Raw genomic sequence first — 119518 nt, 5'->3', positions numbered from 1 at the left:
CCCACTGATGACTCACACCTCACCAGAGGTGGTATTCAGCTGGTTCAGACCAGTTCGCCCAAACCGGTAGCGGAAATCGCAGGTGGCACCCACTCTGGCTCTATGCCTATCTTATTTAGGCACGTTTTTAGCCATGCGCAAGCCACGCCACATGTGCAAGCCATGTGCGTGAACAAAGTGTATGCGCGGAAGGCCATGAGCATACATGGACTAGGGAGTATGCACACACTCATATTTGTGAACTGGGAGGGAAGGTAAGTGAATATCACCCCTGCACCTGACCCATCACAAGACCCTCACTTGACACACCCTTCTTCTTCTTCTTGTGCCATATCCATCATCGGACGTTGGCGATAGTGTTGGCAATCCTATTTTTGTCAACAACCGTTTGAAAAAGTACTGCTGAGTTTTGTCCAAACCAGTCAGTCCCCTAGATTTTGAAGCCATGATGTTCTTCTTCTGCCTGGACCTCATTTGCCTTCAATCTTTCCCTAGAGGATTAAGTGAAGGATGCCGTATTTTTCTGGGTGTCGCATCACATGTCCAAAATATTCTAACTTTTGCTTTTTTTTTTTTGGACACACCCACCCAATCACAAGACTTACTGACCACCCAAAGCCCTTATAAGCAGAAGAACATTGACACCCCCTAAACTCCACTGAAGATGTTATCTAGGCTGGTAACCAAATGTTTAGAAACCAACCTACGAGCCTGGAGAATGAACCTTCAGCCGAGCTATAGATATTTGCCACTACTGCAAGTCGTTTCTCTTGCCCCAATAGGACATTTCTTCAGGTAATGAACCGTGGATGTGCCTATCCAGTTAAAGCTCATCTACGGGCATCCATACACATAGACCAGGACCACTGAAAAATTTCATTGGTTTATTAGAAATCTTAGCATCACTTGGCATCATCAGCAGGTCACCTTAAACAGATATTTTGGGGAATTTGAAACTCCCTAGAAAGTTTCGCCCGCCAATAAAAGCTTTTTTCAGACTTTTATAATATTTAGAATAGAATAGAATAACAGAGTTGGAAGGGACCTTGGAGGTCTTCTAGTCCAACCCCCTGCTTAGGCAGGAAACCCTACACCACTTCAGACAAATGGTTATCCAACATCTTCTTAAAAACTTCCAGTGTTGGAGCATCCACAACTTCTGCAGGCAAGTTGTTCCACTTGATTAATTGTTCTAACTGTCAGGAAATTTCTCCTTAGTTCTAAGTTGCTTCTCTCCTTGATTAGTTTCCACCCATTGCTTCTTGTCCTACCCTCAGGTGCTTTGAAGAATAGTTTGTGGCAACCCCTGAGATATTTAAGGAAGAATATTCTACATTTGTTTTGATGGTTATTTTTGATCAGTGTTTTCCAGCTTTGGCAGCTCTTAAGTGTGTGGACATCAACTCCCAGAATTCTCACCAATAGCCATGCTGGCTGATCTTCAGGTGCCTTGGAAAATAGCTTGACCCCTTCCTCTCTGTGGCAGCCCCTCAAATATTGGAAGACTGCTATCATGTCTGCCCTGGTCCTTCTCTTCACTAAACTAGCCATGTCCAGTTCCTGCAACCGTTCATTGTATGTTTTAGCCTCCAGTCCCCTAATCATCTTGGTCGCTCTCCTCTGCACTTTTTCTAGAGTCTCAACATCTTTTTTATAGTGTGGTGACAAAAATTGGGTGCAGTTATTTCTCATTTCCGCTCAACATTTCAGGAATCCATAAACTTGATTTGCAAAGTTAATGTAGAGAACTATATCTTCCCAGACGTTGAGAACAACCCCTGGCCTCCTTCACTGTTGTCTATGCTGGCTGGAGCTACTCAGATTTGTAGTTCTTCTGGGTTCTTCACCCCTGGCTTATAAAGATTTGACTTCCAAAGTCTGCCAATGGCAACAGATATGATTTTATTACTTCTAAATCCCAAATGTTTGAGAGCCGCCTATCTCGGCCTTCCCTTCATTTGTTGATAGAGTCTAAAGGCTGTTCCAGAGAGTAAAATAAACCAAGGGAGGCCAAAATGTGACCAAACAAGTAAGGGCCCTTAATCATGGCCTGTTAGAAGATTGGAACAAAACAATGAGTTATTTTGACCTTGCAATGAAAGAGCAGAACAAGAGGTTCTCTTGTTTAGGATAAACAGATTGCATTTGCAGAACGTTGATCTATCTAGAGAGATTGCAAAGTAATGACCCAGAGAACAAGAAAGAAATGAAGAATTGTGGCTTCTGAAGAGAATTAGACACAACATCCTTGGCAGGATCTGGGACATCAGAATATGTTGGCCTTCGGCCATCATAAGTTTTTTGCTTGTTTGTCACATCAGAAAGAGTATAACCCAAAGTAATCTTGGTACCCTGGGCAATTTATCCAACGAGCATATTTTTACCCTGAACTACTGCTGCAAATAAATAACCTGTGGCCAGGGGTGGGCTTCAAAAATTTTAGCAAGGGGTTCTCTGCCCGGTTGCTGGGTGGCATGGCCATGGTGAGTGTGGCCTAGTCGGCCTCCTGCACCAGGCTTTGGAGGATTTCCTTGAGCCTCCAGGAGGGTGAAAATGGTCTCCCCAGGCTCCGGAGGCCCTCTGGAGGCCAGAAATGCACCCATTTCCAGCCTCCAGAGGGCCTCTGGAGCCTGGGGAGGTCATTTTCTGGCCTTCCCGAACTTCCGGTAGGCCCATTTTTCACCCTCCCCGAGCCTCCATTCGTGCCCTGCACTTACCTGCATCCAAAACGGACCGCGTGGGGACTCCTGGGAGGGGTGGGGTGGGCAGGGTCAGCCAGGAGTGGGATTTCAGGACTCTCTGAACTGCACAGAATCTTAGCTAGAGGTTCTCCCGAACCCCGCCGAACCCCCAGCTGCCCACCCCTGCCGGTGGCTATGAACCAATGAGATATTACAGAATGTTGTGCCCTATTCTTGGTAAGCCTTTGCTCAACTCTTTCTAAATCAGGGCTGTCAAACTCCTGGCCCGTGGACCAGATGCATCATATGCTGGCCACACCCATGCCTGGTTTAGCAAGGGGGGGGAGTCCTGATACGTCACGTGTCACCATCGTGACGATGTGAGTTTGACACCCCTGTTCTAAATTTTCCATGCAAGTTTAGAATCAGGTTCAAACTAAGAACCAATTAGAGACCAGCCTTCGTCAACCTGCACCGTTGGAAACTAGCTCAGTTAAGTGTCTGTGAAGATTCTCAGTCACCCAGGTCATGGTTGTCCCAAAGGTGCTTTTGCAAAAGGCAACTGGACTTTGTTTTCCTTGACGATGTTTAATTTCTTATCTAAGAAGCTTCCTCCATTCTGACTGAAAGGTGGAGGATGGAGGAATTTATATTCCTTGCAGTAATCTGGTCATTAGTACTTTTTCTGAAAGTTGTTGAGGGCGCAGCTAGCACTTAGCAATAGCACTTAGACTTATACACCACTTTACAACCCTCTCTAAGCGGTTTACAGAGTCAGCCTCTTGCCCCCAACAATCTGGGTCCTCATTTTACCCACCTCGGAAGGATGGGAGGCTGAGTCAACCTTGAGCCTGGTGACATTCGAACTGCCAAATTGCAGGCAGCCGGCAGTCAGCAGAAGTAGCCTGCAGTACTGCACTCTAACCACTGCGCCACCACGGCTCTTGGAGATAAACCTCCAAGTTCCTCAATGACTTTCAGAAAGATCTGTCAGAACAACTGGCTACAAAGACAGGAATCAGTCAGTCCCTGCTTAGTTGCTATGCAGACCATCTTTTCTTCTTTTAAGATGGTGGCCAAACAACAGGAAATCTGTTGCCTGGACTATGGTCTCAACTCTGGTCACTGCAGCTCAACACTTCTCAATGCAGGTTCCAAGCAGAAAAATGGTCTAATGATATATTACAGATTAACAGAGTTGGAAGGGACCTTGTAGGTCATCTAGTCCAAGCTCCATCCCAAGCAGGAGACCCTACACCATTTCTGACAGATGGCAGTCCAATCTCTTCTTGAAAGCTTCCAGGGATGAAGCTCCCACAGCTTCTGAAGGCAACTTCTGTTCCATTGGTTGATTGCTCTCACTGTCAGAAAATTTCTCCTTGTTCCCAGGTTGAATCTCTCCTTGTTCAGTTTCCATCCATTATTCCTTGTCTTGCCTTCAAGTGCGTATATATGTATAAGGCAGGGGTGGATTTCATATATTGTTGCCACTGACTCACTCACGCGCTTCAGTTGCAAGCAAACACCTTCCATGCATGAGCTTTGTTTGTGCGCGCACCTTCCGCGCATATGCCCGGCCTCGAAAACATTGCTAAATAGGACAGTATTATGTCTGGACGAGGAAGGTCGATGGGGGCAGGACAGGCCCACCCACAGTCACCACTAACGGTTCGCCCGAACCGATCCAAACCGGCTGAATACCACCTCTGGTATAAGGGTAGTGGAATTTGGCAAGTATGATAAATGGAATTCCCTAGAGCAGGGGTCTGCAACCTTAAACACTGGAAGAGCCATTTGGACCCATTTCCCACAGAAAAGAAAACACCGGGAGCCACAAAACCTTTCCCGTGCCTGACTATTTCTTGAGCAGTCACAAAACTAGCAAATGTAGTTGAATTAAATGTTCTGTTTTCTTCTGAAACTTTTCTTTTCTTGGATTTATCCATGGTTGGCCTACCGGAGGTTGAAAAGCTCAATAAACCATGTGCCGGTGGGTGTCGCACATTGGCGGTTGTGATGCATATTTTGAGTGACAGGGAGCCACAGCAGAGGGGTGAAAGAGCCACATGCGGCTCCAGAGCCGCAGGTTGCTGACTCGTTTTCTAGAAGCTTGTTGCAATGAAACCTTTGGGCAGATAAATTTCTATTCCACAATGTAGATCGTCAGTCCAGGGTTCAGCACTAAATCCTGGTCTCCTGAGTTCCCACAGCTTAATTTGGCTCAGATTTAACCTACCTGTTTCAGATATTTAGCTAGGTATGGCTGAACCGGAGATCTGACTGGAAACCAGAAGCAAGCTGTTATGAACAATTGATTGCATTCAGCTAATATGAAGGTTTCTTTTCCTCTCACACTCATGGCAATGATTCTTTTTGCTTCATGTCTGCACTTGTGAAGTCAAACAGTTGCTTGCTGTTGACATAACCAAGGTCTTTGACCTGAAAACCACTGGATTTCAGCTTCTGTCATAAATGGCCAATGAACTGGAGTCAACCTAGGGTGACTTCCCCAGCTGATCCATCAAATAACTTGTCTGCCTTGAAATGTTAACTAAGATGGGGGAAAGTAACTAACATAACATAGAAGCAAGAAGTGCTTAATAACAGCCTCCTATATATGTGTGTGTGCATAATTATAACACTTAAGAATCAGGGTGGCATAAATGATGTTGAAACCACAGGAAATGGCTATTTGGGGTCAATTTAACCTGCTTAGCAGTACCTGCCAAAAATGGTCTTTGTTACAAGCCAAGTCATCATCCCCTTGTTTCACAAGAAGACTGAAAGCGTCGCAGTTTCCAAAACTACACACAACTGAGTCACATCTGTTTACAAAATGTCTTCAGTGCTATTCCTGGTAAATCTCTTTGTTTTGAACAATGCATTCTTGGACTGAATAACCTCAGAAACTGGAACGGAAATAGCCTTTGCCTGAGAAGGCTGCAGAAAATAGAGTTCGAAGAAATGAAAGCCGGGATAAGAAAAAGGGAGATGGGACCGTTAGGAAGGAATGTATGTTGTGCGTGGCGAGGCGCTTAAAAAACACAAGTTTAAATTGTCTTTTGATTTTAAGCCAACCGACGGTTAAATTTTTCACTCCAGGCTTCTGGGCCTATATATTATCCTTAGTAGGAATGAATTCCAATGCCACATTTTTCTCATCGCAGAGGAACACCCGTGGAGGAATGCATGAGAGGAAATAACGTGGGGAATGCAAAAAATCCGCGTGAAACACCCAGGAAAAGATCTAAGACCAAAAGTGTGCAGGCATCTATTCTCCTGTCCACAGAGCTTTCCTTCGTTTTTCCTCGGTGTTGCATCCAGACAAAAGATTTCTCATGAGCGTTTCTTCAGGCAGGAAAGAAAAATATGGGGCAGTGGGGCAGCGCGAGCCATTTTGAGGGCCCAAGAATGGCCTTGTAACACCACTGCTCCACGAGCTGCATCTGGGTGGGATTCAAGGAGCCTTGGTAGTACAGTGGTCTAAAGCACCCTGTTATTAAGACCAGCTGCCTGCAATTACTACAGGTTCGAATCTCCCCAGGCTCAAGGTTGACTCAGCCTTCCATCCTTTCTAAGGTAGGTAAATTGAGGACCCAGTTTGTGGGGGCAATAAGCTGACTTTGTATAAATTTACAAAAGGATGAAGGCTATTGCTGAGCACATTGTAAGCCGCCCTGAGTCTCCGGAGAAGGGCGGCATATAAATCAAATTTAAAAAAAAAAAAAAGAGTTTGTGATCATCTTTGAAGCCTTTCATGGCATGGATCTACGGCAGGGGTCTGCAACCTTAAACCCTGGAAGAGCCATTTAGACCCTTTTCCCACAGAAAAGAAAACACCAGGAGCCACAAAACTCTTCCCGTGCCTGACTATTTCTTCAGCGGCCACAAAACTAGCATATGTAGTTGAATTAAATGTTCTGTTTTCTTCTGAAACTTTTCTTTTCTTGGATTTATCCATGGTTGGCCTACCGGGGGTTGACAGGGAGTTGATAAATGGGAGGATATGATGCCATGAATTACAATTGGGAGAGTTTCCAAGGCCAGGTAGGGGCATAATTAACCAAACATATGAAGAACAGTTGCAGGAACTGGGCATGACTAGTCTAGTGAAGAGAAGGACCAGGGCAGACATGATAGCGGTCTTCCAATATTTGAGGGGCTGCCACAGAGAGGAAGGGATCAAGCTATTCTCCAAAGCACCTGAAGGCCAGACAAGGAATAATGGATGGAAACTGAACAAAGAGAGATTCAGCCTGGAAATAAGGAGAAATTTCCTGACAGTGAGAACAACCAACCAATGGAACAGAAGTTGCCTTCAGAAGTTGTGGAAGCTTCATCACTGGAGGCTTTCAAGAAGAGACTGGACTGCCATTTGTCAGAAATGGTGTAGGGTCTCCTGCTTGAGCGGGGGGTTGGACTAGATGACCTACAAGGTCCCTTCTGACTCTGTTAATCTGTTAAATCTGTTAAACTTCCAGTTTCACAGCTTCTGATCCAGGGCTCTCCATCTGTCATCATCCCATATTCATGTGGAACAATGTATGGAAATTAATCAAGGACAGAACCAACCTAGAATTAAAGAGAAAGTTCCTGACAGAACAATTAATCAGTGGAACAACTTGCCTCCAGAAGTTGTGAATGCTCCAACACTGGAAGTTTTTAAGAAGAGGTTGGACAACCATTTGTCTGAAATGGTGTAAGGTTTCCTGCCTGAGCAGGGGGTTGGACTAGATGACCTACAAGGTCCCTTCCGACTCTGTTAATCTGTTAAAAAAGTGGTACTAGACTCTCCTAGACATGGGTTCCACCTGCCCATCTAGCAGTATCTTGTAAGCCCAGGAAAAAAATCAACAGGCAATATATGGAACATCAGAAAACCCCAATTAACAAACAGGCATGGCAAAAATGCAGGCCTGAATTAGGGCGGGGATGGAAGGGGGAAAAAAATGCCAAGCTTTCATTATTGTCCAAGTTACCCACAATGAACTCCAGACCACCTCGTGTCTGCCCAGGGCCGATGCGAAAGAAATTAGCAAGGGTTTAAGCAATAATAAAACATGTTTTGGAACTTAAGAGAGTTATTGTACACGTACTCATAAAGGAGACGATCCGTGCATTTTACCCTTAAGCCTAACTAGCTTCTTTTTAACCAACTGCAAAACTGCCAGTCAGCTGTTGTTTTTTTTTTGCAAAACAGCCCTCCCAGAAAAATCACTCTTCCTTTCGCTATAGCCCTCTCCGACTCAGCAGCCCCGAGCCTTGGTGGGTTGGTTGAGAGACCACCCACATCTCCCATTGTTCTCCTTTCTTTTTCCCATCCGCTGGATTCCCTTGCCTTTAGAGGCAGTCCTCCTACCCGGCCTCTCTGTCTGTCTGTCTCTCCATTCTTTCAAGAGCCTGCCCTTATTAAGGGGGTGACACCGGGCAATTATTCCATTTTGCTTTGGACCACAAGAAATTGGGTGTGCTGCAGAGAGCCCAAGCAAAACTGCACCCTGTGTCTTTTATTCTTGGAAGGAGAAGAAGAGCAGGATGGGCCATCTAAAGATGAAAAAAAAAATAGAACTGTAGCATTGAATTAGAGGGCTCTCTAGGCCCGTGATGGCGAACCTATGGCACGCGTACCCAAAGTGACATGCAAAGCCATGTCGCCTGGCACACGTGGCTTTACCTGTTTGTCTTCCAGGTTTCTGGCATGCATGCACATGCTATGATCAGCTGTCCTTCACGCGCGCGGCAGTGCTGAAAACTGGTGGGCACATGCAGGCCAGCCAGCTGATTGTCGGGTGTGCATGCACGCCAGAACCCGGACGTTCAGCTTTTTCTGGAGCATGATCCTTTCGCGGACACAGCAATGCCAAAAACTGGCCTGGGCATGCATGCCAGCCAGCTGATCATCGGGTGCGCATGAGCACTAGAACCTGGAAGTTCGGCTTTTCCGGAGCGCAGCCCCAATGAGCAACGTTTCCGCATGACCTTTTCAGCACTCGGTGCCAAAAAGGTTCGCCATCATTGCTCTTCTAGGCTGAAAGAAAGTTTGGTCAGGCTGGTAGACTGAATGGTTCCATTGTTCAGAGTGATGACACAGACACTATCAGTTTTGAGTATGACAGTATGTACAGGGTCCTTGGTGCTCTCTGAGCTTGGTTGTTTTCTTGCCGATGTTTCATTATCCAATGAATTAGGTAACATCATCAGTATTTATGGGGAATAGGTCATGGCTTTTGAAACTTGTTTCAAGCACAGATCAAAGCCTTTCCTATTATCTATTGGCTAAGAAGTTATCACAACTGTCTTCTTGGTCCACCGTATGTGGGCTGCAAAACTCTAGGTGACTACTAAATGGCAGCAAAGAAGCACCAACAACTCGACTCGGTTGCCCTCTAGCTGTCAACCTGCAAAATGACTTCAGCTGAAGCCATGCTTACTTCTATTCGTTTCTTGGTTGCCATTAATATTGGAGGGGAGAGAGCATGTGGGGGGAGGGGACTCAGGAATGTGGTGCCTCAGCCGGCTAGCCATAACATCTACTAGACGGTGTGTGAACCAAGGTCATTTTAACGGACACTTGTCAAAGTTGAGTGGGAACCTACATCTGGACTGATGGCCCATGTGACCTGAGAGACAATAGGGGGTGGACAGGAATAATTTAGAGCTAGTTTCACCTTTCTAAGTGCCAATATGATATACTCAATAAAGAATCTCTTGAACCTGAACGAAATGTCAGAGTCCTGATTTCCCTGAGTTCATTACTCAGAACGATGACACTAGTGACTGATCTGAGATTTGCAGCCCAGAACAGATCATCTTACTTACGTTAAGATTCAAGTTGTCTACTCCACAAACCTCTGGCCAGATGAATATTCGTCTCCAGAATTCTTCTCAGCCTTGTCATCTTTTAATAGACAACGCCAGGTCTGAGGCTGGAACCATTTACGTCTGTGGCACACATCCTTTTGCTGCCACCGTGCATCCCTCTTCGTAGCACTTGGAGCAAAGTCTGAGCCATGTGTTTTTCATCAAACCTGTTGGCTCAATAAAACGGAGCATCAAGAGGAAGGGGGTTTATTTTTGGTAGAATTCAAATCCATCCATTGCTTTCTGGGTTTAGTCTTGGAGAGTTTGGTAGAGAGGGCCATGATTGAAAATACCATGTTCCTCGAAAAGAAGACTGGGTCTTATTTTCTTTTGGGTCCCAAAATAAGCACTAGGGCTTATTTTCAGGGGGTATGTTATTTTTTTCCCCATGTACAGGAGGCCCACTTTTGCTTGCTCACAGTGGGGCAGGAGGCTGGCTGTGGCTTATTTTGGGGATAGGGCTTATATTAGGCACATACCGTCTTTTTCGGAGTATAAGACACACCTGCCTTTTTTGGTGAGGAAAACAAGAAAAAGAAATCTGCCTCCCAGCAATTTTGCCTCGTTGCCGAAAGCAGCAAACAGCCTGCTTTACTTTCATTTTCGTTTTCAGGATAGCTTGATAAGCACAAGAAAAAAAAAATCTGCTCCAGCAATTTACCTCCTTGTAGCAAGCAGCAGAGGCCCAGGCAAAACAGCTGAGAGTCGGGAGACCGATCCAATGGACAATCAACTTGTGCTAATTAGGCTGTGCTGAAGCTGAAAGGAGCTGTTTCTTCTTGCTGCTTGCTGCAAGGAGGTAACTGCTGGGAGGCAGAGGCCAAAGGATGAGGGCCAGTGGGTGGGTGGGGCTACATTCAGTGTATAAGACACACCTAAATTTTCACCCCCTTTTAGGGGGGGAAAGGTGTGTCTTATACTCTGAAAAATACAGTACATAAAAAACATGCTAGGGCTTATTTTCCCCCCCTTTTGGGGGGGGGGGGAAAGGTGTGTCTTATACTCTGAAAAAATACGGTACATAAAAAACATGCTAGGGCTTATTTTCAGGATAGGTCTTATTTTCAGGGAAACAGGGTAATAATACCACTTTTACACGAATGTGGTTTTTTCCCAGCCAAATTTAGAAGTTGACAAAGTTGCCAGAAAAAAAAAATCATGATATGATAACCTCTTCATTTCTTTGGAAGAGAAGAATCTTTTTTTAAAAAAAAATAAAAATAAATAAAAATCAGTCAGGAGAACAATATGTCCTGGCACAACTTTTATTTTTCTTTCGACAACCCTCTCACTAGAGACACATTTGAGACAATTGAATGAAAGAGGAGGGGGAGCCGCAAGGGGCTAGGCTGCTTATTTAGTTCCAAGGTTGGCCCTGATAAGGACTTCCAATGAATGGATGAAGTCACACAAGGCATCCTGGGGGGGAAAAAAAATGGAAGGAATCTGGATTGGTTCACTTTGCAATGCCTCCAATACGACTCAGCGGGTGGAGGAGTTGAATTCCACTGCGGTTGCTGATAGTTAATGGTGTCATTTTCCTGTTAAGATCCTCCTGGAAAGACTTTTAATTAGTGAATTCATCCCAAAGAGTTGCCAGCTCTCACTGTGCTCTCACATGCTTTCTCAATGCCATTAAGCTCTTCAACTATTTCATGTGTTTGTGTGTATGTGTGTGGGGGGGTATTTATATGTCTGTATACATGTATATATGTAAATAGCATAGTAACAGCACTTAGACTTATACACCGCTTTACAGTGCTTTTACAGCCCTCTCTAAGTGGTTTACAGAGTCAGCCTCTTGCCCCTAACAATCTGGGACCTCATTTTACCCACCTCGGAAGGCTGGGAGGCTGAGTCAACCTTGAGCCTGATGAGATTTGAACTGCCAAATTGCAGGCAGCTGGCAGTCAGCAGAAGTAGCCTCCAGTACTGCATTCTAACCACTGCGCCACCGTATGCTCATCTAGTAGTTCGAAAGCATGCAAACGCGAGTAGATTAATAGGTACCAATTCGGTGAGAAGGTAACAGCATTCTTGTGTATCTTTGGCGTATAGTTATGCTGGACACTTGACCATAGAAAATGTCTTTGGACAACACTGGCTTCCACAACTGGACATGGAAAATTTTTATCTTTATGTATTTGTATTTTTAAAAAAAATAGGAAGTACAAATCTGTAAAATTAACTTTATTTCCCAAACTGCTGCTGGACCCCAGGCTTTGTAAGCATTCTTAGAAAATAAAAAGGGAGGGAGGGAGGGAGGGAGGGAGGGAGGAAGGAAGGAAGGAAGGAAGGAAGGAAGGAAGGAAGGAAGGAAGGAAGGAAGGAAGGAAGGAAGGAAGGAAGGATACCAGCCATTATATGTCCATAACATCCTTTCAACATTTTTAAAGATGACCATAAAATTTAAATATTTATCTTCAAAAGAAATAAAATGAGAATGTAGCATTCTCATTGGACCATTGCCAGTCCACTGAATGAATGAAAGAGCTTGTGATATGGCACATGGCATCCTACACCTTGGCTCACAGAGCAAAGTAGATCCACTAGATTTGCAATGAGAAGAGAGTCTTCAAGTCAGATTTGACTTCTGGCAGCTGCCTGGACTATTCCCAGATGTTTTCTTGGCCAGATTTTTCAGAAATAGTTTGATATTGCCTTTTTCCTACAGCTGAGAAGGGAGTGACTGGCCCCAGATCACCCACCTGGCTTTGTGCCTAAGGTAGGACTAGAACTCACAATTTCCTGGAAGCGAAATGCCTTTTAATAAAAACTTATTAGTTAAAAATGGGTTACCAGACCCCTTCTGATTCCATCCTTCCTCCAGTAGATTGAAAATAACTTTCATAAGTTGAGTAATAAGGTCATATTTCAACTTAATGCTGGTAGGATTATTGAAAGCAGGACTCAAATCGTATCACAAAAGACGAAACTCTTTAAATATTTAACCATTTTTATTTCAGGTTTGCCACTGACACACAAATAGCAAAAAACTGACATACAGTATACATGGTATACACCAAGCACCCAGTACCAGAGGCATTTCCATCCTTTTGCTGTATATTTTGCAAAAGAACTATTTAAAACCCACATACAATTAAAAGCAGTCCTCTCCCCAATATCACCAGAACCAACACAAGGACTTCAGTGCTATATAGTTTAACGAGACGCAACTGTTGTGGAAGTGAAAAGTTTAAGGCAATGAGAAGCCAATCCATGAATAAAAGGGGAGGAGAAATCTTTAAAAACATCCAATGAGATCCGTCCTGGCGGAATCAACATTCCGCTTGAGGTCTGTGCTTAATCTATATTTGCATTATCAATGCATTGTAGGATATTCCCCCCTATTTTTTTTAATATTTAAGATTTTCTCAAACTCTTTTGGCTCTTCAGCCCTGAATTCCAAATTTCAGAATTCGATGGAATGGAATGTCCCCAAAGATGCTTTCTTCAAAAGGCAACTGGGACTTTGTTTTTCCTTGAAGACGTTTCCTTTCTCCATCCAAGAAGCTTCTTCTGTTCAAGTCAGAATTGAAGAAGCTTCTTGGATGAGAAGTGAAATGTCTTCAAGGAAAAAAAAAAGTTCAGTTGCCTTTTGAAAAACAACTTTTGGGACAACCATGACCTGGATGACTAAGGGTTTCCACAGACAAAATGGAATGTAATCACAACTCATCTTAACCAGGGAAAATAGATACCTACATTTTTACTAGATGAGTGACAAGGGCAAAATCTTTGACACTGACACATTTATCAATCTAAAGGAACGAGATCCCTCTGCGAACAATAATTACATCGTGATTCAGGTGTATAATAGGCAGGGTATTTGTGTGAAGAAATCATTTAGCATTTGAACCTTCCCCCAAATATAAACACATCTGCAAAGCTTTTGGGACAAGGAAAGACAAAACAGTTGAGTTGGTGGACATAACTAGAAACCTAAATTAGTTGAACAGCTGTTTCTTCTCCCCAAGAGAACTTGGGAAACATAGCTGTTTGTGTCGAGAACTGTAACTTCTTCTGACATTTCTCATTACCCTTGCCAAACTACAATTCCTAGGATTCTTAAACAGTCCACATACACACAAACACAAGTACGCACACCATATTTATAGGAGGAAGACGGTCGCCTTCCACCGTCTGCCGTTTGCTTTCCTTAGAGATAATTGTACACCATAGAATTAAATGGATTTAGTCATCCCCCTTTTCTCTAAATAATGGGAGCGATGGATTTCACAATGTCTCTTTACCCTACCGACTCCGGAATCGTTTAGAGAAAGCCTTGGCAGGATCATAAAAAAAAATTAAAATGGACAAAAGCTTGTGGTGTAATCAGAACCAGAAACCGACTTGACAATAAGAGGAAGTGTGAATTTTTATGAGCTGGTGGGAGCCAATACATCTATCTGGAAGATTAGTTAGGCCTCAGAATCTTTGACATTGTTCTTTAAGCATCTGACGCTCAGAGCCTTAGAACAGCCATCGCTGGAAGAAGTCCACCACACCAACTGGTCCCACAGCCCCATGTTCCCATAAATATTCAGTGACTCATGCTTCCTTTGCATGTGGAAGTGTGTCATAACCAGCATGACACATAGAGACAGGCCATGATTGATTATGCCCCAGGAGCCAATTGAATAACCAAGTAATAGTGACCAAGACCAGCTGCAAATTTGACAAGTGACATCTAAATAAAAAAAGAAGAAGAAGAAGTTCTGAAACGGGTTATAAAGCCAACCTGTTACGCAACCTTACTTTCCTATTTAGCGGACATTTACAGCGGACAGATAGTACTTTCTGGAATTTCTCATCCCTAGAGACCCACTGGAATTATTAACATACTCAAGGACATATCCATACCCAAAAACATATATTTATACCAGGTTAGCTGTCAAAAGAAACTGGGGAGAAAAAAACCCAAGAGCAACGAACTCAAGTCTGCACCAATAGCAACCTTGCTCAAGTTCATGCCATAGCCCCCCCCCCCTTTTTTTTTTTAGTAAAATCAGATAGTTAATTTTTAGAAAGTAGCTGAATTCCCTCGGAAAATGATCATTCAATTGATAAAATTTCAAAGAACTTCTTAAATGTAACAGGGTTGATATTTTCAATCTGAATGCTTTCACATAAAAGTGTGTGCTGGAAGCATGAGAAATTAATCTGTTGGTTTGGACTCCACAGATTAATTTTAGAACCCTTCAAAAACATTTTTACCTAAATTCTATACAAAGGTCTAGAAATAACAGCAGTCAAGCACCTTGGAAATACAGTACCACTAGAGAAGAAGGACAACAACAAAAATTCTGTCCAGTCCAGAAATTTACCATTCTACACACTATTGGCCAATGAATCTTCATAATTCTTCTTTCTACCATCTTAAAACAGTGATGGCGAACCTTTTCAGGTCTTCTAGTTTCTGGCACTACCAAATGAAAAAGGCCAGCTGATCATCGCATGCGCATTCACGCCAGAAACCCAGAAGAGGAATGTTCGACACCTTACATGCCAGGCGACATGGCTCCGTGTGCCACTTCGGGCACGCATTCCCTAGGTTCGCCATCACGGATCTAAAAGGTCAGGAGAAGCCCTCCCATAAAAGGTCTAATTCAGTGGTGGGATTCAAATAATTTAACAACCGGTTCTCTGCTCTAATGACCAGCTGGGTAGGCATGGCTCGGTGGTCATGTGATCATGTGGGCATGGCCAACTCCATGTCACTCACATCAATGGGCGCTTCGCCTTAGCTGTTACAATGTAATAAGGGCTAAGCAGAGAGGCAGTTTCTGTAAGCAGGGCAATAAAGATCAGGCTAGAAACACCACCAGAATGTTTCCTTCCTGCCTTCCTTACAGGATTAGCCCTGTAAAGTGGGGAAAAAACAAAAGGAGATTTCTTCCAACAACCGGTTCTCCAAACTGCTTAGAAAGTTAACAACCGGTTCTCCTGAATAGGTGCGAACTGGCTGAATCTCACCACTAGTCTAATTCTGCTTCTCTAAAATAAATCTATTGGTTTCCATGGAGCCATTTCAACAGATTTGGATATGGCCTCGTAGAACGTAAGCCCCCGTTATCTTTGCTCATGGTTTTGTGAGTATAACACAGTTCTTTAAAAAAAAAACAACTTGTAAACATTCTTGAAGGAGAGAGAGAGAGAGGAATGGTCCTGTTTTTTGTAAATAGAAATCCTATTCAAAAGTAGAAAACAAAAAAACCTCATTATCAGAAGCACCATTTCGAAAACCCCAGTTCCTCTCTTCATTACATGCGGCTGAAAAGAAGCCCGTGATTATTTTTGGGGAAAGGCGTGAAAAATCTGGAGGAAGAATTTAAAGACTTAGAAGCTCTAGCATAACTTGTCTTTCACCAAGATGCACATTGGAGACTAGAGAAGACTTTGTTTTTTTATTTCTACTCCAGACTTCAAAGTGTGCATTTTGGGGTGGGGGTGGGGGATGCTTACTACTGTTAGAGAATCCACAGATATCAAACCCACAGGATGTGGAAACACAAGCAGTGATGCTTGTTGGGGTTGCCATCAAGGATCAGGCTTCGCTTGACATAAATCCAGGACCAAAACATTAAGGGATGAAAACTCCCTAAGGCCAAAGTTCGTCCATTTTAGGACTTGTTAATGTTATCTGATATTCCATTGTGATGGCTTTCTCCTGAAGGTTTCAAAGGGCATCTGCAGCTCAAAGCTCCAATGCATTTTTACCTCAGAATTCAAACTCTCTTGGAAGGTATGGAGAACAGTGTAAAAGAATGATCACTGACACAAACAACATAGACACGTCTATTCTCTTTCACATGGAAATTGGACTGTCTTCCGGAGCATTTTTTGGAGCTGTTTTCACCTGCAGATAATAGGAATAGCCTATTAATTTGTCCTTAGATCGCCAAAGGCTAATATAATGATTGCTATAAGAAATCCTGGCAGCTGCCTAAGAATATTGTCTGGTGTCCCCAAAGGAAGATGTAGAGACTGCATCCTAAACCAACAACCCTAAGATTACACGGGCCCTTGACTCTGGATATAGTTTCACTTCACGTATCATTTGTCCTGTCCTGCTTTGCCTTAGGATGAGCTGTAGGACTCAGAGGTGGTATTCAGCAGATTCTGACCAGTTCTGGAGAACCAATAGTGGAAATTTTGAGTAGTTCGGAGAACCGGCAAATACCATTTCTGACTGGCCCCGCCCCCATCTATTCTCTGCTTCCCGAGTCCCAGCTGATCAGGAGGAAATGGGGATTTTGCAATATCTTTCCCCCAGGAGTGGGGAGAAAATGGGGATTTTGCAGTAACCTTCCCCTGGAGTAGGGTGGGAATGAAGATTTTACAGTATCCTTCCCCTGCCATGCCCACCAAGCCATACCAAGCCCACCAAGCCACGCCTACAGAACCGGTAGTAAAAAATGAATTAATCCCACCACTGATAGGACTGCATTCCCACCTGGTCTATCTTATGGGAAGGTGCGCACCAAATACTACCCTTTAAGCTGTCTATAATATCCAGGAATATTCTGCTTTTCATGAGATGGGAACTATATTTTTTCACATACTCCCCAAGTTGCAAAACAATAGCTATTCTAACAATTCAATTTTAGTTTACAGAATTTATATAGAAAACATTTAGGTGCAATATCACCATAATAGGTTTTCAGCACAGGATGACAGAGGCTGCTTTTATATTACAGATAAGATTGTTGGTCAATCTAACAGAATAACAGAGTTGGAAGGGACTTTGGAGGTCTTCTAGTCTAACCCCTAGCTCATGTAGGAAGCCCTATACCATTTCGGACAAACAGTTGTCCAAACTTTTCTTTTTAAACCCACCAGTGTTGGAGCAGCCACAACTTCTGGAGGCAAATCGTTCCACTGATTAATTGTTCTAATTGTCAGGAAATTTCTCCTTAGTTCTAGGTTGATTCTCTCTTTGATTAGTTGGGCATTACTTACAACTATACTTTCTCCCTTACTTGTTCAAGTACTCCAGCGAATCATCCTGGGAGAATCACGTTCATCTCCTTTTCATATTTTTTTCATACAAAGCTAGCCTGGCCTGAATCCAAAATCCAACGGAGTTGGACTAGATGACCTCCAAGGTCCCTTCCAACTCTGTTACTCTTACAGGTCTTGATGTGTATTTTGCAGAGGTATTGTGGATGGGAGAATTCAAGGGTGAAATCCAGCAGGTTCTGGAGAACCGGTAGCAGAAATTTTTAGCTGTTCGGAGAACTGGCAAATACCACCTCTGCCTGGCCCCAGAGTGGGATGGGAATGGAGATTTTGCAATATCCTTCCCCCAGGAGTGGGTAGGGAATGGAAATTTTGCAGTATCCTTCCCCTGCCACGCCCGCCAAGCCACGCCCACCAAGCAACACCACGTCCACCAAGCCACGGCCACAGAACCGGCAGTAAAAATAAATTGGATTTCCCCACTGGGCGAATTCTAACATGAAACAGTGACCCTGGAAGATATGTGGGCTTAAATAACAAAAGCAGGGAAGAAAAGACGAAAGACGCGTTCCTGTTCACTAAGCAACATAAGATGCAGCTCGACCTTACCCAACATGGTAGATCTCTTGGCACGAACCATGAGAAGCAGGCAAAGCCAACTCTTCAGAGGCAATTTGGTCCAGCACCATTAAAATGTAATTTGCTCATAAACGTTAATTGGTAGCTACCAATCAGTGACTGGTTATTAGTCCTGCACAGAAGTATGAACCCCGTGTCAGTCTAGAGAGTCTGCAATTCCATCAGAGCTAGGAGATCACTTTCTTAGGGGTACCATGTTATGCTCATGGAAGTCTGACAATTCCTTTGTTCTAGGTTCAATGGTACTTCCTTATGGTCCACTATAACCCTAGGAGTTGAAGGAGGAGGTGGGTGGTCATAAGAGTCCCTTTTATATTTTAGATCTTTTTATTATTATTATTATTATTATTTTGGAAAGGATTTAGAGCCCTGGCTCTAAGGAATCGCCTTCCTTGTCTTTGGTCCATCTCAAGATAGTGCTGCTTTTCAGTTCTGACCTCGCCTTCTCCTTCAGGGCCACAGAATACATGGCTGAATGATGATAACATCTAGGAGGTTTGGGCAATTTCGAGGTAGTTGTTTACTTCTGCTTTACTACTAAGTGACTAAGATGGTCAAAACCTCTGTCAAGCCCCCTTCTTATTGGTACTCTTCTTCTCCCCCCTCTTAGAATGTCCTTGGTCAAAATGCACTATATAGCGGACCTCCTTCGACTCAGCTGGATCCCACTCCCTCCCCCCAGAGGCTATTTTTACACTTTCAGCCACTTGATCACCGAGAGTCAGAAAGTAGCACATTTGACTTTGGTCAATTAGAGAGACAGCCCGATCAGCAAGGTCTCAGGCTGCAGAAGTCCAATTCTTGTGGTTTCTTCCTGAGGTTGCAGCGTTCGCGGGGCAGCAGGGTGCCGCCCCTCCCTGTGCATCTCAGTATGCGCCTTTTAAACCCCCTGCCACAAGTTTTGGAGCACGAGGACCAGGGAGATGCCTCCCAAGTTGGGCACGGATCTCCGCATATCCTGATGTCAACAGGCCTCTGAGTGGTATTGCAAGAGGAGGCCAGCTGGCCAAGGGCGTCGCGACACAGCACCATGCGTTTCTGCAGACCGTTGCCGCAAGTGACCGAACAGTCTTCCCAGTTGGTGGTAGCCCATTTGTAAGCGGGGCGTTTGTAATCCAGCTGACCCAGGTCCAGGCGGTTGGACAGGCTGAGAATACTGTTGTTGAGGACTGGAGGACGCTTCCCATCTTTACGGTGGTAGGAAGACTTGTCCTCTTTGCTTTCTTTGGGCAAGTAGAAGGAGTAGCGTACTCGAGGTGGCGTCATCTTCCCAACTGATAGCACTTCCACCGTCAGGGGTTCCTGGATGGGCATAAAGGCTTGGAGACTTTCCACTGCTGTACCTGTTCCACTATAGCGAATCACACTGCCCTTGACTATAAAGTCCCTTTCCACCGCAGATACAATGAAATGTCCATTCAGAAGATATTTGCCATGTGCATTCTTCAAGGCCAGGTAATTGTCATCACTAATCAAACCCTTGTAGCCTCTCTGACGGATGTCAATGCTGGAGGCACCAGCTGGGAGGAGCACCACGAAGTTGTAGCCATGCCTAGAAAAAAGACAAAACGTTAGGAAATGTTAATTACCTAACTTGGTGGGTTGGCAATATATAAACCTCAATATAGCTTTAAGACTGTATTGCTGTATTGCATCATACTGTGTCCTGATTGGTTAGCTCTGTAGCCAATGTCCTTAAGAGAGAGCTTGAAACATGGTTTGTCTTCTCTTTGCTGATCATTATTGCTTTTGCTGATCATTACTGCTCTGTACTGCTCTTTGCTGTGTTTGCTACTGTTTGCTACTGTTTTTAATGTGTATGACTACGACGACTGGTAAGAAGACTTTGTTATTGGAATATCCCTGAACTATTGTTTTACTATCTATTGCTTTATCTGTGTATGACCTGGACTGTTTATTGGACTGTGCCTTATTGCTATTTCCTAAAAGTAAACACAACTCAGTGTATCTGTGTGTTGGCTGTGTTTATCCGCAACTGCTCTCCGTCACTTTCATGTGCACACCCTTGCTACTCTAGGGTTGCTCTGTGAATTCCTCAACACAAAAGGTAGAAGAAAGCATTAATATGGGTTAGCAAATTCACCTACGAGATACTTAATTTAATTAATTTAATTTAATTAATTCAATTTATATGCCGCCCCTCTCCGAAGACTCAACACAAGACTTGTGTTGGCCAAAACAACAAGGGTGCCAGGGTTCCAAGTAACACTCCCCAATGACATAAATCTCCAAGGCTTGAGTTTCCTCAAAGTTACATTTTATTAGAGATGTCTATTGGCACATCTGGGAAAACCCGAATCTGAAAGTTTCCGGGTTTTCCCCATCCAAAGAAAAGTTCAAGCCCCTGCCCATCACCCACAAGTCCATCACATGGTCCAATCAAACATCGTCCCAACTGGAGATGCCTCCCAGTTCCAGCCTTCTAGGTGCAGGGCAAGTTGACCTTGACTTTCTGAGAAAAGAATGTTATTATGACTATATATCATCCCTGCTCCATACAATCCCCCCTCCCAGGTTCCCACGTGGGCAGGTCTGAAGGCCTAATGCAAAAGATGGCTTCCAGGCCTGAAAAAGGGTTGCAAAGGTAAGACAATGATCCAAAGCAGGTGAACTCATGCAACGTCCCTATACGGGACCACAAATTTCAGCTGATTTAATAGATTTAAGCATGGAGAATGGATTTTGAGCTATGGGTGCTATAAGTTCCAGCACTGTGGCCAGTACTGGCGAATTCTGAAGACTGTTAACACACTAGGCTTCTGCCACAAAAATGATGTGTTCATTTTCCTCAAATGTCTGGTTTGTTCTCTCAGAAGGGTATGGCACGAACATAGCCCATTAATTTATGACTCAATATATCGAAAGGACCAAGAAGATGGGTTGATTCAGTCATTCAGTTAAGCCTCTGATACGGATCTAGCAAAACATGGCCTTGCACTGAATCAGGGCATTGGTCCAGCTAGATCCATTCAGTCTTTATGGTGGCCTTTCAATGACTCTACCTAAAGTTCACTCACTGTTGTGGCCTGCCAGCAGCCAGCATAGCTGGCAGCAGAGTCAGACAGTGAGGAGGTTGGGGAGAAACATGGGCCAGTCCTGGGGGCTGGGGAAAGCTCGGACGAAGGCTCTGCATCGGAGGCAGAGAGGGAGAGAGGGAGACAGCAGTGAGGCAGAGGAACAGCTGGAGCCCGTTCCCAGTGTGCGTATGCACAGAGCTGTCAGAAGACAAGAACAACTCAGAAAGCAGGGTCATCTTGGGAGTAAAGCCACACCTTGGAGATGATTGGCCACTCCCATAAGAAACAAAAGAGGAGCGAACGGGGAGGGGGCTTTTGCAGGAAACAATTCATCCGTTCGGTAGTTTCAAGAGTGGAAAGTCCTGTTCGTGACTCTAAGAGACTCTGTGCCAGGTTTTGCCTTACTCTGCATTTGGAAACAAGTTACGTGGCAGCTTGCCAAGCGAGATAAGGTCTGTGTTGATAAATATTTCTTTGAAAAACTGTTTGGACAAACCTTGCTGACTGTGAATGAATGTAATTCACAATTGTGTAAATAAAAGAGGTTTTGCTGGGACCAATTCCTGCTTCCTGCATTTTAAGGAGGTCAAAACACTCACATGGGTTTGGTGAACAAGCCTGAAACTTTTTTGCAGGTTTTGTTGTCTCCTCCACACACGCCGCACTTGTCAAATTTCTTTTTGGAGCCAAGTTTCCCATCGCACCCAGCTTTGATGCATTTCCCCTGGACGCATAGCGAGCTCGAGTCTGGAGAACACGGTGTACCGTCCACCACCTGGAAATCAGAAAGGTAAGACTAGAATCCAGTGCTGCTTTAGTCAAAACTAGAGAGGGTGGAATATTGAGCCGTATCCATTTGTTTTGAAACCAAGTAATCATCAGTCATCCCTGCCCATGGTCCTGGCAAAGGAAATGTTATCCTTTGCTCTGCCCATAGAAACTAATTGCCCCAATTGTCATGTGGTTGAATATTCTGCAGTGCTATGTATGATGAATAAATGTAAAGGTAAAAGTTCCCCTTGCACATATATGCTAGTTGTTCCCAAGTCTAGGGGGCAGTGCTCGTCTCCGTTTCAAAGCCGAAGAGCCAGCGCTGTCCAATGACGTCTCCATGGTCATGTGGCTGGCATGACTCAACACCAAAGGCGCACGGAACGCTGTTGCCTTCCCACCAAAGGTGGTCCCTGTTTTTCTACTTGCATTTTTTACCTGCTTTCGAACTGCTAGGTTGGCAGAAGCTGGGACAAGTCACGGGAGCTCACCCCGTTACGCGGCACTAGGGATTCGAGCCACTGAACTGCTGGCTTTTTGATCGACAAGCTCAGCATCTTAGCCACTGAGCCACCAAGCCCCTTGTATGATGAATACCTGTACATGAATCTTGATTTTTTTAAAAAAAGATATTACTGAGATCTTGGGGACCATTTGGGAGTGGAACAGGGATGAAGATTCAAAACCGCCAAAAAGATTCCGAGTAGCATTCTAGCTGCGCTGTAACACAGGTAGTTCTTGACTTATGTCCAGTCACTTAACGACTGTTCAAAGTTGTGATGGATCCTCGACCCCCCAAAAAAGCTACTTAACAACCTGTTTTCATGGTCATAAATACCCCCAGTCAAGTGATCACATTATAGGCCCTTGGCAACTGGCTCACCCTGCAATTTGCAATGGTTTTTTGCTGGTTTCCAGCATTTCCTTCCAGTTTCTAGCAAAATATATTACGTGGGAAAATTGAGCTGCTTAACAAGCATGGCATTCATTTAATAGCCATGGGTGTTCATTGAAAAACCACTACAAAAAATGTCAAAAAAAATAGGGTCTGCAGCAACTTATGATTGTAATTCCAGGCTCAATTATGGTTGTAAGCAGTGGTGAAATCCAATTATTTTTACTACTAGTTCTGTGGGCGTGGCTTGGTGGGCATGGTTTGGTGGGTGTGGCAAGGGAAGGATACTGCAAAATCTCCATTCCCACCCCACTCTGTGGCCAGCCGGAGGTGGCATTTGCCGGTTCTCCGAACTACTCAAAATTTCCGCTACCGGTTCTCCGGAACCTGTCAGAACCTGCTGGATTTCACCTCTGGTTGTAAGCCAACTATTTTATCACAGAATTGTCCGTGGCTCCCATGAAAAACCAAGGCTCTGCTTCGTATGGAAGCCAGCAAAATGTGATTGCAAACATTACACAAATAATTGTGAACAGAAGTGTAGTATTATCATTGAGTACATTTGTAGGTTTAATGAATCCAAATAAAGAACAAAGGAAAGACAATCATTTGTCAACGTTTAATGTAAATAAATTATGGAACTTATCTGTTTCAAGGGAAAATCTAAATAACTTTAATCAATTGCCCTTCAACAAACATCCCTTTACAATTGTTCTTTTTCTCTAAATAGAAGAAGAAGAAGAAGAAGAAGAAGAAGAAGAAGAAGAAGAAGAAGAAGAAGAAGGAGAAGGAGAAGGAGAAGGAGAAGGAGAAGGAGAAGGAGAAGGAGAAGGAGAAGGAGAAGGAGAAGGAGAAGGAGAAGGAGAAGGAGAAGGAGAGGAAGAGGAGGAGGAGGAGGAGGAGGAGGAGGAGGAGGAGGAGGAGGAGGAGGAGGAGGAGGAGGAGGAGGAGAAGAAGAAGAAGAAGAAGAAGAAGAAGAAGAAGAAGAAGAAGAAGAAGAAGAAGAAGAAGAAGAAGAAGAAGAAGAAGAAGAAGAAGAAGAACAAGAACAAGAACAAGAACAAGAACAAGAACAAGAACAAGAACAAGAACAAGAAGAAGAAGAAGAACAAGAACAAGAAGAAAATCCAGCTTACCTTTGGGGCTAAAACATAAAAGTAGCCAGTTCCATTGGCTCGACAGATGAGTTTGCACTTATCCCGGGGAGACACCCCAGAATATTTGGGGACCCAAGAAACAATGGCAGTGAGCCGATTTGTGCTGTGGTTGTAGCCATTGAAAGCCTCACATTGTTCTTCCCGGAAACTCTTCCCTGGAACTATGAGAAATCAGTTTCAGAAATGAATTTAGGAGTGGTTCCTACCATCACAAATAGAGGGACCATCTAGTGGAATCTTCAGACAACATTGTACGTGTTCATAAATATGGGACTTGAACATGAAGCAGAGGAGGAAATCCAAAACAGCAGAACATTTTCTCTCCATAATGGCCAGATTTTTTATATCCTGCTTTTATTTTTATAAATAATTCAAGATGGTGAGTTATCTAATACCTCCTTCCTCCTCACATACCTAATACTCACAACATGCCTAATGCCTCACCTAATATCTCCTTCCTTCTCCTATTGTCCCACAACAACAACTCTTGGGCTGAGAAGGAGTGACCAGCAAAAAGTCACCCAGCCAGCTTTCATGCTTTAAAGTGGGACTAGAACTCCTGATGATTAGCTAAAAGTCACCCAGTGTCTTTCTTTCCTAAGGTGGGACCAGAACTCACCATCTCCTGATGATTGACCCAAAGTCACCCAGACATCTTTCATGCTTAAGATGGGACTAGAACTCACCATCTCCTGATGATTGACCCAAAGTCACCCAGACATCTTTCATGCTTAAGGTGGGACTAGAACTCACCATCTCCTGGTGATTGACCCAAAGTCACCCAGCCAGCTTTCATGCTTTAAAGTGGGACTAGAACTCCTGATGATTAGCTAAAAGTCACCCAGTGTCTTTCTTTCCTAAGGTGGGACCAGAACTCACCATCTCCTGATGATTGACCCAAAGTCACCCAGACATCTTTCATGCTTAAGGTGGGACTAGAACTCACCATCTCCTGGTGTTTGACCCAAAGTCACCCAGACATCTTTCATGCTTAAGGTGGGACTAGAACTCACCATCTCCTGGTGATTGCCCCAAGTCACCCAGCCGGCTTTCATATTTAAGGCAGGACTAGAGCTCAAAAATCAGCTGGTTTCTAGTCTGATGCCTTAACTCCTGGACCAAACCCAAGTCTAATCGTGGTCTCCCCTCCAAAGGAATGATCATGACAGTGCTGCATTTGGCACCTTCATTAAATCTCACCTGAAGCAAAGCAGGGATCCAAACCGCAGGAGCGATATTTAACTCGAACGCCTTCGCAATACTTCCCTTCATTGGCTGGAGGGGGATTGTTGCATTGACGTTTCGCCAACTGGACACCTCCGCCGCACGTCCTCGAACAGGATCCATAAGGTGCCCACTTCCCCCAGTTGCCATCCACCTGTCAGGGCATAAAACACTGAGCAGATACAAAACTCACACAGATGCCGTCCCTATTTTTTTTTTTTTTCTCAAGGAACACAATGCATTGGCTAGCTGGGACCATGAAATGCGGCGCACAATGCTTTTTCAGCATTTTTAATAATGATTAGGAATCATTTTTCTCTCTGGCATTTCGAAAGAGCTGACTCGCTGTGGAAACTAACAAGCAATTGAATCAACTGCTCGTGCAGATCTCTGCAATTTTCTTAAGTGGATTAAACCAAAGCATAACAAAGCAAATCAGCAATGACTCAGGAGAATATGAGTACAACTATCCAAATCCATGTGGAGTACAATAGTTAATTTAGATGCTTCCAAAATTCTAAATTCTGCATGCCTGGATTGAATTATGTTGGGTTGCCTACTTAGCATATTCTTTGTTCTGTTTTGTTTGCGCATGCGAGAGTGTATCTGTGGCCTGAACTATAGACTTTGGTGAACCTCAGCCGTTGGGCTGTTCTCCACCTGAAGAGCCAACAATACTCACCCGGTACTTACTGATGTTATGCCTCTCGACACAGACACCTTTCATGCAGAACCTCCCTTCTCCACAGCTGGTGCCATCAGCCCAAGGGAAGTGACGGGTCTGGCACATGATGTGACCGCGAGCCTTCCCGGTGCACCAAAGCTTGGTGCAGTATTGCATGTACGGGCAAGGCTTGGAGCCAATGCCAAAGGCCAGCTCACACTGCTGATTGAGATTGTACATGGAACCGGGAAGCTCTTGAGGCAAGGAGATCGGCTTGGTGGGTTGGTCCAAGAGGCAATCACCTGAGAGAAGACAGAGGAATACAATGGGAGGTCATCCCAAGGGAACCGTCCATTAGCAATAGCACTTACACTTATATACTACTTCATGGTACTTTACAGCACTCTCTGAGCGCTTTACAAATGTCAGCCTATTGCCCCCAACAATCTGAGTCCTCATTTTACTGACCTTGGAAGGATGGAAGGCTGAGTCAACTTTGAGCCAGTCAGGATCAAACTCTTGGCAGTGGGCAGAGTCAGCCTGCAATACTGTGTTCTAACCACTGAGCAACTATGTGTCAGGGTTCTAAGTAATAACCCCATATCAAGCAAAACTCTGAGGCAGGTAAAGTCCTCAAGGAATAGCTTTATTGGAAATATATTGGCACAGATCTGGTGAAAACCGACTCTAAAAGTTCCCACGGTTTCCACCCAATTAAAAGTGAAAGTTTTCTCAAATCCTTAGTCACATGGTGCAATCAGCATACAGTCCAGTTGCTGGATGACCTCAGTCTCCTCCTTCTGAACACCTGCGGGAATGTCCTTGGTTCCCAAGGGAAAGCATTTTGTTTTGGCTACAGCACCCCAGCTATCTCTATCCCCCTCTCCCTATCCCTCAGCTCCAGTATGTGACAGCACTGAAGCAGGAAAATAAAAAATGGCCTCAGTTCAGCCAACTTCTGGGTTGATACTATGGCTCTGTAGCATCAGGACGATTTCTCTTTCTTTGTTACTGATATTAGTCACAGTGGTGACAGAGGTGAAAACCAAGTGATTAGGATTTACCGTATTTTTCGGTGTATAAGACATACTTTTCCCCAAAAAAAGTGGGTGGAAATGTCTGTGCATCTTATACAGTGAATGTTGCCGAAGCCCTGCCCACCCGCCAGCCCCCACTCTTCAGCCTCTGCCTTCCAGCAATTTACCTCCTTGCAGCAAACAGCAAACAGCCTTGTCAGCTTCAGCACAGCCTGATTTAGCACGAGCAGCTGATTGGCAGTTGGATTGGCCTCCCGGAATACCGCCTATCAGCTGTCCCAGGCTGCAGGGATCGCCACCACCCATCGCCGCCACCCATCGCTGCTGCAGCCTATTGCCACCTCCACACACCCCATTTTTATCCTCTGCGCGTCCCGTTTTTGGCCAGTTCCAGGCGGTGGGGATAGGCGGAAGCAGCGATCCTCATTGCCTGGAATGGGCCAAAAATGGGATGCGCAGAGGCCAAAAACAGGGTGCACAGAGGCTGAAAATGGGACATGCAGAGGCCGAAAATGGAGTGTGCAGAGGCGGCAATAGGCAGCAACGGTGATGGGTGGTGGGGATCCCTGCAGCCTGGAACAGCTGATAGGCGGTATTCCAGGAGGCCAATCCAACTGCCAATCAGCTGTTCGTGCTAAATCAGGCTGTGCTGAAGCAGACCAGGCTGTTTGCTGCAAAGTGGTAAATTGCTGGGAGGCAGAGGCAGATTTTCCCCCCTTGATTTCCTCCCCAAAAGCTAGGTATACTTATACTTCGGAGCATCTTATAGTCTGAAAAATACGGTACATCTTTAAACTGTGAACTGATTTGGATATATAGGGTGGAGGTTGGCACAGAAATCTGATATAAATCCCATTTTTAAAAAAGAAAAAAATCTTTAGGCAAGGAAAAGTACAGTTGACCTGCTGCCATACAGTTCCAGATCCTTCTAAAATGGGTGTTCCAAATTAGATTCAGCCTTAGCATTCCTAATGATTTACAGCTTTCCGAGTGTAAATTGTTTAGTAAAAGTAGAGGAGTGAGCCAAAAAAGCTTGATCGGGTGATGATTCTATTTTTCTAGACAGCTGGTTTTAAGAATCTCCGACACCCTCCAGGTTTAGCTTCTCTAAGGGGCTCCATTGCTCTATACTCCTAAGAGTTGATTCACATAAACATCTTGATAGCATAAGATCAAGCGTTAAAAATGTGCAGAAACTATCTGAGATGCTAACAAAAATCTTGATGAAAGATTTAGTTTCCCTTTCTCCAAAACGATTTGTCTCTTTCTCTCTCTCTCTCTCTCTTTTAATTAAAGGAAGAATCTTAACATTTCAGGGGTATTCGGTAGCAAAATGATTATCCAAATTAAAGGGATTTTTTTTAGTAATTTCAAACCTGGATTTAATAATGTCACAGTCTAATACTGTGCTTGCATATAGCAAGAGCAAGAGCACTTACACTTACATACAGCTTCACAGTGTTTTACAGCCCTCTCTGAGCAGCTTACAGAGTCAGCTTATTGCCCCCAACAATCGGGGTCCTTATTTTACCGGCCTTGGAAGGATGGAAGGCTGAGTCAACCTTGAGCCTGTCAGGATCGAACTGCTGAACTGCTGGCAGTCAGCAAAAGTAGCCTGCAATACTGCATTCTAACCACTGCGCCACCACAGCTCATATCACCCTGAGTCTTAAGGAGGTTGGCCTAATTTTGACTTAGCAGTGTCTAGTGCAGTGGTGAGTTTCTACCAGTTCTACCCGGTTCGGGCAAACCAGTAGCGGCAGTGGGTGGCTCTGCCCACCCGCCCAGATGTTATCACGGATGCTCTGCGCATGCGCGCACTCACATTAAGTAAGGTAAGTGAAACCCACTACTGGTCTAGTGTTTTATAAACTATGGTTTATGGCTTTGTATTCAGTGTAAACCCATTGTGACTTATTAACAAACCATTGTTAGTACAAAAGCCAGCTTAATACAGTACATGGAACCAATTTGAAAAAGTATTATGTCACCAGCTCTGGACTGCAACAGGAGATCCATTACTGATGAACAAAGGATGATACAGTATATCTAGATTATATCTTGACTACAGTGTCTGCTCATGTTTTGAGGCTTTTAAGTTTTGGAGAATCCCACCGAGTTTTGCTTGATGCTCCAGAATAAAAGTAAACTCCAAGATTTGTCCCGAAATTCCACATCAGCACACTATAAAAAAAGGTGAACTCCACTGGGTAGCCTTTGTCACATGTACTTTGGCTGAGACTCATTGCCACCAAGAAGTATCATAAACTCTGATCATCTGAGGCAAGAAGTGTGTATTATAATATACTTGTGTAAAAGTCAGCAGTGACTAACCACAAGAATGTACTATTCCAAAGTAAATCAAGGTGAGAAAAGATAGCTTTGGGAGTTGAACCTCTTTCCTTTCTCCTAAGTAGGTATCAAGGCTTTGGTTTTCCCAGTTGCAAAGTATGGCTGTGAAAGTTGGACCATAAGGAAGGCTGAGTGCCAACGAATTGAGGCCTTTGAACTCTGGTGCTGAAGAAGACTCCTGCGAGTCCCTTGGACTGCAAGGCGATCAAACCAGCAGTCCTAGAAGAGATCAACCCTCTTTAGAAGGCCAGATCCTGAAGATGAAACTCAGATACTTTGGACACCTCATGAGAAGGAAGAACTCACTGGAGAAGAGCCTAATGGGCTCTTGAGGGCAAAAGAAGAACGGGATGACAGAGAACGAGGTGGCTGGATGGAGTCACTGAAGCAGTCTGTGTGAGTTTAAATGGACTCCGGGGGATGGTAGAGGACAGGAAGGCCTGGAGGATAGTTGTCCATGGGGTCGCGATGGGTTGGACACGACTTTGCAACTAACAACAACAACAAAGTAGGTATTATTTCACAGCTACAATTCTGACTTGTCCACCTCCATTTCGGTGACAAGGGTATTATTTACCAGCCTGTTTCCAGCTACACATCCGTAGTCTCTAACCGCCATCTCTCTTTCACGTATCTACCTCCTCTCCCACTCCTCACCATGTCCGCTGTCCAGGAAGTCAGTGATGATGGCCGTACTACAAGGTGACCATGGGTTGATACGGTCAATTTGGATGAGAGTGGGAGACATCATATGGTTGGTCTTCAGTTTGCCAAAGACTTCTTCACAAGCCTTCACGTTGTCATGGGGCATGTTGAACACATGTCCTAGAAAGAGAGAGTTGTGGTTTGAAAATTGCAGGCAGCATTCTGGCACTTCCTGAGAAATGAAATTAGCAATGAATAGAAGCGTTTGTTAGTTTCTCCTTCCCACATGCTGTTTCCTCTTTCTGAAACCTTTTTTGTTTTCTTTATGCAAAATAGAAGATGGTAAACTTGACTCCTTCTCATTCAAGAACAGTGCTTGTGTTCTCAATCATGGTTAATTTGGTTATTGATTAAACCGGGGGTGTCAAACTCAAGGCCTGGGGGCTGGATGCAGCCCACGGAGTGCTTAGATCTGGCCTGCCCTGGAAACAGAGAAGGACTGGCCTGCATGCCTCTGCCAGCGAAAATGGAGCTCAGGAGGGCTGTGAGTTTGTTTGTTTGTTTGTTTATTATATTTATATACCGCCCCCTCTCCCGAGGACCACCACTGGACCACCGGGAGCCAGTGCAGCTTGTGCAGGAGAGGTGTTACATGGGAGCGCCGAGTCGCCCCCATAACCACCCGCACGGCCGCATTCTGGACCAGTTGGAGCCTCCGGGTGCTCCTCAAGGGGAGCCCCATGTAGAGAGCATTACAGTAGTCCAGGTGGGATGTGACGAGGGCATGAGTGACTGTGCGTAAGGCATCCTGATCCAGAAATGTCCGCAACTGGTGAATCAGGCGAACCTGATAGAAGGCCCCCCTGGCCACAGCCATCATATGTTCTTCTAAGGATAGCCGTGAATCCAAGAGGACGCCCAAGTTGTGAGCCTTCTCTGAGGGGGCCAGCGACTCACCCCCAAAAGTCAGGGCTGGTACCAACTGACTATATCAGGATGCCGGAAGCCACAGCCACTCAGTCTTGGACGGGTTGAGCCTGAGCCTGTTTCTCCCCATCCAGATCCGTACGGCTTCCAGACACCGGGACATCACATCAAGGGCATCGTTGGGGTGGTCTGGGGTGGAGATGTACAGCTGAGTATCATCAGCGTACAGATGACACTTCACCCCGAAACCACGGATGATCTCACCCAGCGGCTTCACATAAATGTTGAACAGGAGGGAGAGAGTGGCCCTCCCGAGCTCCATTTTTGCTGGCAGAGGATTGCACGTTTTCCCTGGCAGAGCGCTCTGGCCGCCACAGGCACCCTCGACATGAGTGACGTCCAGCTGGCCATGCCCACCCTGGCCATGCCCCTGCCGCCCCCCTGAGGTCAAACACAACCCTGATACGGCCCTCAATGAAAGTGAGTTTGACACACCTGGATTAAACCAATTTTCTTATCTGAACAACTGATCAGATTCAACCCATTCATATATATCAGGGGTCTCCAACCTTGGCAACTTTAAGACTTGTGGACTTCAACTCCCAGAATTCCTTGGCCAGCTTTGCTTGTGGACAGCAAAGCTGGCTGAGGAATTCTGGGAGTTGAAGTCCACAAGTCTTAAAGTTGCCAGGGTTGGAGACCCCTGATATATATTACGGAAGGAGTCATTAAGGGGTTTAAAAAGAAGTCTCTTTTATGCTGTCCAGGCAACAGAATGGACACCAGATATCAAGACCTGAACAGGCCACAAGACAAATCTGTTGGACTTGGCATAGTCTGGAGGTTTCATCAAGGTTTCATTTGTGTGACCTCTGCCTCCTCTTTGCTTTTCCTTCCACAATCCATGAACGAAGTGACCTCTGTTGCTTTAGAATAGGGCCTGCAGCAAAACTGTTGTAAGTCTGCATTCCCTTTCCTAGATCCACAAACATCTTCCTTCTCATGTTCTAATCAGGTTGTCCCTCAAAGGCCAATAAATTTACAACAGATGCAGTGTGCAATTCCTGCCAGCAAGACCTGCAAGCCAGCAGTTTTCTTTGCCAAGACTCACACCATTTACTATGTGTGCAGATACTTGTCCTTTCGAATGTCTTGAGGAGGGAAAAAATGAGAAACCAGGGAGGAGAAGAGAAAAAAAGAGAATTCCTTATTCAAACTCATAGCTACTCTGGGTGGAACATCTGAAAGAAGGCCACAGGCATACTGGGGCTAGCGGAAGAACCTCTAGTTAAATTAAGCCAGAAAGGAACTGTATTTGTTTATTGTAATTTCAGAATATTGACTGTCCTCCTGCTAGAATAAATGATAAGCTATCTCACCCAAGCATTCTGCTTCTCACTGGGACTGAGAAGTTGCCTTTGGGAGCCATTTTTTTTCTTCTTGTCGTGTTTTTTCACAAATGCAGGGTCTGCAGAGTGACTGAACCAAAGTCACCCAGTCATCTTTTATTCCTAAAGTGGGATTAGAACTCATGGTCTCCTGACAATTGGCCCAAAGTCATCCAGCTCTCTTTCATGCCTAAGGTGGGACTAGAACTCACAGTCTCCTGGTGATTGGCCCAAAGTCAGCCACCTCTCTTTCATGCCTAAAGTGAGACTAGAACTCACAGTCTCTTGTGATTGGCCCAAAGTCATCCAGCTATCTTTCATACCTAAGGTGGGACTAGAACTCACAGTCTCCTGGTGATTGGCCCAAAGTCATCCAGCTGTCTTTCATGCCTAAAGTGGGACTAGAAACTCATAGTCTTCTGATGATTGGCCCAAAGTCAGCCAGCTCTCTTTCATACCTAAGGTGGGACTAGAACTCACAGTCTCTTGTGATTGGCCCAAAGTCAGCCAGCTCTCTTTCATACCTAAGGTGGGACTAGAACTCACAGTCTCTTGTGATTGGCCCAAAGTCATCCAGCTGTCTTTCATGCCTGAAGTGGGACTAGAACTCACAGTCTCTTGTGATTGGCCCAAAGTCTTCCAGCCGTCTTTCATACCTAAGGTGGGACTAGAACTCACAGTCTCCTGGTGATTTGCCCAAAGTCATCCAGCTGTCTTTCATGCCTAAAGTGGGACTAGAACTCACAGTCTCCTGTGATTGGCCCAAAGTCATCCAGCTGTCTTTCATATCTAAGGTGGGACTAGAACTCACAGTCTCCTGTGATTGGCCCAAAGGGCCAAAATTAGACACCCCTGGTCTAGAGACAGGATAATCAAAAATGTACAGTCTTCACAATTTTTTGGTTGGTTGGCTTTATTCAGACATTACATGATATCTCTTGCTCACGGTGATCGTTGACTCTGTGAAGAGGTTGTCCTACAAGACAATGCATCTGAATTTAATCCAGCATGGGTCACTCTCAGATAAAAGGGCCCCCAACCCTGAAGGGAACCATCAAAAGACAGCAAAAGGGCCTTGCCATGGAGCTGGTCTATCCCAGCCCAGAGGAATCTAATTTGCAGTGAAGAAACCATTTCTAAGTTTGGGAGCTATTTTGAATCGGAATGATTTGATCCTCTAAACCCCAAATCCTCTTTTCTGCTCTCTAAATGAGGACCAGGCCGTTCGGTTGTCACTTCAGGAGACGCTCTGGCGCTCTGGATCGAGGTGTGTGTCTAACGCATCCCAGCAAATTATATATTATTTCAGGATCTCTAAAGCCTGGGAACAGAGCAGCCAGCAACGAGGAGTCCTCCTCCGCTTGGGATTCCTTCTCTTTCGAACAGCTGTTCTCCAGCAGCTTCCAACTGAGCCTTTCCCCGTGGCGCAGGGAATAAAATTGCAGGCTGTTGCTCTCTTTTTTCCCTCCACAAACATATATACGCACATTCATTTACAAGGCTGTGTTTCCCACAAAACTATTCTTAAACTTTTGCCATTGTCAAGACTTCCTGAACCAAGTACTGGGATTTATTTTAAACGTTAAGCTTTCTTTCCCTAATTAGAGAGAGAATTCGTCTGTTAAAAATGGATTCAATCCACACACACAGCCTTCCCTCCGTTTCCTTGGCAAAATCTGTTTGGCAGGTGTCAACCACAGGTGTGGGCTCTGCCTCTGGCCTGTGGCTTGGGTTAAGTGACCACTTCCAAAGTCACTGGCTGATGGATTGAAACTTCTGGCCAAGAATAGTCTGCCAAACATGGGAAGGAGAGCATGTGAAACCAGGCAGATGCAAAGCACAAGCTGCAAATGATTTTGATGCTGCTGGATTCAAAGGCTAAACAGGCTGACTTCCAACCATCTTCTGGAGATCTGGGTTCTCCCAGTTCCTAATCTCCCATTTTTTTCCTTTTCTAACTGTAGATGACCACCACAAAAATCATAGAACTGAAATGCCCCAAAGAGTTTTGGATTACAAGCAATGGTGGGATTCAGCCAGTTCGGGAGAACCGGTTGTTAACTTTCTGAGCAGTTTGGTGAACTGGTTGTTGGAAGAAATCATTAGGGCAGAGAACCGGTTGTTAAATTATTTGAATCCCGCCACTGATTACAAGCCTGGTATCTCTGAAGGTGAGGAGGTCTTTGTAATCTTCAGAAGTTTCTTTTTTATTTTCTTAGAATTTATTCTTACCCGACCTTTATTATTTTTATAAATAACTCAAGGTGACGAACATAATTAATACTCCTTCCTCCTCCTATTTTCCACACAGTATAAACCCTGTAACCCAGGTTGGACTGAGAAAGAGTGATTGGCTCAAAACCACCCAGCTAACTTTCAGGCTTAAAGTGGGATTAGAATTTAGAGTCTCCTGAAGATTAGCTCAAAGTCACCAGTTTGTCATTCATGACTAAGGCAGGACTAGAACTCCCAGTCTCCTGGTGATTGGCCCAAAATCATCCATCCATCTTTCATACCTAAGGTGGGACTAATAAATCACAGACTCCAGGTGATTGGCCCAAAGTTTCTAAATGAGCTTTAGATGTTCTTCTTAAATCTTCTCTTCTAATCTTTCTCTCCTTTTTGGAAGCCATTCCTTACCTAGCTCATCATCTTCTTTTAACAACCCCATAATCCCTTGCGGGATGGAGTCTGGGCAACTGAACTGGAGCTGAGTGTTTACTGGCTGGATGCCCTTCCTGTTGCCAATGCGGAGTTATATTCAGCAGATATATTCTCATGGTGCCCAGAGAGAGAAATCTCTGCCTCTACCTAGGATCGAACTCCTTACCTAGCTCATGAGCTGTAGTAAAAGCGGAAGGAAGACCATCGTCCTCAATGACGGAGCAACTGCGTTTGGGGTCACACATGGTGCCGACATCCGCCATTCCCAGGGTGTCACAGGTGGTAGCCCCACACAAATCCTGCCAGAAGAACAAAAAACTATCCTTTAATCTCAACCGTTTTTTTTTTTTTTAATAATTTAAACCGTTACACAGAGACAATTTGGTTGTTGCAGCCAAAATGCTTCCCAAATATCCATTTGCTTGGATTGATTTTGTGGAATTGGGATCGTAGAAACACCCAGGAGCATAGAGGAGTTCAGAGGCAGATGCATAAATAAATGTCTTAAACGTATTTATTCATATGATAAATCATATTAACTATGTACAACAGAGATCAAGTCTCATGAGGAACAAACATGAAGAGAGAGAGATGGAGAGAGCGAGGTGGAAAAGGTTGGAGGGGGTTTTATACTCAGGGTAAGCCCCTCCTTTCCACATAGGGGTGGAGACACTCTCTGCCTCCACTGGTGTTTATATGACACATGTGCCAATGGCTTGCAAATACTTGACAGTTTTCAACTTCAAAGGCAGACTTTTGAAGCAGTTCCAGCTATGCGTTTTATTCATTTACAAAACAGTTGATAACAGAAATAATAACCAAGAACCTCTCAGGATACAATCCTATATACATACCTATCGGTGAATAAACCTTGTTAAGTGCAATGGAACTTAATTCTAAATAGATTTGTTTCTTTGCTTATTTATAGTGATCTCCTGACCTTTTAGACCTAAAGCCTCCAAACAATCCATACAAGAAGCCCATTTGCAAATATATATATATATATATACTGTATATATATATATGCACTGCATATCCGACATTAATTCAATTGAGAGAGTCCAGAGATATTTCACGAGAAGAGTCTTCCATTCCTGTGCTCACAACAGAATCTCTTATGCCACCTGGCTTGAAATTTTGAGCTTAGGCAATTTAGAACTATGCCGCCTATGGTCTGACCTAAGTATAGTACACAAAATTATCTGCTACAACATCCTACCTGTCAATGACTACTTCAGCTTCAACTGCAATGATGCATGAGCACACAATAGATACAAACTCAAGGTAAACCGCTCCAAACTCGATTGCAGAAAATACGACTTCAGCAACAGAGTGATCAATGCCTGGAATGCACTACCTGACTCTGTGGTTTCTTCCCCAAATCCCCAAAACTTTAACCTTGGACTGTCTACTGTTGACCTCACCCCATTCCTAAGAGTTCTGTAAGGGGCGTGCATAAGTGCACCAACTTGCCTACCATCCCTGTCCCACTGTCCCCATTTATTCGTACCCATTTCCTGTATTCATAATCATGTTTATATTTATATCTGTTATCTTCTACAAGCTTGACAAACTAAATAAATAAAATAAAAATAAATAGGTGGATTGCCTTTGCTGAAGATCATCAAGTAGTTGCTGAAAATCACAGGAAAGCTTTTATTCCGGGTTATCTAAGCTGAACAAAAAAATTAATCTGTTGATCTACAAGATCCTTCCAACTCTTCTGATTATGCTTGGCCTTTGAAGCACTAAATTGCTGATATTTTACCCTGAAGAACTGCAATTAACCATGGTGGACTTCTAGATGTCTATCAACACAGAGATTTTTTACTTGAGAGAAAGAGTTACAGGTGATAAGAAGAACCACATTTGAAAGTCTGAGTAGAAAGGGAGATGAATCATCTCTGCTTGGTCCTGTTCACTAAACAATACAGCTACGGTAGTGGCCAAAATTGTGGAAACCTTTTGGGGAAAGTGTATTTTTGAGGTTTGATGGCTAATAACACCACTTTTTGGGGGGAATTTCAAGATAATCCTATTCCACTGCTGGAATGGCCTGGGAATAGCCCAGACCTTAACCCAATTGAAATTCTGTGGAGCTGACTAAAGAAACTTGTTAGTCAGAAGCAACCCAGCAATAAAACCCAGTTAATAGAAGCAAACCTTCAATCTTGGTTTCACATTAGAACAGCTGCAGAACTAAAAGACTTGGCTCACTCCATGGGAAGATGTTGTAAGGCCATAATTCATGCTAAAGGTTACTCAACTAAATATTAACTGACATGGTGATCATTTTTGTATATCTCATTTTTTTCTATGGTGATCATTTTTGTATAGCTACATGTTTCACTTTTCTTCTTTATACTGTAACTGCTATTCAAACAGCAAATCTTTCATAAAAGTTATTGCATTACATTCTTGATTAAATTACCTTTCCATTGATATATAATTTTATGGTACTAGTTCAAAAAAAAAAAAAGCAGTGTTATTAGCTAGTTTTAGAAAATACACTTTTCCCAAACGGTTTCCACAATTTTGGCCACTACTGTAAATTCAGACTAATTGCCTAATGTTGTTCATATCCTCCATAGGAGGCTGGTTCTAACACATTCTATTTCTTATTTCCCTGTTCCTTCTTCCTTCTTGTTGCTTTCAAGGATGCATTTATTACCTGTGAGATGGTCATGTGATCACCCTCATATTTGGAATATTTGTACTTGAGCTGAACCCTTCGCAGGCCAAATCCAGCAAGCTGAGATCTACAGGATAAGCCAACTCTTGTTGAGAATGATTAGAGCTTAGTCACAGACAGCTGTCAAAGAACCAGCCAATAACCAAGAGCCAGACATGAGTGTTGAGGGGTTGAAGCCAGAATTCAGAACTAAGGTAGTTGAATTGAGAAGTCATGCCAGGAAATAAACTATCATGGCCAAGCTATGTTTTCCCAGCCTGATTAAAATGCCCTCCTTATTCTTTATAGCAAAATAACAGAGTTGGAAGTCCTTGGAGGACTTCTAGCCACCTGTCTGAAATATTATAGGGTCTCTAGCTTGAACAGGGGGTTGGACTAGAAGACCTCCAAGGTCCCTTCCACCTCCATTCTATTCTAGTCCAACCCCCTCCTCAAGCAGGAGACTCTATACCATTTTAGACAAATGGTTGTCGAGTCCTTTAAAAGTCTCCGGTGATAGAGCATCCACAACTTCTGGAGGCAAGTTGTTCCACTGCTTGATTGTTCTTACTGTCAGGAAATTTCCCCTTAGTTCTAGATTGCTTCTCTCCCTGATTAGTTTCCATACATTGCTTCTTGTTCTGACTTCAGGTGCTTTGGAAAATAGGTTGACCCCCTCTTCTTTATGGCAGCCCCTAAAATATTGGAACATTGCTGTCATGTCACCCCCTAGTCCTTCTTTTCACTAGACTAAAGGTAAAGGTTCCCCTCGCACATGTGTGCTAGTCTTTCCCAACTCTAGGAGGAAGTGCTCAACTCTAGGAGGAAGTGCTCATCTCCATTTCAAAGCTGAAGAGCCAGCGCTGTCCGAAGACGTCTCCATGGTCATGTGGCCGACATGACTCAACGCCAAAGGCTCACGGAACACTGTTACCTTCCCCCCAAAGGTGGTCCCTATTTTCCTACTTGCATTTTTTACGTGTTTTCGAACTGCTAGATTGCCAGAAGCTGGGACAAGTAACGAGAGCTCACCCCGTTACGCGGCACTAGGGATTCGAACCACTGAACTGCCGACCTTTTGATCGACAAGCTCAGCGTCTTAGCCACTGAGCCACCACATCCCTAGATATTCACTAGACTAGACATACCCAATTCCTGCAAATGTTCTTCCTATGTTTTCGCCTTCAGCCCACCTCCCAATTATCTTTGTCGCTCTTCACTGAACTCTTTCCAGAGTCTCAACAACTTTTTTATATTGTAGAGACCAAAATTGGATGCATTATTCCAAGTGTGGTCTTAGCAAGGCATTATAAAGCAGTAGTATCACTTCTCGTGATCTTTCACGAGGAGTGATTTTTCTTTTCACAACGAGTGATCTTTCTTTCCAAGAGACTCAGGAATATACTGAGGACCACAAACAGTTTACGGTCTAGGAAGGTATCCTTACGTAAAGTACTGGCTCATTGTAGCTGCAGCAGCTCCTGAAAGAAGGTATGTGACTTCTAAGAAGTGAGAATAAGGGTGTAGACAGATACGTCATGAATTTAGCTCTGTGTCAAATAGAGCATATAAAAATAGGCATATTCGTTGGAAGCAAAATCAGAAAATTCCACCTTACTTATTTTGGCCATGTCATGCAATCAAACTCACTGGAAAATTTATGCTTGGAATGGTCAGTGGTAAAAGGAAATGAGGCCGCCAAAAAACACAGCGGCTAGACTCCATCAAAGCTGACACCAGCCAGAACATAAAACGACTGAAAGAAGTTGCACAAATTTGGAAAATGTAGAGAAATTTGGGTTCATAGAATCACCAAGACTCGGATTCAATTGAATGGACAGCACTGTCATCAATAAGACTGCTTTGAATGCCAAAGCTCCCAAATGTGAATGCAATCAAAAATGATTTCATACATCAGTGGTGATATTCAGCCGGTTCGGCCAAACTGGTAGTGGCGACCTATGCCCTGACCCCGGCGCTATGCCCTCCTATTTAGCTATGTTTTCTAAACCGTGCACATGCATTCAAGCTGTTGTGGTCCACCAGCAGCCTGCGGAGCTGGCAGCAGAGTCAGAGAGTGATGAGGCTGAGGAAGAACATGGACCAGTCCTGGAGGCTGGGGAAGGCCCAGATGAGGGCTCTGCATCGGAGGCAGAGATGGGGCCAGGGCCATCGGGGAGTGATGTGCGGACTTCAGAGCCTCCAGAGGCTGACAGAAGAGAGGCAGAGGAACAGGAGGAGCCTGTTTCTAGTGCATATATGAGAAGAGCTGCCAGAAGGCAAGAGCAGCTACAGCAAAGAGGACGACTTGGGAGTAGGGCCAAGAAATGATTGGCCCCTCCCATAAGGCTTAAAAGACCAGCAACGGCTCTTGGGCTCTTTGTCGGAAAACAACGTTGATAGTTTTGCTGCACTTATCTCTGGTCGGCATCTTCTGCTTTTGAACTTTTGCCAAGAGAAGCCTTGGGCAGTTTGCCTAATTATACCAAGGTTGGTGATTAGACTGAAGAATTTGTGTTATGAAGAGTTTGTTTTGATTTAGTTTGGACTACACTGAGAATGAGTTAATTCTCAGCTGTTCTAATAAAGTCTGTTTGTTTTGGAACTGTTTGCATCAATTATTATCTACTTGGGCCTGGGTCACAACACAAGCCAAGCGTGTGAGCAAAGCACATGCGTGGAAGGCCACGCACACGTGCTGAAGGAGCGTGCGCTCACATTTTTGGTGTGCGGCAAACCGGTGGTAAAATTATGTGAAACCCACCTCTGTCATACATTATCCAGAAACAAACCCAGTTTATTTTGAATGCATTTGCATCAGAGTCAGTCATAGTTACCTGATTCACAACCGAAGACCAAACTAACTCAGAATTCTACTGGCTGCAATGCCAAAATATCCAGTGCATATCAAGTTGCAACCAGTGGTGAAATTCAAATCTTTTTACAACCAGTTCTGTGGGCGTGGCTTGGTGGGCGTGGCAGGGGAAGGATACTGCAAAATCTCCATTCCCACCCCACTCTGGGGCCAGCCAGAGGTGGTATTTGCCAGTTCTCCAAACTACTCAAAATTTCCGCTACCGGTTCTCTGAATTGCTCAAAATTTCCGCTACCGGTTCTCCAGAACCTGTCAGAACCTGCTGGATTTCACCCCTGGTTGCAACCCATTGATATACCTCCTTGCTTATAGCAATAACAAAGACACTTAGAATTATATACAACCCCACGGTGCTTTACAACACTCTTCGGGTGGATTACAGAGTCAGCATATTGCCCACCCACCCCAAATATTTGGGTCCTCATTTTACCAACCTCAGAAAGATGGAAGGTTGGGTCAACCTTGAGCTGGTCAGGATCGAGCAGAATTATCCTGCAGTGCTGCATTCTAACCATTGTGGGCCCTAAATGGCAATCCTATTAATGCTGGGATTAAGTGGACCTGTGAAAAATGCTCATAAATATGGGTTTTCTGGCAGACTTGACAAACTGACAAAGGGGTGGGACCTTTCCTGGTGAAGAATACTAGGAGAAAAGTCATGAGCAATGCAGTATGAAGTCATGAGAAGAAACTGAGAACATAGTTAAAGAATTGGGCAAGAGACAAACATTTCACCGTGCCAGAAACGGAAGTATGGCAAGTTAAATTTTCAATGCTCAAAAAAGCATCTCTGGGTGGAAGCCAGTTCACAAGGTGATGCTGGTCAAACGTTTGCTTGTCCTTCATCATGGAAAATCCTGAGTGGTGCTCTAAAGTGAGATGCCAATAATTCAGCTAAGATCATTCAAGGGGAACAAAAATCATTTCCCCAGCTGTAAACATGAAAATTAGCTACGGGGTTTTGTTTTTTTTTTTTTTGCTTGTATTATATTACATGTTCTAAGTATGAAAGCTTCATGCCATGACTGGCATAGTTGGAAAAGATTAAAACCAACCACTCCCTTATCCAGCATCAGGCAGAACATAAGGGAACCTTGCCACATCCCATTCTGGGAACCAGGATTGACATCACATCCTGAAGAAGCCAATCTACAAACTGGAGCATGGACAGCATTGTTATGTCCTTATTACAAATTGCTTCCATATCCTCTTGTTTCAAAAGCCACAAGGAAGAGCTCCAGGCCATATCCTGCAAGACTTGAGACACATGTTGGGATGAAAAGATACTTCTGGGAAATGAGAAAGCGGGGGAATAAGAAACTCAAAACAACTCCACCTTGATTGAGTTCGATATAGGTTGCACTAGAGCAGTGGTCTGCAAGCTTAAACACTCAAAGAGCCATTTGGACCCATTTCCCACCGAAAAGAAAACACCGGGAGCCACAAAACCTAGGTGGGTTTGGCCAACTCAATGTCACTCACTTCCACCAGTCACATGAACCCTCCCTAGCCACGCCTACCCAGCCAGTCATTAGGACAGAGAACTGGTTGTTAAAAAACACTGGGAATCACAAAACCCTTTTGACATCTCTCTCTCTCTCTCTCTCTCTCCCTCGCCTCTCTCTCCCCCCCCCCTCTCTGTATCTCCCTATGTCTGTCTCTCTCCCACTCTCTTTGTATCTCTCTGTCTCTTCCCTGGCCACTTCTCCATCCCCTGCCATCACCCTTACCTTCTCAGGCCCGGCAAGGAGTGACTGGGAGGGGAGGGAGAAGGGCGGGGCCAGCCAATGGTGGGATCACTTGACATGGAGGCATAGCAGAGGGGCCAAAGAGCCACATGCGGCTCTGGAGCTGCAGGTTGCTGACACCTGTACTAGAGAGAAACTTTGATAGACTTAGAAATCATGTTACAATAGCCTGCCTAAAATAGTTTCCAAGATTCCTAGCCCGTCTCATTTCTTGACCTTGACTCCCTTGGAAGACTGACAATATTTGATCTCTATCAATCTCAGCATCTAGCAAAGAAACCTGCCAAGACTAGACTTGGACTATAGGAGAGACATGGAGAAACTGGCCATAACGTCCATAATTATGAAAAGAATTAAGACTGCACAGTCCGGATGTCTATAAAACAATCCGCAGAAAGGTCCAGGAGTAGCTGGAGGGTTAGCAGATATGGTGTGATCATCTCCAAACCAGGCAAGATAAAACTGATCCACAAAAGTCAAAGTGGAATAGCACAAGGGTTGTGTGCTAAAAATTTGTGAGTTGCTTTTTCTGATCCTTCTCGGTCTAATGAGGAAAAAATACTTTTGTGTGTGTGTCTCAAAGGAGAAGAGTATTTTGGTGAAATATTTATGGGCATAAAAATCTTGCAAATGACCTTAGGCAGCTGAGCAATATGCTTGCGTCCAGTTATTGTTGATACAATTCCAACGATCTTCCATCTTCCCAGTTTTCCATATTTCAGTTCAGTTTCCCAAGGGAAAGCAGCATCGGTTTGCAACCATCGAATAAATTTAGACACATCATTACAAAAAAAAAAAAAAATCTAAAAGAAATATTGAAGCACCCTGAGAATGAGAAAGAAAGGGGGAAAAAAACCAGGAAGCTGGGAAAGAAGAAAACTTGGAGAAATTTGGACAGATTTTGTAACGGAATTGACTACATTCACATCATCAATCAGCTACATTTTCTGCCAAAAATAGGTACACAATTGACATCCCACTGACTAAGATCTCTTTTTTACATTTCCGGCAACAGGCTAATAAATCAACCCCCCAGTTGAAATTATGTCTAAAAACGTAGCCAGAATTGCTCCGTGCATCCTTGCTTCCTTCCTCTTCTCAATGGTCATCTCAAAAATGCCATCGACGGAGAAATGCAGGCAAGCTTACATCATCTTTACAAAAAAGACACATTTTGGAGCCAGCAGGCTCCGTTGTGGTGGATGTAAATCAACCAGAGCAGATGATCTGGCACTCACTTTTGGACAAAAAAAAAAAAGAGGAAACTAACCTGCCTGACAAGCCAAAAAACATCTTCTCCAAGGCAACTGCTGATCCTTCAGAGGAAGCTAGCAGTATCGGTCCTCGCATGGGGAAATTAGATGGAGAGAGTCTTTGAGTTTTAAGCCAACATCCGGATAAAAAAGGAATCAGTTGAACAGAATTGAAAGGTCCCAGCTTGGGATAGACCAAGAGTTTTTTGTTTTTTTAAAAAAGAATGTATGCTATTGTGTATTCTACATTACAGCTAGATGACAAATGGCTCAAAGTTCACAATGTACATTGTTTCTTGATTTACCATGTCTAAAGACTCCAGCAGACTCGTTCATTCATTTATGTCATCCGTGGGTCCTTGTACAAGATTGCAACCAACAATACCATCAAGGATAAACCTAAACAAAATAATTAAAAAGAGATCTGGCAGACCTAACAGATCAACAGAGTTGGAAGGGACCTTGTAGGTCATCTAGTCCAACCCACCCCCCCAAGCAGGAGATCCTACCACCATTTCTGACAGATGGCAGTCCAGTCTCTTCTTGAAAGCTTCCAGTGATGAAGCTCCCACAACTTCTGTTCCATGGGTTGATTGTTCTCCCTGTCAGAAAATTTCTCCTTATTTCCAAGTTGAATCTCTCCTTGTTCAGTTTCCATCCATTATTCCTTGTCTGGACTTCCGGCGCTTTGGAAAATAGCTTGACCCCTTCCTCTCTGTGGCAGCCCCTCAAATATTGGAAGCCTGCTATCATGTCTCCCCTGGTCCTTCTCTTCACTAGACTAGCCATGCCCAGTTCCTGCAACTGTTCATTGTATGTTTCAGCCTCCAGTCCCCTAATCATCTTGGTTGCTCTTCTCTGCACTCTTTCTAGAGTCTCAACATCCTTTTTTTTATAGTGTGGTGACCAAAATCTCTCAGTGAGTCATCCAGCCTCCTGACCCTCAGGCCCTGGGGCAGTTTTTGAAACATTTAAAATTCATAAAGCAATCATTAAAGATCCCACCAACACAATCTAAGCCCTGGCATCAGAGTTTCATCGTGTGCCTTAAACATCAAAGTTCTAAGGAAAAGTTTGATCCTGACAATCTTCCAAACCCAGTAGAGAAAATGCTACGAGATTCTTTGAAGAAACTGTGGTTTCATAACAGGGACTAGCATAAAATACAATGCAATTATTATCTCAGAATCTCCAGCTCTGTCCTGGTATCCAGATCACTAGCAAGAAAAAGCAGAGGGAACACACTTAAAGGACAGCTGTTGTACCATGCTAAACTAAACTTTCACCACTATTTTTTTATCCTTTAGCTTCAACAAAGCAATCTGTTTTGTGCTGTGAATCACAACCCAACATTCGGAAGAGATAGTTAATGGTCCAAAAATGTTCACCCTTGTTCCACAGAGTCATTACTACATCGCTACTGTGTCTTTTGTGACCCTTGCCACAAGACCGAACCATCTCAAAAAGCAAAAAAAAAAATAAAACATGCCATAAAAAGTAGCCTATCATTGGGACATAAGCAAAAATTTTAGCAAGGAGTTCTCTGCCCGGGTGCTCGGTGGGCGTGGTCATGGTGGGTGTGGCCTAGTCGGCCTCCTGCACCACAGGGGGGGAGTGTTTTTGCCCTCCCCGGGCTCCGGAGGCTTTCTTCAAGCCTCCGGGAGGGTAAAAACAGCCTCCTCAAGCTCCGGAGATCCTCTGGAGGCCAGTAAAGGGCCCGTTTCCGGCCTTCCCAAACTTCCGGTAGGCCTCTTTTTCGCCCTCTCTCAGCATCCATGCGCACCCTGCACTTACCTGCATCCAAAACGGGCCGCGTGGTGACTCCTGGAAGGGGAGGGGCAGGTGGGAGGGGAAGGGAGGGGTGGGTGGGTGGGCGGGGCCAGCCAGGAGTGGGATTTGGGGGTTCTCCGAACTGCATAGAATCTCCCAAACCCCCAGCAGCCCAACCCTGGATATAAGACTGCAAAAGGTCATATTCCTGAAGATCTAATTTTGAGTGCTCCTTAGACATAACAAACTGAATTGCGTAAAATTAGCTGTCAGAAGGAGAACATCGCAGAAATATTCTTATAAGCAGTGACTGGAGCTGGTATACAGTTCCAATTGTGCTGGAGCCACCCAGTATAAAGTTTATTCTAATTATGTGTATATGAGTATATTGTCCTGAGTTTTAAGAAGAAAAAAACCCATCACCCAGCCATTTGCAAAAATGAAAATCTTAAAGTTAAGCTCCAAGATCTCCATTTCAACGTACAGTAGACACTGGGAATGCAACCCAACTCCCTGGGTGAGGTCTGTCAATCAAAGTCGATAGTACTGGGCTTGATGATAAAACCTTCAGCCCATATCCAGGTCAGGATCCCACTTAAAATTGCAAAAAAAGATATAAAATAAAATCCTCCACTAATATTCTCCATATGTGAGGTAGAATTCCCAATGTCTGTTATTTTTGCGCCAAGAAACAATCTGAGATGAATGCTAGAAACAGACTGAATTATGTGGCTGTTGGTGCTGCAATTGTCCCACAGCAGATATTCCAAACAAACGTCCTGCTGGAAGTACATTTGTTGGCCACAGGTGGCTTCCAAACGGATAACAATAGCCCTTAGACTTATATACCACTTCATAGTGCTTTACAGCCCTCTCTAAGCGGCTTACAGAGTCAGCATAATTTCCCCCAACAGTTTGGTCCTCGTTTTACCCACCTCGGAAGGATGGAAGGCTGAGTCGTCAACCTTGAGCCGCTCAGGATCGAACCGCTGAACTGCTGGCAGAGGGCAATCAGCAGAAGTGGCCTGCAGTACTGCATTCTAACCACTGCGTCACCACGTGTTCGTTAATTAGTTAGAAACAGGGGTGAAATCCAGCAGGTTCTGACAGGTTCTGGAGAACCGGTAGCCGAAATTTTGAGCAGTTCGGAGAACCGGTAGTGGAAATTTTGAGTAGTTCAGAGAACTGGCAAATACCACCTCTGGCTGGCCCCAGAGTGGGGTGGGAATGGAGATTTTGCAATATCCTTCCTCTGGAGTGAGGAGGGAATGGGGATTTTGCAGTATCCTTCCCCTGGAGTGGGGAGGGAATGGAGATTTTGCAGTATCCTTCCCCTGCCATGCCCACCAAGCCACGCCACACCCACCAAGCCACGCCCACAGAACTGGTAGTAAAAAAAATTTGAATTTCACCACTGGTTAGGATGCTAACTAAGCTCATCCATTACCACCAGTTTCTCAGGACATCAAGACAAGGAAGCCACTAATCTTCATACATAACGTCCAATATCTCCTTATGCAATGAGATGACTGGAAAATGCAAGGATATAGTCCCTAAGAGAGTGCGGCCCTCACCACTGGAGTTGACTGGGTAGAAGATCTCATCCCGCAACCCCCATCCCGTTCGTCTCTTGGCCCTTTTAGATGTGGTTTGAACACCGTTTTTTAATAATAATTTAATGTTGTCTATGGAGATTCTCAATCATCCAGATTATGATTGCCCCAAAGGTGCTTTTTCAAAAGACAACTGGACTTTGTTTTTGCTTGAAGACATTTCGCTTCTCATCCAAGAAGCTTCTTCAGTTCTGGCGAAGCTTCTTGGATGAGAAGCGAAGCATCTTCATGGATTTCATGTATTAGATTTATCTTGATAAATGTATGTAATGTAAAATTGTAATGTAAAAAAGATGTTGAGACTCGAGAAAGAGTGCAGAGAAGAGCAGCAAAGATGGTTAGGGGACTGGAGGCTAAAACATATGAAGAACCATTGTGGGAACTGGGCATGTCTAGTCTAGTGAAGAGAAGGACCAGGGGAGACATGATAGCAATCTTCCAATATCTCAGGGGCTGCCACAAAGAAGAGGGAGTCAAACTATTCTCCAAAGCACCTGAGAGTAGAACAAGAAGCAATGGGTGGAAACTAATCAAGGAGAGAAGCAACCTAGAACTAAGGAGAAATTTCCTGACAGTTAATCAGTGGAACAACTTGCCTCCAGAAGTTGTGAATGCTCCAACACTGGAGGTTTTTAAGATGATGTTGGATAACCATTTGTCTGAAGTGGTGTAAGGTTTCCTGCCTAAGCAGGGGGTTGGACTAGAAAACCTCCAAGGTCCCTTCCAACTCTGTTATTATGATCTATGGCATAATAAATGTTTTCTTTGAACTCTCCGATTTCCTTACTATTTATTACTTACTATTTGCAACTCCGATGCAAATCCAATTTTTGAAAAAGGTATTATCAGCTCCTGCAAGATATTCCAGACAGTACTGTATATTTTTTCTTTCTTTCTGTTTTCTCCACCCAACATATTTTGACAGGGTCTCTCCAAATCTTGCACACAAAGACTAAGCTACACATTCAGAATAAATGCACATGGAGTAACCCTACAGGGCCATATTCCCTTCATACGAATTCTCACTTGAGACTACATAACACATCTGCATTGACCTAAGAGCAGCAACCCATCTGAATACAATGGAATTGCACCAAAGCCATTATCCTCTGCATGGAGCACCAGAAAGTAGACTTTCTCCATTGGTTAGAGCTTTGTAGGTGGTTTTGGGCTTGTGTGGTTATTGCTTTTTAGAAGAAAAAAACATTTAAACATAGCAGCCTCCATATCTACCATTTGACATTGTTCATTCTCCAATAGGTTGTTTCGCTGAGTTTAAGTACAGCTTTTTCTTAAAGATTGAAGACACTCCTGGTTTTGAGGTGGGGAGGAAGAACTTTCCACCTAAGAAATGTCACTTGACACAAGATACGATCAATAGCATCCTGGTTTTACTTCTTTGCTCAACTTCCTCTCCATCTTTAATAATGTCCTAGTGAATAGTTTCAGGGGGTTCCCCCCCACCTCAGATTAAACAGGGTGGACTAGAGAAGCCCAATATTTTTTAGGTGAAAGAAAGTTCAAAGGAAACAGATACCTCTAGCTCAGAGGAGCTAGGTGAGATGCCAAAAAAAAAAAATCTATTAAATGCGTTGCCTTGAGTTTGTCCTCCCATTGTGCTAGTAACAGATGTATAACATCACCAAGCATAAAAGGTAAAGGAAAAGGTTCCCCTCGCACATATGTGCTAGTCATTCCCAACTCTAGTCATCTCCATTTCAAAGCTGAAGAACCAGTGCTGTCCGAAGACGTCTCCATGGCCGGCATGACTCAATGCCAAAGGCTCACGGAACGTTGTTACCTTCCCACCAAAGATGGTCCCTATTTTTCTACTTGCATTTTTTACGTGCTTTCGAACTGCTAGGTTGGCAGAAGTTTGGACAAGTAACGGGAGCTCACCCCATTATGCGGCATTAGGGATTCGAACCGCTGAACTGCCGACCTTTCGATTGACAAGCTCAGCGTCTTAGCCACTGAGCCACCGTGTCCCCTCACCAAGCCTAAAGGGCAGACAATTGTAAGACAGTACATTCAATGGCATTTCCTGATTTTCACTCATCCCTCTATTCTCTATGCTTCCTGAGCAAGAATAAAATGTGTAGATTCTCTTGCAGGTATGACATATAAGCAGGGCCTGGGAATTCAGAAGATTCATTTTCAAATTCTTTTCGTGAGCACTTAAGTTGTTAGTTCCTGGAGATGATCATGTCTCCACAGTCAAGCTGAACATGTTAAAAATATTCAGAAGTGGTCATTTTCTTGTCTAGACTAAGAGAGTATTTGTGGAGGTAAGAGGTTATTCCCTACTTGACCCCATCATTTGCTCAAGAGTAGCCTGTAGAGGTATCACCCATGGGGGAAAAAAAGTTGTTTGGAGATGGAAAATCCAGATGTAAGGTGTTTTTGTTTTGTATTGTGAAAAGATTTTTGAGCAAAAGCCAAGGAGAATATGAAAATATTTGACTTCAAGTCAGAGAGTGGGAAGTTCAGAAAGACATTTGGCTGGACCTACTTGTCTAAAACATGCTAAGTTAGATGGTTCTGTTGAAAGAAATTTCCAGGTCCAGTTCCGAGCCAGGAATAAAATGGAAGCTGATTGGAAAGAAAGATTCTGTTTATTGGTGAACAGAACCAACACACACAGAGTGCAGTTCTGGGACAGCTGAGAAAATGGAATTGAGAGTGGGTGGGTTTTATACCTTTTGGATCCCTATGGGGTCACACAGGGGGTCATGGTTGGCTGTATAGGCAAAAGGAGAAATGCAAATCCTAGGTGTTTGTTGAGTTAATCTTGTCCACCTTTGGCTTGTTGCTTATCTGGAGTTTCTGCCTGACACAGTCTTTCTGCATGGATTATCAAATCTGCATTTCTAAAAGCTGGCCTCCTCAGTTTCTGCTTGGGGCAGGGAGACTGGTACTGATTTCTGCCTCCCTTAAGATTTTTTTTTTTTCATTTCTCCTTTAGGGGAAATATTCTATCCTGCCTTTTTAATATTCCCCAAAATATTTCATTCTCTAGGAGAGTGGGTGGGTGCTGACTTTCTACTGTCCCTCTGTCTGATCTATAGGCAACTCTTCAGGGTCACAGATTCTTCCTACAAAATCTATTCTATGCGGATACTTTCCAGGATCTATAAGTGACATTTTCCAGCCATATTTGCCTGCATTCATTTGTGGAAGAAACATAGCAACCGAAATTACAATAAGTTCTTGTCTTACAACCACAATTGAGCCCAACATTTCTGTTGCTAAGCAAGATAGTTGTTAACTGAGTTTGCCTCATTTTTTCTTGCCACAGTTGTTTCACTGCAGTTGTTAAGTTAGCCTACAGTTGTTAAGTGAATTTGGCTTCTCCCATTGATTTTGCTTGTTGGAAGGTAGCAAAAGATGATCACATGACTCCAGGACACTGCAACCATCTGTGATGACCCAGGGCATGGCACAAAAGCAACACAGCCAGAGAACAAGTCTAACTCCCCTTTATTAATCCAACTTTGCCCCCAAACGTCCTCACATTTACTACAAGTCCTGGAGCAAAGATCTCACGCGCACCTTCAGCAGCCTCTGGCTGCAAGTAATCCAGTAAGTAAGGTTAGCCAAACAGTAACCTCCAGGCTCCATAGATTCAATGCTTGTTCCCAACAAATGCCCCTCCCACCAGCACCTCCTTACATCTCAGTCCCCAGGTGTGCCTTGTGAAGGGGGGCAGGGCACTCTCCTCTCTTATAGCCGGCTCAGTCTGTGTTGTTCTCACCTTCTCTCTTCTCTCCATGCTCTAGGATCAGGAGGGGGTGGTCCTTGCTCTTTTCCTGAGCTCTGTCTCTCCTGCTCCTCCCTGTCTGCAAGCCTTTCTAATCCTGAAAAGCCTTGCCCGGACTGACTCTGCTCTTCCCCAGTTTCCTCCAAGGCCAATGGAGCCGCCCGCTCGCTCTTTTTCGGCTCTTTTTCCAGCTCATCTTCCCCCGCAGATTCAGAGTCCGACTGGGGCATGACGCCATCATAAATACATGCCGATTGCCAAGTGCCTGAATTTTAATCACATCTTCCTAAGGATGCTGTAATGGTCGTGTTGAGAACAGTCATAAATCACTTTTTTTCTGTGCCATTGTAATTTCAAACCAGAGGTGGGCTGCTGGAGGTTCATAGGGGTTCAGGAGAACTTCTAGCTAAGATTCTGTGCAGTTCGGAGAACCCCCAAATTGCAGTCCTGGCTGTCCCCACTCACCCTGCCCCTTCCAGGAGTCCCCACGTGGCCTGTTTTGGATGTAGGTAAGTGCAGGGCGCACGCGGAGGCTCAGGGAGAGTGAAAAACAGGCCTGCCGGAAGTTTGGGAAGGCCAGAAGCAAGCCCGTTTCCAGCCTCCAAAGGGCCTCTGGAGCCTGGGGAGGACATTTTCGCCCTCCTGGAGGCTCGAGGAAAGCCTCTGGAGCCCGGGGAGGGCAAAAACACCCCCCCCATGGTGCAGGAGGCCGACTAGGCCACACCCACCATGGCCACGCCCACCCACCAACCGGGCAGAGAACCCCTTGCTAAAATTTTTGAAGCCCACCCCTGCTTCAAATGGTCACTAACCCAATGATTGTAAGTTGAGCCGTATATCTTAAGGGCTCTCTAGATCCTGGAGTTGAAATCTCAGTTCCTTTAGAAGGCACCAGGAGAGAGATCCATCCAGAATTAAGCCAAATATCCATCATGATGCAATATGAAACTGCTCTTAAATGGTCCATATTTTTTACTCAGAGGAAGCACAGTTTTGGAGTCCTTTGGTTCCATAAAATCATCTAAATTCAGAATGCTTGAGTTGCAAGTACAATTTGAATTAATCTGGGGGGGGGAGCTGTTTGATGGAAGCTAGCCAGTGGCCATTTATTTGCTTTACTCACTCATTGTCTTTCTTTTCTTTTTTTTTTTAAATAAAATGTTTCCTTACTAGCTGAAAGTAGGCCTTGGCTCTTTGCCAAATACCTGCATTGACACGCTGACACACTTTCTCTCACTGTGGGGCTGAAGTTAACAAATAGCTCTTAACGCACATTCCTTAAGCTCGGGTTCAAGGAGATATTAAGAGCCATAAAGAGTCACATCTTCTCTCGGAAGTTATAAAGGTCAAGTTTGACTTCCACCAAAGCTTGCAAGATTGCCTGGACTGTGCAGGAAACTTTCTCACCGGATCTCTGGAGGCTTCTAACTTATAGTCCATGAAAAGGGTACTTAAAAGTTACCCGTGATTTCTTTTTACGGAGATATGCTATTAAGAGGAGTGGTAAATGAAAGAGGTGAGAGGTAGTGGAAAATTTTAAATCGGAAGTCGTGCAACAGTAGGAGAAACCCTGCCAGATAGCTTGCCCAATGCCAAATAGTTCTCCAAACCATCTGAAGCAGTGGTGGGAGTCAAATAATTTAACAACCGGTTCTCTGCCCTAATGATTTCTTCCAACAACCAGTTCATCAAACTGCTCAGAAAGTTAACAACCAGTTCTCCCGAAGTGGTGCGAACCGGCTAAATCCCACCACCGATCTGAAGGGGCATGCCAATCGCCTTGCAATTCAAGACTACCAGTTTCTTCTTTTTAATGATACCTTGTATAGAGAATTGAAAGAAGAAAGCTCAGAAGAGAACGAAAAAGGAGTTTGACCTGACACGGAAAGTCTAGACCAGTGATGGCTAACCTTTTTGCCATCGCGTGCCAGGAGAGGCGGGGGGCGGGGAAGGGTTGCGCACACACGTGCCCACGCGCATGTGCACACAACCCCACCCACCCCCGCTCCTGGCACATGATGGCCTGGTAGGCCCGTTTTTCTTTCTTACCTGTTTCCAGATGCATTTCCCACTCCCTTGGAGGCCCGTTTCCCAACTCCCGGTGGGACATATTTTGCTGTTCCCAGCCTCCAGAACCTCTCTAGGAGTCTCTAGGAGCCTCCAGAGTCAGACCTCAGGGAAGCAGAGGAACAGGGGGAGCCTGTTCCCAGTGCAAGCATGCGCAGAGCTGCCAGAAGGCAAGAACAGTTAAAACAAAAGGGACGACTTGGAAGTAGGGCTTGGCGATGATTTGGCCCCTCCCATAAGACTTAAAAGAGGAGCAAAGACCTGTGGGCCTTTGCCAGAAGCAATGTTGTTCATTCTGTGCAGTTTAAAGTCTGAAGCTCTGTTTGATTCTGGATTCCGTGTGGCTTTTCCGTGTGCCAATTAGGTCTTTGGCAGCGTGTCAAGGGGGATAAAGGTGGGTGATTATCAGCCTTATCCCGAAGGACTCTTTACAACTCTTTACAAAAAAATCCGCCATGCTGATGCTATATATGTTGACGGCACAGCAAGATAACTTGATGCACAAAAATGGAAGGACACTTTGATTCCCACAATGGATGGATGAATGGCTGCAAAAGTTGATGGAGTTGGGAGAGATGGCCAATCTGACTGCTCTGATTAAAAACAAAATATACAACTATTTTTGTTTATACTTATAAGCCGCTTCTGGACTTTGTGCTTGAGGTGGGGAAAAAAAGGAAACTTTGATTTTGGGTTTTACCGATGAGATAGATTTGTTGATATAGAAATAGCTAACATATTTTTTGGAGTATAAGACGCTCCTACCTTTTTTGGTGAGGAAAACAAGAAAAAGAAATCTGCCTCTGCCTCCCAGCAATTTGGCCTTGTTGAAGCAAATGGCAAACAGCCTGCTTTACTTCCATGTTTCTTTTCAGCAAAGCTCGATAGAGACAAAAAAAAAAAAACTGTTCCCAGCAATTTACCTCCTTGCAGCAAGCAGCAGAGGCCCAAGCAAAACAGCTGAGAGCAAACCAGCTGAGAGTCGGAGGCCAATCCAATCAATTTATGCTAATTAGGCTGTGCTGAAACTGAAACAAGCTGTTTCTTCTTGCTGCTTGCTGCAAGGGGATAAACTGCTGGGAAGCAGAGGCCAAAGGGTGGGGGGCCAGTGGGTGGGTGGGGCTACATTCAGTTAAGGTGACCAGACGTCCCGCTTTTGGCGGGACAGTCCCGCTTTTGAGCAATTTGTCCCGCGTCCCGCAGCGTTTTAAAAAAGTCCCGATTTTTCATTCTGCCTCCTGAATCCCCGCTGATGGCTAGAGGGAAAAAAAACTCTTTAAACTCTTGCCGCGGGGCTTCAAAGGGCCGACCTACAGCTGATCAGTGTTAAAAAAAAAATGAATAGACCCATGCCTGCAAAAATAGAAAAAACAGCCCTGTTAACAGCTTCCGCTAGGTTAATTAGCTGCGAAAAGCTGCAAAAAGTTCCTGGAGCAGATTTCCCCCCCCCTAGCTATACTGAAAACAAAGGCGAAAGCGAAACTAAACCTGCAACGTGACAAAATGAGGCAGAGAGAGATTTCTTTCTTTTTCTTTTTCTTTTTCCTCACCAAAAAAGGTAGGTACAAAACTGCAAACAATGGGAAATTTTGGGCAAAAGAGGAGAGTTCAACACAAAAGAAAAAAAGCTCTATTTAACTAGGGAATTGTAATAATTGAGATACTATTAATAATTGTATATTGTGTTGAAAGCAGAAATGGTTAAGTTGTGGTTTGGAGGAATATATGGGGGAAATTATTTGGTTTATTATTATTGGTAAATATAATTAATTGATTTGTAAGAAATTGGATTGCATGGAAATAATTGGAATATTCATGTTCATATTGATTAATATACAAAAAAGATAGTTATATAACTAATTGATTTATATTAAAATGTTGAATTTGTATTAAACAACTGTATTACATAATTACATAATTAACCAATGTGAGGATGGATATAAAAATAGATGACAATGGGAAGGGGTATAATATAGAATAGAAGGGAAAAATTGAATTTGATTAAGATTAGAGATGAGGATGAAGGGTAATATTGTTTTTTTAAAAAAATAGATGAGGAATAAATATGGCAAAAAGGAAATATAGAAATTGTAAATTTAATTGAAATGACTAAACGCTGTTTAAATTTGTGAACCAGCCAAATATTCTGTTCAAAGAAAATACATTGCATGTTTGTATGTGTATTTCTAAATTCTAATTATTGCTATTTATTCATATTTGTTCTCTTTTATTCTTTAAAGTTTAACAATTCATTCTTAATCTTAATATCTTTATATTTGCTTGGGGTTGGCTTTCTTCCCTTTCATCTTTTTTATTGTACAGCAATCTTTCTCCTCAAACCTACCACCTCTCTCTTTTCTTTTCTTTCCTTCTTACTTTCTCTTCCCCCCACCCTCTTTTTCTCCTCCCTACTTCCTCTTCCTTTCTCCTTCTCCTCCTCTCTTCCTCCCTCTCTTACCCTCACTCCTACTCTAATTTCCATTCCTTCATCCCTCTCTATTGCTGTATCCTTTAATGCATATGGACTACTCAGAGGGCTGAAAAAGTTATTTTTGACTGGTCCTCACACTTTTGACCAGTCCTCGAACTTACGACTGTCCTCACATTTTACGTTTTTGCCCTATCTTGTCACCATGGTGAAGAGAAGCAATTGTGAAATGAGTGACATGGTTGTTAAGAATACTGCACGGGCATAAATGTGAGGATGGTCATAAGTGTGAGGACCAGTCAAAAGTGTGAGGACCTGTCAGAAATGACTTTTCAGCCCTCTGAGTAGTCCCTATACACATAGCCATGGCCACCCGGTCACATGACCAGCAAGCCACGCCCACCCAGTCACATGGCCTCCAAGCCACGCCCACACAACAAGTCACGCCCACAATGGTGTCCTTCTTACCAATGTTAAAATCTGTTCACCTTACCCTATACGCATAGCCACGCCCACCCAGTCACATGACCAGCTAGCCACGCCCACAAAATAAGCCACGCCCACAATGTCCCTCTTTACCCATGTTAAAATCTGGTCACCTTACATTCAGTGTATAAGATGCACCTAAATTTTCACCGCCTTTTAGGGGGGGGAAGGTGCATCTTATACTCCGAAAAATACAGTAGTTTATACTATTATGCAAAAGTAAAAAAGTCCAGGTTTGATGTTATTATTTTATTCTACTGCACAAAAGGTAGTCGGAAATCAAGGTGTTTTCTTTCTTTTTTCCCCCTTTTCCCACACTTCTCTCTTCCCTTTTCCCTCCCCTATATTCCCTCCTATTTTCTTTTGTATTTTTGTATCTTATAGTATTAATAGCAATAGCACTTAGACTTATATACTGCTTTACAGTGCTTACAGCCCTCTCTAAGCTGCTTAGAGAGTCAGCATATTGCCCCCCAACTATCTGGGTCCTCATTTTACTGACCTCGGAAGGATGGAAGGCTGAGTCAACCTTGAGCCTGGTGAGATTCGAACTGCCAAACTGCATGCAGCCGGCAGTCAGCAGAAGTAGCCTGCAGTACTGCATTCTAACCACTGCGCCACCGTGTCTCATAATACCTAAATAACCTAAAATAAAGAGTTTCAATGCCACTTCCAGGAAGCTTACCCTTTAACATGAAAGTTACTTTGATCCACACTAACTGGCCATGCTTCTCCCAGCTTTCAAGCAAACAAGTTTCCAATCTGAATTGGCCATGAAAAGAGTAGCCCTTCTGCCTTCTTGCGCACAAAGTATGTGCTTCGCAGTTGAACTCTAGCTCTTTGTTTCTAGGCTGAAATGTAGGGAGAAGGTGAACAGCAATGGAGGACAAACCATTCTACAGCACTTGTCCATTTTCTTGTCCACGCATTTGTTGTTTGGAGAGGAAGCTTCCTCAAAAACCAAAATAAAAGCAAGCAAGCAGTATCCTCAACTTGTCCATAACACATACACACACACTTTCTCTGTCTCTCTGCCTGTATCTCTCTTTCTCTTTCTGTCTGTCTGTCTGTCTGTCTGTCTCTCTCTCTCTCTCTCTCTCTCTCTCTCTCTCATCCCTCCTCTCACTCCCCTCTCTCTTCTCTCTGTCTCTCTCTCTCATCTCTCTCTCATCCCTCCTCTCTCTCTCATCCCTCCTCTCTCTCCCCTCTCTCTTCTCTCTCTCTTTCTCTCTCTCGTCTCTCCTCTCTCTCTCCTCTCTGCTCTCTCTCCCATCCCTCCTCTTTCTCCCCTCTCTCTTCTCTCTCTCTCTTTCTCTCTCTCCTCTCTCCTCTCTCTCTCATCCCTCCTCTCTTCCCTCTCTTTTCTCTCTGTCTCTTTCTCTCTCTCCTCTCCTCTCTCTCTCATCCCTCCTCTCTCCCCCCTCTTTTCTCTCTCTCTCTGTCTCTCATCTCTCTCATCCCTCCTCTCTCCCCTCTCTCTCTCTCTCTCTCTCTCTCTCTCTCTCTCTCATCTCTCTCTCTCTCATCCCCCTTCCCTCTCCCCTCTCTCTTCTCTCTCTCTCTCTCTCTCTCTCCCCCCTAATGAAATGAGAGCTCTGGGTTTATATAACAGCTTTTGGCAGGAAAATGGATTTTATGGTATCAAGAGACCACAGATGGAAGAGTTCAAGAAAGGCAGATGTCTTCGCTGATCTAGTGCCCTCTCAGTGGGATTTGAGGAATGAGCGAACAGCTCAATAAGGCATAAAAAAAAACCAAGTGGGCATTGTTTAAAAGATGGGATGAAACACTCAAAGGATGGTAGAGGCCGAGCCCACCTGAAGGTAACTCTATAGACTTCAGAGTACAGGGTCCTTGGTGCTCGCTGAGCTTGGTTGTTTTCTTGCAGACATTTCGTTATCGAAGTAATATCATCAGTGTTAGAAGGGATTGGGGTTTGCTCTCCACTTATATATTTATATAAACAGGGAGCAAACCTCACACTCACTCACCCTGATGATGTTACCTAGTTGGGTCATGAAATGCCTGAAAGAAAGCAGCCCACAGTTTAATCCTGAGCTACAAATCTTCTCTTCTATTGGTACTTTACAGTAACACTATCAAGAGTTATGAGTTAAGTTGGAAGACAATTTGAAGCAAAATGAGTAGGAGATGAATCTGTATAAAATGAAATTTGCATTAGATGAAAAGTTTAAGAAAATTAAGTGTAACTGTTAAAGTTTAAGATTTAAAGATTTGATGAAATCGGTCTAGAGATTAAGGAATATTGATAGAATTTTGATTTATAAGTTGAAATAAAAATAGATTTGTATATATTTGGGAACTAAGACCTGTGGTGATAAAATTGTAAGGTAAACTTTTAGATTAAGATGTTAGAATATTTTTTTAAAATCTGTGTTTTTGACTTTAATGTTAAAAGATGTAATGGAAGGAATTAAGCTAGATAGAATTTTGATTTACAATTCGATATAAAAATGAGTAGAGTTCATTTGGAAATTAAGGTTTTTGGTGATACAATAGAATGGCTTAGATTAAGATGTTTGAATTTGTGTTGAAAATTTTTGTTTTGATTTTTAATTTTAAAAGATGTAACAGGGAAAACTGGGAATAGAGCTTGTTAAAGGAATGTAAGGGATTGTACCTATCTGTGAATGGATCAAGACTTTGTTCTTAAAAGATATATTTTATGTTTATGTTTGGGAAAAAAATAAAAATATTTTTTTTAAAAAAAGAGTTATGAGTTAAGCAAATTAATCTTGTAAACATCAGATTTGTAACTCGGGGCATTTTCATCAAGAACTCTGTGCCAGTTTGAAACCAACTCCAGATCTGTGGTTTTTCCAACTTGCCAGCACTCAAGAGGTAAGCCAGTTAATCACTGACTCCTCTACAATGTACTTGAAACTGTAGTGAGTCTAATGTTTTCTTTGCATTATTAAAGCTCTCTAGTATGCCAAGGCTTTCTCAGTTAGGAGGAATTCTTGCCTCACTTTCTCTCCTCGTTTCTTGATCTCATCCATCTTAACAGGCCCTTTCTCCCTCAGCTCCCTTGGCTCAGCTCAAACTTCTGTTTTCCTTTTTTGCATACAAGACAAATCCACCCAATATGAAGTTAGACCGTGGGAGGAAAGGAAGGGAAGCAATTGGGTGTTGTGGTTCCTTTGGTCATGGAGTAGAGGTGAGTGAATGTTGGTTTCTCCAGGGACTGTGACACTACTAGGTAGTACAAGCCTTGGTGGTGCAGTGGACTAAAGTGCTGTTAAGTGCTAGCACTTAGCTGCCAGCTGCCTGCAATTAGTGCAAGTTTGAATCTCACCAGGCTCAAGGTTGACTCAGCCTTCCATCCTTTCGAGGTAGGTAAATTGAGGACCCGGATTGTGGGGGCAATAAACTGACTTTGTAGAAACACCACTTATGGGGGGGCCGAAAGCCCTAATAAGCAGGTATATACAAAAAAGTATGCAGGCTATTGCTATAATGCATTGTAAGCCGCCCTGAGTCTACGGAGAAGGGCGGCATATAAATTGGACTAATAAATAAATAAATAAATAAATAAATAAATAAATAAATAAATAAATAAATAAATAAATAAATAAATAAATAAATAATAATAAATAAATACAAGGGGGTGGGGAATGTGGACTGTCTTCAAACTGCTTTTGACATATCAGAGAATAGAAATGATGCCAGCAATGTCCTTAAATAAGACTGGGACAAAGGAGAGAGAGAGAGACAGGGAGGGAGGGAGGGAGGGAAAGATGGACAGGGAGGGAGAGAGAGAGAGACAAAGAAAGACAAAGAGGGAGAGAGACAGAGGGGGAGAGAGAGAGACGGAGGGGGGAGGGAGAGGGGCAGAGAGATGGAGAAGTGAGGGAGGGAGAGAAAGGGAGAGGGAGAGAGGGGGGAAGGGAGGAAGAGAGATACAGAGGGGGAGAGAGAGAGACAGACAGAGGGGGAGAGGGAGGGAGAGAGACACAGAGGGTGAGGGGGAGAGGGGGAGAGTGAAGGAGGAGGGTGGGAGGGAGAGAGGGAGGGAAAGACAGACAGGGAGTGAGAGAGTGAGAGGGAGAGAGACAGAGGGGAGAGAGAGATGGAGGGGAAGGGAGAGAGAGGGGGAGAGAGGGAGGGAGCGAAAGGGAGAGGGAGAGAGGGGGAAAGGGAGGGAGAGAGAGACGGAGGAAGATAGAGATGGAGGGGGTAGGAGTGGGAGAGAGACAGAGGGGTGAGGGAGGGAGAGGGGGAGGGAGAGAAAAGGAGAGGGAGAGAGGGGGGAAGGGAGGAAGAGAGATATGGAAGGGGGAGAGAGAGACAGACAGAGGGGGAGAGGGAGGGAGGGAGAGAGACACAGAGGGTGAGGGGGGAGAGGGGGGAGTGAAGGAGGGGGTGGGAGGGAGAGAGGGAGGGAAAGACAGACAGGGAGTGAGAGAGAGAGGGAGAGAGACAGAGGGGAGAGAGAGATGGAGGGGAAGGGAGGAAGAGGGGGAGAGAGAGGGAGGGAGAGAGGGAGGGAGAGAAAGGGAGAGGGAGAGAGGAGGAAAGGGAGGGTGAGAGAGATGGAGGGAGATAGAGATGGAGGGGGTGGGAGGGGGAGAGAGACAGAGGCGATGAGAGAGAGAGAGAGGGAGGGAAAGAAAGAGAGAGGGGGAATGGAGGGAGAGAGATACAGAGGGGAGAGAGACAGAGGGAGAGAGGGAGGGAGAGAGAGGAAGAGGAAGGGGAGGAAGAGAGAGAGAGAGAGAAGTACACGTAGTCAACTTACAACCATTCATTTAGTGACTGTTCGAAGTTACAAAACTACAGACAAGTGACTTATCAGGTCTATGACAATTTACTGTGGCCAACTAGCCATAACCAACTCACCACAGCCAATTTGCCGCAGGACAACTCACTGCGGGACAAGAGATACACAAATATCAAAGAAATATTGATATGAATAAATTAAAGAAAAGGTGCCAACGGAGGCAGAAAATGAAATGCGAACGACAAAAAAATAAAACAACTGATTATTTATTTTAAATCATTGAATGGAATTGTTCAATTGTCCTGTGGTGGGTTTTGCCGCAACGAGTTGGCTGCGGCGAGTTGGCTGCGGTGAATTGTCCCATTCCATGACTTACAACCAGTGCTCACGCTTGCAATCATTGCAGCATCCCCATGGGCATGTGATCAAAATTTGGACACTCGACCGCTAACATTTATTTGCAACGGTTGCAGCATCCTGGGGTCACGAGATTGCCACCTTCTCAGCCTCCTTCCAACAAACATTTGGGCAGGGGTGATAAACCTGGCGGCGGATGGGCCGGATGCATCATGCACAGGCCACGCCCACCCCAGCTCTGCAAAGGCCAAAAAAAAAATCACGTGATACGTCATGTGATGCATCAATGACGCGATCGAGTTTGACAGCCGTGCAATAGGGAAAGCTGGATTTGCTTAATGAGTCTGTGATTCGCTTAACAGCTGCAATGATTTGGCTTCATAAACATGCTTCACAATGGAAAATCTGAACTCAACTGTCAAGGACTACACCAGGGGTGGGTTCTAACCGGCTTTACTACTGGTTGTGTGCGCACTTCATGCGCGATCGTTGTGCGCATGCTCGGTTTGCTTGCCTGCATGCCAAACTTGCGCTTTGCGCAAGCGCATTGCGAAACTGCCCAGCTGAGGTGCGGCAATCAGCTCTGCCGCACCTCTCAGCTAGGCGAAAAAAGAAGAAATATAAGGTTGGCATAACGCCGGGGCGGGCGGGAGGGCCCAGCTCCCGAAGACAGAGAACCGGTTCGGTGACGTCATATCGTCACCGCTACCAGCTCTCACGAACCGGGCCGAACCAGGAGGAACCCACCACTGGACTACACGTATCTTCAACAGAAAGCAAATAGACACCGCAATTGCAGGAAGTACCCACTCACTCTTTTTGAGCAGTGAGGTTTTTAAACTTGACTGCGGAGAAGGCCAGCATCTCCTCAGCTGCTGGAGTTGAAGCACATCTTGCGTTAATTATGCGGCTTGCTGTGAAGTCTGGGAGCTTCACGATTTAAAGCAAGCACCATTAAAAAAGCGGAAATAATTTGCATCTGGTCTGAAGGAGATGTTCGTTCTGTCTTCTCCAACCTAGCCTTGATGCTGACAGGACTTAACGTCTTTTTCGGAGTATAAGACGCACCTTTTTTCCCCCTAAAAGGGAGTAAAAATTTAGATGCGTCTTATACACCAAATGTAGCCCTGCCCACCCACTGGCCTCCACCCTTTGGCCTCTGCCTCCCAGAATTTACCTCCTTGCAGCAAACAGCAAGAAGAAACAGCTCGTTTCAGCTTCAGCACAGCCTAATTAGCACAAGTTGATTGGATCGGCCTCCCGACTCTAAGCTGTTTTGCTCTCAGCTGTTTTTTCTGTCGGCCTCTGCTGTTTGCTGCAAGGAGGTAAATTGCTGGGAGCAGATTTCTTTTTTTCGTGCTAATCAAGCTATGCTGAAAATGAAAATGAAAGTAAAGCAGGCTGTTTGCTGTTTGCTGCAACAAGGCAAAATTGCTGGGAGGCAGATCTCTTTTTCTTGTTTTCCTCACCAAAAAAGGTCTTATACTCCGAAAAATACAGTAGTTACCTCCCTGAAATTGGTAGTTGGGGGGGGGGGAAGCTTTCCATTGATGGGAGTCAAATGTCTATCTGAGAAGTATCTCAGAAGCATTTGGAGATGCCATGGATGAGGAAGAATTAATCCTCCCCGCACACAATGCTGTCATCCCAACCAGTCCTCCTAGTATGCCAAGGATGAGATAAGAGTGCAATGCTACACAATTAACATTGCACACTGACTGTGTTCACAAAATATACTTAAGCAGGAGGGCTTAAGTTGTTCCATGAAGCTTGGCGGTATTCCTTCTATGCAGTGGTGGGTTTCAAAAAATTTTACTACCAGTTCTGTGGGCGTGGCTTGGTGGGCATGGCATGGCTTGGTGGGTGTGGCTTGGTGGGCGTGGCAGGGAAGGATACTGTAAAATCCCCATTCCCACCCGACTCCAGGGAAAGGAAACTGCAAAATCCCCATTCCCTCCCAATCAGCTGGGACTCGGGAGGCAGAGAATAGATGAAGGTAAGGCCAGTCAGAGGTGGTATTTACCGGTTCTCCGAACTACTCAAAATTTCCGCTACCGGTTCTCCAGAACTAGTCAGAACCTGCTGAATACCATCTCTGCTTCTATGGCCCCTGGAGCAGTGGTGGGATTCAAATAATTTAACAACCGGTTCTCTGCCCTAATGATTTCTTCCAACAACCAGTTCACCAAACTGCTCAGAAAGTTAACAACCGGTTCTCCCGAAGTGGTGTGAACCGGCTGAATCCCACCACTGCCCTAGAGACAGCCATGAGTGGATGGGGCTCAAAACTTTGTCTCTCTGTGCATTCGGCGCGAGTGTGTGTATGAGATTTTTAAAGAGTAAAATCATCACAATAAGGTTTACAAATACTTGCAAACTCCTTCATCCACTTCCCAACTGATTCTTACCCAAAACATGGAAAGCCTAGAGCAGGAGTATCAAAGTCAAGGCGTGGGGGCGGGATCTGGCCCATGGGGTCCTTAGATCTGGCATGCGGGGCCACCTTGGAAACAATGAAGGACCGGTTCGCGGTGCCTCTGTCAGCAAAAATGGAGCTCACGAGTGCTGCAGGCAGCCCTCCCAAGCTCCATTTTCAGTGGCAGAGGGTTGCAGGAGGCCATCGCAGGCGAAAACGGAGCTTGGGAGCCTGTTTTTCCCGGCAGAACGCTCAGGCCGCCACAGGTGCCCTCGACACGAGTGATGTGGAGCTGGCCACCCCCCCTCCCCCCTCCCCAAGGTCAAACACAACCCTGATGCGGCCCTCAATGAAATTGAGTTTGACACCCTTGGCCTAGACATAGTGAGTTTTCAGTTGATGGAAGGATATTTCCCAACTTAACTGCTACAGACACATACTACATATTGTGCAAGTGTAAATTCATTGCTGAGTTGGACCATTTTACTTTTCGGGTAGAGTTGGGTAGGAGGCTGAGATGACAGAAAATTCTTGCATACAACAACCTCCTTTCCACAATTAGCTTTTGAAGGAGGATGCTATTCTTGTCTTCTCTCTGAATAGGTCCAAGACATTCGCTCACATCACACCTCTCTCCTTCCATCCTGAAGTGGAACAGTCTCGCACTTAAGCCTATTTCTTCACCACAGTTAGTGAGAACCTGTTGTGACACAGGCCTAAGTAAGTAGTAGGAAAATCAGTCAGTGAAAAAACAAACAAACTTTATTCGAACAGCTGAGAATTACTTCATTCCCAGCGTCGTTCAACTAAATTAAAGCAAATTCCTCCCAACACAAATTCCTCAGTCCTATCGCAAACCTTGGTCCAATTAGGCAAACTGCCAAAGGCCTTTCTTGGCAAACGTTCAGAAGTCACAGGTGCAAAAATAAATACAAGACGTAGACGAAGAAGACGACGAAGCTACCAATGTTGTTTTCCAGCAAAGTCCAAACTCCATTCCTGGTCTGTTTTAAGCCTTATGGGAAGGGCCAATCATCCCTTGGCCCTACTCCCGAGTTGTCCTCTTTGCTTGAGCTGCTCTTGCCTTCTGGCAGCTCTTCTCATGTGTGCATTAGGAACAGGCTCCTCCTGTTCCTCTGCCTCTCTACTGTCAGCCTCTGGAGGCTCCGGAGTCTGCACCTCACTCCCTGAAGGCCCTGGCCCCATCTCTGCCTCTGACGCAGAGCCCTCATCCGGGCCTTCCCCAGCCTCCAGGACTGGCCCATGTTCTTCCTCAGCCTCATCGCTGTCCGACTCCGCTGCCAGCTCCGCAGGCTGCTGGCAGACCACAACAGAACCAAGATACAGCACCCAAGCTGAGTTAAAAGTCAATTCTCCATCCACTCACCACAACATCTAAATATCTACAGAACGTGCTGAGTTCCAGTTACTGAGTTTCCAAATGAATTTATTCTGGAACTTTTTATGGGGAAAAAAACCCAAAGCAAGAGGATCAGAGGTGGTATTCAGCTGGTTCAGACCGGTTCAACCGAACCGGTAGCGAAAATTGCAAATGGGCTCACCCACCTGCCCCGGCTCTATGCCATCCTATTTAGGCACATTTTTAAGGGTGGGCGAAGGCGCGGAAGGCACACGCGCGAGCAAAACACATGCATGATAGGCCGGGCACATGTGCAGAAGGCAGGCATGCGCATGAACTGGTAGTAACAAAATGTGAAACCCATCACTGAAGAGGACGTGATTTCTCACGAGCTCCAGGATTAAATTCTATGGAATGAGAAGTTAGGGAGGAAAAATGAGAGACACCTTTGCATTATCTATATAAAAACATTATTTTTTCTTTCTTTGTTGTGGTTACAGAAAGCAGGAAACCGTAGATCTGATTTCTATAACTCATTTCTACAATCACCTTCCTTCTCTGCAAAGAACTCTCGGACCAGCCCAAAAGTGTATCCCTGTGGATACACGTTCACGTCATTCGCAAAGTGTCATGAGAAAGCCAGTGGGAAGAATTCTGCTCTCTCTCTCTTAGGACTGATGGGAAATCTTCCAGGATTCACTTGGCTAAAACAAAGGACTCACCCACTGAGCTTGTAATGTGCATCATGTGAAGTCCCCAGCTTCTGATGGGTAGAGGGAGAACAGCCCAAATGTGCTGGCTTTCATTTTTAAATCACGTAGAAGAAAAAAGTGCAAATCACTGGTGAAATGCTACCTGTTCGCACCGGTTCGAGCGAACCGGTAGCGGTGGCGGCAGGTGGTTTGGAGAACTGGTAGCAGTGGCAGTGCGAGGCTCCACCCACCCATCCGGATGTTGTTACTTCCTGGTTTTAACCAGGAAGTAACCTGTTTTTTACCCTCTGCACATGCACAGAAGGGTTTGCACATGCGCAGAGGGTCCAAGCGTGCATGTGATGTGCATATGCACTTCTGAACTGGTAGGGAAGGTAAGTAGATTTCACCCTTGGTGCAAATATATGTCTAAGTCTCATGTCTTCGTTCAGCACCTTCTAAGGCAGCATATACCAAAACACTAAGGCCAGTTACATTCATTGACAAGTCCTGCCACTCCAACGAACAATGAAGTGGCTGTTTCTTAATGACCTTCCCTTCACCCCCTTTTGTTTCGTTCATGCAGCCTAAGGCCGTCAGCAGCTCTCCAACCCCCTCCTTTCTCCCACCCCTAAAGTCCATTGAAACCAGACAGGGTTCAATTGGAATGGCACATGATGCCCATCTTATTAGGTTGTAGGGGATCATTAAGAACCAAGTTATCTAAGAGCATCTTTGATTTATCGATGTCGTCACGTATTTCTATTGCTGGTCGGTCGGCCGTTTCATGCTTTTATCTATGATTTTATTGGGGGAGGGAAAACTGCTCCTTTGTTATTGGCAGGCAATTAGAATTCTTGTTATGCTGGCAAACCACAAAGAGTCTTGCAGCCGGGCAGATTGTGGGAGGTAAAATTTTAACTAAATGGAGGGGTAAACAAATAGAGACGCCATTGAACTTTGGCAAAGTAACTGAGCCCCTTCCGAAAATGTATGTGGTGGGTTTGATACCATTTTAATGAAAGAACCCTGTGGAACGTAGAGTGTCGGTCTTAATAATAGGCTTATCAGACTTGGGGTGGGGGGAAAATTAACGTTCTCTTTTGAGTTGTGATGTTGATGATTAGACAGGACAGATTGTAGAAAGAAGAGCAATATGGTGCAACTTTAGAGAGAAGGGTCAAAGTATACTTGTACCTGTAACTGATGTGAAGACTACTACAGGGAAAAAAAAAACTGCAGAAAAAACAATTGCTACCAACCTGCCTTCCATTGAGGACCTATATACTGCAGGAGTCAAAAAGAGGGCTGGGAAAATATTTACAGACCCCTCGCATCCTGGACATAAATTGTTTCAACTCCTACCCTCAAAACGACTCTATAGAGCACTGCACACCAGAACAACTAGACACAAGGAGAGTTTTTTCCCAAACGCCATCACTCTGCTAAACAAATAATTCCCTCAACACTGTCAAACTATTCACTAAGTCTGCATTACTATTACTATTAATCTTCTCATCATTCCTATCATCCATCTCCTCCCACTTATGACTGCATGACTGTAACTTTGTTGCTGGTATCCTTATGATTTATATTGATTGTTTCCTAGTATGATTCAATTGCTTATTTGATGACTATCATTAAGTGTTGTACCTTATGATTCTTGACAAATGTATCTTGTCTTTTTATGTACACTGAGAGCATATGCATCAAAGACAAATTCCTTGTGTTTCCAATCACACTTGGCCAATAAAGAATTCTATTCTATTCTATTCTAGTGGAAGACTCTATTTTCTTCCTTTTCCTTTTATTTTTCTTCAACTTGCCTTTCTTTTCTTCTGCTTTGTTGCTTTTTCTTTGCTTGCTTGCTTTCCCTTTTTTTTCTTCCTCAGTTTCTATTAGTTTCTCTTCTTGCTTAAAAGTTTTAATAAAAAAATTACATACAATAAAAAGCAAAAAGTTCTACCTTCCCATGGAAAAGTCGGCAAGGAGCACTGAAAAAGGGAGAAATCCAGATCAGGAGTGCGGAAACATCTCTCACAAATGTAACTGAGTTTGTTGCCATGCATTAAAATGATAGGATTCAACTTGAGCATATCAAGAAAGTCCTCAATGAAACATGAAGTCCATTATATGCTTAAATCCCATCCAGGCAAAGAGAAAACAAAGAGAGCCCTCATGGCACAGTGGTTAGAATGCAGACAGTTCTCTGCCCACGGTCAGGAGTTCGATTCTGACCAGCTCAAGGTTGAATCAGCCTTCCATTCTTCCGAAGATGGTAAAATGAAGTGAAGCAATATATAAGTCTAAATGCTATTGCTATTGCTGTAGCTGTTTGGATGTTGCATTAAGAACCATGGTGGCACAGTGGTTAGAATGCAGTATTGCAGGCAAACTCTCTGCCCACTGCCAGGAGTTCGATCCTGATGGGCCTTCCATCCTTCCGAGGATGGTAAAATGAGGACCCAGATTGTTGGGGGCAAATAGACTGACTCTGTAAACTGCTTAGAGAGGGCTGTAAAACATTGTGAAGCAGTATATAAGATCTGCTGTCGCCGGGGCGGAGGGTGGGAGGTGGGGGGATGATTTTGTTCTATTGTACTATATTAATTCATTTGATTCTTTTTGTTAGTTTTTATTGTTTTAAATATGATCTTTTATTCTGTAAGCCACCTTGGGTCGCCATGGGTGAATAAGCGGCAATATAAATTCAAGAAAGAAAGAAAGAAAGAAAGAAAGAAAGAAAGAAAGAAAGAAAGAAAGAAAGAAAGAAAGAAAGAAAGAAAGAAAGAAAGAAAGAAAGAAAGAAACAAGTGCTATTGCTAAATCTCTCTGGGTCTTTACTGATGATTGATATGGACAAGGGGTGGGTTCTACTTACCTTCTGGATGACGTCGGAGTCGGTGGGCGGAGCCTCCCGCCGGTTTTACTACCGGTTCTATAGAACCAGTCTAAACCTGGGGCAACCCACCACTGATATGGACTGAGAACTTGCCTTCCTATTGGTCAATAATCTATCACACAGACCAATCACAAAGTATCCTTAAGTTGTCAGCATCCATGCAAAAGAAGCGAAGTGAAACACCTCACCAGAGAGGCACTTAAAAAAAAAACCCAATGAAATCCAACATCTGATCTCAGGATTTACTAGGAGGAAGCTGTGAGGACTGTGATGTTTCTAAAGTGTGGTGCAACTGAACGACACCCACACTCTACCCCCTGATCTCCATAGGTTTGTGAAGGATATTCCCCTAAGCCTCAAATGAAAGGAAAAGAAACCACATTGCAAGGAATAGAGTAGCAAATCCTCCTCTAATTAAGAACAAATCACAGGATTTCCCTTGAAGGACAAAGAGTCAGGCAATTAGATGAACGGAGTTGTTTACCACAGCAGTAAATAAATCTTCCCATGAAAAATGAGACCTCCGGGGAAGAAATGGTGAACTGAAGACAGCTCCACTAAAAGCAAAGCCAATGATGCCAGCAGAATGAAGAGCGGGCAATTAAACTGGCTTTTTCTCATTTCTCTCTGGACAAGGGGAAGACTTGAGATGACCCAATAGGGCTCCATTACAGTTTTATCTCATGAGAAGACCATAAGACAGAGGTCTACAGTGGATTTACAATTTTTTTTTTTTAATTTGATTTATATGCCGCCCTTCTCCGGAGACTCACAATGTGCTCAGCAATAGCCTTCATCCTTTTGTATATTTATACAAAGTCAGCTTATTGCCCCCACAACTGGGTCCTCAATTTACCTACCTTAGAAAGGATGGAAGGCTGAGTCAACCTTGAGCCTTGGCGAGATTCGAACCTGCAGTAATTGCAGGCAGCTGGTCTTAATAACCAGCTTAATAACAGGGTGCCTTAGACCACTGTACTACCAAGGCACAATTGCTACCAATCTGCCTCCCATTGAGGACCTGTATACTGCACGAGTCAAAAAGAGGGCTGTGAAAATATCTACAGACCCCTTGCATCCTGGACATAAACTGTTTCAACTTCTACCCACAAAACGACGCTATAGGGCACTGCACACCAGAACAACAAGACACAAGGACAATTTTTTTCCCGAATGCCATCACTTTGCTAAACAACTAATTCCCTCAACGCTGTCAAATTAACTACTAAGCCTGTATTATTCTTATTATTCTCATCCTTACTAGTACCTATCTCTTTCCACTTATGGCTATATCCATGTTGTTTGTATCTTTACAACTTTTATTGTTTCTTAGTATGATTTGATTGCTTATTAGTATCCTATGACTATCACTAAGTATTGTATCTTATGATTCTTGACGAATATATTTTATTTTTTCTTTATGTACACTGTGAGCATATGCACCAAAGACAAATTCCTTGTGTGTCCAATCATACTTGGCCAATATTCTATTCTATTCTATTCTATTCTATTCTATTCTATTCTATTCTATTCTATTCTATTCTATTCTATTCTATTCTATTTAGAGCTCTGGGAGGTTAGGGAATAGCCATCTTTTTGCTCAAACAATAGTTGGCACATTCAAAAGGATACTGGATTCACATACTTACTTCTCTACTGATTTTTGAAAATTGCTTGTCGATTGCTGTGCCATGGTGGCGCAGTGGTTAGAATTAGCCTGCATTATTGCAGGCTAATTCTGTCGACTGTCAGGAGTTCAATCCTGACCGGCTCAAGGTTGACTCAGCCTTCCATCCTTCCAAAATTGGTAAAATGAGGACATACAGATTGCTAGGGCAATATGTTGATTCTGTAAACTGCTTAGAGAGGGCTGTAAAGCACAATGGAGTAGTATATACTATAGGTCTAAGTGCTAATGCTAGTGTTTTTTTAGCTATTAGAAACCTTTGGATTGACAGGTTTTACATCATTCAGTGAATTTCCTTCAATTTTTAGTGAAAGAAATTTAAATTTGACTTATTAATGTAGAATAAAGCGGATATTTTTGGACAAAGCACTCTGAAGATAATGAAGATAAGAAGACTGTATTTAAAAGATGTTATGGAAGAGGAACAAGTTTTGCCAGACAAGATTGAGATTCATCTGAAAATAGATTTAAAAATGGCAGGCTACAAGAATGATGCAGAGAAAAATGTTACACTGAACATATTAAAGAAATCAGCTGATGTCTTAGTAATTAAAAATGATATACAAATAACAAGTCACCTGAATAATTTTCCTATATTTAATTCAACAAAGGGACTTGTTAAAGTTTTGAAGAATTTTGTGAGAAGAGACAAGGGAAATATGAAGAGAAATCAAGTTCTAGGCCGTTATTCGAAGGGACTAAAGATCAAGATTGTTAAAGGTAAAAGGAAGGAACATAACGTTGGTTCATTTGATCAAGGTTAAAAATATATTGTTATCTCTGGTAACCCTTAATGGAATTTTGCTGACCAGGACTGAATGACATGACTTTATGGATTTGTTTATGGATAAGAAATAAGATATAGGAAGGTAAAAGCCTATTTTTAAAAAATAGCTTATTCTTCTGATGAAGGTGGAAGTTTTTATTTATGTTTTTTTTTCTTTTTATTTACTACATTCTTTTTACTTTTCTATTTTTCATCCTGTGGTGTGTTTTTTTTCTGCAAAAAGAAAAAAAAATTAAACTTGGAAGGAAATAAAACCTAAAGAAGACAGTTGGAAATGCTTGGAAGAAAAAGAAAAAGAAAAAGAAATAACTCCAGTTGCTCTCAAGTCTCTTTAGACCTTCTTTCAATCAAGGTTCCTGAAAAGACTTTCCAAAGGAAGAGGCTGCTGTATCCTGCTGTTTGAGTGAGTTCAGAAAACAATTTCCTGACTCCATTGAGTACAGAAGAAAATAAGAGCACTGAATAAATAAGTACTTAAGAACTTCATATAGCCCAGCTCTCTCTTGCTTGGTTTTTATTTTTTTCAACTTTAGAGCAAATGTTTGTAATACAATCCCCATCATTCCTTAGTCCTGAAGACATTCCTGGAGAGCTGATTAAGCAGGGTAATAACTCATCTAACCATTACAACCAGTGGTGGGATTCAAATAATTTAATAACCGGTTCTCTACCCTAATGACCAGCTGGTAGGCATGGCTCAGTGGTCATGTGACCATGTGGGTGTGACCAACTCAACGTCACTCAGGTCGATAGGCGCTTTGTCTTAGCTGTTACAATGTAATTAGGGCTAAGCAGAGAGGCAGTTTCTGTAAGCAGGGCAATAAAGATTAGGCTAGAAACACCACCAGAATGTTTCCTTCCTGCCTTCCTTACAGGATTAGCCCTGTAAAGTGGGAAAAAAACAAAAGGAGATTTCTTCCAACAACCGGTTTCTCCAAACTGCTTAGAAAGTTTAACAACTGGCTCTACCGAATAGGTGCGAACTGGCTGAATCCCACCACTGATTACAACCTCAACACAAGTTTAGGAAAGCTACTCAATGGTAACTTGAAGGACTTAACTGCTTCTGACCATAGAGAAGTTCCATGACAGTGTTGGTGAACCTTTTTGGCACAGAGTGCCGAAATGGGAGTGCGTGGGTATGCGCCCCACCCGCATGCCGGGAACCAGAAGAGCAGCCGCCCAGCACACGTGTGTGCCAGAAAGGTAATCTTCTGGTTTCCGATGTGCACATACGTGCCAGCCAATTTATCTTTGTGTGCGCATGCGCGCCAGAAACCGGAAGACCAGGCAACCGGCACACATGCGCATGCTGGAAACCGGGGAAATCGTCTTCCTGGCATGTGCACCGAGCAGCTGCTCTTCTGGTTTCTGGTGCTCCCCGCGTGCAGGAAAACCAGCTGGCTGGCAGCTGGAAGAACAATGGGCGATGGCTCGCATGCCCGGAAAGATGGCTCTGCATCAGTGGTGAAATCCAAATTTTTTTACTATCAGTTCTGTGGACGTGGCTTGGTGGGTGTGGTGTGGCTTGGTGGACATGGCAGAAGAAGGATACTGCAAAATCCCCATTCCCTCCCCACTCCTGGGGGAAGGATACTACAAAATCTCCATTCCCACCCCACTCTGGGGCCAGCCAGAGGTGGTATTTGCCGGTTCTCCAAACTGCTCAAAATTTCCACTACCGGTTCTCCAGAACCTGTCAGAACTTGCTGGATTTCACCCCTGCTCTGCATGCCACTTCTGGCATGTGTGCCATAGATTCGCCATCACGGTTCTATGAGAAGCTCTAGAGAAGATGATAGCTCTCCGTCTCAAATTCTTAATCTTTGTAGCAAGAAAGCCCACTGAGTCATTCTACCCCAAAGAAATGTTTTTGTCCTAAACTTGCTATCTGATCAGATGGTGGCCTTAAGTTTGGGGTAATCCACAACCTGGAGTCCTTCAGGTGTTTTAAACTTTTAAGCCATGTTAGGCAACAAACGGTGGAAGTTGTAGTTGAACCACAAGGCTGCCTATGCTTGTTCTAAGTCAAGCGCAGAAGAAGTAGAGCTGCAAGTAGCATCAAGAAAGTGTTCCAATCCAGACCAATTATGTCTTGTGTACATTTCACCTGGTCTGCTCTCCCCAACCCCTTTGTTTATCTCTCCTATAATAGAAATCTTCTACAGTAGTGGCCAAAAATGGTGGAAACCTTTTGGGAAAAGTGTATTTTTGAGGTTTGATAGCTAATAACACCACTTCTCCTCCTCCTCCTCCTCCTCCTCCTCCTCCTCCCTCCTCCTCCTCCTCCTCCTCCTCCTCCTCCTCCTCCTCCTCCTCCTCTTCTTCTTCTTCTTCCTTCTTCTTCTTCTTCTTCTTCTTCTTCTTCTTCTTCTTCTTCTTCTTCCTCTTCCTCTTCCTCTTCCTCTTCCTCTTCCTCTTCTCTTCTTCTTCTTCTTCTTCTTCTTCTTCTTCTTCTTCTTCTTCTTCTTCTTCTTCTTCTTCAGTTTCAAGATAATCCTATTCCACTGCTGGAATGGCCTGGGAATAGCCCAGACCTTAACCCAATTGAAAATCTATGGAGCCGACTGAAGAAACTTGTTACTCAGAAGTGACCCAGCAAAAAAAAAACAACCAGTTAATAGAAGCCATCATTCAATCTTGGTTTCATATTATAACAGCTGCAGAACTCAAAGACTTGGTTCACTCCATGGGAAGACGTTGTAAGGCCGTAGTTCCTGCTAAAGGTTACCCAACTAAGTATTAACTGACATGGTGATATTTTTTTGTATATCTCGTTTTATCTACGTGCTTCACTTTTCTTCTTTATACTGCATCTGCTATTCTAATAGCAAATCCTTCATAAAAGTTATTGCACTGCATTCTTGATTGAATTATCTTTCCATTGATATATAATTTTAATACAAAGTGGTGTCATTAGCTAGTTTTAGAAAATACACTTTTCCCAAAAAGTTTCCACAATTTTGGCCACTACTGTATGGCATTTACAGATGGAACTGTTCAGACCAGAAGATGGTAGACACCCCTAGTCAATCCATGGAGCTACCAGACTGGAGATCTAGCAGCAGGAGGAAAGAAGGGAAGATTCCAACATCCCCTTAGCAATTGTTGTCGCTCTTGGTCAAAGAGGGAGCCCCTTCAATTCTGCCTTCTTCCTACGACCTATTTATTGATCTCACTACAAACTGGGCCGGAAATGTTCCAGCCCAAAACTAGGTTCAAAAGGAACGTCAGGCATGTCAGATTGACCACCAATGGCTGCAGAGAATCACAAGAGGAAGCTTTGAGGGAGGTGAGCCCTGAAATGATCCTTCCAGAAACTATCCATGCCAAAGGGGCTATTTCAAGAGGCAACTGGGACTTCCTGGTTTTGCTTAGAAGATGTTTCGCTTCTCCTCCAGGGAGCTTCTTCAGCTGAAGAAGCTTCTTGGAGGAGAAGCGAAACGTCTTCAAAGAAAAAGTCCAGAAAGTCACCAGTTGCCTCTTGAAAAAAAGCACCTTTGGGACAACCATGACCTGGAGGACGGAGAATCTCCATAGATATCCATGTCACTTGTTGCCTTCTCCCACAGCAAAGCAAGACATTCTAGAGCAGAGGTCTGCAACCTTAAACACTCAAAGAGCCATTTGGACCCATTTCCCACAGAAAAGAAAACACCGGGAGCCACAAAACCTGGATGGGCATGGCCAACTCGATGTCACTCACTTCCACCAGTCACATGACACCCCCCCCCCAGCCACGCCTACCCAGCCGGTCATTAGGGCAGAGAACTGGTTGTTAAAAAACACCAGGAATCACAAAACCCTTTTGACATCTCTCTCTCCCTCCCACCTCCCTCTCTCTCTGTATCTCTCTATGTCTCTCTCTCTCTCCCCCTCTGTCTGTATCTCTCTCTCTGCCCTGGCCGCTTCTCCATCCCCTGCCATCGCCCTTACCTTCTCAGGCCAGGCGAGGAGTGGCTGGGAGGGGAGGGTGAGGGGCAGGGCCAGCCAGTGGTGGGATCACCCAACAGGGAGCCACAGCAGAGAGCCCAAAGAGCCGCATGCGGCTCCGGAGCCGCAGGTTGCTGACACCTGTTCTAGAGCAAGGCTGTCCAATCTTGGCAACTTTAAGACCTGTGGACTTCAACTCCCAGAATTCCCCAGCCAGCCACAGGTCTTAAAGTTGCCAAGGTTGGATATCCCTGCTCTGAGTGTCATTGGCCCATACAGCTCATCCCGCTACATGACAGCATCCAGTTGGCCTTGCCTGGCGGACATTCCATCCAGACCTAGTGTGTCAAGTATTTGCAAGCCATTGGCACATGTGTCATATAGACACCAGTGGAGGCAGAGAGTGTCTCCACCCCCATGTGGAAAGGAGGGGCTTACCCTGAGTATAAAACCCCCTCCAACCTTTTCCACCTCGCTCTCTCCATCTCTCTCTCTTCATGTTTGTTCCTCATGAGACTTGATCTCTGTTGTACATAGTTAATATGCTTTATCATATGAATAAATACGTTTAAGACATTTATTTATGCATCTGCCTCTGAACTCTTCTATGCTCATGGGTGTTTCTACAATCCCAATTCCACATAGTGAGCTGCAGGATGGGAGGCCACACAGAAAATCGAGAACTGTGGTTTCAACTGGGAAGCCAATACCAGAGAGGAAAGCAAAGGCCCAGGCTGCTCTTCCAGGCTGCTAAGGAGGAAACGAGAGATGGATATATGCATGAAGTCAGGCTGACTTACCTGACCTCTCCTTACAAGCGTGTCCAAACAAGCAATTTGTACCATCACTCCCCCTATCAAGCAGGCAAGCTTTTACACAATAGCAGGTGATGCTCTCAATCCCTAATGGGCACATTTTGAAAAGGATCTTCGGCAGCACCTACAACCAGCCTCTTCCCACCCTCAGCCCTCACTCCCTGCTTATTTGGAAGCTACCACATACTGTGCCTTGTCCCAAAAGGTGCTGTTTTGAAGACTTTCTGGTTTTTCTTCGAAGACCTTTCACTTCTCGTCCAAGAAGCTTCTTCCGCTTTGACTGGATGGTGAGGAATGGAAAGTCAGAGCTGAAAGAGCTTCTTGGATGAGAAGCGAAACGTCTTCCGAGAAAAACCAGAAAGTCCAGTTGCCTCTTGTAGAAAGCACCTTTGGGACAACCTGGATGACTGAGAATCCCCATAGACATACTGTGCCTTGCTTCACGGAGATGCGTCCTAGATCGAGTCGCTGCCTAAGAAAACAGCCGGGGGGGAAAACCCAGGCAAGGGAACAAGGAGGATTTCATCACCACCATCCCTGCAAAAGCGTGCATCATCTGCACCACATCTGGATTCTTACGGCGCCTCCTCCTCCTCCTCCCCTGGTCCCGCGGCGAAGACAGTCGCTCCAACACGGGGGGGGGGAGCTCAGTGCTTCTGGAGGCGGGGAGAGGCGACAGTATCTCTTCCCCTCCCCACATCCTTCCCTTCCCGCCTGCAAAGGCACGCAGCCCTCGAGGGAGGGGACAGGCAGAAGCACCCAGAGGGGGGAGAGAGAGAGAGAGAGAGGTGGGCCCCCAAGCTTGTAAGGAGGCGGGAGTCCCGCTCCAAGAGCGCAGGGAGCGGAGCCGCCTTCCCCGTTTTTCCCCGGCCATCCCGTCCCGTCCCTCCGGCCCGGTTCGAGCCCCCCCACCTGTTTGGTGAAGAGGATGGCGGTGTCCCAATACTCGGGGTGCTTGTCGCTGCCCTTGTTCCACTTCTTCTGCCAGACGCAGAAGTTGCGCAAAGTCAGCGCCGCGTTGCCCGTCACTTTGGGCCCCTTGTCGTCTTGCCCGATGACCATGAAGTGGACCACCGCCAGATTGATGGGGTTCTGGATGCTGGGGTGCCGGTAGAGCCGGGCGGCCGTGGCCATCAGGGTCAGCAGGTAGTGCTGGAGGTCATCGCCGTGGAACTTGACCATGGACTCGTCGGCCACCACCAGCGTCTCCACGTACCTGGGGATGGAGACGAAGCGCTTGGCGCGGCCGCTCTTCCTGGCCCCCGAGGGCATCCCCCGGCCCGTCTCGTTCTGGCCCGGCTTGGCCCCTCCGGACCCGGAGCCCTTGTACTTCTCTAGGGCTTGCACCAAAGCCGGGTGGGAGGCCGAATCCACCCCGCAGCGAGAAGTAGCCGCGGCGTGGCGAGGCGCGCTCCGCCGCTGCAACAGGTGCGCCCCTTGGCTGTTGCGCAGCGCCCCGCCGCCGCCCTCGGTGGCGCTGGTGTTGCGGACCGGGCTGATGAGATACTCGGCCCCGCGGTAGCCGAAGGCGCCGGTCAGCCCTCCGCAGAGGCTCAGGGCGGCGAAGGAGTCCCGATCCGAGTTGACATCGCCGGAGTAGAAGCAGCGGCGCAAGTCCCGGTGCTCAGCCCTCCTCCGGGAGCCCAGGTAACGGGTGGCGAAGGCGGGCGCCAAGAACTGGGCATCCGGGCTCAGGTTCAAGTAGAAATCCTCCTGGAAGGCGGTGATCTGGAAGATGGCCCCTGGCTGGGGGGGGTCCTCGGCCCCCCGCTGGAAGTACTGCCGCCCGTTGAGATCCGGATCCAGGCGGATGGGAATCACGATCTCCGTCGGCATCGCAACGCCCAAGCCGGGCAGCAGAGCCAGGCACAGCCAGAAGGAACCCCGCAAGAGAGGCGGCATGGCTCGCCCAGCCCGGAGGAAGATCTGGCTTCGCCTGGGCGGCGAGGTCACTTGCGCATCCGCCCGGCGGAAGGCAGAGTCTCCGCGTAGGTCCGGAGTCCCGACCGGCGTCCGTTCCGCCCTCCGGTTCCTTGCCCGGCTTTTAAAGAAGCATCTTCGCTTCTTTCTCCTTCTCCTTCTTCTTCTCCTTCTCCTTCTCCTCCTCCTCCTCCTTCTTCTCCTTCTTCTCTTTCTCCTTCTCCTTCTCCTTCTTCCCCTTCTCCGCCGCCTCCGGGTCTTCCGCCACCCCCCCGCGCGCCCAGCACCTGGGTTCTCCAAAAGGCGCTGGGCTTGTTAAGGCTTTATATACAGGGCTGTCATGTGCCAATTTTTTTTTCCCCTTCTTCTTCCCCGACGGATCCAAAGGTTTGTAAGCAGACTTTCTTTTTGTGTTTCCAAGGGGAGGTGCTGAAAGCTCTTATTGGGTCTGCCCGCAGCCACTTGAAGCTCGCGGAGTTCCTCGCTGGAGCTCGGCACCGGCGCTTTCGCCCGCGATTTAAAGAGGCAGCGCTGGAGATCGCCTGGTGCGATTATCTCTCGTGTTCCCCCCCCCCAGTCCCCTCCCCGCCCCCCCTCGCCTCCTCTCTCTCTCTCTCTCTCTCTCTCTCTCTCTCTCTCTCTCTCTCTCTCTCTCTCTCTCTCTCTCTCTCTCTCTCTTTAAGGAGGAACGTTTTGCAGCGCTGCCGTGTTTAGTGAGCCTTTTTCTTCTTGTCTCTGCAGCCGCTTCGCTCTTTGCTCTGATTCAGTGCAGTCTCTCTCTCCGTGTGGGTCTCTCCCTCCCTCCCCCACCCCCTCCACCGCCCTCGTTTCTCTCTAATTAAAGTTTCTCTCAGCCCACTGTTTTGGGGTTATGTTTTGTTTATAGCCAAATGTATGAATGGTGCCTGATTCCCACAAGTGTTGCCAAGTTAAAGGCAGCTGTAAGGGTGCTGCACATGAAGAGGGAACAGTGGTCTGACCCAACAGTGTCTAAGGCTCCATTGTCAGCTAGATTAGGCGGACGGACGGATGGACGGATGGATGGATGGATGGATGGATGCATGGATGATAGATAGATAGATAGATAGATAGATAGATAGATAGATAGATAGATAGATAGATATAGGTGGGGGTGGGGGTGTAGATGGATGGATGAGTGGGTGGGTGGGTGGGTGGGAGATAGATAGATAGATAGATAGATAGATAGATAGATAGATAGATAGGATAGACAGACAGACAGACAGATGGAGAGAGAGAGAGAGATGGATAGACGGATAGGTGGATAGATAGATAGATAGATAGATAGATAGATAGATAGATAGATAGATAGATAGACAGACAGATGGATAGATGGATAGATGGATAGATGGATAGATGAATAGATGGATAGATGGGTAGGCAAATAGATAGATAGATAGATAGATAGATAGATAGATAGATAGATAGATAGATAGATGATAGATAGATAGATAGATAGATAGATAGATAGATGATAGATAGATAGATAGATAGATAGATAGATAGATAGATAGATAGATAGGGGTGGGGTGGGGGTGGATGGATAGATGGATGGATAGATGGATAGGCAGATAGATAGATAGATAGATAGATAGATAGATAGATAGATAGATAGATAGATAGATGATAGATAAGATAGACAGGCAAACAGATGGAGAGAGAGAGAGATGGATAGACGGTAGGCGGATAGATAGATAGATAGATAGATAGATAGATGATAGATAGATAGATAGATAGATAGATAGATAGATAGATAGATGATAGATAAGATAGACAGGCAAACAGATGGAGAGAGAGAGAGATGGATAGACGGTAGGCGGATAGATAGATAGATAGATAGATAGATAGATGATAGATAGATAGATAGATAGATAGATAGATAGATAGATAGATAGGGGTGGGGTGGGGGTGGATGGATAGATGGATGGATAGATGGATAGGCAGATAGATAGATAGATAGATAGATAGATAGATAGATAGATAGATGATAGATAGATAGATAGATAGATAGATAGATAGATAGATAGATAGATAGGGGTGGGGTGGGGGTGGATGGATAGATGGATGGATAGATGGATAGGCAGATAGATAGATAGATAGATAGATAGATAGATAGATAGATAGATAGATGATAGATAAGATAGACAGACAAACAGATGGAGAGAGAGAGAGAGATGGATAGACGGTAGGCGGATAGATAGATAGATAGATAGATAGATAGATAGATAGATAGATAGATAGACAGACAGACAGACAGACAGACATAGTAGATAGATAGATAGATAGATAGATAGATAGATAGATAGATAGATAGATAGATAGATAGATAGATAGATAGATGTGGGGTGGGGGTGGATGAATGGATAGACACATAGGTGGATAGATAGACACATAGGTGGATAGATAGATAGATAGATAGATAGATAGATAGATAGATAGATAGATAGGGGTGGGGTGGGGGTGGATGGATAGATGGATGGATAGATGGATAGGCAGATAGATAGATAGATAGATAGATAGATAGATAGATAGATAGATAGATAGATAGATAGATGATAGATAAGATAGACAGGCAAACAGATGGAGAGAGAGAGAGATGGATAGACGGTAGGCGGATAGATAGATAGATAGATAGATAGATAGATAGATAGATAGATGATAGATAGATAGATAGATAGATAGATAGATAGATAGATAGGGGTGGGGTGGGGGTGGATGGATAGATGGATGGATAGATGGATAGGCAGATAGATAGATAGATAGATAGATAGATAGATAGATAGATAGATAGATGATAGATAGATAGATAGATAGATAGATAGATAGATAGATAGATAGGGGTGGGGTGGGGGTGGATGGATAGATGGATGGATAGATGGATAGGCAGATAGATAGATAGATAGATAGATAGATAGATAGATAGATAGATAGATAGATAGATGGATGATAGATAAGATAGACAGACAAACAGATGGAGAGAGAGAGAGATGGATAGACGGTAGGCGGATAGATGGATAGATAGATGATAGATAGATAGATAGATAGATAGATAGATAGATAGATAGATAGACAGACAGACAGACAGACAGACAGACATAGTAGATAGATAGATAGATAGATAGATAGATAGATAGATAGATAGATAGATAGATAGATAGATAGATAGATAGATAGATAGATAGATGTGGGGTGGGGGTGGATGAATGGATAGACACATAGGTGGATAGATAGACACATAGGTGGATAGATAGATAGATAGATAGATAGATAGATAGATAGATAGATAGACAGACAGACAGACAGACAGACAGACAGACAGACAGACAGACAGACACTTTTGACTCCTGCGAACTTGATCCTATGGCTGAGATACAGTGACTGGCCCAATGTCATCAAACTGGCTTCATGTCTAAGAAGGGACCAGAATTCACATTTACCCAGTTTCTAGCCTGATGCTTTCACCACTATAGGTAATCCTTGTTTAGCGACCACAATAAGGACCAGCATAAAGGTCACCAAGTGAAACCACTGAGGACTGAGCTTATGAGCTCACTTCAACTTTGCTTTGCTTTAAAGACCTGTGACGATTACTTGCATCCTGCGACGGTACCTTTAACATCATCGAATAACAAGATCTGCCTCTCCCAGGTTCTTGGGAAGGGCTTGAGAAGTAGATAAAAATGCCAAATCCAGTTTAAACATCTGGCTGATTGTGCAACCAATTATAATAATATTTTATCCTTTTTTAAAATTCTTTATAATGAACAGTTGCAGGAACTGGGTATGTCTAGTTTGATGAAAAGAAGGACTAGGGGAGACATGATAGCAGTGTTCCAATATCTCAGGAGTTGCCACAAAGAAGAGGGAGTCAAGCTATTCTCCAAAGCACCTGAGGGCAGGACAAGAAACAATGGGTGGAAACTGATCAAGGAGAGAAGCAACTTAGAACTAAGGAGAAATTTCCTGACAGTTAGAACAGTTAATCACTGGAACAACTTGCCTCCAGAAGTTGTGAATGCTCCAACACTGGAAATTTTAAAGAAGATGTTGGATAACCATTTGCCTGAAAAGGTATAAGGCAGTGATGGCTAACCTTTTTGGGACTGGGTGCCCAAAGTGCGTGTGCATGGGCGCGAATGCATGCCCGCGCGCCGAAACCCCCAAAATGCAATGCCCATGCAGCCCCTGCACATGCACACGCACCCCCCCCGCATGCATCCCACCCCCTGTGCATGCACGGCAGAGACCTGAAGACCAGGAGGCATACGCTCATGCGCAGTGGAGCTGGATTGGGATGACGGCTCGCGTGCCCTCAGAGAGGGCACTGTGTGCCACCTCTGGCACGCATGCCATAGATTCTCCATCATGGATATAGGGTTTCCTGACTGAGCAGGGAGCTAGAAGACCTTCAAGGTCCTTTCCAACGCTGTTATTTTTGTGGCCCGTCAGCAGCCTATGCAGCTAGTAGCTGATTCAGACAGTGAGGAGGCTGGTGTGGTGCTGTGTGAGCAGCCTGTGCAGCTGGCACTCGAGTCGGACAATGAGGAGGCTGGAGAAGATGTGGTGCCAGAGGCGGGGATTCAGCCAGGGCCTTCAGAACCTCCAGAAGCTCCCATAAGTGAAGAGGAAGAAGAAGAGGAGCCGCTTCTCGATGCACGAGTGCACAGAGCTGTTAAAAGGCAGGAGTGGCTCCTCAGGAGGAGGTCTCCTCGAGAGTAAGGCTTGGGGCTAATTGGCCACTCCTCAAGCCTATTTAAGGAAGGACGACGACTGATGCAATTTGCAAGAAACAACTTTGTTCATATTTCTTTGCGTCTTAATTCCAGAAACGTTTGATTCGGCTCTTGTTTCTCTCTTGTCAGTTTTCCTGCAAATTGCTTCTGGACATTCTGCCAACCACAGTAAGATTACGGTTATCTGAAATACTGTGCTTCAGAATTGAGTTATTATTCTTTGGATTCTTGTCGACTGTTAATGAAGTTAAATTAACAGCCCTTGTTCAGAAAAGACTGATTTAAATTGTACTTGTGTTCGAACAACTACTAAGAAAGCTCAGTAGTAGTCCTTAATTAGTAAACTAAGGTTTGTATGGACTTTGTGTGTGCTGCATTCTTTGGGGTCCGTAGCTGGGGCAGAACAGTTATTCTGTTATTGACTTGTCAGAAGCTGGCTGAGAAAGGATGTTGTGACTCTCATAAATGCAAGGACCGATCGTAGGTGACTTTTTTCAGCATTGACCAACAAGGAAAGAATAACAATAGAGGTGCCAGGCAAGGGGTTTTGTCCCAGATGAAAGACCTATTCGACGGTCATTAAAAATATGACTTCTTCTTCAACTACCGAAGCGCAAATTTGCTTTGAAGACTATTTCAACTGGGAAGAAAATTTCCAGGTTCCTGCAAGGAAGGAAGGAGGTGTTTTTGTATGTGATTTTTTATGAGCTGGCTGGGGGGAGCGGGGGGGCAGGGGAGATTGGCCAGGATGTGCATATATGTCTTTGCAAAATCCTGCCAACAGGTTGCAGCTTCCCATTCTTCAGATAAATCTCAAGTCTTCAGAATGAGCATTTTCCATTCCAGTTTCCTAAAAACTAAAAGCAGTTCCTAAAAAGGGGGTGAAAATTTAGGTGCGTCTTATACACCGAATGTAGCCCCGCCCACTGGCCCCCACCCTTTGGCCTCTGCCTCCCAGCAGTTTACCTCCTTGCAGCAAGCAGCAAGAAGAAACAGCTCCTTTCAGCTTCAGCACAGCCTAATTAGCACAAGTTGATTGGATTGGCCTCCGACTCTCAGCTGGTTTGCTCTCAGCTGTTTTGAGCAGGGCTCTGCTGCTTGCTGCAAGGAGGTAAATTGCTGGGAGCAGACTTTTTTTTTTCTTGTGCTAATCAAGCTATGCTGAAAACGAAAATGAAAGTAAAGCAGGCTGTTTGCTGTTTGCTGCAATGAGGCAAAATTGCTGGGAGGCAGAGGCAGATTTCTTTTTCTTGTTTTCCTCACCAAAAAAGGTAGGTCCGTCTTATACTCCGAAAAATATGGTAGCTCATCGTTATAGACCTCTTGTTTCTGTTTCTATTTATAGTCCAGGCTGTAGGTTAGAGCAGGGTTGTCCAACCTTGGCAACCTTAAGACTTGTGGACTTCAACTCCCAGAACTCCCCAGTCAGCCGTACAAATTGTTTGTATGGACATGTTTGTAAGGGGAGGCCAGGTAAATCAACCTGGTGACTTCATGGATATATCCACCTCTCATTGCCTTCCTAAGGGTAACATTAAGTCACATCTTTAATGTAACTGGTTACTATTATTGTTGTTGCTGCTGCTGTTGTTATTTACTACCAGTTAGGTGTATTGGTCCATCCAGCTATCCTTACAGATAAAGTGACTTTTTTCTAAACGTTAAAGATTTACAGCAGAGATCTTCAAACTTGGCAGCTTTAAGACTTGTGGACTTCAACTCCCAGAATTCTCAAACCAGCCAGCTGGTTTGAAGACCTCTGCTATGCTGGCTGGAGAATTCTGGGAGTTGAAGTCCACAAGTCTTAAAACTGCCAAGTTTGAAGTCCTCTGATTTACAGGGATACAGCGTGAAGTGAAGGACTGCATGCATTTTTAAAAAATCTAAGCTTCACTTTTATGTCTGGGTGGGTGGGTGGGTATGTATGTTCAGGACCCACTGGGATGCATGTGGACCCCATGCCAAAAGCTTCAAGTAAAATAAAACCCACCACTTCAATGCAGCGCTTTCGTAAAGCCATGAGTGGGTGTGAGAGGAATGACTTTTTCTCTTTCATGGTATCGTTCTTACTTTTGAAATTGTAAACCTTTAAGTGTTCTTAGAAATTGGGTGGTCTCTACATTAATTACACACATACATCCATACATAGACACACATGCACATACATATAAGGGGTGGGCTTCAAAAATTTTAGCAAGGGGTTCTCTGCCCGGTTGCTGGGTGGGCGTGGCCATGGTGGGCGTGGCCTAGTTGGCCTCCTGCACCATGGTGGTGAGGGTCGTTTTTGCCCTCCCCGGGCTCCGGAGGCTTTCCTTGAGCCTCCAAGAGGGTGAAAACAGCCTCCCCAGGCTCCGGAGGCCCTCTAGAGGCCAGAAACGGGACAATTTCCAGCTTTCCCAAACTTCTGGTAGGCCCATTTTTCGCCCTCCCTGAGCCTCCGCGTGCGCCCTGCACTTACCTGCATCCAAAACGGGCTACGTGGGGATTCCTGGGAGGGGCAGGGTGGGAGGGACGGGGCCAGCTAGGAGTGGGATTTGGAGGTTCTCCGAACTGCACAGAATCTTAGCTAGAGGTTCTCCTTAACCCCTGCACGCCCCAAGCAGCCCATCCCTGATACATACATACATGCATGCATACATACATACATACATACATACATACATATGTGGGTGAATGGTTGGATGGATAGATGATAGATAGATGATGAAGATGATAGGTAATAGCGATAGATAAATGGTAGAAGATTAGAGAGAGAGAGAGAGAGAGAGAGAGAGAGAGAGAGAGAGAGAGAGAGAGAGAGAGAGAGATGAGAGGGGGAAGGGGGAAGGGGAGAGAGAGAAAAAGACAGATGATAGAAATAGAGACAGAAATATGGTGGATAGATGGTGATCGAGAGATAGATATGAGAGAGAGAGAGATCTTAATTTAAGGGGAAAACATAGAATGGGAAAGAATTAAACTCCTGTAAGTATGATTACATAATAATTCAACATCAGAAACAGATTCTTTCTTATGGCAGGCCCTTAGCTGTGGAAATGTCTTTTGGATGAATTGCCCTTTCACCCTTATTGGTCAGGGTTCAATCCACTTTAGGATGCTGCATCTTGAATGCTTCAGGAGTTTTTAAAACTGTTCTGAGTATATGAAAAGAAATCGGAAACTAATCTTCAATATATGTGCAACTACAACTCTGGTTTGAAAAATAATGTCCATGGTATTATTTGTTTTTATCCATGTCTGCAGAGGAAAGAAAGAAAGAGGGGGTGGGAGGAAGGAAGGAAGGATATAGAGAGAAGCAGGGAGGGAGGGAGGGAGGGAAGGAAGGAGGGAGGGAAGGAGGGAGGGAGGGAGGGAGGGAGGAAGGAAGGAAGGAAGGAAGGAAGGAAGGAAGGAAGGAAGGAAGGAAGGAAGGAAGGAAGATTCATCCTATTCTTTGTTGGTTTCAGCATATGGGGAAACAGTATCAGATCTGCACTTCACCTCTTTGTCTCTGTGTAACATAATTTCTAAGGCAGCGCATAGAAATGGACAATTCTTTGCCACTTCTCCAATCTTTGATTTTCATATTTGCATTTCAAGCACGGAACTACAAAGGTAAGGGAAGAATGAGGGACGGGGTCGTTATTTGCTGAAGTCAACAGGAAAGTTCTCCCCACTGAATGAGCTCATAAAATTTTTTGGCAACGGTTGAATAAGAACTGATGATAAGGGTGGGGTTTGAAAGCAGAGCGGTGGGTCAGCTTCATGTGAATGTGGAATCTTGAAAAGTAGCCGATAACAATTATGTAAAAGCAAGGCTTGTTTTAATTGCTGGTTGTATAAAGGCACAAGAGTCAAAAGTACAAGCAGAAAGGATTTGGGGTTGCTATAGTTGAAGGTGTGGTCAGACCCAGCAGAATGTCGGTTGGGGGTACAGGGTACCATTAGAAATTGAGAATCAAGAGATGTTCCTCATTCCCTAACTCAGTGTCCCGGCGAGCTGGAAATACTCAAGGCTTCCATTTCAAATTCACCCACCTTGGGGGCTCCCATTGAAGCCAATCCCGAGAGAAGAACTTCAAAGGCTGCAGAGCTACATTCTTTGAGAATGGAAGCCTGATCCATGGGCCTTTCCCCTTTCGATACGTTTTTCCAATCCTGGAGAATGTATTGAGACTTGAGGCAGGGATAGGGAGAATGGAGTTCTGAATTTCAGTGGCAAAGGAGGGCAGAGGACAGATGGATGAGATGAGATGAGATGAGATGAGATGAGATGAGATGAGATGAGATGAGATGAGATGAGATGAGATGAGATGAGATGAGATGGTGAGGTGGGGTGAGGTGAGGTGAGGTGAGATGAGATGAGATGAGATGAGATGAGATGAGATGAGATGAGATGAGATGAGATGGATGGATGGATGGATGGATGGATGGATGGATGGGAGGTAGATAGATGAGATAGATGGATGGATGGATGGATGGATGGATGGATGGATGGGAGGTAGATAGATGAGATAGATGGATGGATGGATGGATGGATGGATGGATGGATGGATGGGAGGTAGATAGATGAGATAGATAGATAGATGATAGATAGATAGATAGATAGATAGATAGATAGATAGATAGATAGATGATTGATAGAGAAATAAAGAGATAGATGATTGAGAGAGAGATCGGATAGACTGACAGATGGATAGATGGATGGATGGATGGATGGATGGATAGATGGATGGATGGATGGGAGGTAGATAGATGAGATAGATGGATGGATGGATGGATGGGAGGTAGATAGATGAGATAGATAGATAGATAGATGATAGATAGATAGATAGATAGATAGATAGATAGATAGATAGATGATTGATAGAGAAATAAAGAGATAGATGATTGAGAGAGAGATAGGATAGACTGACAGATGGATAGATGGATGGATGGATGGATGGATGGATGGATGGATAGAGAGAGAGAGAGAGAGAGAGATTGATAGAGAAATAAATAGATGATTGAGAGAGAATAGGATAGACTGACAAATGGATAGATGGATAGATGGATGGATGGATGGATGGATAGAGTGATAGAAAGAGATAGAGAGATAGAGAGATGACAGATAAGTTATTTTTTAATTTATTTTTATTTGTTTATTTGTATCCCACCTGTATTATTTTTACAAATAACTTCGGGTGGTGAACAGATTCGACACACCTTTCCCCACAACAACTGTGAGGTGGGTTGGGCTGAGAGAAACTGACTGACCCAAAGTCACTCAGCTGGCTTTCATGGCTAAGAGAGGATTTGAACTCATGGACACCAACTGTCTAGCCTAGTGCCTTAACCACTAGACCAAACTGGCTCTCAAGATGGATGGATGGATGGATGGATGGGTGGATTGATGGATGGATATAACTAGATGTTAGATGGTAGAGACAGACAGACAGACAGACAGACAGACAGACAGACAGACAGACAGACAGATGTCTTAAGTAAGCAGGATCAAAACACAATGACAAAAAGTCAGTGTACCTTTTCAGAAATCTGGATTTTGTTTTTGCTTTCTTTGTTCCCCAAACTTTGTTTCTTATTCTGAGTCATCAATAGGAACTTGATCTGTCCACTGAAATGTGTTGTGAGCCCCTTGGAAAGGATTATGATTGGTGGGGAAACTCATGCCTTGTTTACTTGCCAGATTTGTTACTTTTTGAGCAAAGATATGGATAAATGGGTTTCCATTTTGGAAAGAGACAGAAACATCTGGAGAAGCATTCAGATGTCAGTCACAGAAAGCCACTTTTTGCCACCAAAATCTTAGCTCAGTTGGAAAAAACAAAAGGAAGAAAAAGGAAGGGGAAGATGCTGAAAATACATTCCTATTTTATTACTTAATTTTCTTTTACTGTCATTTCAGCCAGTTTACTCCTCATTAAAATGGTAAAAATTGCGAGCAAACTTTCTTTCGGTGATAAAATGCAGTGCAGTTTCCTCTAGAAACATTTGACTACAAACCCCAGAAGTCTGAAGCATAATTATCATGGTGGCTGGGGATTATGTATCTGGAAATAACCTAAGAGATCTTTGAATATAGAATAGAATAGAATAGAATAGAATAGAATAGAATAGAATAGAATAGAATAGAATAGAATAGAATAGAATAGAGTAGGGTAGGGTAGGGTAGGGTAGGGTAGGGTAGGGTAGGGTAGGGTAGGGTAGGGTAGGGTAGGGTAGGGTAGGGTAGGGTACATTAGAATAGAACAGACCAGAACAGAACAGAACAGAACAGAACAGAACAGAACAGAACAGAATTCTCTATTGGCCAAGTGTGATTGGACACACAAGGAATTTGTCTAGTGGTGAAATCCAAATTTTTTTTTACTACCAATTCTATGGGTGGGTGAGGCTTGGTGAGCAAGGTGGGTGGGTGAGGCTTGGTGAGCAAGGCAGGGGAAGGATACTGCAAAATCCCCATTCCCTCCCCACTCCTGGGAGAAGAATATTGCAAAATCTCCATTCCCACCCCTCTCTGGGGCCAGCCAGCAGGTGGTATTTGCCAGTTCTCCAAATTGTTCAAAATTTCCGCTACCGGTTCTCCAGAACCTGTCAGAACCTGCTGGATTTCACCCCTGAATTTGTCTTGGTGCATCTTAATCTCTCTAACTTTCTGAAGCCTCCATCTTACATCAAACCAGGCTATGATGACATTAAATATATTCAAAGTTGCAGATTTTTCTATACCCCTCACCTATTTGTCCAAGAATCACTTTTTTTTCTCTCTCTTTTCGATCTGGAAACCATTGTTCTATTTACAGACATAATTTTTCCTGTCATTTCATGTTATTCTGATTTGTATTTGAGGGGGGGAGGTGAGGAGGGGGTGAAGGCATGTTTTGATCCACTCCCAAGCTTTGTTTGAAAAGTCAAATAATTAAAACCAAGAAGAATGCAAAGGCAAGAAAAACTCCGCGATCTCAATGAGGTCCTGTGTGGGGGTTTTTTTGTTTTTTTTTAAAATAAAGATGCTGTTTCTAATAAGAGTTCTTCAGAGGGTTCCAAGCCAAAGATAGACTGGAAAAGGCTTGAAATGGTAAGGAAATGTTGGCGTGGTTTGCTCTGCACTTGTCTTCACTCAAAAGGCTGGCAGCGAAATGAAAGCTGGATTTTAGCCCGAGAGAGTTGAAGCGGCATTCTTCCTGTTCCCGCAGCCAATTGCTCACAGACTGACCAGGAAGAATGGACTCTCGTTGCAAAAAGAAGAAGAAGAAGAAGAAGAAGAAGAAGAAGAAGAAGAAGAGGAAGAGGAAGAGGAAGAGGAAGAGGAAGAGGAAGAGGAAGAAGAAGAAGAAGAAGAAGAAGAAGAAGAAGAGGAAGAGGAAGAGGAAGAGGAAGAGGAAGAGGAAGAGGAAGAGGAAGAGGAAGAGGAAGAGGAAGAAGAAGAAGAAGAAACCCAGACCAAGTCCACCCTGGATGCGATGGAATGCTTGCAGTTCTACAGAAGAATTATTGAGTCTGTCATTTGTTCTTCTGTAACTGGTCTGGAACAGCAACCGAACAGGACAGGTACAGACTCGGACGGATAGTTAGGACGGCAGGAAAAAAGCACAATTGCAATCAGTCTGCCTTCCATTGAGGACCTGTATACTGCACAGGTCAGAAAGAGGGCTGAGAAAATATCTACGGGTACCTCACATCCTGGACACCGCAATATGGTGTCACATGCCAAAACATCTAGACACTGGGACAGTTTTTTCCCTCGTGCCATCACTCTGCTTGAATACTTAATTTTCACCATTCTGTCTTATGCCTAAGTACCGTGTCTCCCTGAAAATAAGACCTCCCCTGAAAATAAACCTTTCCCCAAAAATAAGCCCTTCCCCAAAATATTTAAGCACATGCGCAGCTGGTCCCCGCCATTTCCTCTGGTTAGGGTTAGGGAGACAGATCTGGAAATCAGGTAAGATGGCAAGAGGAGCCCCATCTCGCTCCACGCACCCCAAAATAATAAGACCTCCCCGAAAATAAGGCCAAGCGTTTATTTCGGGGTTCAAAAAAATATAAGACAAGGTCTTATTTTTGGGGAAACAGTATGTTCACCCATGTAGTATGGCTGTATTACCATTATCCTTCTCATCTGTTCCACTATCTTCTTTATTGGTATCATTATTATGATTATCGCCCTTTGTTATTATGATTATTATTACTTTGTTGCTTTACATCAAGGGTGTCAAACTCTATTTCATTGAGGGCCTCATCAGGGTTGTGTTTGACTTCGGGGGGCATGGGTGGGCTGTGGCCAGGATGGGTGTGGCCAGCTCAACGTCACTTGTGACAGGGGCACCTGTAATGCCCTGAGCACTCTGCCAGCAAAAACGGAGCTTGGGAGGGCCCTCCTGAGCTCCGTTTTTGCTGGCTGAGGGTTGCAGGAGGCCGTCGCAATGGAAAATGGAGGTCAGGAGAGCTGCACGCAACGTTCCTGACCTCGGTTTTTGCTGGAAGAGGCACTACGGGCCAGTCCTTCACTGTTTCCAGGATGGCCACGTGGGCCAGATCTAAGCACACCGCAGACCAAATCCAGCCCACGTGTTGTGGCCAATCAGTGGCCGGCACGGATCGTGGCTAATCCCGATGACGAGGAGGCTGGTGTGGGGTCGCGCCAGCAGCCTGCGCAGCCGGCACTCACATCGGACAGCAAGGAGGCTGAAGAGGATGTGGTGCCAGAGGCAGAGACTCAGCCTGGGCCTTCAGAACCTCCAGAGGCTCCTTCAAGTGGAGAGAGCGAAGTGGAGGAGCCTCTCCTCAATCTTTGAGCATGTAGGGCTGCCAAAAGGCAGGAGTGGCTACTCAGGAGGAGGAGGTCTCCTCAAGAGTAAGGTTTAAGGATAATTGGCCACTCCCTTAGCCTATTTAAGTCGCACACAGTTAGTAATTTCTTGCTGGAAACAACATGTAATTATTACAGAGCATTTTGGAGAGTGAGTGTCTTATCGTGTCTTGTTTTCTGGGCTGGTTGCCAACCTTTGCCGGACTTTATTTATTCTTGGTACATTATAACTTTGATAAGGACCGTTGGTGTGTGTCACAATCCTTGGGAATCTGGAGCTGGGGCAGAACACCATGGGCCTTGAGTTTGAAACCCCTGCTTTACATGTACACTGAGAGCTTCTGCACCAGAGACAAATTCCTTGGGTGTATAGTTGGCCAATAAAGTATTATGTCCTGTCCTGTCCTGTCCCGTCCCGTCCCGTCCTGTCCCGTCCCGTCCCGTCCCGTCCTGTCCTGTCCTGTCTTATCCTGTCTTGTCTTGTCCTGTCCTGTCCTGTCCGTCCTGTTCTACTAGACAATTCCTCTTGGACATAGTATTAAATTTGCATTTGCTCCTTTCCATGCCAAAGAGAGCTACAGGCAATTCCAGTTCCCTTCTGAGCACATCTGAAGGATCTGCCACATTGACACATTATAGTCTTTAGGCATAAAAACGACCGTCCCTAGTCTGCCCGTCATAATTACATCCTTGGTCTCGCTGCTTTCTTTGATCAGGCAAAAGACAATTATCTTACATTTATTGCTGACTGGAAATCCCTTCTAGTTTTTTTGCATGAAGCAGGGGGGAAAAAATGAACCTATGATTTATGGTTTTGATGATTAGAGAGAATAGATTATAGAGGAAAAACAGAGTGGTATTGCAACCGTAGAGCAAGAGGTAAGTTATTATAATCTAGCTATAAGTGCTGTAAAGAAGATCGGAAGCTATTTCTTTGTATTTTTATATGTCTTTTGGGGCTTTAAGTCTTTCCTTGTTTTTTGTTTTCTCTTTTTCTTAGCTTTCCTTAGTTTTTAACTTCTTTCTTAAAATTTAGAAGGATGGATGGATGGCTAGAAAGATAGATAAAAATATGGACGGATCAGGGGTGAAATGCTCCCGGATCGGACCAGATCACCTGATCCAGTAGCGATTTTTCCCTGTGGTTCAGCGATCCAGTAGCGATCGCCGCCTGGGTGTCATTACTTCCTGGTTTTAACCAGGAAGTAATGTTTTTTTTTACCTTCTGCGCATGCACAGAAGGTGTACACGTGTGACATGTGTCGTGTGCGTTTCCAAATCGGTAAGGAAGGTAAGTAGATTTCACCCCTGGGATGGATGGATGGATGGATGGACAGAGATAGATAGATAGATAGATAGATAGATAGATAGATAGATAGATGGATGGATGGATGGATGGAGGGAGGGAGGGAGGGAGGGAGGGAGGGACGGACGGGTGGGTGGGTGGGTGGGTGGATGAGGGCTGCATCAGGGTTGTGTTTGACTTTGGAGGGCTGGGATGGGTGTGGTCAGGGTGGGTGGGCATGGCCAGCTAGATGTCACTCATGTCAGGGGTTCCGGTGGTGGCCCAAGCACTCTGCCAGCAAAAACGGGCTCCTGAGAAGAGAAGAGAAGAGAAGAGAAGGGAAGGGAAGGGAAGGGAAGGGAAGGGAAGGGAAGAGAAGAGAAGAGAAGAGAAGAGAAGAGAAGAGAAGAGAAGAGAAGAGAAGAGAAGAGAAGAGAAGAGAAGAGAAGAGAAGAGAAGAGAAGAGAAGAGTTCATTTTTTACTGTGAGCACACCGGCCCACATTAAAAATAAGATTCTTTTGCCTGCTCTCAAGAGGGTGGTATATCTACCCAAACACATACATAACACATATATACACATGCTATATACATGCACAAATATATACCTGCACCATATATACAGTACATGCATGCATGCATACATACATACACTTATATATATTAATCACTGTCAATTTTGAATATGTAGTGGAAAGAGGAAGTTTGAGAGTTCACAAGGTTGATGCGATATGGAACAAAACTGTGTGACTGAATCTAGATGTTCTGCTTTGGGTACCACGAAGCCCCTCCTCCCAGAAGGTAACGAGGAACAAGGTCATAAAATTGGGTGCAACTCATTGAACAACTGTCTCGCTTAGCAATGGAAGTTCCAGTCCCAACTGTGGTGGGAAGTCAAGAACTACCTTGTACTAGTTTAATTTGTGCAATACTTTTTAAAATCAGATCGTCAGATCTTGGTTATGTATGAAATATGCCATTCTTTTTTCTTCTACATCAGGGGTCGGCAACCTTAAACACTCAGAGAGCCACAAAGATCCTAACTGGAAGCCCCATCCAATTCTGGAGCCAACTGGAAGTCTGGTTTCCCCACCATAGAGTCTCCTCCTAGTGTGGCATCCTTTTTTCTCTGCCGACCGGAAGTCCGGTTCCCCCCACCATAGAGTCTCCTCCTAGTGTGGCATCCTTTTTTCTCTGCCGACCGGAAGTCCGGTTCCCCCCCCCCCCCACCATAGAGTCTCCTCCTAGTGCGGCATCCTTTTTTCTCTGCCGACCAGAAGTCCGGTTCCCCCCACCATAGAGTCTCCTCCTAGTGCGGCGTCCTTTTTCCTCTACCTGTCCTAACCTATCAATTGTGGAGCTGACTGGTGAGAGGAAGCTGCAGCAGAGGGATGAAAGAGCCACATGCGGCTCCAGAGCTGCAGGTTGCTGACCCCTATTCTACATCATTGCTATATGAGCTCTGCCACCTCTTGTAATATATCTGTATGTGATCTATTTTTAGCTTTGATTTTCATCCAGCCATGAATTCTCTCAGCACCAGTGAGCAGCGAAGACACATCACAGTTACTAAGAGACCATTGGAGATACTGTTCAATCATCTACCTCATTCAAAAATCACATCTTGAAATTGCCTAGTGACAAAATGGTTGCCCTATAAGGCTACATCCACAGGAGTCTTCAGGTGGGAAGGGATAGATGGGGGTGGGGAAAAAGAAGTCATTTTAGCAAAATTGTGAATTGACTACCACTTCATTTTGCATCTCTTTCTTTCAAGACTGCCCTGCGCTTTCTGTTCTCGAAATGGGGGGAAAAAAATGGACCTGTAAGTCATCACATCTGAGAAGTGACTGGCAAAGGCAAGATACAGATTGAAAGTCTAAATAATTTCCAGTGATGGATTTAGAGAAAATTCTCCCTCGGTAGCCAAATCAGATAGGTGGCAAGGCTTATAGCATTCAGAAAAGATATGTTCTTGCCTTGAATTGAGATTTTTTTTTAAAAAAAAAAAATTATATTAAGATTTTTTGGAAGGAGAAGGTGAAGAGGAAGGGGAAGGGGGAGAGGAGAGGGAGGGAGGGATGGAGGGAGGAAGGAGAGGGGAGAAGAGAGGAGAGGGAGGGAGGAAGGAAGGAGAGGGGGAGGGGAGAGGAGAGGAAGGGAGGAAGGAAGGAGAGGGGGAGGGGAGAGGAGGAGAGGAGAGAGAGAGAGGGAGGGAGGAAGGAAGGAAGGAACAAGAGGGGGAGAGGAGAGGAGAAGAAGGAAAGAAGGGGAGGGAGAGGAGAGGGGAGGGAGGAAGGGAGGAAGGAAGGAGAGGGGGAGGGGGAGGGGAGAGGAGGAGAGGAGAGAGGGAGGGAGGAAGGAAGGAACAAGAGGGGGAGAGGAAAGGAGAAGAAGGAAGGAAGGGGGAGGGGAGAGGTGAGGGAGGGAGGGAGGAGAGGGGGAGGGGAGAGGAGGAGAGGGAGGGAGGAAGGAAGGGAGGGAGGGAGGAAGGAAGGGAGGAAGGAACAAGAGGGGGGAGGGGAGAGGAGAGGAGAGGAGAGGAGAAGAAGGAAGAAAGGAGAGGGGAGAAGAGAGGAGAAGAGAGGAGAGGGAGGAAGGGAGGAAGGAAGGAAGGAACAAGAGGGGGGAGAGGAGAGGAGAGGAGAAGAAGGAAGGAAGGGGGAGGGGAGAGGAAGGAAGGAAGGAAGGAAGGAAGGAAGGAAGGAGAACGGGAGGGGAGAGGGGAGGGGAGAGGAGAGGGCACCTGAAGTTAAGAAATACTGTATAGGAATGATTCCCACCCTTCTTTTTGATAGTTAATGTTGATTTTATTGCTCCTCCTCTCTCCGCCTCTCAGATGTTATACAAGTCGTTTCAGCCCCTCATTTAGCCCACATCTTTCTTAATCTTCAGATCCATAAATCATCCATTCATTTCTGTCTTCTTTCAGCAAAACTCCATATAAGGCTCCCAGCCTTTCAGAAAAGCTTTTGTGGCTCCTCGGGGACCAAACAGTTTTGCCATTTCTGTGAATTCGGACATTTTCACAATCCAGTCCTCCACGACCGGGATTTCATTCTTCAGAAGAGATGCAAAATTTGGAGGATTGCCAACAAATAATGAGCAGGGCAGGGAGATAGAGAATTGGGATATCAGTCCCTTAGAAACTGCACTTTCTCCTGTTAACATTGCTAACTCTCCAGCACAGAACTAGAGACTGACTGATGTGGCCTTCGAAAACAGAGGTCTCCAACTTTGGCAGAGTTTTGTGGACTTCAACTCCCAGAATTCCCCAGCCAGCCATTCTGGGAGTTGAAGTCCACAAGTCTTAAAGTTGCCAAAGTTAGAGACCCCTGTCCTAAGAGACTTTGGATATGACCTTGCAAATGTTAACAATGCAGAGAAAAGCTATTCAATATGGAGAAACTGATCGGGTGAATGAACTTAACTATTTGAATGACCGCATTTGGGACATGGTGGGTCAGTGGCTAAGACACTGAGCTTGTCGATCAGAAAGGTTGGCAGTTCAACGGTTCGAATCCCTAGTGCCGCATAACAGGGTGAGCTCCCGTTACTTATCCCAGCTTCTGCCAACCTAGCAGCTCGAAAGCAGGTAAAAAATGCAAGTAGAAAAATAGGGACCACCTTTGGTGGGAAGGTAACAGCGTTCCGTGCATCTTTGGCGTTGAGTCATGCCGGCCACATGACCACGGAGACGTCTTCGGATAGCGCTGGCTCTTTGGCTTTGAAACGGAGATGAGCACTGTCCCCTGGAGTTGGGAACGACTAGTACATATGTATTTCAATGACTGTCACGGGTTCTTTTATGTATACCCAAGTCAGTGGACTCCAAAACCCAAGAGAGAGCCAACACTACAACACAAGTCCCTAGGCAACACACACACACACACACATTCAAAGGCTAGTACTCAGTGCTCTCTACTCCACTCTTTCCCACTTCTATTATGGCTCCTCCTGCTACTGCTCCATCAGCTACTACTACTTGTGAGTCCTTCTGCTGGAAAGCAGTATATTTTTCTATCTGCTTTAGGCTCCTTTATTTCCACAGATCTCCTCCCTCTTTCCCACACACCAACACCACTACACCCAGCTGCTTCTCTTTTCAGCTTTTATAACCAACTAGCTGATAACCTGGCATTACCCGGGTATTTATTTATCCCAGTCCTGTATTAGACAGGAAGAGCAACTTCATCCTGAGCTCTGATTTCGGCGAGAATTAAATTAGTTAAAAATGTTTTCCCTGTACCCCCAGAAACGTCAAATAAAATGATACCACCTTGTTGTTTTGCTAGTTGATCCGTGATCATTTGGTATGCTTTTTTCTGATCTGGATTTAGAATTGGCTTCTTGTCCGCGATATATGCACTATGCTGGATTTTCCCCCTTACCAGAGGGAGTCCCCTTATGGAGTACTGTGAAGCCATTACCATGGCAACTCCACTGTGCTGTACAGTAGAAGCCATTTTAAGGCAGTACAATAGAAGCCATTTTAAGGCACAACAGGCTGTATCTTAACAGAACACACACCCTGAGGGGTGTTAGGGGTGTCTTACCCCCCACAGTATTTTTTTCCAGAGAGTAAGTCATCTGTGTACCAAGTTTGGTTGAAATTGCTCGAGGCATTCCAGAGTTATGCTGGAACATACACACACACAGCCATTTATATATATATATAGATGGTTGTTGTTCTGGCTAGGGGGAGACTTTAAACTCAACAGCAGCCCAGGTGCTGGCCATTTTGTAGATGGCTTGTCCTCTCACAATGACATTTTACTTCAATAATTTTTTTTAAAATCCCCATTCGTTTTTTTATTCTACGAACCGCTTTTTTTTTTGTAAGGTAAGCCTTTCCTTACACCATCCAAATGCTGGCGTGCCAATATTTGAGGGTCTGCCACAAAGAAAATGGGGGTCAGCCTATTTTCCAAAGCACCAGAAGGCAAAACAAGAAGCAATGGATGGAAACTGGACAAAGAGAGAAACAACCTAGAACCGAGGAGAAATTTCCTGATAGTAAGAACAATCGACCAGGGGGGTTGTTCTAGAACAGGAGGGTCAAACTCAATTTCATTGAGGGTCACATCAGGGCTATGGTTGACCTCGGGGGGGGGCTGGTGTGGCCAACCGGATGGGTGTGGCCAACCAGGTGGCCATGGACATCTTGACGCCACTCCCCAAACTGCTGGCATGTTTCCTCTTCGCATTGGGTAGACTGGGCCGAAGCCACGCTGGCCCGATGTTTTGTCTTCACACATTGGGTAGACCAGAAGAGCGCCGCAGGCAGGATCCAACCACATCGTGGGCTGGATGTGGCCCACGGGCCTTGAGTTTGACACCCCTGAACTAGAAGATCTCCAAGATCTCTTCCAACTCTGTTATACTGTTATCAGCGGTGGGTTTCCAATATTCTCACCACCGGTTTTCTGCGTGCACAAACGCTCACTTCTCCCAGCCTTGAAAACATGCCTAAATAGGACAGCATAGAGCCAGGGCAGGTGGGCGGTTACCCAAACCGCTACGAATCGGCTGTTGTGGCCTGTCAGTGGCCTGTGCAGATTGTAGCTGATTCCGACAGTGAGGAGGCTGGTGTGGTGCTGTGCCAGCAGCCTGTGCAGCTGGCACTCGAGTCGGACAATGAGGAGGCTGGAGAAGATGTGCCAGAGGCGGGGATTCAGCCAGGGCCTTCAGAACCTCCAGAAGCTCCCTTAAGTGAAGAGGACGAAGAGGAGGAGCCTCTTCTCAATGCATGGGCGTGCAGAGCTGCCAAAAGGCAGGAGTGGCTCCTCAGGAGGAGGTCTCCTTGAGAGTAAGGCTTGGGGCTAATTGGCCACTCCCTTAGCCTATTTAAGGAAGGACGACGACTGAGGCAATCTGCAGGGAACAACCTCGTTCACTCTTCTTCGCGTCTTGATCTTAGTTTTCTGCAAATTGCTTCTGGGCTTTCTGCCAATTGTAGTAAGATTACGATTATTTATTCTTTGGATTCTTGTAGGCTGTTAAGAAAGTTAATTAACAGCCGTTGTTTGAAAAAGACTGATTTAATTTAGTAAACTAAGGTTTGTACAGACTTTGTGTGTGCTGCGTTCTTTGGGTCCATAGCTGGGGCAGAACACCTCTGAACTGTTATACATGTGGTGCTCAGCCTGAAATAGGTTGAGTGTCCATTAATTAGCAAATCTTGTTCAGTTCTGTATTTTTCCCCCCTTAGTGCCATTTTACTAATGTATTGCACATTATCCTGCATAGTTCTAGAGCTTCAAAGCCTTGGCGGAGGCTTTGAAGAGCAGAATACAATGGCCACGTTGCTTCAGCACGTGGATAGCGGGTGTACAGCCACTTTCCATTTTTACAAGTGTCAGCGGAAGTTACAAAGAGGCTGCAACGGAACATAAAACAGAAAACACTTCATCAAGGCAAAGTAGATGACTTCTTCACCGCGACAGGAAAGCTTTTAACCCAGGTTCCTGTTTCCTTCAGTGACCCTTGAGAGGATCCATTGAAACAAAACAAACGCAACCATGAATGAATGTTGACTTTTGTATCGTAGCTCTCTCTCCAGCTTCCCCAGGGAACAGAGAGCACCACACCCCAAAAACAGAAATGCTGAAACAAAAGAGGGATCTGAATCTGGATAAATAGTATATAATTATACAAAGTGTTCCAAAGAAGTCTTTTTGAGAACTGCAACAAACAGTAAGAGTATCAGTTAAAGTGATAACCAAGAAATGATAGTTAGATGGATGGATGGATGGATGGATGGATGGATGGATGGATGGAAGGATAGGATAGGATAGGATAGGATAGGATAGGATAGGATAGGATAGGATAGGATAGGATAGGATAGGATAGGACAGGACAGGACAGGACAGGACAGGACAGGACAGGACAGGATAGGACAGATATAAATAGAGACATGATATAGATAGATGATAGATAGATAGATGATAGATAGATAGATAGATAGATAGATAGATAGATAGATAGGACAGGACAGATATAGATAGAGACATGATAGAGATAGATAGATAGATAGATAGATAGATAGATGATAGATAGATAGATAGATAGATAGATAGATAGATAGATAGATAGATGATAGATAGATAGATAGATAGATAGATAGATAGATAGATAGATAGACAGGGAGAGAGAGAGATGGATAGATGGGTAGGCGGGTAAGATAGATAGATAGATAGATAGATAGATAGATAGATAGATAGATAGATAGATAGATAGATAGATAGATAGATAGATGATAGATGATAGATGATAGATGATAGATGATAGATGATAGATGATAGATGGGTGGGTGGGTGGGTGGGTGGGTGGATGGATGGATGGATGGATGGATGGATGGATGGATGGATGGATGGATGGATGGAAGGCTGGGCTAGGCTAGGCTAGGCTAGGCTAAGCTAGGATAGATGGATGGATGGATGGATGGATGGATGGATGGATGGATGGATGGACAAATGGATAAACATACAGTTTGACAATAGATATTTCAAAATGTAAAAATGTGATAAGTCATCTAAGCATGCTAAATACGACTCATATTTATGACGGTTGCCATGTCCCAGGGTCACATGATCCCCTTTTGTGACCTTTGGATAAGCAAAGTCAATGGGGAAACCAGATTCGCTTAACAACCGCTTAGCAATTGTGGCAAGAAAGGTAGAAAAATGGGGCAAAAAATCACTTAACAAATGTCTCGCTTAGCAATATAAATTTTAGGCTCAATTGTGGTCATAAGTCAAGGACTACCTACATATTAAACTTATCAACAGACATTGTTTTATTAACAAATAATAAACCATATCCTACTTCAATATAATCAACATCTAACATTGTTGTGAAGCTTCACAACATCTCTGAGATAGTAGCACATATTACTTTATTCTTTGATTAGGAGAAAATTGCATACATTTCTGAAAGCAAGTTTGTAACATCTGGAATAATATGATTTATCTAGTTTCTAAATATAATTCCTCTAGTCACTCCCATGCTTAATAAGGATAAAATTCCCAATAAACAGTCAGATTCCAAAGCTTTGGTATAAACTTCAACATCGCCTTCGCCTTTTTAGCATTTAAAGATTTCCCTGTAAATCTACTCACATACATTCAAGCATTATACAAAAACAAGATACAGTAGTGGCCAAAATTGTGGGAACCTTTTGGGAAAAGTGTATTTTCTAAAACTAGCTAATAACACCCCTTTCTTTTGGAGTTGTACCATAAAATTATATATCAATGGAAAGATAATTTAATCAAGAATGTAATGCAATAACTTTTATGAAGGATTTGCTATTAGAGTAGCAGTTACAGTAGAAAGAAGAAAAGTGAAACACGTAGAAAAAACAAGATATACAAAAATGATCACCATGTCAGTTAATACTTTGCTGGGTAACCTTTAGCATGAATTATGGCCTTACAACATCTTCCCATGGACTGTTGTGGCCCGTCAGTGGCCTGTGCGGATTGTAGCTGATTCTGACAATGAGGAGGCTGGTGTAGTGTTGCGCCAGCAGCCTGTGCACTCGAGTTGGACAGTGAGGAGGCTGGAGAAGATGTGGTGCCAGAGGGGGGATTCAGCCAGGGCCTTCAGAACCTCCAGAAGCTCCCTTAAGTGAAGAGGACAAAGAGGAGGAGCCTCTTCTCAATGCACGGGCGCACAGAGCTGCTAAAAGGCAGGAGTAGCTCCTCAGGAGGAGATCTCCTCAAGAGTAAGGCTTGGGGCTAATTGGCCACTCCCTTAGCTTATTTAAGGAAGGACGATGACTGAGGCAATTTGCAGGGAACAACTTCGTTCACTCTCCTTCGTGTCTTGATCTTAATTCTCTGCAAATTGCTTCTGGGCTTTCTGCCAACCATAGTAAGATTACGATTATTTATTCTTTGGATTCTTGTAGGCTGTTAAAAAAGTTCATTAACAGCCTTTGTCTGAAAAAAAAACTGATTTAATTTAGTAAACTAAGGTTTGTACAGACTTTGTGTGTGCTGCGTTCTTTGGGGTCCATAGCTGGGGCAGAACATGGAGTGAACCAAGTCTTTTAGTTCTGCAGCTGTTATAATGTGAAACCAAGATTGAAGGATTGCTTCTATTAACTGAGTTTTATTGCTGGGTCGCTTCTGACTAACAAATTTCTTTTGTCGGCTCCATAGATTTTCAACTGGGTTAAGGTCTGGGCTATTCCCAGGCCATTCCAGCAATGGAATATGATTATCTTGAAACTCCAAAAAAAAGTGGTGTTATTAGCCATCAAACCTCAAAAATACACTTTTCCCAAAAGGTTCCCACAATTTTGACCACTCCTGTACCAGAAGAACTGATGGCCATATCATTATGGTCAATGAACCCTCAAGTTAGCCAAATTTTATGCATGTAATATGTTCTATCAAACTCTGCCTAAGCAGACGCTCACATTGTATTCTCGGTTGGGGAAAAATTAACGTGAGGAAGCCGCTAATGATCAATCAATCAGAGCTGGAAGGGATCTTCGAGGTCTTTTAGTCCAGCCCTCTCCAGCTCAAGCAGGAGACCCTATAGCATTTCAGACAAGTGGCTGTCCAGTCTTCTCTTGAAAACCTCCAGTGATGAAGCATCCACAATATCTGAAGTTCCAGATTTGGAAGGTATGTGTGAAGACGAGAAGCTGGACAGATGAACAAGTTCATTTCAAAGGTCAGGGATGCAACTGACAATTATTGTAACTTGGGATTTGCCTCCTGCCTTGGGCAAAGACATGAGCAAACTGAAAACAGACCTGGGACACCATATGCTGATGCTAGCAACAACTTAGCTGCAATTACAGAGGCATCGTATTTCTGACTGCAATGCAAAGCACGGAGCTTGCTTTCTGCTCAGTGAGTCACAAGGTGTGCAAATCAGGCATGAAATGAAGTGCAAATGGATTATTGCTAATGGAATTGTTGTCTCCAAGTAAACATGTTTATTTACTTACAGAATAGAGTTGGAAGGGGCCTTTGGAGATCTTCTAGCCCAACCCTCTGCTCAAGCAGGAGACCCTATACCATTTATTTATTTTTATTTGTTTATTTGTTTTATTTTATTTGTCAAGAACGTATTAGGTAACATATGCAAGTATAAGCATGAATTGAATACATAAAATAGATACGAATAGAGGAAACATTAGGACAGGGATGGTAGGCACACTGGTGCTCTTATGCACGCCCCTTACAGACCTCTTAGGAATGGGGTGAGGTCAACAGTAGACAGTCTTAGGTTAAAATTTGTGGGGGTTGGGGAAGAAACCACAGAGTCAGGTAGTGCATTCCAGGCATTGACCACTCTGTTGCTGAAGTCATATTTTCTGCAATTGAGTTTGGAGCGGTTCACTTTAAGTTTGTATCGATTGTGTGCTTGTGTATTGTTGTGGTTGAAGCTGAATTAGTCATTGGCAGGTAGGACATTGTAGCAGATAATTTTATGAGCTACGCTTAGGTCAGACCGAAGTCGACGTAGTTCTAAGTTTTCTAAGCCCAGAATTTCAAGTCTGGTAGCATAAGGTATTTTGTTGCGAGCAGAGGAGTGGAGGACTCTTCTTGTGAAACATTTCTGGACACGTTCAATTGTATTAATGTCCGATATGCAGTGTGGGTTCCAGACAGATGAGCTGTATTCGAGAATCGGTCTAGCAAAGGTTTTGTATGCTCTGGTTAGTAGTGTGATATTATTGGAGAAGAAGCTACGCAAAATTAGGTTAACAACTCTTAATGCCTTTTTGGCGATGTTGTTACAGTGGCACTTAGATCATTAGATATGAGTACCCCAAGGTTCTTGACAGAGTGAGGGTCATCTACAAGGTCATGTCCGCTCAGCTTGTATTTTGTGTTCTGGTTCTTTTTGCCAATGTGTAAGACAGAGCATTTGTTGGTTGAGATTTGGAGTTGCCAATTGTTTGACCATTCTGACACAAAGTCGAGGTCTTTTTGAAGGGTAGCAGCATTGTCGGTGGTGTTAAATATTTTTACATCATCGGCAAAGAGAACGCAGTTGCTTATAATATGATCGCAAAGGTCATTTATGTATAGTATGAAGAGTGTTGGTCCTAGAACGCTGCCTTGGGGGACATCGCTATTAACAGGTGCAGGATTTGATAGGACGCTCCCTATTTTGACCATTTCAGACAAGTGGCTGTCCAGTCTCTTTTTAAAAACTTCCAGTGATGAAATACCCACAATTTGTGAAGGCAAGCCGTTCCACTTGTTAATTGTCCTCACTGTTAGGAAGTTTCTCCTTAATTCTAGGTTGTTTCTCTCCTTGATTAGTTTCCATCCATTGTTTCTTGTCTTGCCCTCTGGTGCTTTGAAAAATAGGTTGACTCCCTCTTCTTTGGGGCAGCCCCTCAAATACAGGAATACTGCTATCATGTCCTTCTTTTCTCTAAATAATTGAATTCCTGCAACCGTTCATCATATGTTTTAGCCTTTAGGCCCTTAATCATCTTAGTTGCTCTTCTCTGCACTTTTTCCAAAGTAATGTGGTGACCAAAACTGGGTGCAGTATCCCAGATGTAGTCTTACTAAGGTTTTATAAAGAGGCACTAATACTTCACGTGATCTTGACTCTATGCGCGCCTAGAGCACAGAGACCCTCCACGCCTTCTGTCGTGCTCTGAAGACTCTATTGTTCAATCAAGCCGGCCTGACCGAATAAATTAATGTTAATGGGTTTTAAATTGGTTTTAAAGGGGTTTTAGTTAAGGATTTTAATAACGGCCAAATTGCTTTAATTATTTTAACGGTTTTTAATTTTTTGTGATGGGTTTGTTTTAATATGGCTGTACACCGCCCTGAGTCCTTCGGGAGAAGGGCGGTATAGAAATGTAATTAATGTAAACAATGTCGACTGGCGGCCCCCAGGGGGAGAGCCTTCTCTGTGGGGGCACTTACTATCTGGAATGAGCTCCCCCCGGAGATACGGAAGATCCCGGATCTGCGCACCTTCCGTCGCGCTCTCAAGACATTTTTATTCCATCAAGCCGGCCTGGCCTAAATCTTTCCCCTTTAAAATGTAAATTTTAATTTGTTTTTTAAATTATTGGGTGTTTTAAATTTTTCCCGGCCAAATTGTTTAATTCGGTTTTATTCTGTTTTTAAATTTTGTATTTATGTGTTTTATTCTGTGGCTGTTCACCGCCCTGAGTCCTTCGGGAGTAGGGCGGTATACAAATCCAATAAATGAAATGAAATGAAATGTAATTAATTACAAATAAATAAATAAATAAATAAATAAATAAATAAATAAATAAATAAATAAATAAATAAATAAATAAATATGCCTCTGTTCTTGCAGCCAAGGGTCGCATTCGCTTTTTGAGCTGCTGCCTCATATTTAAGGGATCGTCCACTAGAAGTCTAAGATCAAGAGATGGAGTGCACAAAAAAATAATCCACGGTATTCAAGCTAAAAAAAAAAAAATGGAAGGTTTTCCTCACCATATTCAATTTGCACGTGTTATTTAAAGATAAGTGCCTGTGCTTTAAAGTGCAACCCAAGCGAACGATGCCTTCAGGCAACATCATGTATACTCAGTGAGGCTTCCTGTGGAGAGGCACACCTGGAATTCCCTCTGTATAACATGTGATGTGGCTTAGAGATATTTTAACTTGGAAAGCATAGAGCACATTCTCTGGCAAGGAGCAGCTCTCAATTTCCATTGGGTAAGATAATGTTCTCCTGGGCCTGAAGGGGTAGGATGTTGTTGCTGAATGATGGCACTTAGCAACCCCTGGATAGCATCAGATACTAAGTTATCCCACACAAAGTTTTACAAACCTGTATTAGAAGAATTAGAAAAAACCATAAGACTATGTCTGATTTACTTTGGCCACTTAATACCACTTTATCATGCCTTGGTGAGGCCACACTTGGAATACTGCATTCAGTTTTGATTACCACGATCAGTGGTGGGTTTCAAAAATTTTTACTACCGGTTATGTGGGTGTGGTTTGATGGGCGTGGCATGGCTTGGTGGGTGTGGTTTGGTGGGCGTGGTGGGGAAGGATACTGTAAAATCTCCATTCCCACCCCACTCCAGGGGAAGGATTCTGTAAAATTTCCATTCCGTCCCCAATTTAGGGGAAGGTTACTGCAAAATCCCCATTTCTTCCCGATCAGCTGGGACTTGGGAGGCAGAGAATAGATAGGGGCGGAGCCAGTCAGAATTTTTACTACCAGTTCTCTGAACTACTCAAAATTTCCACTACCAGTTCTCCAGAACTGGTCAGAACTTGCTGAAACCCACCTCTGGCCACGATGTAAAAAAGATGTGGAGACTCTAGAAAGAGTGCAGAGAAGAGCAACAAAGATGATTAGGGGACTGGAGGCTAAAACATATGAAGAATGAAGTTGCTGGACTTGGGTATGTCTATCTTAATGAAAAGAAGGACTAGGGGAGACATGATAGCAGTGTTCCAATATCTCAGGGGCTGCCACAAAGAAGAGGGAGTCAAACTACTCTCCAAAGCACCTGAGGGTAAAACAAGAAGCAATAGGTGGGAACTAATCAAGGAGAGAAGCAATTTAGAACTAAGGAGGAATTTCCTGACAGTGAGAACAATTAATCAGTGGAACAACTTGCCTCTAGAAGTTGTGAATGCTCCAACACTGGAAGTTTTTAAGAAGAGGTTGGATAACCATTTGTCTGAAGTGGTGTAGGGTTTCCTGCCTAAGCAGGGGGTTGGATTAGAAGACCTCCAAGGTCCCTTCCAACTCTGTTATTCTATTCTATTCTATTCTATTCTATTCTATTCTATTCTATTCTATTCTATTCTATTCTATTCTATTCTATTCTATTCTACTCTACCCTACTCTACTCTACTCTATTCTAACATCATGTGTGCAAATTCATTGGAGAAGTCAGTGAGGCTAGGAATGGTTAGTGGAGCAAGAAGAAGGGGCAAGCAAAGAACATGCTAGTTTGACACCATCAAAACTGATACAATGGTGAACATCCAACAATGATTGGGTGGCATGGAAAGCACTTGCCTATAAAGTCTTGAAGAGTCGGACAGGATTGAATGGTTGAAACCACAACAACATTAGAAGAATTGTCCAGAAGCCAGGCATCTTTCTGAAGACCTCTGCTATCAGGAAGGACCGTCCAGTATTAAGAAACCAAACAATATGGACTTCAAACGGGCCCATCAACGGTTAGCATTTGAGTATCAGACTAGCCAGGTCTCTGCATACACCCATTTCATTAACGGAAGTAATTTTTGTTTAGATTGTGTACATCTTTTCTAAATTTGTAGTGTAAATTTACACTCCTTTTGTTTCTCTCTGTCCTTTTGGGAAAATGCAGGTAGTCCTTGACTTACAACAGTTCGTTTAATGGCCATTCGAAGTCACAATGGCGCTGGAAAAAGTGACATTTTGACCCAATGTCTATGAAGATTCACAGCCATCCAGGTAATAATGGTTGTCGCAAAGGTGCTTTTTTCAAAAGGCAACTGGACTTTTGCTTGGCACTTGGGGATCTTGTCCTATTAAGAGCACAACCCTTGTTCAAAGGAGCTGTAATTATTTTCAGGCTCTGCCTGAAAATTAAACAATAAATTACATTCTGCTTACACCAACCTCAAAGGAACAGTGTCCTCTAGTGGTTACTCCATAATATAACACCATGCCCATCAATGTTTTCAGTTTTGACATCTCACACAGTTTGGATCGTACGCCTAAGGAAGGAATAAGGAGAGAGTAAACCCTGTGAACGTGATAGCACTTTCCAATAAAACTATGTTTGGATTATGTTGCAAGTTAATTTTGTATTTCCTTACAAATCCAAACAGCCAGGAGGAATAGATCAATCATTCATTCAGCCCGTTTGGTCTAATGGCTAAGTGAGAGTTCTAGTCCCATCTTAGGCATGAATGCCAATTGGATAACTTTGGGCCAATCACTAGGTCATTGTGAGTTCTAGTCCTGTTTTAGGCATGAAAGCCAGCTGGGTGACTTTGGCCCAATCACCAGGAGACAGTGAGTTCTAGTCCTGCCTTAGGCATGAAAGCCAACTAGTAACTTTGGTTCTGTCACTCTCTCTCAGCCCATCCCACCTCACAAGTTTGCTGTTGTGAAGAAAATAGTAAGAGGATGGAATATCAGATATATTCACCCCCTTGAGTTATTTATAAAAATAATAGTGACAGAACCTGACTGATCTTGCCTGAGTTCAGCTATTGAGAAGGACCATGTCTGTTTAGTACCTGACTAGGAGATTTTCCAGGAATACCAGAACTGAAGGCTACCGCAAGAAGCTGGGGGTGAGGGGGTGAGGGAGGCCATTTTGCAAAATGACAAGAAGAAACCATATGTATATCATGGCCCACAAAAATACATGAACCCAAGAATGAAGCTTGCTTGACTTGGCGTATTCAATAACAGGACATTGAATGACATGGTAGCAATTGGCAGTTAAGAAATTCAAAGTTTAATAAAGGAGAATATTTGTAACTCAGGGTTGACGTGAGGGGTCCTTGGTGCTCTTTGAGCTTGGTCGTTTTCTTGCAGATGTTTTATTAACCTAACTAGGTAACATCATCAGTTGTTGGATGATGGGAAGGGAGTGGGGATTGTGGAGTGGAGAAGGAGGGGGAGGGGAGGGAGAGGGAGAAGAAGAAGGAGGAACAGGAAGAGGAGGATTATGGTGTCCTTGGTGCTCTCTGAGCTTGCTTATTTTCTTGCAGACATTTTCTTACCCAACTAGGTAACAGCATCAATGCTAGTAAGGAGTGTTGGTTGTTGTCATTTTATATTCTGCTGACTTGCCTCTCTAAGACCACAGACAGGCAAGCCACCAGAATATAAACTGACAGCAAACTGCATCATCCTTACTAGCACTGATGATGTTGAAGAGCCGAGGTGGCACAGTGGTTAGGGTGCAGTACTACAGCTACTTCAGCTGACTACTAATTCAGCAGATCAGCGGATCAAATCTCACCGGCTCAAGGTTGACTCAGCCTTCCATCCTTCCGAGGTGGGTAAAATGAGGACTCAGATTGTTGGGGGCAATATGCTATTTAGTATACTGTCTTTGGTGCAAGCTGCCCAGAGTCCTCGGAGAGTGGGCGGCATAGAAATATGATTAATAAATAATAAAGAAATAAATACCTAGTTTGGGTCATGAAGCATCTGCAAGAAAACGAGCAAGCTCAGAGTGTACCAAGGACCCCTTGATTCAAAGATTGGGGCTACAGAACTGGGCTGTAGAATTAGTCTTCGGATTTCATCCACAATCGGGACCAGAATTTCCATCATTAAGCAAAGCGGTTCATAAGGACTCGCATACAGTTTTATGGTCTTTTTTGCCGTGGATGCTAAGCAAATAGCTGGAGTTGTTAAATGAGCCTTGTGTGGTTGTTCAGCAAATCTGATTTCTTCCAGGGGTGAAATCCAGCAGGTTCTGACAGGTTCTGGAGAACCGGTAGCGGAAATTTTGAGTAGTTCGGAGAACTGGCAAATACCACCTCTGGCTGGCCCCAGAGTGCGGTGGGAATGGAGATTTTGAAATATGCTTCTCCCAGGAGTGGGGAGGGAATGGGGATTTTGCAGTATCCTTCCCCCAGGAGTGGGAAGGGAATGGGGAATTTGCAGTATCCTTCCCCTGGACTGGGGTGGGAATGAAGATTTTGCAGTATCCTTCCCCTGCCATGCCCACCAAGCCACACCAAGCCCACCAAGCCACACCCACAGAACCAGTAGTTTAAAAAATTGGATTTCACCACTGGTTTCTTCCCTTGAGTTTGCTTGCCGGGAGCCAGCTGTGAAGGTTGAAAATGTTGATCACGTGACTTTGGGATACTGCAAATGTCATAAATACATGCCAGTTGCCCAAATTTTTGATCATGTGACCAGGAGGATACTGCAACAGTTGTAAGGACCAATTGTAAGTCACTTTTTTTTTTTTTGTGCCATTGTGGCTTTGAACAAATGGTTGCAAACATCTGGATGATCTCTGGAAAGCAGCAGCCAGTCAGCATGTTCTGCATCAATAGATCTGTGGATCTGTGCGATCCAGATGTGGTGATCCTACAGAAGATAATGTTTTTTCAGCGATGATGTAGCACAAGGATGATATATACTTAATCTTAAGAATCAAAGCAATAAAGCTTCCCAAGAACAGCTGCTGAGCGACATATGTGGGACAGTGCTCTGGTATCTAGGTCCTGCTTGTAGGCTTCTCCTTGGCTTCTAACTAACCCCCCCTGAAGACAGTATTCCTGGTGAGATAGTTGAGTTTTTGCTGTGGTCCTGTCCCTCGATGATGTCATCCCTAGCTTTCTGCAGAAGGACGAAAAGACTAAAAGGCAATGCTGCCACCTAGTGGTTTGAATGTTGGGTTGCTTACAGTGTTTTTGGTAGCTCAGTTGGATTAACATGAAATGTTTTTATAATGTTTTTTAATAATTTTCCTATGTTCTTTGTTGTATTATTTTTGCTGTAAGCTGCCCAGAGTCCCTTGGGAGTTGGGCAGCATAGAAATTAATTAAATTAAATTAAATTAAATTAAATTAAATTAAATTAAATTAAATTAAATTAAATTAAATTAAATTAAATTAAATTAAATTAAATTAAATGTGGATTTACAGGCGGCTGTTACCTGTGGAGAAATCCATTTTTTTTTACTACCGGTTCTGTGGGCGCGGCTTAGTGGGCGTGCTGTGGCTTGGTGGGCGTGGCTTGGTGGGCATGGCAGGGAAAGGATACTGCAAAATCTCCATTCCCACCCCACACTGGGGCCAGCCAGAGGTGGTATTTGCCAGTTCTCCGAACTGCTCAAAATTTCCTCTACCGGTTCTCCAGAACCTGCTGGATTTCACCCCTGGCTGTTATGTATAAGCTGGGTTGATAAAACCAGAAATGAGGAGGTGATAAGCAGCCTGGGAAAGCCAAGGGAAATCATCCAAACCATAAAAAAAGCAAAAGAATATTTTGGACATGTGATTCGACACCCAGAAAAATACGGCATCCTTCACTTAATCCTCCCAGGAAAGATTGAACGCAAACGAGGTCCAGGCAAAAGAAGAACATCATGGCTTCAAAATCTGAGGGACTGACTGGTTTGGATAAAACTCAGCAGCACGTTTTCATGCGGCTGTTGATAAAAATAGGATCGCCAACGTCCAATGATGGATATGGCACAAGAAGAAGAATTGGATTAAAATAAGGAATTCAGCAGGGAAATACTAAATAAATATATTTAGTCTGTCAGCCTGTCCGTATGTACATACACAACAGGGATGGGTTCTACTTACCTTTACTACTTTACTTCTGCGCATGTGCGACATTTTGATGATGTCGGGGTCGGTGGGCGGAGCCTCCCACCAGTTTTACTACTGGTTCTATAGAACTGGTGCGAACCGGGGGCAACCCACCACTGATACATACATGCACGCCAGTGGTGGGTTCCAACCGGCGTTACTACTGGTTCTCTTCATGCATGCACTTCGCGCCAGCACGTTAGGTATCCGCCCAGCTGAGGTGCAGCAATCCACTCTGCTGCACCTATCAGCTGGGCTAAAAAAGAAGAAATAAAGGTAGGAATAACGCAGGGGCGGGGCGGGAGGGCCCAGCTCTCAAACAAAGAGAACCGGTTCGGTGACGTCACATCGTCACCGCTACCGGCTCGGCCGAACCGGGAGGAACCCACCACTGATGCACGCACACATGCACACACACAAGAGATACCAGATCACAAGCACCACGCATAAAAAGCCAGGCAGAGCATCAATGACATCATTACAACGATCTCTTGACTTTTTTGAACATGCCTGCAGACAGCCTGTCAGGAAGCATGAGGTCATTACAGGACTTTTAGTCCAATGCACATGGAGAGCATCCGATTGGGGGAAATCTCTTCATTCCATGGGGGAAAATCTCTTCTCTTACTACCCGTGTTTCCCCCAAAATAAGACCCTGTCTTATATTTTTTTGAACCCTGAAATAAGCGCTTGGCCTTATTGCCATGCGTTCAAAAGCCCGACTGGGCTTATTATCAGGGGTATGTCTTATTTTGGGGGAAACAGGCTATAAATTTTAGTCCATTGGTTACAATTCCCAACTTTACAAAAAGCTACATTATCTGTGATAATGCTCAGCTCAGACCAGCTCAGATTGCAACCCCCAGGGCCAATCTTGGTGGCTCTCAAAACATGCTCCACAGAGTTGTACCAGATTTCTACTTGGATGTTAAATCAAGAGAAAAACTTCAGGGCTGGCTCTTAAATCCAAAGAACATTAGAAAAAAATAAATAAATATCTGTAGCTCAGGGTTGAACTGTGAAGTCCTTGGTGCCCTCTGAGCTTGGGGTGTTTCTTGCAAACGTTTCATTACCCAAACTAGGTAACATCATCAGTGCTAGAAGGGAGTCAGGTTTGGGAGGAGGAGGAGGAGGAGGAGGAGGAGGAGGAGGAGAAGAAGAAGGAGGAGAAGAAGAAGAGGAGGAGGAGGAGGAAGAAAAAGAAGGAGGAGGAGGAGGAGGAGGAGAGAAGAAGAAGAAGAAGAAGAAGAAGAAGAAGAAGAAGAAGAAGAAGAAGAAGAAGAAGAAGAAGAAGAAGAAGAAGAGGAGGAGGAGGAGGAGGAAGAAAAAGAAGGAGGAGGAGGAGGAGGAGGAGGAGGAGGAGAGGAGGAGGGGGGAGGAAGAGGAAGAGGAAGAAGAAGAGGAGGAGGAGAAGGAGGAGGAGAACAAGAAGAAGAGGAGGAGGAGGGGAGGAAGAGGAAGAAGAAGAAGAAGAAGAAGAAGAAGAAGAAGAAGAAGAAGAAGAAGAAGAAGAAGAAGAAGAAGAAGAGGAGGAGGAGGAGGAGGAGGAGGAGGAGGAGGAGGAGGAGGAGGAGGAGGAGGAGGAGGAGGAGGAGGAGGAGGAGGAGGGAACTGTGGAATATTTGGAACTCTCTGAGCTTGGTGGTTTTCCTGCAGGCATTTCATTACCCAACTAGATAACTGATGAAGTTATTTAGTTGGGTAATGAAACGTCTGGAAGAACACAACCAAGCTAGAGAGCACCAAGGACTCCAAAGAACTTCCTCAAAGAAGATCGATGGCAAATCAAATCTCTGGCCTATATTCAGGTCCACCTTTACTTACAAAAGCCCACAATATGTGTTTGGAGCCAGTTCCCTCATCCAACTTTCTCACCGAGTCATTGGGGAAAGAAATAAAAGGAAGAAACACACTGTGCTCATTTTGAGTTCTGAAGGAAGGGCAGATGGAAGGCTCACCAATAAATAAAGTCGTCAAGACTTGAGCTCAGCATCAAAGGCTCTTTCTCTCTTTATCCCACTCATGACCCCCTTCCCATGTATGCACACACCTATGTGTAAGCGTGCACACATACAAGGATGCCCTCGCAAACTGGAAAGTAGAAAACGCATCCTAGAAAAAGGTAGCCAGATACCATATATTGTTGCCAAGACAACTGAACGAACAATGATCTTTTAACATTCTTGTCACGATTTGGGAGATAAAACATCAGACCTTTAAAAAGATGTGCAAGCTCAGGAATGCCAGCCCTACTTTGAGAAAAGCAGAAAACGCCAGTTTCTATTTTCTAATTTTTTAATACAATGTTCTACCAACTGGCAGGTTCTTTACTTAGGATGTGACCAGATGCTTAGAATACGACTGCGTGTCTCAAGTAGGTATCTTAATGCCACATGCTCTATTCATCCATTTATTTGTTCCTTTCTTTGTATCACATCTTTATTATTTTTACAAATAACTCAAAGCAGCGAACATATCCAACACACTTTCCTCCTCCTATTTTCCCCCACCACAACCCTGTGAGGTGGGTTGGGCTGAGAGAGATTGGCTAGCCCAAGATCAGCCAGCTGGCTTTCATACCTAAGGCGGGACTAGAACTCACAGTCTCCTGGTGATTGGCCCAAAGTCACCCAGCCGGCTTTCATGCTTAAGGCGGGACTAGAACTCACAGTCTCCTGGTGATTGGCCCAAAGTCACCCAGCCAGCTTTCATACCTAAGGCGGGACTAGAACTCACAGTCTCTTGGTGATTTGCCTAAAGTCACCCAGCCGGCTTTCATGCTTAAGGCGGGACTAGAACTCACAGTCTCCTGGTGATTGGCCCAAAGTCACCCAGCCAGCTTTCATACCTAAGGCGGGACTAGAACTCACAGTCTCCTGGTGATTTGCCCAAAGTCACCCAGCCGGCTTTCATGCTTAAGGAGGGACTAGAACTCACAGTCTCCTGGTGATTTGCCTAAAGTCATCCAGCCGGCTTTCATGCTTAAGGTGGGACTAGAACTCACAGTCTCCTGGTGATTTGCCCAAAGTCACCCAGCCGGCTTTCATACCTAAGGCGGGACTAGAACTCACAGTCTCCTGGTGATTGGACCAAAATCACTCAGCGGCTTTCGTGCCAAGAGTAGGACTAGAACTCGCAGTCTCCTGCTTTCTAGCCTGGTACCTTAACTACCAGACCAAGTTCGGATACCGATGAATGACATTTAAAATCTCTTGGCACATGAATTTGGACACACAGCTGCTTTGTAACATCTGAATTCACAGGAATAAAGACATTCGTTCTTTGGCAGCTGACAGCTGTCTAAAGCAACTTCTTCTGATGTCTAAGGCTTTAAAAAAAACAAGACTGCCTATCATTTAGTTTGCCATAATTGACATCGGTGACAAATTAGCCCCTAGTATGTTTGTTTTTTTCATGGGGAATCACCCATGCGAGCCATATCCATTCCTAGGAGGGAACACGTTTAGAGGGATTTTCATTTTAGGGTTGATTATAACCTAATGAAGGGACGTGGTGGCTCAATGGCTAAGACGCTGAGCTTGTCGATCAGAAGGTCGGCAGTTCAGCGGTTCGAATCCCTAGTGCCGCGTAACGGGGTGAGCTCCTGTTACTTGTCCCAGCTTCTGCCAACCTAGCAGTTCGAAAGCACGTAAAAAATGCAAGTAGAAAAATAGGGACCACCTTTAGTGGGAAGGTAACAGCGTTCCGTGCACCTTTGGCATTGAGTCATGCCGGCCACATGACCACGGAGACATCTTCAGATAGCTTCAGATAGCGCTGGCTCTTCGGCTTTGAAACAGAGATGAGCACCGCCCCCTAGAGTCGAGAACAACTAGCTCATACGTGCAAGGGGAACCTTTACCTTTAGTTCTCATACATAGCGGGAATGGTGATTTTTCTCCATCCTTATCCTCTCCGAAATTGGCTACTCTTCCAAAATTTCTATTTCCCTGAAAAAAGAAGAACAAGTAATGGTTGCTTCTTGAACCATCCATAGCTACTTAGTTTAGCAAACTTAGCAAACTTAGTTTTAATAAATGAGTGGGTGACTGAAACTAGCCAAAATTCCAGGCTAACATTTGCAACCAAGTGTATTAAGGAAAAGTAAGAGCACCTAGAATCTGAATCTGTCATAGCTGTCCTTGAATCAGAAGAGGACAGAGACAGATAGCTATTCTTTTCCAAAGCATTGTTTCCAAGTGCTTGAACAATCCTTAAATGTAACTTTAAATCCAAGGATAAAATTTATCGTCGGCAGTTATCTATTAAAGTTTGCCCAGGTATATCTCAGCCTCTGTTGGTAAACCAGAATGGAATTGTCTGACTTGACCATCTTTAACCCATCGTTCTAAGCTAAGCCATGGCTCGTTTTAACCACAAGCAGAAATGTTCCCTCAAAATATGGAGGCTTGGTTTTAACTGCAGTTTACAAGCCACAAGGACTGGGTTGATACAATGTGCTGAGCTTAAAAGAAAACGAACATCGTGGTTTAGAATAATATGTGAACTTCTACCAACATTGGTCAGCTGGGAACAGAGGTGGGCTTCAAACATTTTAGCAAGGGGTTCTCTGCCCAGTTGCTGGGTGGGTGTGGCCATGGTGGGCATGGCCTAGTCAGCCTCTTGCACCACAGGACAAGGGTAGTGTTTTTGACCTCCCCGGGCTCCGGAGGCTTTCCTCAAGCCTCCAGGAGGGCAAAAACGGTCTCCCCAGGCTCCAGAGGCCCTCTGGAGGCTTCCCGAACATCCGGTAGGCCTGTTTGTTGCCCTCCCTGAGTACCCTGCACTTACCTGCATCCAAAACAGGCCACGTGGGGACTCCTGGGAGGGGAGGGGCAGGGTGTTTGGGGCCAGCCAGGAGTGGGATTTGAGGGTTCTCCAAACTGCACAGAATCTTAGCTAGAGGTTCTCCCGAACCCCTGCGAACCCCCAGCAGCCCAGCCCTGGCTGGGAAGGAACTAAGAGATGGAAGAATTAGAGAGTGGGTCAATTAGGATATTCTGCTCTGGCCTTCTCCCTTATTACATCCCAAAGGTTAACAAGTTCTAATTGAGCCATTTGTTTATCGCACACACAGAGTTTTTGGCTCCGTCTCAGCCAAACGTAGGAGTGAAGAAACGCCATCACTGCACTTACACCTCACTTGTATGCAAAAGTTTAATCAGGAGACCAAGTAAAATCCCCCTTTTCCTGGAATGGGAGTAAAAGAACAGCTGACTGTGAAAATGTGCTTAAGAAATGTCTGAGGGGGGAAAAAATGGGGAAATACACAAAAGGCCGGTACTGTTGAGGTGAAACTGAATTCTGTGAGGGCTTGTTCCCTTGGTTATGTCTGAGGAGTCCTCTGTGTGAAAATGGGTTTTTCGGTAAGAAACAATCTTTTTATGTTCCTTGCTCTTCTCTTGAGACCTTTCCAGGGAAAGGCTGCTGGGGGTTCGCAAGGGTTCGGGAGAACCTCTAGCTAAGATTCGGTGCAGTTCGGAGAACCCCCAAATCCCACTCCTGGCTGGCCCCACCCACCCCACTCCTCCCCTCCAAGGAGTCCCCACACAGCCTGTTTTGGATGCAGGTAAGTGCAGGGCGTGCACAGAGGCTCGAGGATGGCAAAAAACAGGCCTACTGAAGTTAGTTTCTGGCCTCCAGAGGCCGGGGAAGGCAAAAACGCTCCCTCACCATGGTGGAGGAGGCTGACTAGATCACGCCCACCATGACCATGCCCACTCAGCAACTGGGCAGAGAACCTCTTGCTAAAATTTTTGAAGCCCACCCACGTACAGAGAGAGACTCAGGTTGGTTTCCACATCCCAATGTTTCAGCCATAGTTTATTCTACAAGCCATAATGATTGGATTCACACCTGCCACCAAACTAAACTACGGCTTGCCAGGCTAAAGAGCTGTGGTGGTGCAGTGGTTAGAATATACTACTGCAGGTTACTTCTGCTGACTGCCAGCTGACTGCAGTTTGGCAGTTCGAATCTCACCAGGTTCAAGGTTGACACAGCCTTCCATTCCTCTGAGTTGGGTAAAATGAGGACCCAGATTGCTGAGGGCAATAGGCTGACTCTTTAAGCCGCTTAGAGAGGGCTGGAAAGCACTGTGAAGCGGTATATAAGTCTAAGGGATATTGCTATTGCTACAATGACATTGATGAAGGTGACTTAGGAGCATTCTTTGCTCTTATAAGAGCTGTGGTGGCGCAGTGGTTAGAATGCAGTATTGCAGGCTAATTCTGCCGACTGCCAGCAGTTCAATTCTCAGCAGCTCAAGATGGACTCAGCCTTCCATCCTTCCGAGGTTGGTATTGTTGGGGGCAATATGCTGACTCTGTAAACTGTTTAGAGAGGGCTGTAAAGCACTGTGAAGCGGTATATAAGTCTAAGAGCTTTTGCTAAAGGACAAGAGTCTAGATCCCAAAGAGCTAAAACAAACAACATGCTAGGATGTCACAGCATACGAACCCAACCACAAATATATAAATCTGCAAGTGAGCTGACTTTTAACAGCAGAAACAAGCAGGGCTGCAGAGCTTCCCTTCTACCAAGAAACCTGATGTTTTAGATTCAGATATCGGAAGATATTTCCTATTTTTCCGTTATGAACACAATGTTTGCTAGTGGCTTGGGATATTGGGCATATATATATTGTAGAGTTGGTTTATTATTGCCCTTTATTGCATCTTAGTAATTCCCAGTCACCTTCCGATGCACCAATTTCCGATACAAAAATAGTTCCGAGAGATATTGGAAAAGGCAGAAGCTAGAAGCTAATTTTGTGAGTTGTTGTGAGTGTAATTTTAACCGTGTGAGATGGTAGCAACCAGGCATACTCTTCAGAGACTCATCAGAGCCCGCGAGCCAACATGCCATCCTCTTCCAGCCATCCCAATCTCCCCACATTTCTGTACCCGAAATCCCATGTCTCTACTGTGTTTCTCTTCTTTTGCTTCGTTGTTTGGGGATTGCTTCTGAGATGCTTGCAGTTGCAGCTGCAAATGTTCCTGGACATACAATGGAAGGGAAGTTGACATGCAGATTGCCTTCCAGATGTAGGTAACACTCAGGGGTGGGCTGCTGAGGGTTCACAGGGGTCCGGGAGAACCTCTAGCTAAGATTCTGTGCAGTTCGGAGAACCCCCAAATCCCACTCCTGGCTGGCCCCTCCCACCTCACCTCGACCCTCCCAGGAGTCTTCACACGGCCCGTTTTGGATGCAGGCAAGTGCAGGGTGCGTGTGGAGGCTCGGGGAAGGTGAAAAACAGGCCTACTGGAAGTTCGAGGAAACAGGGCCTCCAGAGGGCCTCCAGAGCCTGGGGATGTTGTTTTCGCCCTCCTGGAGGCTCGAGGAAAGCCTCCGAAGCCCGCAGAGGGCAAAAACGCCCCCTCCACACCGTGGTGCAGGAGGCTGACTAGGCCACGCCCACCATGGCCACGCCCACCCAGCAACTGGGCAGGGAACCCCTTGCTTAAATTTTTGAAGCCCACCCCTGATAACACTTCTCCAGGAACCTGAAGGACAAACCGAATTGCTGAGAACCTCTCCATCAAAGGTTTTTATGACCAAGAAATATCTTATTAAAGATAACCAGCAGGGGGCCTCTTGTGTCAACCTCCAGCCAACAGACTTTCCTTAAACATATCTTGCCCATCTTGTTATTCTACTGTTCAGTCACCTTCTCTTGATGTCTTCTCCGTGGTTCAGTTTAGCCTCTCCTATTCCACCCAAATGCTACATATGGCCCTCAGCCCCAGATAGGTTGTGTGCCCATTCATTAGCCAATTTTCTTCAGTTCTGTATTTTTTTTTCCCCCTTAGTCACTGCACTCAGTTTCACTAATGTGAAAGAGAATCCTATTTTCCAAAGCGCCAGAAGGCCGGACAAGAAGCAATGGATGGAAATAAATAAAAGAGAGATCCAACCTAGAAGTAAGGAGAAATGTCCTGACAGTGAGAACAATTAATCAGCGGAACAACTTGCCTCCAGAAGTTGTGAATGCTCCATCACTGGAGGTTTTTAAGAAGAGATTGGACAACCATTTGACTGAATTGGTGTAGGGTTTCCTGCCTAAGCAGGGAGTTGGACTAGAAGATTTCCAAAGTCCCTTCCAACTCTGTTATTCTGTTCTGTTAATGTGTTGTACTCATTTTGCAAAGTTCTGGAGTTACCAAGGGATGCCTTCCTCCCAGACCAGTTAACAGAATTAACAGAATAACAGAGTTGGAAGGGATCTTGGAGATCTTCTAGTCGAGCCTCCTGCTTAAGCAGGGAATCCTATTCTATTTCAGACAAATTGTTATTCAACCTCTTCTTAAAAACCTGTGGGTATTGGAGCACCCACAATTTCTGGAGGCAAGTCGCCCCAGTTCTTTCAGATCATCTTTCTCCACTCCTCCTCCTCCTCTTCCTCCTTTTTGTCCCCCTTATCAAAACTTCCATATTATGGAGCTAATTGGTCCTGTTTTCCTCATAGATCCATTTCTCAGACACCGCGTGTTTTGAGCATCTCCGTGGATCCAAAAATCTGCTCTCTCTGAAATATACCGCAACATTACATCATTTCCACACGGAGTGACAAACTAGCAACCTCTTGATCCTGGAATCCTGGAAAACAAGCGCCGATGAAAGCTCATCATGTTTTCTTTCTTTTTTTAAACGCTCCAAAGGGTTTTATTTTATAAAAAGAAGTGGAGTAACGGGTAACGTTGGCCCCCAGGCGATCCATTGCTATTTCAAGATACAGCTGGTGCGTGTCTGAATATACAAAGATGGCTTTTCAAGGAAGATGAGCAGAGTTGAAAATACTCCCCCCCCCAGACAGATGCCCAGTTATTTGTCTGGAGTAAATAGTCTTTAAATATTGACTCTTGTCCGTCAAGCTTTTTACCAGAAAGAGAACTGGCCAAGTCAGCAGGTATCTGGAACCTCAAAACAGAACTGATACGCACCTCACAAATAAATATTGGGGAGATTCAGGCTTCCAAACAACCTCTCACAAAGGGGCAGGATGAGGTCATTTGTGGGACTTGGCCATCTTAACCAAGTGAAAATCGCATAACGAAAAGCTGAGGGACTTTTCATCACACAAAGTGACTTGTCTGAAGGAGATTCTTGGTCATCCAGGTCATATTTATTTCAAAGGTGCTTTTTCAAAAAGCAACCGGACTGTTTTTTCCTTGGGGAAGAAGAAGGAGAAAATGTTTCGCTTCTCATCCAAGAAGCTTC

The 119518-nt window shown here is 44.5% G+C and overlaps 1 protein-coding gene across 1 annotated transcript; it reads right to left on the bottom strand.

Annotated features, from left to right (window-relative positions):
- Window positions 1–18911: 18911 nt before the first annotated feature.
- Window positions 18912–77462, bottom strand: ADAMTS15 (ADAM metallopeptidase with thrombospondin type 1 motif 15). The gene is made up of 8 exons (XM_070952640.1): window positions 76179–77462; window positions 35072–35204; window positions 29939–30106; window positions 25911–26194; window positions 25205–25382; window positions 23984–24165; window positions 21781–21956; window positions 18912–19695 (listed from the first exon to the last, which is right to left on the bottom strand). The coding sequence occupies exons 1-8, from the start codon at window positions 77166–77168 to the stop codon at window positions 18912–18914; spliced, it is 2895 nt and encodes a 964-aa protein (XP_070808741.1). The 5' UTR covers window positions 77169–77462.
- Between the last annotated feature and the right edge of the window lie 42056 nt (window positions 77463–119518).

The sequence above is a fragment of the Pituophis catenifer genome, unplaced genomic scaffold (genome assembly GCF_029215685.1).
Source record: "Pituophis catenifer annectens isolate HBS135680 unplaced genomic scaffold, rPitCat1.0.hap2 SCAF_12, whole genome shotgun sequence".
Classification (NCBI taxonomy): domain Eukaryota; kingdom Metazoa; phylum Chordata; class Lepidosauria; order Squamata; family Colubridae; genus Pituophis; species Pituophis catenifer.
This window is presented reverse-complemented; position numbering and strand designations above follow the sequence as displayed.

Bases quoted from the DNA above. Each gene is read 5' to 3' on its own strand.
- ADAMTS15 (XM_070952640.1), bottom strand. From the start codon at position 77,168: ATGCCGCCTCTCTTGCGGGGTTCCTTCTGGCTGTGCCTGGCTCTGCTG. The intron at 25,383-25,910 runs GTGAGTATTGTT...ATGCCCTGACAG, and splicing joins ATAACATCAGTAAGTACCGG to GTGGATGGCAACTGGGGGAA. The intron at 24,166-25,204 runs GTGAGATTTAAT...GATTTCTCATAG, and splicing joins GGATCCCTGCTTTGCTTCAG to TTCCAGGGAAGAGTTTCCGG.